Source organism: Sander lucioperca, chromosome 8 (genome assembly GCF_008315115.2).
Source record: "Sander lucioperca isolate FBNREF2018 chromosome 8, SLUC_FBN_1.2, whole genome shotgun sequence".
In the NCBI taxonomy this organism is placed as follows: domain Eukaryota; kingdom Metazoa; phylum Chordata; class Actinopteri; order Perciformes; family Percidae; genus Sander; species Sander lucioperca.
Window position 1 is genome coordinate 9646407 of NC_050180.1, and position 126233 is coordinate 9772639.

At 39.9% G+C, this 126233-nt stretch overlaps 1 protein-coding gene and 2 long non-coding RNA genes across 3 annotated transcripts; 1 reads left to right on the top strand and 2 right to left on the bottom strand.

Moving 5' to 3' along the window:
• Positions 1–9796: 9796 nt before the first annotated feature.
• On the bottom strand, positions 9797–97342 carry pth2ra (parathyroid hormone 2 receptor a). Its single transcript, XM_036004496.1, has 13 exons — positions 96709–97342; positions 89761–89866; positions 86332–86442; positions 84757–84878; positions 81889–81986; positions 78223–78406; positions 75832–75985; positions 72528–72588; positions 55344–55410; positions 40257–40351; positions 33677–33815; positions 11701–11742; positions 9797–10365 (listed from the first exon to the last, which is right to left on the bottom strand). Exons 1-13 carry the CDS (start codon positions 96793–96795, stop codon positions 9976–9978), a joined length of 1656 nt encoding a protein of 551 aa, XP_035860389.1. The 5' UTR covers positions 96796–97342; the 3' UTR covers positions 9797–9975.
• Positions 25381–25905, bottom strand: LOC118495640. The gene is made up of 3 exons (XR_004898127.1): positions 25815–25905; positions 25602–25670; positions 25381–25507 (listed from the first exon to the last, which is right to left on the bottom strand). It is a non-coding gene; the product is annotated as an uncharacterized LOC118495640 (long non-coding RNA).
• Positions 79723–102707, top strand: LOC116037767. The gene is made up of 4 exons (XR_004101945.2): positions 79723–79848; positions 90422–90436; positions 96239–96241; positions 102696–102707. It is a non-coding gene; the product is annotated as an uncharacterized LOC116037767 (long non-coding RNA).
• Positions 102708–126233: the final 23526 nt, after the last annotated feature.

A 126233-nucleotide genomic window follows, 5' to 3' on the forward strand; every position in this document is an offset into this window, starting at 1 on the left:
GTGCCTTATTTAAGACGGGTGATGCTTTAAGTCCTATTGCTAAAATGTTGATGATTTGACTCCCAGTGTATGGAGTTACAAATTGATACAATTAGTCATTGGTGTGCTAACAGTGCTTCAAGTGCACAGCGAAGCCCATGTCCTCTGCACAAGCTGGGAACATAAGCCATAAAATCAGGGCTAATTGTAACCTTTTGGCAGATTGTCAGATCATGGAGGGTCTGTAATGGCCTTAAAAACAAGGCATCTTATCAGGGTCGTTAAGGGCACGTTACCTTGCTAAGTGGTGGGTGTTGTTAAATGTTGTGAAAGTGTTTTTTTTCCCAAATAGTATCTGTGCAATTCTGTCCATGATCCTGTTGTTTGACCTTGGATAATGACACGTCTAAACAGAGACCAGGAGTGATCATTACTTTCCATTACTCAGCCCAGCTCCATCAAAGGCTCCGCTCAACAATTCCAAAGCCACCACACTCAAATGCTGCATATAAAATGAGACATTGTGGTTTAACAAGTGGGCAGCCTTCACATTAGTGTGGATACCAGAACTCTAGCCCAGATGACTGCACACAGTACTCCAGAAGTCTCTTTCTCACAGGGAAGTCACCAGCTCACACTCTGTAACTCTGAACACACCCTGTTGATTACCACTGGCTAACAATACTGTAGCTATCCATCTATCTATAATGAAATACCAATGTGCAGTAAAATGTGCTTAACGTTGGGTGACCATTACTATGGAAGCCTGGCCTTCATGTTAAATGACGTTTTGAACAGTCAGCCCTGCAGCTGTTGTCTGGCTCTTGTCATAAATCTACTGGGCCTTATTGTATTATGTTAAACTTCTGTCTCCCCACTGGTTTGATAGGCTGCTTCATCTTAATGCAATGGCCTCCTTGGTTTTTTCAACCATCAACTCTGATTATCTCGCTCCACTAGTCTTACAATCGTCTGACCTAATGCGCCTTTAAAGTGTCCTTGAATCCTTTCCTCACCCAAACAAAGAGCTGATTCTTGGTGGCATGACTCAGCCTTATGATCTATGATGTATCTTCGTAGGCTGAAGTACACTGGTCTAACAGGCATGAATGGCAACATCAAGTGAATGGCATGGCCCACTCAGTTGTCTAACTACCATCAATGCATACCTGATTCCAGTAAACTTACCTATAGCCATTAGGTAGCAACCCCTAATTTTTCCTGAATTATGGCCCTTGACCTGTCTTGAGTCTTGTGTTTTAAATATGAATTTGTGTGTGAGTGTAAGAGTGCAGGCAAGTCTGAAGGATTATCAGTTGGGCACCATCTTAAAAAACAGTGTTGAGTTCCACAATACCAACAAGGCTCAACAGTTGTTTGCAGCGTCCCAAAGCCTCCACGCTCTTTATCTGCACTCACACACAAAACACAACCCTCTCTAGCAAGTTATATTCAACATCACCAGCTAACATCAGCTATTAGCACGCTAGCTTACAACAACCAGCTAACAACATTTGGTTACACTTTACTTGAAAGTATCTACATCAGAGTGACATGACACTGTCATGAACGTGTCATAAACATTTATGACATAACGCTTCTTTTAGTATGTGTCATTCGGTTTTTGTCATGACAAGTTATGGTTAGGGTTAGAGTTAGAGTTCATGTGTCATGACTGTGTCATGACAGTGTCATGTGTTCATGACAGTGTCATGTCACTCTTAGGTAGATACCTTCAAGTAAAGTGTTACCCAACATTTTAAGCTACAGTAAGTTAAACCAACCAGAATGCTAGACCACAAAAACAATATTTTATGCTAATTAGAATGCCTTATGCTGTGTTCACATTTAGAGCAACAATGCAACAGGCTACAAGTCATCACAGAGGTCACTTTGAATGAATTATTATTCTTGCTACAATGCCATACTGTGTGTGGTAATTGTTTTTCAGGTGAATCGTAAAAAAACAAACTTTAATTGACAGCTGGAATATTAAAGAGAAGCTCAACAGGTAGTTGTTGAGAACATTAAACATTTATCATCAGTTAACACAGTAGTTGGGAGAGAAGCAATATGGAGGAAGAAAGGGAAATAAAGTGAAGGGCACAAACAAACATCACAGGGAAATGCATTTAGCACAAATAGAAAAGATTGAAAAGAATCTGTCACTTTTTTTAAAGCTTCTGCTGGAGAAGGGAGAGGCACGTGTACAATAAAGATCCTATTATTGTGACAAGCATCAAGTCAAATGCACTGACAAACATGCATGCACAAGGCAGACACAAAACCTTTAAGCAGCCACCAACTGTAGCCCTTCACATTCAGCACAATAGTTGATTGTCAATGCTGTCTTAACCCCTATTTTCTACTGGGCACATCTGCGCTGCGTTCTGGGCACGTCGTGACACCCGCATGAGCAATCATAATCCACTACAAGTCGCGCCGTGCGTGAAGCGGCTCACTGCTCCCCACCCCTCTGCTCCCCTCCGCTAAAGATATGCGCCAGGTCTATTTTCACGCGAGCTGTGGGCCGTTCAGACAGCCGGGCAGGAAGACACACCCCCCAATATTGTATCATCTCCTCTACAGCACCACAGACAACGACCGATCTTGGAGGTGGAAAAACATTATATGACATCACAAATATTTTTTTATAAAGACAACACCAACAAAGAAGGCATGGAGTTTAATTGCAGGAGTGCTTGGAGTGGAAGGTAGATATAGCTTAGTAAACACATGATTGTTCTGTAAAGTACTTGTAGAGACAATAAAATCTGTGAGTTGAGCAGCAAACCGGAACACAGCACAGATGTGCCCAGTGGAAAATCGGGGTTGATTGTCACATTTGATCCACCATAAAAACTGTTTGTGCTACTGACTGACAATTGTTGTGGCCTTGCTTAGAAGCAGTAAACATAGCAAGTGAATCAGATGTCAGCAGTTCAAGGTAATACAAATCACAAATAAAATTCCACATACATTTCATTTAGTTTTATTAGCAGCTGTAGCTATCAAGTTTCTCTTCACAAAATGGGCTGACTGTACAAACAAGCACATATGTTCATAGGGGTGGGGAAAAATGGATACAGCATAGTATCGTGATATTTTCCGTGGCAATAATGTATCGATACACAGATGCCAAATATAGATCTATTATTATTAGGGCTGTCAGCATTGACGCGTTAATCGCGATGCGATTAATTTTTTTTAATCGCATGCCGGCATTTATTAATTTATTTTATCATCAAGCTGCCACTTCCTCGTAACACATCCTGCTGCTGCAGGCTGCAGGCATGATGGAGAAAGACAGCAGCAACACAATCTGAAATGGAGCTTTTTATTTTCCAAAACTCCCGGATGGCTCGTAGACAAGTCGAAAGCCATATGCACATTGTGTAAAGCCGAATTAAAATATCACCGAAGCATGTCAAGCTTGAGCTACCACCTACAAGCTAAGCATAGTAGTACAGTTAACGTGATGCTACCCCCTAGCATGCTGGAGAGTGCTACTTGACGACCTGTGGATGAAGCCAAATCCCTAAAAATTACTACAGCTCTTGCGAACGGGTGGCAACTAACTGCAGACCTGTCAGCATCATAGAGGACTCGGGTCTTAAAGACGTACTACGGTTGACCTGTCTCGTTGCCGTCGAGGGGGACAGTAGTTTTCACGGACACACAGCCTGTATGACACGGAGAAAGCAGCCACACGAACAGCTGCAAGGTGCTGCAAACGCTGTCTCATTAACCGGTGATCACTGGACGTCAGTGAGTAATCAACATTATTTAGGAGTTACTAAACACTATATTGACTATGGTAAGGATAGGGATTTTTAGTTTTTTAGTTAGGTATTTGGAGGAATTGTGCAATAATGACAGATTCACACATTTTTCTTTTGTTTACAGTATAAATAATTACAAATCTTAAAATCAAGTTCATAAAGTAACTTTCTTTGCATTCATTTGATTCCCAGTCAAGATACACTGATAAAAATTGCTTTTGATTGTTAATATGTACTTAAAAACTGAAAAATCTGAAATGCAAAATAATAGAATTTTAATCATGTGATAAAATATGTGATTAATCGCGATTAACTATAGAACTTCAGCGATTAATCGCGATTTAAAAAAATTAATCGTTTGACAGTCCTAATTATTATACGTATATGTGTTGGTCAGGTTGGCCCAATCCCAAAGTGAGCCCTGAGGACTAAGGACTAAAGACTCACAGACTTAATTGATCTCAGGTGCTAAGTGAGTGAGTGTGTGAGGCCACATGGGCTCAGATAGGTATAAATGGGATTGGGACAGCACTTCACGTTACCTTGGCAATGTTTAACAACAAAGATGTTGCTGACACTTGCCGGTTTGGGAATTTTCATTTTAAGTTTGTTGCTTTCCACACAGCCAAGGCACAGGAGACGGCTGCCTGATTCCAAATTTTTTCAAACTCTTGTTTTACAAGCTGGACAAAAGGTCCGTTCTGTTCCGTGGTCGTGTGTCATGCTGTTGTCTATGCTGTTGTTTACCTTTGTAATTTCCCGATTTCCCTTTGGTCTCCGTGGTAAACATCACAATGCTTTGAGCTGTGGGTAATTCCCTTTGGTGAAGTCTGCATTGATGCAGACTCACAGAAAGGGCTCGGTAAGTGTGTACTCAAACCCTCACGCCCTTTGAAATTCGACATTGGGACAACCCTAAGCCCTTACGAATTTCCCGAGAACGCACACCAAATTCCGTGAGTCTGAGTCCGGACTTTGGGATTGGGCCTTTGTTACATTACATGTCATTTAGCTGACGCTTTTATCCAAAGCGACTTACAATTAAGTGCGTTCATGTGTGCTTTGTCTGCTTGACAATCCCATTTTGCAGCAATACAATTGAGTGAGATGTTGACAAAGTTTCCTTTTGGGGACATAATTTGAAATTGGAAAAATTTGAAGTTGGAAAAAAGGAAATAAATTGCAATATATCGCAGAATATTGCAAAATGTTTCAAATCGCAATAATATCATATCGTTACATAAGTAATGTGATGATATCGTATCGTGAGGCCTCTGGTGATTCCTACCCCTATTAGTTCATGACACTGAATTTGTCCATAACAAGGATGCATCAGGACGCATTATCCTCTTGCATGACAGATAATCAACTTGGGACAGATGTATAAACGATGCGTACCCACAAAAAAAACATACGTATTTTTTGATATTGATGAACGTCCGTTACATTGAAGCCATTGCCAAATGAGTTGCTACAAAGCTAATTAAGACTATCAGCTCCACACAACTCTCTCTGTATTTCTCAGTATGGCTATGTTCAGAAGATTGTGGCGTCCGCGCTGTTGGGAATCGGTAAGGGTACAGATTCAATTATTGGCAATTTATCAAAGATGTTTATCAATATTAATAAAGTTATGAATATGTGTATTCATAACTTTATCAAATTGACAAACCATCAAAACGGGGCACCACCCTGGAATCAGGGACCAATAACTGATCTGTGAAAACGTTCTCATAGGTGGTGTTCCCTTTAAAATACAGATCTTAATTAATTTGATTAATTCATCTGGTATCTTTGAAAGGAACAAAAGAAGGGTGAAATTCGAGCACAGACCTGTTTAACCAGCTGTTATTACCATAGATACACAAATAATCACAAACAACTGCTCTTTAAAGTATAATAGAATTTATTTAACTTCCAAATGATTGTCAATCAATTGTTCTTCAATCAATAAACCTATATACGTGTTACAAACTACAACAAAAGCAAAACAGACATGTAGCGTGTGTGTGTGTGTGTGTGTGTGTGTGTGTGTGTGTGTGTCAAAAGGGGGAGTTGACAAGACCACGTGGGTAGCCAAACCACGTGATATTATGGTGGCGGATGAGACACCACGAGATTTGAGCTATTTGTAGTTCAGTACAAAGACTACAGAAATGGCGGTTGGGGGACCACATGGCTATGGGTTAGCCATTAGTTTATGTGTTCGGTTAGCATGTAAGAAGAAAGAAAGCACACTTAGAGAGAAAGAAAAAGCACTTGGAGTCTTGATTCTCGAGGTTCTGATAATAAACACCCTCGTTCACTCAGGACTCTGTGTCTAACGTGATGTTATGACCAGAGTCTGAGAAGCTTTGCTAATGAGGGGATGTTTATGTTTAGCCTCTCTGGTAAGCTAACAGCTGATCTGTTCGCTGAAAGAATAACCGGTCCCTTTGTTTCCACAGGGCCACGAGGAAACAGTCTTGTTGCACCGCGAGGCTGTGGTCCGAATGACAGACGGTTTATTCTCTCGCTCAGTACAGTAACTTAGCTCCGCGGTGGGAGCTAGTAATGTAGCATTTACAGTTTCACACAAGCTACATTATTCAACACAACATATCAACAATGTCCCGTAATCTAGGACTTTCACAGAAATAGATCGGACTCGGTGATCCCAAAATCAGATTAATAATCAAGGCGTGCAACAGTAGAACTTATTAATCAAATCACATTCAATGTCGTAACCAGTTGCAGCATTAGCATTGCTGACGTTAATAAACGCACTATATTTCTCTGCCCAGAAACCTCTTGTCCATAGATGCTTCCATGGTAAACAAACGTTTTCCGGCTCGCTCGTCAGCGGTGCGCGGAAAAGCTTGTTGATCCCAAGGGCAGCGGGGAACAAGCTAGGTACATTTAGGTTCCCGCTGGCCAATCGGAATTCAGAACTTCCTGGCTCCACAGCCATTTTGTGAACTCTTTCCCTGTAGGAATTTGGTGCACAGGCTGTAGCTTTTAGTGTAGCCCACAAATCCTTTGTCTGTGGCTACATGTGTTTCTTTGTCTCTCAGGTCAGTTTAATCTTAATTTCCTCTGTCCTAACAGCGCGCAGAAACTCAAGTGAAAATAATGACCTCTTCTGAAGAGAACAGAGAGAGATGTTTTTTATCCTCCTTGTCCTCATTGGCTTCTAGCAACTGTGTAGAGGGGGGCTGTGTGTGATTACGAAAGGCTTGTATCATGTGGATGCGCCGACAGTTTTGTTGTCATTACTTAGAATTCCTCATGGGGGCGACAGAAAGTACGCACTATAGCTTTAAAGTCCATTTCCACGTGATTCTAATGTCTAATAATAGTGATCTAGATTTGTTCAGGTATATGTGATGAATTTGCGCTTTGGATGCTACAAACAGCCACAGCCGTGCGTATTGACAACTGTTCTGGCACCGTTGGAGAACCTCGCCCATGCGACACTCGGTGAAATTGTACTTTCTTTGTGGTTATTCTCATTGAGTGTGTTTACATGCACACCAATATTCCACTATTATTCTGAATATGACAATATTCCAAATTTGATACAGGTCATGCAAACAGCATATTCCGGTTGGATATTCCGAATTAGGCCTTTTTCCGAATATAGCATTTTCCGATTAAGACATGTGGGATATTCCGGTCTTATTCAAGTTTTAGAAGCATTCTTTGGACATGTATACAGCGCATTCTGAATATGCATCTCAATCTGGGTTTTTACAGCAGTTTTTTTCAGCCTCTTGCCTGTTTACGGCTTATGGTCAGCTCTGTGCGTTGCAATGGTTGCTGTACACAAACCAACCAGCCAACAGTTTCCAAGGCAAGGCAAGGCAGCTTTATTTGTATAGCACATTTCAGCAACAGGGCAATTCAAAGTGCTTTGCAGACCCGATAAGAAGGAGAAACACAGCTACTTTTAAACATTATCAAAGACTTGGATATCAACAGGTTTTGGGATGTGCGCACACATCGCTACGCCGACCTTTTCAAGAAGCTGGTTGAAAGAATGAAAGAGTGAGGCTGTGTTCACACGGTCCAACAGGTCCACCACCGCTGGTAAACTTTGAAAAAATTTTATTTTGCACGGCTACATGTAAACGGCAATATTAGTGGAATACTCACTTTTCATTAGTCATGTAAACAGCTTAGTCGGAATATCGTCTTTTTTCGGAATAAGGGCAAACACCGGAATATTATCTGCATGTAAACGTAGATAGTGACAGGTCTAATGAATGGTGGAGCAGGCACAAGTATTGATATGCAAACAGGTGTTTAAAGGCGTTTCTACATTTATTTTTACCTGTGGGAGTGGAAATGAGGTACATGCATGTGCGCCCAGCTCCACAATGATTGAAATTTAAAAAACAAATCGGGCGTAACTGCGGCTTTATAAATCTGATGAAAATAATGCATATTTCTGTCTTTGTGCATACACACAGTTTTAGTCTTCAATCTACACATTTTTCTGCATCTGGGGCCTCCCAATTTCAATTACTGTAAGACAACAAGAGGGATAGAAACTCCTGTAAATGGCTGTAAATTACATTGTATGTGTAGCCTTCTAATATGTGAAGAAAATTACACTAATCTACAGTATATTCAAATTCAGTGAACATTTGTTGGCAAGAACAAAGGTTCATCACATCTACACCTTCCAGGAGATGAGTTTTCTTCTACTTCTTTCTGCTGCTACCTTTTTTTAGTTAAAAAAAAACAAAAAAAAAACAAAAAAAAAACAACAAAACATCAACCTTTTTTCCTTCCACCCATTTCTCCCAGCTTATACAATTTCTAAACTTGGCACAAAAAGTAAGGAAATTTGTGTTTGGTAGATTATTTCTCTGTGGTAACAATGCTTTTTGTCAATAAATCTTATACTGTTGGAAAGCCTGTTTAGTTCCCTTTCAAACGGTGCCCCATTTGTAAGGAACATGCATTTGTGGGATGAGCAGCAGCGCTGAGTATGTGGGTTGCGCCCATGAAAAATTTGCCAAATCTTCTCTGCCAATGCCAAACAGCTTATTCTGCCATTGACTTGTTTGGTGGATTGGATAATTGAAGCTTGAAGAAACAAGACATATTGGCAGTTTAACAATTCATTCATTTCACAAACAGGAGCCTCAGTAGCGTGTGGAAAAACCATACACAGCCACAACAGCCTGGCACCTCCTCCTCATGCTGATCACCAGCCTGATCACACACTGCTGTGGGATGGCATCCCATTCTTCAACCAGCAGTCCTGACCTCAACCCCATTAAACACTTGTGGGATCAGCTTGGGCGTGCTAATCGTGCCAGGGTGACCAACACAACCACGTTGGCTGACTTGCGACAAATGCTGGTTGAAGAATGCGATGCCATCCCACAGCAGTGGGTACAAGGCTGTTCCTTACAAATGGGGGCACCATTTGAAAGGGAACTAAACAGGCTTTCCAAAGGTATACAATTTATTGACAAAAAGCATTGTTATAATGGAGAAATAATCTACCAAACACAAATGTCCTTACTTTTTGTGCTAAATTTATGTATATTTCTCAAGTGTTTCTTTGTGCTTTTCACCTAATGTGGCTTATTACTATCCTAAGATGTGGTACTTAAGTCACAGAGGGAAAAGTGCACTTTAGTGGAAACACTGCAATAAATATCTATAAAGTCAGACCACCATATTCCATGCAACATCATAATTTATATTATTGACAACAGAGAGCACTATGGCTTAGCACTCCCTGAGAGCTTCTGAAAGGTTGTAAACCATCGCCTTCAGTGAGAGCGTCGGTGCAGCAGCCAAGCTCCCTCAAAGACCCAACACTGGCACATCATATTAGATTTGTTTTGTTAGTTGAACAAGTTGCATCTCCATCAGCGATCAACAACATCCAACACCAAAGCTAAAAAATGTTGACACAGCGAGTGAAAAGTGTAGCTGTGGAATTTGCAGAAGTCAGACATATTAAACATCTGCTATCAGGTTCATGGTCTGGGTCAAACTATCAGTCATCATTGATTTTTTTTTTTTTTTTTTTCATAAGGGGGTTCAAGACATTTTTCTGTTTCTTGTACATACAGTCAAATCTTTTGTTTGCCTTTGATACCCTCTTTAGAGTTTAAATGACAACGAAGTGAAATGGGTTACACAAACCACTACAGCGCCCTTTTTCATCGGTCTCTCTCTGCCGCATGTTTTGACTTGTTGTAGACTACTGCTACAGTGTTTCCTCCTCATCGTCAGCTGTTGCACTGGTACTAAGAACAGGCAGGTTTTCCTTCAGCGAGATATCGTCCACCTGCTTGGGGCCGCTGTCTTCAGGTTCTTCAGGTATGGACGGGTCCGAGTTACTGATCACGTATCCTGGGAGGGTGGCGTGCATGCTGACCATGGGAGGACCTGTGCTACGATAAACATGGCTTGAAACAAGTGTGGTGGAGCGTGTGGAATGGCCAGCCCCTGCCAGGTGGGACTGGCTGCTGGTGCTGTTGTTGTTGTTGATGCCGACAACGACGGAGCCGTAGCGGTAGCGGCCGCAGACCACCGGGCCCTCCCACTCAAACGCCAGTTTCCAGCGTGTCCATGTTTTCTTCATCTCTGCCTGGACCTGTGGGGATAGGAAGAACAAAGGCTTTCAATATCAAGAATTAAATTGCAAAATTATCACAGTGCAGAAAAGTAGCTTTATTTTTTAAATATTTTATCACAAATACCTGGGTTTTCCTTGGTATAGGGTCATTCTTTTTATTTTAGGTTTCTACAAATGCTGTTTTTGTATTTTTCTAAATTTCACTTAATGCAAATTTTTAGTATGACAATATAAGGACAAGCGCATACAAAAGGCAAAATAAGACAAGAAACGATCGGAAAAAGAAAAAGAGACTGCCTGCACTCACTCAGTGCATGTAAAAGAAAACCTGGATCCCATTTCCCCATGCATATGTTTCTAATAGACTGATGTGACCAAAAATCTTTAAGATTGGTCCAGTACTGATCGAGATCGCAATGACGGGCCGGGGCGAAACGAGCTGCAATGTAACCTAATAGGGCAATTGCACAGCCAGCTTGCTTTTTGTCCACTAAAAGGGATTTATTTTTTTTTCCTAGTGACAGGCTCAGATTGTTACTAAAAGTGTCCATTACATGGGCACATCACCCATGGGAGCACTACCAATATCCCGAGCCTCGCAGCCCTCCAGCCGCTGCTTCACCGTCCTCCGCCCGGTCTCGCTCTCTCTTTCTCTCTCTCTCTCTCTCTCTTTCTCTCCGTCCGTAACGTTGTACTTTGGCTCAAATGAATACAGGTGGTCATCTAACTATAACAACCATATCCACATTGTCAAAATCATTTAAATATTGAGCCAATGGCACTGACAATCTTTTAGATGACAGGAGCCTATAGTTTCTGTAGCCTACTCCGAAACAACAGACTCTGAACGCCTTTTTCTCGACTGGTGTTCGACTCCACACCGCTGTCTTTGGACAAAAAGTCATGTCCTGGGATCGATAATGTTGTCACACTTTTTGTAACAATCTGAGCCTGTCAGTAGCAAAAAAATCCCTTTAAGTGGACAAAAAGCAAGGCTGCACAATTGCCCTACAGTTTATAAGTAGAGGGAGACAGAGAGTGATTGTCTGATATCATGACAGCTCACACTCATCACATTTCATTTTACTGTAGAAGGCAGGAAACGGATAGAATGAAAAAGGATGATGAACGAATGAACAAGTAGCTAATGTCACTCTTTTACTTCTTCAGCCAGACCCTGGGTTATGTGTGCCTGGAGTAATTACACCACTATCAGTAGCAATGCTTAAATGGAAATCAAACTAAAGTTTGCACACACACACACACACACACACACACACACACTAATTTGCTTTGGCTTTGCGGTGCTTTTTCTGTGTGATCAGTGGGATTTGAAAAAAACAATCCACTCACCTCTCCGTTGCAGTAGCAATAGATAATGGACACAAAGAAGCCCTGAAAGGAAGAGATTGAAATAGAAGCTCAGATCTCAGTGGGATCAATTGAGAACAATTTATATACAGTAACTCCATATACAGTAATGATGATAACAATGTTGATCAAGTGTCATTCTTATCTGAGTCCAATACGAATGCTATTACCAAAAGCTAAAAAAAAAAACGGAAATGGTAATCTCTCTGGCTGTTGCTGGATCTGTTTCACTTTGTGTTCCTGCTTCCCGCTACGATAAGAAGTTTAAAAGAGAGACACTGGCCCTCATTTATCAACCTAATGTAGAAACCAGCGCAGATATGAGTGCAGAAATCCTCTTACGACAGGCTTCACGTGTGATTCATGAGATGTTCGTATCACACCAATCAGAGCCTAAGAATGGTCATACTGGTCATTGATAAATGCAGCGGATGGAAACGATCGTAATTTAAATATCACGCCCCAATATGTTCTCCGTTTTGAGGCCTCGCCCCTACAATTTACGACATGGCGAGACATAATCCGGCTAAGAAGCGGCACTATTCAGAGGTGGAGATTGAAACTCTGATGTCTCAGGTTCATTTGCACTTACGTTTGTAGATTTGGCAGCCTGAAAACTGTTATTAAAGGCTGTAGAAAGAATGCGGAATGGAAAGAGATCACTGATTTGGTCAACAGTTTTGCCGTGGTGATATCGGACTCCAGCTGAAGTTTATACAATTTATACATCCTTGACATACGTATGCTATAGTCCTAGTAATATACAGGCTTATATTGCAATATCTTAGGCCTACATGGTGTACCTATATTTAAATAAACACACAGTAGCGGCGTTTATGCAGTGTCTTATATTTTACTGAATGTTTAATTTCATCGGTCCGATCGAGCCAGGCAACTGTGAGCTGTGATGGAGAGTGTGTGTCCTCCGCCACCCCAACCCTGACAGCAGAGGTGCTGGAAAAACAAGCTGAAATAACTCGGTCAATGGCAGAAATAAATGTTTCACTTGCGGCGATTAACAACACTTTAAAGGAGAACCAAAAACATGAAGAATAATTAAAAATGTTGTGCATCGTCATGTTTCCTGTATTGAGTATCATTGCCAAACATAACACTATACCTTTTTAAAAGTGAGGAATAATTTCCTGTCTCCTTCGTATAGCCCCCAGTCAGGGCTGTCTGGCTCCAGAACCCCACACATAGTAGGGTCCCCCCCACTGATGCAAGACAGAGCCATCTGCCCTTAATCAATCCGATGGAGCGCTTCACCGTGGCCCGTTCGCGTACGTGTGCACAGTGCACTGTTGTACCGGCGCATAAAAGTCCTCTAAAAGAGCCAGATCTGCCATTGCTGATAAGTGATCAACTGATGACTTTTCCTCCTGTTAAACTGATTATATGCTGCACCGCAAGTCCATACTGACGCGAAAACTTGCGTACACGAGTTCAGACCAGACATGAGATTTTATCGCAGCCTACGCTTATGGGGTGCCATTTGTAAAGCGGCTTACGCTGAAAATAACAGCAACATTTTGTCACATTAGCTTCAAACAATGTTTAAAAAACTGGTATGAATTTTTGAGAGTCACTTTTTTGCACATTTAAAACAATATTTGTCAACTTAGAAATATTTTATATAGTTAAATCCAAATATTAAATGTTACACCTAAATGTTAAATCTAAATGCTAAATCTAAATGCTAAATCTAAATGTTAAATCTAAATATTAAATCTAAATCTAAATGTTAAATCTAAATGTTAAATCTAAATGCTAAATCTAAATGCTAAATCTAAATGTTAAATCTAAATATTAAATCTAAATCTAAATGTTAAATCTAAATCTAATTGTTAAATCTAAATGTTAAATCTAAATATTAAATCTAAATTTAAATGTTTAATCTAAATGTTATATCTAAATCTAAATGTTGAATCTAAATGTTAAATCTAAATGTTTCAGGTGAAACTAAATATTTAACTAATATGCACATTCAAAATGCATCTCGAAACATTTAGATTTAACATTTAGATTCAACATTTAGATTTAGATTTAACATTTAGATTTAACATTTAAATTTAGATTTAACATTTAGATTTAACATTTAAATTTAGATTTAGATTTAACATTTATATTTAACATTTAGATTTAACAATTCGATTTAGATTTAGCATTTAGATTTAACATTTAGATTTAGATTTAGATTTAATATTTAGATTTAGATTCAAATTTAACATTTAGATTTAGCATTTAGATTTAACATTTAGGTGTAACATTTAATATTTGGATTTAACTATTTAAAATATCTCTAAGTTGACAAATATTGTTTTAAATGTGCAAAAAAGTGACCCTCAAAAATTCATACCAGTTTTTTAAACATTGTTTGAAGCTAAATGTGACAAAATGTTGCTGTTATTTTCAGCGTGAGCCACTTTACAAACGGCACCCCATATACGCTCACGTTCAAATTGATAAATGCCTTGCTTTGCGTAGGAATCAGCTACTTTTTTAGGACGTACGCCCATTTCCTAAATGAGGGCCAATGTCTGTGAAAACAATTGGTTTTGGGAAGATGGGCAGGTGTGTGTCCATGTATGTGTTTTTGAACTTGTGTGTGTTTGAGTGCTTCGCTGCATATCTTTGCTGGTGAGGGACAACCGGGCAGTGACTCTCTGAGAAGACTAAATCAACAAATGCAGTGAATGCTGGTTCATCCTCATAATAACAATGTTGCTGTTCAGTCCACATTTAAGACCCCAGCTGGTCCGAAAATCTGATGTGTTCTTGAAAGTTCTAGTTAAGTTTGAAATGTACAAAACCACCAAATATTCATATGAAAGATGTAATTGAAAAAAAAAAAGGTCCTTGTTCAAAGTAAACATATTTCCAGCAGGAGAGGCAAGTGAATAAAGTAAAGATTAGATAGAATATTCATTTTTACAGATGATATGTAAAATGTAAGTCTTGGCAGAAAGTCTTTGGCGCTTAGACTCTACAGGGAGATTTGTAACTGAGGGGTGTCTGTCCTGAGCAGCAGCAAGATAAATAAATCCCCCCATGGAGTTCAGACGTGGTGGATGATGATGGAGCTGAGGAATCTGCGAAGACTGGCAGTGATGAAGAGGTGGAGGGGCGCTTTGCCATTTGCGATGATTTGCACTGTAACAGTTGACACCAACAGAGAGAACAGATTTAAATAGCATAACAGCCGTGAATCGTGTTTAAATGAGAAAGAAGCAGGATGATAGGCTGACGATGTAGGTGCGTCGCAGAGCTGTTGTCAATGTCAATTTTATTTGTATAGCACCTTTCATTACACGTAACCCAAAGTGCTATACGTTAAAAACAGCATACACATTTAAAACAAAGCATGAATAGAAATAAGAATACACAGGACAATCAACAAAAACAAACAAGACATAGAAGTGTGGCCATACAAAATCACACACACACACACACACACACACACATACATACACACACATTTAAACAAATGCCTGAGAAAATAAGGTTTTGAGTTTGCTTTTGAATGTGGACACAGTTGTGATGGACCTCAGGTCATCAGGCAGCTTGTTCCAGAGAGGAGCACAGAAACACCCCAGGCCGGATGGGGTTGTGATCAGTGAGAAGTCAGAGATATACTGAGGAGCTAAAACATTAAGTGCATTAGAGACTGTTAGCAGGATTTTGAAAGTGATTCTGTATTGTACCGGTAGCCAATGAATTGATTTGAGTACCTGAGTAATGTGCTCAAATTTACGTGTACGTGTAAGCACTCTGGCTGCTGCATCCTGAATTAATTAGAGGCGTCCTTATGATTGCTTGGAGAACCCTGCCAATAAAGCCTTAATAATGTTGGATAGATGAGATCAGCTGATGGGACCAACTGATGAGAGCAGCCAAGGGCGTAAATCCCAGGGGGGTCAGGACCCCCCCCCATCTAAGGGTTGTCCCCCCCTAGAAATATCATTAAAACAATGCTGTGTAAGTAGTAAAACAATACAAACTCCAAGAAATGCTTTTTAAGTTTTGAAACATTTTGAGTTCCCCCACCCTTGCCTCACAGTGGTTTGGTCCACTGCCTGCTGTAGGCTACGTCAGGATCTGCACTCGACTCACAGTCACATCGGGTAGTGACAGGTATGTAGCTAAGTAGGCGGTTCAAGGCTGTTTTATTCACATTAAACATCGGATGAAGCTTTTCTTTTCTCAAATAGAAATTATGCTGAGTAATTAATGAATTAGTCATGACAAAAAAGTTCGATATGTTAGTATAATGTAATGTAACGTTACCTAGCTTGTTTAATAGCTTGTTGGATAGAAATGCACCCACTACAACTAACGTTACCTCGGCGATAAGCCTAACGTTAAAACGCCAAGTAAGTACAATAAGTCCTCATGTCAAGACAATTTGGTAACATCTTTATGGGTGCTTATGGAAATACTAACGTCACTATGTCACTGGCAAAGGAGACAGAAAGAACTGAGGAACAGGGAGACCAGGGACAGTCAGGTGTAGAGTCTTAGGTAAGTGTGTTGAGCTTAGTTCATATTTTTGGAGGTGTGTGGCTGTCAAGGGTGAGCAGATGAGCTTTACCAGTGGCAGTCACTAATTTACATTATGATCAGCTAATTTAACAAGTGCACAAAAGTGTTGGATTTCTTTTATATGGGGACACTTTTTCAAAATAAGTCATTATGTTTTAAGGTATTTTTGTGGCTTGATTGTAAACAACTTAAAAATAATCGTTTTATAAAAGAATATTTTGGTCAATTTAGTCAGCTATTTAATTGAATCAAGAGAAACACTGAAAAGAAGGATAATGGTACAGTCTCCATGCTACACTAATGATAGTATTAAGGCTTTCCTCTGTGTACACATCCTCTATGAGTACAATTGTGGCTGTATTATTTGTGTCCCCTTCAAAAATTGCTCTTCAGAAATTTTATGTTTATTGTCCCCCCCTACTGTTAAATCAGATTTACGCCCATGAGAGCAGCTGATAAGATAATTGACAGCCCCGGACATGACAGCAAGGAAAAAAGAGTGAGAATGTGTGTGAGGATTGAATGCATATGCTTGAGAAATAAAGAAGGCCTAAGCATGCAAATATATAGTATTCCTGACTGAACCTACCAGCATGTAGGCTAACTGTATAACAAAATAAAAATACATAGAGAGACTGAAAACCTGCATTGATGTATAGTACTGTAATATATAGTAAAAATCACTGCGCCCAGGCTGCTTTTGTGAGTAGTACCTGAAAATCAAATGCTATTATCACTGATACAGTATGTAAGCAGATATACTGGATGTGTGCCCATCAGACAGGTTGTCATTGTTGTCTTTTTTTAATTACTCTCATTAGCTACAAGCTTCCCTGTTCTCTTCTCTTGTATTGCTCTTGTAACTAACGATAAATCCATTGGTGAGAGGAAGCTATGAATGAGCATTTTTACAATGTACATTTTACAGTGTTTTGACTGACTCGGATAATCTGCTGTATACAGCCAGAGAGAGGCTGAGGGAGGCTGCAGCTGCCACGATACGGACGATGGCAGGGAGCTGGAGAAGTTTAGCCGCTGAGAGCAAACACCCACTATGGTGGGGCCTTTGCTGAAATTGAATTTCAATGCGAGAACAGAATTGGATTCTACCGCAATGAATGTCAGCGTAGGCAGTTTTTCGCCATGTTTTCGCTGTATCCAGTCGCTGATGATAGCTGTCACGGGGCTGTATGCGTTTCTGAATGTGTACTTAGATAGAGGTGTGCTGGAGACTTTTTTCAGGATCCCGAAGATAAACTGGAAAAGACCACCAGAACAGTATGGCAGTTTTTGTCTGCCTCTGAAGAAAGACTGAGAGCCGCCAACGAGCAGGGCAGCTGAGCAGAGAGAGACAGGGGAAATACAGCGTATGGAGCCGGTGTACTTTCACATCTTACTCTGTGAATTTAGGATTTATTTTTGTCAGAAACAGAGTTGCTGTGTTTGGTACAGTGGAAAGACTTATTACAGTGGATTTGGTGAGTTAAATTTATTTTTTCGTCCCGTTTGAATGAATGAGTTACCTGGGGCCTGTTTCACAAAAGCAGAATATATAAATCCAGGATAACTGATAAAGCGAGGCTTGACTTAGTCTAATATGTGCATCCTGGCTTGGTGCATTTCAGGAAGGCCAAGCCAGGCTGAGCCATGCTTTCCTCAAAAGACCGCGAGGTTGATCACAGAATTACTGATGCCAAAATGGAGAAGACGCGTTGTGCATACTTCACACAGACTGAGCAGCAGATTCTCATGGAGACATATGAGGAAGTCAAAGAAATAATTCATTAAAAAGGAAACACGGCCGTGTCATAAAACAGCGAGAAAAAGCGTGGCAAACCATCGCGGACCGCCTGAATGCGTAAGTAGGCCTATTACCCTAAACATATATATTTACTGCACTGAAACAGGCTATATTAACACCATTCATTGAGTTAATTTTTATTTGCAGAGATTAACAGTTGTACATTACATTGTCCGTAAAAGTGAGCAACGGAAGTTTATTGGCTTGTCAATGTAGAATGAAGATTAAATAGAGTATACCCAGTAACGTTAACTTAAAATGCTCAAATCAAATCAAATACAAGAACATCTTGCAGACTGGTAAATGTTTAAGATAAATTGTTAGTGAAACAATGTAGGTTACTAAAAATGAGGTGTATAGATTACTCATAAGGTGACTGTTCATATTTAATATTGTTACTGATGATTGAAAAAAAAAAGACACATACGTCTGGCACTGGGGGTGGCCCTGCTACCCCAGAATTAACCCCATCAGAGGAGTTGGTCCTAGACCTTAACAAAGGGAGGCATGTAATTGAAGAGATCCAGGGTGGGACCTCCACCGACTCTGTCCCACCAAAAGAAAGCGCCCACTTCATACAAGGTAGGCTACATTATTCCTATACTGTAGTAGCCTGAATATGAAACACAATAAACCATTTAGCCTATATGATATCATGTGGACTGTCTGACATTGTCTTGCAGTGTCTGGCAATACTATCAGTCTTCTGGAGCCCCTTTATGATGACCTAGATCCGGTGAGTATTAATTCTTAATGGCCCAAGCCCTGGTCCCTGTCAAACCTTTGTCAATACAATTCTGTTGAATCTGGTATAGGGTGAAGGCACATCTACTGCACAAGATGAGGAGGAAACCATTTCAGTAGACTCAAGAAGGCAGGAGGTACAGTATCATGTCAATCTTGTGGAAATACTTATTTAGTATACATAATGGATAATATTGATGTGGTGCTCATAGCAAATATATATTTAATAGGACCCAGACGCTGTAGTACACAGTTACAGACATAGTAAGTATTACCCTGAAGAACAAATTCACACCATGTACAATTCCTACTGTATTTAAGAAAGTATTGGTCTCTGACCAGTCTAACAGCAGCCAAGTCATAACTGATATGAGTTTTACGGAGTTCCCAAACGGTCAGGTCCCTATACACCACACACCTCCAGAAGCAAATAGATTTGGCAGAGATAAAAATTAAAGAAACGCAAAATGCAGGAGATGGATCTTGATGGAAATCAAAAGAAAAACCTTGCAGAAACTGGATTTGGAAATAAAGAAACTGGAGAGAGAAGTAAATGATCATTTAAATGCATACTTTAAGAATGACAGTAACACAATGTATTAATCTTTTTTTGTTCTTCTCCCAAGCTCGCAGCAGACAAATGAGACATCTCCCAAAAAATAAAAAAGGTCAAAAAACATTGTGGTGTCTTTTCCTTGATATATAGGCCTACTCTATACAATTAACAAACCAAAAACAAATGTGTGCTTCCAAAGCCAAATAAAACAGACATAATTCAGGAATCAAAAGTAATTGGCAACGTATTGGTCTCTGACCAGCCTGCTGTTGACATTGCATTGTCCCAAGGCTACTCTGGGAGCCCTTTCCTTTCTCAGACAGGCAATGTTGTGCAGGACAGTGCAGGCAACAGTGATGTCACAGGCCCTCTCTGGAGTGACTCTTAGGTGGTGAAGGCACTGAAAATGCTGTGCTGCTGTCTGGGGGTCTGCAAATGGAGTCAGAAGAAACGGCTGACATGCATAGCCCTTGTCTCCAAGCAGAACACCAGAGAATTCACATGTGAACACAACATGTAATAGTTAGAACAAGAAGTATAGTTAAACTGTTGACACTATCATGATGTCCAAGGTGCTTATCAATAAAATGCCTGTGGCTTGCCTTGTGAAAGTCGCTGGGAAATTGTAGAGGCCCTAAAAGGAGTCATGGACCGAGCCAGGCCACTTTGCCTCTACAGTATTGAAAATGCAGTCAGCATCACAGATCTGAAACAATAGGTTGTGTCAAGGTCATTTCATGCTCAGAATTAATTTAGGCCTATGCAGTTGACAGACAACATGAGTACTTACCTACACATTGATACTGTGGAAGGATTTTCTATTCACAAAGTCTCCCTCATGAGCACCTGAGGGGCGTTTTATTCTAATGTGAGTGCAGTCCAGTGCACCTATAACATTAGGGAAACCTGTAACACAAAATAATGAGTAATGGCCTACTGTGACAGTGACACAATTCTGTAATCTGTAATTCATGTTAGGCCCACCTGCAATTTTGTAGAATTCCTCCTTCCTCCTTAATGTAGCATGTTCTTTTGTGTCCGGGAAAGGTAATGAAGATGTTCAAGAATCCTTTCAGTGCTAAATACATTGTTCTAATTGAACGGCAAACTGTGGCTTTGCTCAGATTTTCTGCATCTCCAACTGCATATAAAAACATGCCACTAGCAAAGAACCGTAGCCCTATACACACCGTCTATGGGATGGTGAGGGCATGGCTCCGACATGTGCGGTGCTAAATTTTGGGACCCGCAATCCTGCACAGATAGCGTATGCCATCAGCACAAAATCTGTATCGCTCATACAGATGGCTGTTGTCGAAAGCCAAAGGGTCCGACCGGTCCGAAAAACTCTTTCCCGTCGGAAAGCCCTTCTCAGTAGAAGTGCTTCTTCATCCAGCACGTCGTCTATGAACGGGCACGCCATAGTAAATGAAGAAACACACGCAGCCAGGGAGCTTTATATATTGTTCATATATTAATGAGTTTATCGAAAACAGCCTTGGAACTTCATCCGCCATTTCAACTTTATATATTCACCAAACCTCGAAAAACACAGTGCAGACGTCTTCATAAATACAACATTTTATAACATTTATAAATCTCAGGATCGAAATCGCTTTATTCGCCAAATGTAGAATATAGATCTGTCAATCTGACATGGTGATGATTGTTGAAACTAATAATTTAGGCTATAGTCCAAAAAATTAGTAATATGTTGACAGAAATGATTTGACAATTCCTATTTAACTCAGAAGGTATCAAAAATAATAAAACCAACAAACTTGTGGTAAACAGTGAGATTAACGTATTTGAAAAGTGACGATAAAGTACAACTTGGTGCGTCTCCACCAACCCGACGTCCGTAATCAGCTATAAAAATATGGAATAACTAGGCCTATTAAAGAACACATTCGTTTCGCTGATCAGAGTGACTGCTGAGTGAACAGAAAAGGCATCAGGATTAAATAAATCCTGGCTGTTAGCCTGGTCGGGAGCAGGCTAGCTGCACAGACTAAATCTCCATGGTGATTTATGTGCCTCCGCTTTCGTGAAACCGAGTCAAGGCTTAAATCATTCAGGATAACGGCGAAATCTCGGCTTAATCCCTTATCTTGATTTTATGAAACAGGCCCTAGGTAATCTAGTCTTGGTGCGATGAAAGAGACAAACTTTAAATCCGAAGGTGTACGATTGTATTTCTCCGTTTAGGTGTAAGAATAATTCCTTTTGAAATTTTGTGAGTTTGTTTTCTAAAAAGCTAAGAGAGCTAAGCCAAGTTGCCGCTTGGGCGCAATGCATCCTGGTACATGTAGGCACAGCTGCCATGGCTCCGTGTGCAGGACCACTCGCTTTTAATTGCTTTTTTTAAAATAACATTTGTATTTCTTAAATGGACTACTACATATACCATCAGTACTGATTGAATATCCACAATAAAGGTGGTAAAATGTCCCTTTAACATGTTCACGGGTTTGTGCTAATTAAACTAAACTATGGCCCGGGGGCATGGCCTGAAACCTTTAATTGGCCCAGGAGTGATTATAAAATTGAAATATTTAGCTCACTGACTACATTAAAATTCAGATCCTATTGTGAATGCTAGGCGTCACCAAGGGCACGGGAAGGGGGGTGCTGAGGGTGCTGCAGCACCCCCTGCTGGCAGGAGCTGGATTTCATATTTTTTTTAAATAATTACTAATTCGCTGTCTGACATTATTTATATTTTTGTATATCAAATAATGAGGCATATAGCAAAAAAGAGTTATGGATAGGTTTGAATATAGCCTACTAAAAATTAACTGTTATAGCTGCTAATAGAGGTGAAAGTGAGTCAAGTGACGTGACTCGCTGAGAAGCGAGCAGGCTGAGGCTAGTTGACTGGAACGTTAGTTGTAGAGAAGAATATGTCACAGAAAAGGATACAAGATTTTTTCTTCTGGCACAGTAATGTGGCTAAAATTAGAAAGATTTCATCTGCAGATTTTAAAGTTGATGTTTCCTCGTCCACCACCGAGGCAAACTCTGTTGGGGCAGCTGAAAAGCATCTAGCTAACGATAACTTTACAGAAGGATTCGAAAAGCCCTGTCAGCCAAGCAACTTCAGTTATCCTGGAAGGAGGTTCAGGACAGAAACTTTTCAGCAGTCTTTTCAGCTGAGATGAGAATGAATGATAAGCCAGTTCTCGTGTAATTTGTTGTGTTAGAGTGCCATCTATTGGGCACAATTGGTAGCTCATTATCCTGAAATACAGGAATACGTTCAGCTTACTTCCTGTTCACGTGTGGAAAAGAACTACGGTTTATACGCTGTTTCAGTGTCTCCTGAAACTTTGGTTATTCTGCAAAAAGAAGAAGTTGCTTTAAAGATAATTCCGTTCCCTGTGAGGGCAATGCCTGTAAGTACGATTGTTTTCATTGCATATGTTTTGTGTAACAGAAACCGCTGTGACGTGGTTAAGACACATTTGCTGTGGAGAAGGCACAAGTTAGGGTATTCAGAAATTGTTGGCAAGGTCATTGCAGCCTGGCTATTAGCATATATTTTCAAGCCAAACATCTCTGGTGTGATTTTGACGATCAGAAAAGTAATTTTACCTTAGCTATATACTGAAACAGGCTAATGATGTCAAGTGCGCTTCTGTGATGTTAGGGTGCGCGCAGTGAAGTCAGAGTGGCGAGTGCTGTCGCATAATTGTGGAACAGTGGAATTTGTGGCTGCCCAGGACCTTTCTAAAACTTCTCACTCTCACCCATTCACTGCGCTACTATTACTAATTATTAGCTACTTACTATTTACTACGTAAAATTACGTATTTAGCTGTCAAAATCCGAAATATTTCCTGCAGGGAAAAATCGTCAGACATCCATTATTTTGTTATTCAGCACCCCTGGTCAAAAATAGGCTCCCGTGCGCCTGGGCGTCACTATAACAATGAGAATATGAGTCACAGGACTTTTTTTTTTTTTAAGAAAAAGGTCACAGCCTTGTTGAACTGAGAAACCCTGAATGATTGGCAGACCTCTCTTTTTTTAGTTGTTTGCAAGGAAAAGATGGGCTTGTGTCACAAATGTACACACATGGAATAATTTGTTGTGGAGCTTGGACTTTTTAAGAGGCTAATCAGTGACAGCACACTGCTCAATTCCCAGCTCTGGGGGAAATAATCTCCAGTTGACCAAATGTGAAAATAGTGACTGTGCTTGCAGCAAAATAGTTTATTTATTAAGTTTATTTCTCAGGGACGGTGCATAACAATAAACATTGCTTTAAATATGCCAGAGGCTAGATTTCATCTGTAGTCCCTGGCCATGTTTGGCATTGGCAGCCTAAAATTAGCCTAAAGAAAGAAACAACATTAGCATCGCTAATAACAGAATTCAACCAGCACTGTCAAGATTTCAATGCCACTGAGAAGGACAATAACCTGTTCTCAGACCCTTTCTCTGATGTGGAAGGAGTATCATGTCAAGTCGCCAAGGCCAGTGCCCACTGTCAGAGTTCTACAGAGGTTTGGATTAGTCCAGATTTCTCAGACAAGGCACCTTGCCGAAAGGATGCTCAGTTTGTTTGACTCCACATACATATGTGAGCAAACCTGAGGCCTGTACTACGAAGCGCGATTTGGCGTTAACGAGCTAACTTCAGGTTCAACCCAGGATTTTCTGTACCACGAAGGTGGATCACTTGTTATCGGGTTCAATCGCCGTGGTAACTTATGCTGAACGCCTAACCTGGTCTGATTGGAGCAAGGTATGGCAATTGCAAGTAATATGTTGCATTTTGTAATACTGATAATGCTAATATCACTTTTCATCTTCAGGGCTCTTCAGTGGATTGCTGGTAGGGGACCGAGGGTACGCCTGCCAGCCCTTTCTGATGACCCCCTATCCTGACCCAAACACAGGGCCACAGAATACTTTTAATGTGGCCCTTACCAGAACAAGGGTGAGGATTGAAATGACCTTTGGCATTCTGAAAGCATGCTTCACCTGCCTGCGTGGCCTTCGAGTGGCCCCGGACCGGGTTTGTCAAATTGTGACAGTCTGTGTCGTGCTCCACAATGTGGCCACAATACGAAAGGAGAGAGCCCCACCTGTCAGCCAGCAACCCCCAGATGTGGTAGACCCCATCACCATTAACTACCCTACTGGCAGGGCCGTGAGAGAGGCAATTACAGAGCAGTTTTTTGTTTAAGGGGAGACTAAAACATTTTCTTTTTTTTAACAATTCAGTTGGGCTATTTTGGTTCCATAGCATTTGAGCTATACGGATTTCTTTAATGGCTGTTGCTACCATATTCTGATTAATGGAGTGGTAAAAAGGAGATATCCAAAGTGCCCAGTGTAAAAACTTTGGATTCTAATATGTTGACAAAATGAAACCAGGATTGTCATTCAGTCTTATTCCAATGTTCTGATTTCCATCCTGGAAATGTATGCACATGTATTACATATTTTACACCTTAATTCATAATTTGCTCATTCAAACATACATTTACAGGAAACTAGTAATGAAAACAATAGTTGACCTAATATTAGTTATCAACCAGGGAGGTTTCATGCTGATATGTTATCCCTATTCACTGGGGTGTCTCCCCCTTCACCCCTTCTGTTGTTCTTGGGTCGATTTGACCCATTTTCTAGTAATTTCCATATCAGTAATTTGGGTTTCTTTCAACCACAGTATTTCAAAGAAAAAATAACATGTATGGTACCATACAATGCTCTTCACAAGTGAAATAAATGATCATTTCACTACTTTCATTGAAGTTGGATGTTTTATTTCACTTTTAAACAGCTGTTTCAAAACAAAATAAATAAGACATTGAAAGAAAAAAAAAAAAAATGGTGAAAACCCCCACAAAAAACTCAGTCACAAAAACCTTTGGGAAAAGCCACAAAAAAAATTGTTAAGACAAACGTAGCAAAAAGAAAAGAAAATCCATCCTCATGCATTGTCCCTTTCCTAAGAACACAGAAAATGAATGTCAGTGTAACGGTAAGTTTTGTCATTTATACATTGTTATGTACTACCTACCTTCAAGCTTTTCTATCTCCAGCCTAGTTTTCTTTATTAAAAGCTTCTTATATTCGATATCCAGCTCCAGAGTTCTCTTATATAGGGCCCTCACATTGTCTGCTCCAACCTGAAACAAATAAAAGAACATTGTCCCTTTGCAAGACACACTTGGAGGAAGTTGACGGTGTCCATTTGACTGTGTTTTAAGGTCCATTGCTTACCACGTGTCTTTGTCTTGGCCTTGAAGTGGAGGCCCTAGGCTCAGGGGGAGGAAGAAGTTCCTCTTCCTGCTGAGTTTAACACCATAGCAATTTAATCAATTGAGTCATATTTGAAATGAGCACTTTAAGGACTTGTGTCTCATGTTCAGACCACCACCATTAGCAAGTCATTACAGACACTTCAATCACAGCCACACATTCATAGACTCTCACCATCTGTGTTGCGAGTGGTAAAACAACTCAAAAGTGTACCCCCAAAACGCTCTCTGAGCAGGCAGACACAGTGTCCTGATCATCTAGGACCTCCACCTGAGGAAATAAATGGCCTATTTGATCAATATTCAGCAACCACATATGCCATACATACTGGTGTATGACTATTAGTTTCAGTGTTAACCTCTGTATGGCAGTGGGACAACAGTGGGTGGTGGCAGCAACACCACTATCTCCTGTCACTGCAGAGCACAGTAATACATTTCAATAATTCATATTCATAAAGAATTGTTGAATGAACATGGTAACATAGATTACTTGACACATACCCTGTACATATGCCTGGGTCTGTGAGCTGCTGCCACCAGGGTCAGAAGAAATGCCCCCTTCCACACCTTCCATCAGGGGGCGACCCTGATTGCTGGAGAGGGCCAGCTCCTCAGCAGGAGTGAAGTCCTGTGGAGGAGGGCCCCCTCCAGTCTTCGTTGCCTCATTTTTCTTCCTGTTGGCTGCACGCATTTTCATTGTTCTATAGGCCCTTTGTATACCAATATCCTACAAAAAGGGACTGATCCCGCAATTCAGCCTTGTAGTTGTTGGCCTTAAAATATGTGCAAGTATTGCTACTGCTACTTACCGGTTTGAATTATGTTTTTATATTTTATTTTTTATTTGCTGGATTGGACATATGGCATGATCACCGCCACTTTTATGTGAACGCGCGCGTCTCTAGATTGGAAAAACCTGGGTTGACTGAACTAGTTGATAACCAGCGTCGTGATACAGCTTATGCGGGACCGCGTTTGTTAGGTTAGGTGAAGCCGGATAACTGAAAGAAATCCAGGACATGTTGGTCTTGATTCGTAGTACAGGCCTCTGTTCTCTTGTGACACTGAACCAGAGCAGGCTGACAAGTCACCTCTGCAATGTACTTCAAACCTTCACTGCTTAAAACTCATTCATTAAGTTTCTTAAACACACACACACACACACACACACACACACACACACACACACACACGAGCCCTGGCATGAAATGTTTGGACACCCCTGTGCCAATTTAACAGAAAGTGTTTTGAAATTTGCACCACTAAAGCATGATATCAACCGACTTCACAAGGCCCTAGGTGGGTCCTGCTTAATTAATTGTGAGCCCCTCTATTTAAGAGGATCAATCTTGTCAATCAATTTGAATGCCTTCATTAATTCATTATGCTTAAATGTGTACGTCTTAATTCATTATCCCACAGTAAGCCTGGGGCCAGGCAGTACTCTAGCAGAGAAAGGAGAGTGATTTGAGCCCCAGGGCCTCCTTGCAGCTTAATCTTTGCTTTGTGTGCAACTGCTGACTGAACCTACTATACTCTGTTTTTTTGTAAAAATGTATTTGCATGGGAAGCTACAATAATGATATTACATTAATTTTGTTCTCTCCTTATGTTGTCATTTTATATAGGCATGCAATAAGTATGTAGGCTTGTTGTTATTCATCTATAACAGCAAATATCCCGTTGTTGATGGAAATGTTAACTTTTGATCACACACACTAGTCTCGCATTGCCAGACCTTCCTCCACAGCACCGCAGTAGTTTTTCTTTTCCTAGGTAATCCTTTTCCTAATAGTTCACCTTTAACTTCTCACAAAAGTTGACTTCACTTTTTTGTAAATATTGTGTGTACGAAAAAGAAAGAAACACTCTGATCTAACAATCAGAAACTGCCTCCAGGAATCACTGTTTTCTTTTATGTAAGTCTTAGTCTGTGTGAACATACGGGAGTGGGTGCGTTAATTATAATCTCCCACATCCGGTTCTCGTCTCATAGTGGCATTGCATGTGTTGGATAAAAGACATCAGATAAATAGCCAAATGCTGCCGACGGCAGAGTCAGGCTCGTTCTCTTATCTGGATCCATTATAGTTCCTAACTTTCGCTCTGATGGTGTGTGAAAAAGAGCATGTAAAGCAATTGTGATTTTTAATCACTATTAATATCTTTGCAAATGTTACTTGTGTAATCTAACTTGATGTTTTGTCATAATTTCAATACTTTTATAATATGTTATAGAGCCTGGATTCCATCATGTGTGGTTTATCTATTTATTTTGACTATTTTTAAACTTACATGAACATGCAAAGTTGGCCTCAAAAGGTACATTGTCTCACATGGCACTGTTGTGGGTCCTCTCCCATTTGATTTAGGGCTCCAAACGGTTTGATTTGGCCAAATTTCAGGTGTTTTAGAAACCTAGGGGCCTGTGTCACAAAGCAAGTTAAGTATGGTTCTGAGTAAAGATGTTCCAATACCAGTATCTGTATTGTCTCCGATACTGCCTAAAATGCTAGTATCGGGAAGTACTGGAGTTTATGCACCGATCCAATACCACATAATACAGCCCTAAAGAAAATCTACGTTAAAGTAGTTTGTTCTTTTTCTGTTATAACTGACTGTCATACTGGATAATAAAATAAAGTACTGGGCTGTTCATTCTGTGTTTGTTCATGTTTCACAAAGAGTTTAACCTGAGCCAGACCGACAACAAAGATAGAAATCATATCACATCCATACAGGGATAGTAGTATACGGTTGTTAAAACATAATAAAATATATGACAGACTGGTATCGGATCAGTACTCGGTATCGGCCGATACGCAAGTTCAGGTATCGGGAAGCAAAAAATGGTATCGGACCATCTCTAGTTCTGAGACATTAAATATATGAAATATCACAATGTTAAGGTATGGTTCTGAAACATTAATTATATGAAATATCACAATGTTAAAAGAAGAAACAAATTAAATACCAAAGTTATAGATTATAGACACGTGGAGTTGAATAGACCTTAATACATACAATTAAAATATGTTTAATCTGTTATTTACACACAGGTGCAAGCCAATTTCCTTCGCAATTGTGTCTGTTTGGTAATGTGGCTTCAAACAAATGTGCTCATGCTGAGATGGATGGAGTAATGCAGCTGAGGATTGTTTTGGCACATCAGGTGGCGCAGTGCAATTTTGACATTAAATTGTGCTTTTGTTGGGTCTCTGGCCACAATCACGAAAGCAAACGCACAGTCATTGTCTGGCTTTAGTCGGCAGATGCGCAGACAAAGACCTCTCCAAAAGCACAAAACCCTTTCCATGTGTGTTAAATTTGCCTCTTTCACTTCGATATAACTTATGTAAACTGGCACACATTTAAATACACATCAAAAATAAAATTGATGTGATTTAAGTTGCATCCTGTTTGGTTGATTTACCTGCAGTTGTCAGATTTCAGCAAGAATTGCATGTCGTATGGTTCAGAGAATTGTAGGACCCAAATGCAGAGACAGCAGGCAAAAATGAGCTTGAGGATTTAATATCATAAAGTCCATACCAACAAAAGGAGTCCTGAACGCAGCAAAATCATTCCAGACTGTAGAGGAAGCAAAAGAACAAGATACCAAAAACTGGAACACAGAGACAACGGGGTAGACTCCACAAACTCCTTGAACAATACAATGACCTGACAACAGACAAGGAAAAACACAGAGACTAAATACAAGAGTTAACGAGCAAACAAGGGACAGGTGACACTAGGGCTCAAGAACTGGTGAAACACATCAGGGTGGGGCTGACAATCACAAAGGCGGGAAAACACAAGGCAAGATAGAAAAACAAACAAAATACACAACCATAACAACATGCGCTCAATCTGTACTCTCTAATTTAAGGAATTTGCAGTGCATGATTATACATGGGTCACAGATTTGGGTTACATTCATTAGTAAGATAAATCTTCCCACCGACATCTAAAAATACAGGTAAATTACCTTTTGTGATTTTTACAGACTAAGATGGTACACTGTTCCACACTGGAGTCTCTGCCCCCAACTGTCTTGTCATTTATAAAAATGATTTTATAATTACAAAGTGATCCTAGTCAATATGAGTCATTCTTCCTGTTTGTGAAGACACCACTCTTCTTGTGTGGCCCACTACGGCCAAACACCTTCAAAGGCTTTGCAACATGATTTATTAATGTCTTTCAGTTTTGTCTAATTTCTTTTAATCTTAAGCCTGAACTTTTATCTTGGGCACTGATGCTCTCTGTAAGTTCCCAACAAAATGTATTTGCATGGGAAGCTACAATAATGATATTACATTCATTTTGTTCTTTCCATATGTTGTCATTTTTTATATAGGCATGCAATGAGTATGTAGGCTTGTTGTTATTCATCTATAACAGCAAATATCCCATTGTTGATGGAAATGTTAACTTTTGATCACACACACACTAGTCTCGCATTGCCAGACCTTCCTCCACAGCACTGCAGAGGAGTCCACACAACATTCCGTAATGAGAGAAAAACATGCTCTGATTTATTCGTTTTCCTTAAACCAATCACAATCGACAAAACTCAGATTGGACAGAAAATTCTAGCTAACTGTCTGGATTTACCCTGCAGAGATTTATACGGCCTCATTTATAAAACTGTGCGTCGAATTTGCGTCAGAAGTGGCGTACGGACGAAACGTAGGACGTGCATACGCACAGAAATATTCTGATTTATGAAACCGTGCGCACACACGTCCTACGCCAGTTCAGCCTGGTCTCACAGAATTCCATGAAATGATCACGAACTGTTAACAGCGCATTACGTAGTGGTGGCACGGAATGTGTGAAAATTCCATGTGGCCACCACGGAAAACAATGCCAAAGTAAAGTCAATGAGAAGATGACGTAGCATTAGGAGCGAGTACGGTAGCGAGTAGTATGAAAGCCTGAAAATCCACGTAGGGAGGTTGGTTGGGGTGGTGGATGGGTCAAACAACACAGGACTTTCACCCAGGAGACCGGGGATCGTGTCCCACGTGTCACGATTCCTAAACCCAACCGTCCCATTCTTCTTTTCCTAAACCCAACGCCACGTGTCATGGAAACGTAAGCCCACCCACGACCTTTTCCTTAACTTAAGGGGCCATGTTCATTTCATGGAATTCTTCCGTGGGCCCATCACGGAATTTTAAGGGGCCGTGTTCATTTCACGGAATTCTTCCGTGGGCCCATCACAGAATTTTAAGGGGCCGTGTTCATTTCACGGAATTCTGTGCGATCAGGTTGGCCAGTTAACCTTTATAAATCACAAAATGCAAAATCAGCCATTGTGCACCATTACGCAGGCGTGCCTAAACGATCTTAAGCCATAAAAGTAAACACTATAAAACACTGATATATATGATGACCATATTAAAGCGACGTGCTCCGCCAGACGGAGGCATCAAAAACAGCATCAGTGTAAATATTATTTGTCCTGATTATTGTAATATTTATGAGTAAATTCCATAACATGCCTATATAATTACAGCACATATTTGCGTTTTCTTTTTGCAAATATATCTTCATTTGAATTTACGAAAGTATCTTGTTTTTCACCGTAGTTTGATCAAACAGGTGTAAGTGTAGGATATTAATTGTAAAAATGGCTTTTTGAATTCTTCATATTATTGATGAGAGGCACTATTGAGATTTATTTATTTTTTTGGAACGTGTTGCAGGCATCAAATTCAAGAGTGAATATTTGCAAAAAAACTAAGTTTATCAGTTTGAACATTAATTATCTTGTATTTGTAGTGTATTAAATATAGGTTGAAAAGGATCTGCATTGTATTCTGTTTTTATTTACGTTTTACACAACGTCCCAACTTCATTGGAATTGGGGTTTGTAAATCGACCGGAGTTTAGAATGCCAGCACAAAGAAAGTGGAAGGGGACGGACATCCGGTGGAATTTCCGGTGGCACCTGAACAATCCCGGAGGTGAAACGTTGTGGATATAGACTACACTCACACACATTCAGATATTCAGGTTATAAGACAGCAGGTACAGTCCCGGCGTTATGGGCGGGCTTTAGGGGGCCGGGCCCGCCCCCAGAGTCTGCTGTGCCCGCCCTGGACGGACGAGCCCTTTTTTAACTGACAAGCTTGATTGGTTTGTCAAAACTGATGCGGTTCAAATGGAAATTGACATGCAGCCTGCATGTCAGGAAGCTATCGGGAATTTGTATGAGAGAATAGGTAGCTTAATGTAAACTAAAGAGATAATTTAGGCTATGGATATATGGCGTTTCCTTAATGTTAATCAACGAGCTCCAAGGTTGGTGGAAGAAATTGACAAAGACGGCAAAAGTACAGGGAGTAACGTTAGTTCTGAAGTTGTCACTGCCATAGCTAGCATTAGCCACGGTGCTGCTAGCCGACACTGTAACCCAAAGCAAGGGTTGTGTGCAATAGTTGTATGTTTAGTGTACATACTGCGCAGTGAAAATTAAGTCACTCTGCTGTTATGCTGTTTCAATACCAAATAAAATCTGTTAAACGTGTAGACCTGTATGCATTCATTCAATGCTCATTTGCAAGATAATTAACATAATGTTACATGATGAGATTTATTTAATTTGTGCCCCCCCAAAAATAATGGCATGCCCGTCCGTGAATTTGTGTCTGGAGCCGGGTCTGAGCAGGTACATCTAAGGACTGTTAAAATCAAGCTTCAATTATGTAAAACAGCCATGTCAGAACACTTGCTATTACAGGTTTCTTTGTTAAATGCAATTTTGTGCGTTTGTTCAAAGCTCTAAGACTGATCATTCGCTGAGAAATTGAGGCATGATAAATGATCTATAATCTTAACTAATGGCCGAATGAACAACATGTAATGACAATAATTTGAAAGCGACCCGACAAAAAAAAAAAAGATGAGCGTGTGTCAAGTTTGACAAAAGTGTGAACCTAGTATTAGTATACTAACTATATCAGTTACACTACGTTTGACACTTGGGGCTTACATTACATTTTCAATGTAATGGACAAACACTTTTTATACAGCAAAATAATACCATGGACTTTATTAAGTAAACCTTTCCTGTGGTCTAGGTAAAACAAATCTGCATTTAAGATAGGTGTGTTTTCTCCATAAGGGATTTTACATGAAATGAGCAGGCACTTAAAAAGCATGTGTGACTATTTTTAGTTCCAGTAGTGTAATTCAATATGCTCCCCATGGAAGCATTCTTTTCCATATTATATAATATTTCCCTATGCGAGGAATGTATCCTCTTTACAGAAGAACATGCAAACTCCACACAAAAACGACAATTCCTCACAATAGCTCATAACTTCAGAGCAGAAATATGTACTCAACACTGTTAAACATGTTTTATAGGCTGAGGTCAAAAATGAACTGATTAGGTATGACCTGTAATCTAGTCAATATACAGTATATAGGAAAGGTCACGCCTACACATAATTTGAAATTGCTTTTTTAAACTGAGGCAGTGCCGAAATATGACTCTGAATCAACCAAATTATCAAACTGCTTCACAGACTAATGAAGTGCAGTCTTGATTCTGACACTGACATACCCACTGTAAAACGAAACCTGGTAAAAGGTTATAATCAGAGCCAGTCCACAGTGGCGACACAGACCTGTGATACATGGACTCTAAATGTGTTGTTTAGTTTCAGTTTGTGTCGGTCAGTGTATGTTTGTTTGTGTGTGTGTGTGTGTGTGTGTGTGTGTGTGTGTGTGTGTGTGTGTGTGTGTGTGTGTGTGTGTGTGTGTACTGGAAATGGTGGTGGTTGGAGTTGGACAGTTACCATGCTGACTTTGAGATGCAAAGGGCTTTAAATTATGCAGTACTGAGCTCCTTCAGCAAATAGACAACCAATGAACTGCCTGATCTGTGAATGTGAGAAGCAACCTTAAGTTGGCTCACGCTTGTGGGAGTGCTTGCTGTAAGAGGGCAACTAGTGAGTTGGGTTTCTCATAACGTATCAGCAGCTGCAGTGTTGTAATAATTGAAAAATCCCTGAGTACCTGGAAGGAGTTGAAGAACAGCTCACAGTACATGCGGACCTCCCAGCTCGGCCCCTCAAATGTAAGAGGCATCCCAACAAAGATGATGTAGTGGATGCCAAACACCAGCACTAACACAAAGGTGGATTTCGCCAGTTTCCTATGGAGGGACACACACACACACACACACACACACACACACACACAAATATGTAAAGAGTGCAGAGCTCATCTGCTTTGGATTTTTGTGGTTGAGACCAGTATCATTATTTGAGAATAATAACCATTAAATAATGGTATATCGGCCTATTTCTTTTTACATTTTTATACATTAAACAGATGCAATAGTACACATTAAAAGTTGTGATTATGACATGTCTGTGGCTGGATTTATGATTCATTATTGAATAAGGCTGGGTATCGTTCAAAGATACCAATACCATGACTTCGATACCGGTTCCTAAATTATACCAATTTCATAAAACAAAAAGAAATAACATTACGGCACAAATCTTCTTATTTATTTTTCAGCTCCTACTACGTGAGCCCCGTCTCAGTGTGTAACGTAGAGTTTTTCCTGCGTGTCTCTGCGACATGTAAAGTTAGACAGCCAATCACAAATATTATTAGATCTTGGTAGAAGCATGCTGCGTGCTTATTGGCTCACTGACGCTGATGAGATTTACTCCTTAGGTATTGAAATTGGGTATTGAATGACGAGGCATTTTTCAATACTCGATACTTAAGAGGCAATTTGGTCAGTGCCTAAAAAGTATTAAATTCGGTACCCAGCCCTATTATTGAAGATGATCATAACAGTGCATTTAATATCCCTGGAAAATATATTATAAATAAATAAGAACTACTAACAAAAACACTAAGAAAACAAAAATGTAAAATGCTGTAATATAACTTTAACATGTATGTTTAATATGTACGTATGTGGTTGAACCATTTGGAGTTTAATAAGGAATTGGTATTTGTCAGAGCAAAACCAACTTAGCAAAAGCATTAAATCGGCAGCTTCATGTGTGTGAATGCAAAAACAAAAATGTATGCGATGCAAGTTTTCATTCTTTGTAAACAATTTAAGTTTAACATCACACTACAGAACAATATATACACATACATACATACATACATATATATATATATATATATATATATATATATATATATATATATATACACATACATACATACATACATATATATATATATATATGTATATATATGTGTATATATATATATATATGTATGTATATATATATATATATATATATATATATACACACACATATACACATACATACACATATATATACATATATATATATATATATATATATATATATATATATATATATATATATATATATATACATATATATACATATATATATATACGACAGGCACAAGCAAACACACAAAACGATCTGACACAACACAAAGGGAACACAGAGGCTAAATACAAGAGGTAATGAGCAAATAAGGGACAGGTGATACAGCAGGTGAAACACATCAGGGCGGGGCAGAACAAGCGGGAAAACACAGGAAGTAAAACTAGACATGACAAGACAGAAAACCATACTATCAAAATAAAACAGGAAACAGAAATATACACAATCCACAGAATACACAATCACAATAAGACAAAATATAGGACCAAAATACCAGACCAAAATAGAACAAAGTACAAAGCAAATACCAAAACCATAACACATTTCTCTGTTTGTTCATCTCACTTCAATTTTATTGCTGAAAAATGGGATTGTCAAGCAGACAAACTGACCAACACATATACTACACGCATAACATACGTGTTATACGTATAATAATAGATCGATACTTGGCGTCTCTGTATCGATACAGTATTGCCACGGAAAATATCGCGATACTATGCTGCATCGATTTTTTTCTCCCACCCCTACTAAATACTGAAATCAGTGATGGTTTTTTGTTGCCAAGCTCACATTTCATCACCAGATTGTAGGAAAAGTACTTTTAGAAGAGAATTCCTATAGAGGGTTTTCACTGACGTCACGTTCTGGGCGGTAACCTGGATGCGCGGCCATGTTGGAGGCACTCGGTGTAAACAAGTGAATGGAGTAATGGAGTATTGTGCACTTTGGATGCTTTAATACTTTATATCTAAACAACAGAAAAGCTCATCAAAACGCATCCAAGATGCAAAGGCATGGAAGGACTTGGACCACAAGAAAAGGCGCGATATTTTGAGAAATTACAGTTTACTGGCGGTGCAGATCCCTACAAGTTGGCTCCCTCTTCTTGGATCCATGGCGACCCGGTGATTCTTCCTTCAGTTGCATATCCCGATATAGTCAACTACCTGTTTTTTTCGCCGAGCCCATACACAGCGGAAGACCTTAAATCCTACAAAAGTTTGGAGGCTTATAACCAGATGGTGTGTGGATGGGTGAGGGAGACGCAGTACCAAGTCATTAACGACCGTTGTGTTGTGAAGGCCTGAGTAAGTAATGCAATAACGTCTTTAACCAACCTAACCTTAACTGTATGATATCATTGTGATACTCAAGGTGTAGCCAAGTGACTCTCAATCGTTTATTTTCATTTCAAAGACCGAACAAGACAGATTTTTCCCTCGTAGGTCCTGGTTGAGCTTTGCCAACCACAAGCGCCTCCTTTCCTCTGATAACTTCTGGCATTCCTCTCCCTGGTTTTTAATAACTTTTGGAAGTCGATAATATTCCAAATGTTTTTCTTGGTCTGACCTATTGGTACAACCTAAAACACAGCAATAATTAACCATTTTCCTTGACGTCGTTCGGGATCTACTTCAGTGCCTGTGCTTTGTTGTGATGCGGAGTACCTCCAACATGGCGACTTCGGGTCTGATGACACGTCGTGAAAACCCTCTATTGCTTCCTCAGCTCTGCTTATAGACGGCAACTGCACTTTTTTCAGCTTCTTGTTGTGGCTTAGTGTTAAGGGAACCTCCATTATAAATCCTGACTAACTCTGGGTCTCTATTTCCCAAGGCATATAACAGCTTTTTGATATTTTGCCAACTTCAGTAATTTACACATCTAAATCAAGAATTGACAGATGAGTAAGTTTGTTCTTTAAAATAACGTTTGTTTTTTTCTCCAGGGACTATTTCCTGGTGGAGACATATATTTTTAGTTGAGGTGTCTTTAATGCTTTGACTAGTTATAGACATTCTACATAATCCTAGAGCATTGTGTGCTGCTTTGTGCGCTTTGCTCCACAGTTCAAAAAAAACATTTTCATTATGTTTCTAATATTCCAATCACTGCAGACCACAGTTAATTGCAATACAACATCTGGAATACAATATGAACACACGAGGAGGTGTGTTACATGTGCACAGTGATCCTTTCAAGCAATATCTGAAAAGGATGAGCATTACAAACACAATGTTAACTTGTTAAAATGTTAAGCGTCTGCATACAGTACATCTCTCTTATGTTCTAACAAATCTCAGTGTCACACAGCAATCAAATAAGCACAGAAAATAATGCAGGGTTCTTCATTTACTCCTTTTAATTTCTGAGGACCATCTGGATGGTATCTATCAGCAGCTCGGGGCATGCAATCAACCTGACAGAAGTGAAGATTCCTGATTAAAAAGCAGTGTTTTTTGCAGTTAGTCTGCAGAAGGAATTTTACATTGTTATATATCTACAATCCATTAAAGTTCAGGTGAGAACTTAAGCTTCTTGTCTTAATGTAATGATCCATTCTGGAAATAAAATGAAGTGCTTTGTAGCCTGCTGCATCCATTCAAACTCTGCTGAAAATGTAAGGAGTCCATTGTAAAGTGCACGGAAATGTTAACGACGACTCCAGGCAAAGGAAATTCACTGCAGGATGGTGACTATCCTCTTTATGGGAGCAATTTTGATAACCATATCTGTATGATGAACTACCTGAATGGAGAGTATGTGCTTTCATTCACCATGGTGCGTCCAGTCACTGAACAGAATTGTAGGAATTCTCAGCAGGCTGTTTATCTTTGGATGTGAGAGGGAACTGAACTGTCTCCTACTCCCTTCAGCTGTGACAGTAATACACTGTGGCAGCTGTAATCTGTCACAAGCATGTGCATTTCAGTTTACTATTAGCATAATACAATTTGTCCGTTAATTCTAATCAAAACATTATTTCAGCCAGTTAAATACCTGCATACATTTTATTATTGCAAAACAAAACCAATCTTCCCCGTCTCTTTCTCTTATTGTAGCATTTCTGGTTCAACTGCTGAAAATGTGAAAATAAGGAATAAACAATGTTCAGCCTAGGTAAAATAAGGGTAACGTAATGCAATCTAAAATGCAAATTGCAGTCAGTTTCAATCTTTTTTTTTAACAATGACATTTTTAAAATTGCTTCCACAGCATCCAAGGTAAACAGGTTGAAGGCTTCTGATTATTTTTCATCGGAACATTTTTGGTTTGGCTTGTTATATATAATCGTCCAATTAAGTGATATATGCATGCTATCTGCATTTTTACAATACTGTAAGTCATGATTAAAAAAAATAAATGTTATGAAAAATTACATAAGATTTAAAAACCACAATTTCTTTAATCATGGTCACTAAATGTATGCATTATAATATTCAATAATAATAACAATGTTCATTTTATGATCTCAGGGATATAATAACTGATGGAACTGATGGCCAGAGCTTTAGAAATAAAACATAAGTTTAATAAAATGTAGTGTTTGCTTTAATTACCAGCAAGGTACTGGGACCGTCATATTGTTAGTGGGTAAGTTTAATCACCATTGAAAATCTGTCTCATTCTTTGAAAGTTCTATTCACTTTAACATTTTTCAAAAGAAATGTGATGCAGCTATCATCCCTCGCCCGCTTCCTTTCTCTGTACATCCTTTTTTGGGAACCCTGCTTCACTTTTGTCTTTCTTTATGAAATGTGCTGTATTTGGCTTGCATTGATATTCCAGCACGGCTTCCAGGTTACTGATCACTATAATCTTTTCTGATTAAATGTCTAATCATCTGCACAAAACAACCTCGCTTGCAGCATTTAACACAGTGCTCTTTTTAGAAAATGCACTGTAATTATAATGTTTTTATCTGACACATGCTCGCACCAGCAGGGAAGTATAATCTGTGTGTGTGTGTGTGTGTGTGTGTGTGTGTGTGTGTGTGTGTGTGTGTGTGTGTGTGTGTGTGTGTGTGTGCGTAAACGCTAATGTGTAACATTAATTCCATGTAACCACGAACGTGGTGAGATACACGAGAATTATTGCTCGGTCAGATATCATAAACGGTTTCACCAAATCCATATCTTTTTTCCGGTTTTGAGTCGGTTTAACTGTGATTGGCACAGCTGTCTAGAACTATAAGACCAGTGATATGACTGAGAATATTTAATAATAACATTCACCAGACATGCTGACGCCTGGGTTAAGGGTCACAGGTGCGCACGCATGTGCCATGCAGATGCACACTCACCCCTGTTTATGAGTCAAACAAGTCTACATGACTGAGTTGTAATCAAACAGACGCACATACATACACACACCTGTAACTTTTATTAAATAATCACACAAGAGTATGTACGTGCCTCTTGTCCTCCTGTGATGCTTTCCACCCCCAATACCGGTGCATGAGTTATACATGTTTAGACACACAGACACACATAACTGGTGTGTGCTTGTGTCTAAACATGTATAACATGTTTTTTTTTACAGGGTCGCATTGTGGGGAGTTCACTACTTGTTTCATAACAAAATGCAATTTCCAAGTGATATCTTCGGCCAGGGAGAGGGTTGGGTTAAGTGTTGGGGGTGGGCATGTAGTGGTAATGGATAATGTTAGTGTAAGTGCAGGGGTGTAGTGCTGCTGTAGCACACCGGAACAACGCTCTGCCACTTTTTGTTTTTCCCAGTGAGCAATAATCCAGTTGAAATTCACATTTTGTAAGTGCTTGAAGACCGAAGAAGTGTCTTTCATGTAAGAGAGACAATAAAAACAAATGGAATTGTACTGTATTCATATGTAAGAGTCGGTGAGAAACACATACATTTCTTTATAAAATGTGTCACCATTTAAAACCTAATTTCATAAAGGGAATACAAAAAGTAAATCTACTCTACCTATAAAGCACAAATCTCAGGCTATGTCTTTGATTGTTGATTTTGGTCTTTTAATGGGATTTGTTAACAATAACAAAAACATAGAATAACACCAGCCTTATCCTCTAAGGTTGAAAATGACCTGCGTCCTCACTCTACAAAACTTTTGGCTCATTATGAAAGTTCTTGGCCTATGCTGAACAGCTAACTCTCTTCCCTCACCCCCCACCCCCACCCCCTCTCAGTGCACAAACAACAACATTATGCATTCAGCAGTCATATGGCAAGGACATATTCTGGTTATTCCACTTGTTCTTAACAATTTAAACCTCCATTCTGTCACCTTCTCTAATCACTATAGTCACTTAACATTATCGTATCTGAACACAGAATGTTTCACACAAATCTGCAGCACACAGTTTAGGTCAAACTCCAACCTTGGACATAAAGAGGACAGCTGGTTTTATAGATACAGTCAGTTTAGTACAAACCTGTACTGTTTCCTGGTGTCGAATCTCCCTGCGTTTGTCTCTCGGATTTTAGTGGCCAACACTCGTACGATGTTCACAAACAAGATGAAGTTGAGCTGAAACAAAAGAACAGAGATGGAAAGCTCTTCATTTATGCAGTACATGTAAGAGATTTTAGTTATTGTTGCTATAAATAATGTATTTTGGAAAATAAAAGTTCATTTTTAATTGTTAATGACTGGCTTTTAAAGACTATATGTACATTTGTCACAATATTTATGAGTAGAATGGGACAAGTATTATTATTATATTAATTAATTAATTAATAATATAATAATAATAATTATTATTATATTATTATTAGGGCTGTCAATCGATTAAAAAATGTAATCTAATTAATTACATACTCTGTGATTAATTAATCGAAATTAATCGCATACATAATTAACGGTGCCTGAACCGATACTTTTTAAGAAAGTAAAAAAAGAAAAAAAAAAAGAAAGGTACTAAACAACAGTCGGTGACATTAAAGAACGGCTTGTTTATTGCTAAGGCCATATGGTCAAAATGAAATGATTTAATAATAATGTATAACAATAACAATAATTTATTTCACTAGTAAATTGCTGTTGAACGACAAAAACAACCACCAGATGGGAAAAGGACATTTACAATAACTTCAAATGCACCACGAGGCTGTAGTTTACCAGTTTCATTGAACGCACCGTCTGTGTTGTTTCTCCGACGACAGCTACAGATTGTTACATACCGGTGTTGAATCCTCTACAGTTAAACACAGTCAAACTTTACACCATTTAGCGTTAGCTGTCAGTATTTTAACCGTGTTTAATCCAGCTACTAGCTAGCGGTAGGCTAACGTTAGCTGCTGTCGAGTATAGTGTTAACTAGCGTCACATACAGCGGTGTTTGTGTTGCCTGTCTGTTTCAGAGCATCAGAGAGAAGCGCAGACATATCAGTGGTACCAGATTTCGGTAGCCAGGGTTGGCAGGAAGAAGATTTTTACAAGTAAATGTTCCAATTAATGATCCAGGCAGCACATTCTCATCTCCCTCCTTCATTTTACAGTCCAATGGTGGCTACATCGGCTCCAGGTCAAACATCAATATGGAATGGATTAATCTGCGTTATTTGTTTTGACAGCCCTAATTATTATATTCTATATCATCCTTTCAATCCTATCTTGCAGCTGCATACATTTGTCATGAATAAAAAGTTTTTGTCTATTCTTTATCTCCTCCATTTATCCTTCATTATTATCATACATAAATCAAAAGACAAACAACTTGACTAGAGTGATTATGCTTGACAGTATCAAGGAGGAAATGCTTCTCTTATAATTAGTATGCATCTTCATACAGTTATACATTCAGTTTCAAGTTCTGTCTGACCCTGAAAACCCAGAAATATGTGTAAAGTGAACCCACACACAACGCCATATTATTACTTTTCCAAACAATATTGGTCATTAAGGACTGTGATGACTATTAATGCCATCTAATCACGTCTTTGTAAATAAGATAAACTCAAACCATGCGCTTGGCACACAGAGCTTATGAGATATCTGTTCCAATTTCTGTAACTATAACAGTATGTGACAGGTGTTTGGCATATAATTTACCGCAATGTGAATCCATTTTTAAATTGTCTGTGGATGAGTTTCTTTTGAGTGATGGTAAACTGATGATGTAAACATCTAGCTGTAAATCAATTGCAAATTCATGTTTTGCAATAAATCACACTCCATCTTCTTTTGAAGAGCTTGTCAACAAACTGCACTGCAAAATGTCAATTTATTGTAGACCCACACACACAACAATCAAGAAAACACTTTGGGTATACTATAGATACTATAGTATTGATGCACAATCAAACTTTATATCAAATAAACTATTTAGTATAAACCTGTTATATAAAGCATTTATAAGAAATAAAATACTCAATATATAATTATTAACTTTCCGTTTCCTATCATCCAGCGGATTGCTCCGAGCTCTGTGCGCTGACACCACAGAGGGAAAGCAAACACCGTTTACCTACACCTACTGCCACATAAAGATGACACAGAGCTGGATGGAAATCGGCAAAGTATACTTTGTATAAACAAGCTTTGCAACTACTACAGCCTGTTTTCCCTAAAATGTGCTTTTTGGTAAATGTTTTAGCTAAAAGTTAATAATAGAGCTGGATTGAAATCAGCAAAGTATCCTTTCAAGTCAGGTATTTTGGGCTTTAAATTGCTAAAATCAAATGCCATTTTCTACCAACAAAAATTCAAACTTTTTGAAATATAAATAATAATTAGAAGTATAGATTCAATGACAGAACATCTTAAGGTTTACGAAGACTGAGCTATATATGAGAAATTAATGTCTAAACCAAATTTCATACCAACCAACCCAAAGTTCAGTAGGATCCATCCTCTGAAACAGACGATACAGGCAACACAAAACGGTTAAAATGCTGACAGCTAACGCTAAATGGTGTAAAGTTTGACTGTGTTTAACTGTAGAGGATTCAACACCGGTATGTAACAATCTGCAGCTGCCGTCGGAAAAACAACACAGACGTTCAATGAAACTGGTAAACTACAGCCTCGTGGTGCATTTGAAGTTATTGTAAATGTCCTTTTCCCATCTGGTGGTTGTTTTTGTCGTTCAACAGCAATTTACTAGTGAAATAAGTTATTGTTATTGTTATACATTATTATTAAATCATTTAATTTTGACCATATGGCCTTAGCAATAAACAAGCCGTTCTTTAATGTCACCGACTGTTGTTTAGTACCCTTTTTTTTTCTTTTCTTTTTTTACTTTCTTAAAAAGTATCGGTTCAGGCACCGTTAATTATGTATGCGATTAATTTCAATTAATTAATCACAGAGTATGTAATTAATTAGATTACATTTTTTAATCGATTGACAGCCCTAAAACAAATACATACAGTACAGAGATTGAATGCCATAGAACTTCCTTTTATTATCTACTGTAGTTTGACAGTCAGTCATAACGGAAAAAGAACATAAACTAATTTAAAGCATTTCTTTGGGGGGACAAAATGACGTAATATCGGATTGGTGCATAGACTCACTTACTTACAGATTCCAGCATTTAAGGCAGTATCAGAGGCATTTCTGATACTGGTATTGACAAAACTCCATTAAAAGCTATATATATTCACTGCATTAGTGCACAAGGATTGTTTAATTGAATCTACAACATAGCATGTGCTCTCATGTCTGCAGGTCGACAGGTGTGCGAAAGCAATGCTGTATCATCAGAATCTGCAGGAGATTTTTTAAATCACAGCTTCGTAGCAACTTAACTCAATCAGCAGAAAGGCACAGACGACTCAGCGTAGAACAACAAATGTCTTTCAACAAATGTATCATTTTTCGTTTAGTTTGGTCATTAATTTATTCAGGAACGGGCAGACAGGACAGTCTGTTTTTAATGATGTGTCTCCCCTGCTTCTCTTTTTCTTTGTCCAAGTATCTCATCACTTATTCTCTGTGTTGCTCCTTCCTTTTTGAGGACAAAAGAGATCATTAAAAACTTGCATGATCAACCAACTCTGAGGTTACTTTCTTCCTTAGGGTTAATTGTGCTCAGATGTTTTTGGCTTTAGTTGGCTACACCATGGTCTGCACCCTGTAGGCGTAGATTATTTAGTTCATACTAACAGATACAACACATACACATATGGTCTCTTTTTCTAGTTCTCTTTGTAGCTATTTTCAGAGTTGAAGAATAGTTTTATGCCTCTACGCCAGTGATAGCCGTGGCTGGAGGCATTATGTTTTCGGATTGTCCGTCCATCCCGTTCTCGTGAACAGGATATCTCAGGACCCCCTGGAAAGAATGTTTTTAAATTTGGAACAACCGTCCACTTGGACTCAAGGATGAACTGATTGGTATTCCTACACTAATTATGACAACATTTGACACCATGTCTAATAGGATAAAACAGTGATCGTCAACTGGCGGCCCGCGGGACAGATCCGGCCCGCCAAAGCTTTTAGTCTGGCCCGCAGAATAATCACGAATTCAGAAAATGTAAAGAGGAAAAAATGCGTTCTGTTATTTAGCATTACAAGCATTTACAGCAGGTAACATTACACAGGTAGAGCACCAACGCAGCCCCTGTATTTGCATCTCTATTCACATGCTGATCCTGTACAGCAATGCCTGTGCTCCACACACACAGCTGAGCCGAGATGTGTGTGCGTTAAAACACGCAGTACCTGACTGGGAACGATACAAAGAGGATTACCAATGGCTGCTGGGGCAGATGCACTCACGCTAGTCTTGTTACTGTAAGTAGGCTACAATAAAACCTTTGTGAGTAAAAAGTCCATACTTATCAATGCACTCACCTGTAAAGACAGGCATAAAAATGTAGAAAGCGATATTTCAATCTGCTCTGTCTGCTCAGTTCACCGCGCTGTTTTACATGAACACAGCTCTACTCTGCAAATAGAGAATTTTTACAAACAAGCTAAAACAAAAGCTGTCGGTTTGTAGTCTAACTGTTTATCTTAGTTTGCTGGGAATCTTGAAATTTGGACAAATTCTTATAAATTTAACTGCTGGCTGAACGAACCATCCTCTCCGCTGGAGCAGTCAATCTATGGATGTATTAAGACCAAAACATATACATGTGGCTACTTAATATGCACGTGAATGATGTGACCATTATGTTCTTCATTCTTGATGATGATGCTGGGTGTATTATTTTGCAACAACATTGTTTCATTGCAAATGGGCATAGGTGACGAATGCATAGCCTGCTTATCTGTCCATTCATCATTAAAGCTGGGCTTTTCCACATCAACTTTTCGCTTCAGCCTGTTTGACAGTGACATTCTTACCTGACAACAGCCGTTTCTTTCTGCAAGCATTTTCCACCAATCAGGACGCTGCATACTACAACCATGTTTCCTAATCACAGACTTTAACCATCACTCCTCAGTGAACTGCCTCATAGTCTGAGATCTTTTAAAGAGCTAGTTATCAGTATGGAGTTTCCATGTTTTTTAGGAGTTTGCTCACACTAATACATGTAAAAAAAAAATATATATATATATATATATATATATATATATATATATATATATATATAAAATATATATATATATGTGCCGTCTTCGGTATTGCTCTATACACTGACAGCCAGCTAAACTCTCTCCTAACATCAAGACTCTGAAGACAGTCATTCCCACGTCCACAGATTTATTGACGTTGCAAGGAAAATGTGAAACTGTAACATACAAAAACAGACTAATCAATTCTATGCTAGCTTTTAACATACAATCTAGCCTATGTTCAGAATGTAATTTCATCAATTACTTATAGTTGCCTAGCAACCATGCAACATTAGTCACAGCACCAACGCCAGCGATCACGGACATTTCTAATATAAACTTAACACAAAATAACACTGACATCAAACTAATGATCTATGAATCTATGTAATTATTTAAAAACAGTGAATGAATACATACCAACGATGCTACTCTAGCCATAAATGTAGGCGAATGTAACTGTAGTTGGCTTGCTACACTTATAACCATAAATCACTGAACCGTTTGTTTGTAGCGTTCGTTTACTTCCTAACTACCGCTCACGCGACATAGCGGTTACTAGCTGAGAGTCTTAAAGTGACAGTAACATAAATAGAGAACTCATTAAGACTTGAGGCAAATTAACTTCTAACTTTTAACATCTTATTTATAACAAAACACTCCCCACCTGACATGAATACACGTCACCCAACAATCTAAGCACAGTCCATTTACTTAAACATCTGGAGGTAGGAGAAGCACTATTTCAGTGACTGGCCTAAGAAAGAGAACAGTCCCTTCTGGTTTAATAACCTTCACCTCAACCTGTCGCACTTTCCCATCTTTGCTAGGGAAAGTCTGAGTTATCAGTCCAAGAGGCCATTCATTTCTTGGTACTTGGCTGTTCCTGAGGAGAACAACACATCCTGGCTGGATGTTTGGATGGGTGGCCTGCCACTTTTTGCGGGCCTGCAGTGTTGGGAGGAATTGCTTCCTCCAGCGGTCCCAAAAGGTGTTGGACAGGTGTTGGACCTGTCGCCACTGGGACTTGTAGAGGTTCGTAACTCCAAACTCGCCAGCAGGAGCAGGAACAATGTTCACCTTTTGTGTGAGAAGAGCAGCTGGTGTGAGTATGAACAAGTCATCAGGGTCTGTGGTTACAGGAACAAGAGGCCTGGCGTTGATGATTGCTGCCACTTCTGCCATGAAAGTCACCAGCACTTCATGTGTAAGTTTGTTTTTCAGCTGTAGAAACATTGAGTCCAGAATTCTCCTGGCAAGTCCGATCATTCTTTCCCAAGCGCCACCACAGTGGGATGCATGTGGAGGATTAAAGATCCAAGTGCAGCCTTGGTCTGACAGGTAAGTCTTCACAGCAGTGCTCTCGATGTTTGAAGGTATCTTTAAGTCTTTACAGGCGCCGACGAAGTTCGTGCCACGGTCTGAACGGATGTGTTTGACCGGCCCGCGCACAGCAAGGAAACGCCGTAGCGCATTGATGAAGCTGGATGTGTCGAGGGATTCTATGACTTCAATGTGCACGGCTCTTATGCTCATGCACGTAAAGATCACCGCCCACCGTTTACTTTGTGCAAATCCACCTCTGGTCCTACGTGAGGAGACATGCCAAGGGCCAAACACGTCTAGACCGACATTTGTGAATGGAGGGTCTGTTGACAGACGATCAGGTGGCAGACTAGCCATTTTCTGGATGCTGAGTGGAGCTCTGAGCCTCCTGCAGGTTACACATTGGTGGATAATGCTGCTCACTCTTTTCTTCCCACCAACGATCTAGAAGCCAGCTGAACGGACAGACCCTTCTGTAAAGTGACGGCCTTGGTGGTGGATCTGCTCGTGGTGGTGTCTGATGAGCAAAACTGTAATGTGATGCTGGCCAGGGATAATCAATGGAGTCTTTTCACTCTGATCAAGGCTTGAGTGGTGAAGACGACCTCCGACTCTTAGAAGGCCATGAGTGTCAATGAAGGGATCCAGATTTTTCAAAGGACTGATTTTTGGTATCCTCTCTTGTTTTTGGATACATTTGATATCTTGGCCATAGACTTCCTGTTGTACAGCTTGGATGATTATGGCTGAAGCTTGACTGGATTCTTCAACAGAAAGTTCTCCTTTGCAGTAATGCCAGCTCTTACAGGCGCCATTTTCTCTCTGGGTTGTCTTACAATGACAAGCTATGTGGACAAGGCGAGTCAGTGCACAACACAGGGACTTCCAAGTCGAAAACCTGGCAAAGCGTTGAGAACCAAGCTGCTTGTGTGAGGCTGTAGTGCTGAAGGTGGACACTTCATGTGTGTCTGGATCTGAGCTTGGATCAATGAGGTTGTAAGCGCCTTCAGAGGTGCTGGGCTCTGGTCTGGACAGGAGCTTGGGTCCACTCAGCCAGTTGGTATTTTTTAGGTGGGCAGCAGGGACAGAGCGTGTTGCATGATCTGCAGGGTTCTGATCTGTTGGTACATAGCGCCACTGGTCTGGACGAGATGATCTTCGGATGCGTAACACTCGGTTGCTGACATAAACATAAAAGCGCCTGGTCTCGTTGCAGATATAGCCCAGGACCACTTTGCTGTCTGAGTAGTAGGTTACGGCATTGAGTTGAAGATCTAGTTCTGCTGAGATCAGGTCTGCTAACTCGACAGCAAGCACTGCTGCGCAGAGTTCCAGTCTTGGCACTGTTTGCTCAGGGCAAGGTGCCAGCTTGGCTTTCCCCATTACAAATCCAACCTGGATGTTCCCACCAGTGTCTGTGACTTTTAAGTAGGACACAGCAGCGATGGCTTTCACTGATGCGTCGCAAAAGACACACAATTCTCTTCTGCTGGCTGCTGACGGTGAAGCTGCTGTGTAGCGTCTGGGGATGGAAAGCTCAGACAGCTCGGACAAGGAGGTTCTCCATGAAGTCCAGGCAGCCTCCATTTCTTGAGGCAATGGAGCGTCCCAGTCACCATTCTCAGCAGTAAGCTCTCGCAGGATAGCCTTGCCTTGGATTGTGACTGGCGCAACAAATCCAAGCGGGTCATAGAGGCTATTGATCATTGACAAGACACCACGCCGGGTGTAAGGCTTCATCTCATTGAAGACATCGAAGAGGAAACAGTCTGTGTGGAGGTTCCAATTAAGTCCAAGGCTGCGTTGCATTGGTGGCATGTCTGCATCAAGATCCAGGTCTTTGAGGTCGCTTGCATGATCGCTGGATGGAAATGCGTCCATGACCTCTTTGCTATTTGCTGCGATCTTGTACAGTCTCAGATTCGACCTTGAGAGAACATCCTTTGTCTTTTTTAACAGATCTATAGCAGCTTCAGCTGTAGGCAAGGACTTCAGGCCATCATCTACATAGAAGTCGCGCATCACAAAGTGCCTTACGTCTGGGTCGATGTGGAACTCGCTGACTTGGACAGACTGGTGCAGGCCATGAATAGCCACTGCAGGTGATGGGCTGTTATCGAAGACATGGACCCTCATGCGGTAATCTACAACTGCTTTGGAGAGGTTGTTGTCTTGGAACCACAGAAAGCGTAGAAAGTTCCTGTCTTCTTCTCTTACCAGGAAACAGTAGAACATCTGTTCTATGTCTGCTGTAAAGGCAATGGCTTCTCTTCTGAAGCGGATCAGAACTCCAAGTAGTGTGTTGTTCAGGTCAGGTCCAGTTAACAGCACATCATTAAGAGACACGCCGTTGTATTGGGCACTGGAATCAAACACCACACGGATTTTCTTTGGTTTCTTTGGATGATACACTCCGAATGTCGGTAGGTACCATCGTTCTTCTTCCTCACTGAGAGGAGGGGCTAACTCAGCATGGCCATTCTTAAACATTTTGTCCATGAAGCTGATAAAGTGCTCTCTCATTTCAGGCTTCTTGTCAAAGTTACACTTGAGAGACATTAAACGCTTCAGCGCTTGTGGCCTGTTGTCAAGGAGACGCTGGCGTGGAATCTTGAAAGGTAACGGTGCCACCCAACTGTTGCTTGAGTCTTTTCGTAGCCCTTCATCCATTATCTTCATGAATGTGGCATCTTGAATGGAAGGAGCCACCTGGTCGTCGTCCTTGGTCCGCCTGAACACAGTGCATCCCAGGTGGTCGGCTTCACATGTAGGTTGATCAACAGGATATCTGGGGGGGTGACTGGTGACCTGGATGTTGCTGAACTTCTCTTTAACATGGAACACATTAGGGCATGGCTCAAAGAGAGTGGGGCGTTTCAGCTCTGTGGTGTTTGTGTGGAAGGCGTTGATTGTCAGAGGTTTGTGGACGTTACCTAGACACACGTTACCAACAATGACCCACCCCAGGTCCAACTTCTGTGCGTAGGGCAGGTTGTGAGTGGCGTTCACCTGTTTGCGGACTTTATGCACTCTGATAATGTCCCATAAGCATAATGGGGACTTGTGGGTCAATGTCTGGGATGAGGTGTGCCACTGACCGTCGATGAGCATGATGAAGAGCCACTTCAGGTGTTGGAATTTCGTCTCTGTTATTTGGGATGTCGTTACATTCTATGAAACTTGGTAGCGAGATGCAAACAGTTCCATCCAGAGATTCCACTTCATAGCCACTGGCTCTTCTTCCTGATGATTCCTTTACTCCAGCGCATGTTCTTAGTGTGTAAGGAGCGCTTGGACTTTGGTCACTGAACACTTCAAAGAACTGTGAATGAGCCAGTGACCTATTGCTCTGCTCGTCGAGGATCGCATACAGTTTCACTGCCTTTTCTCTTTGGCCAGCTGGATACACTTTTACGAGGCATATTTTGGAGCAAGAACGGTCTGTTAGCTGCCCACCACAGACTTTTGTGCAGTTGTTAGTCACATGAGACTGGGAGTGAGACCGGGAACTTTCCTGCTCCTCCCCGCCGTGCTCAGGAGCAGGGTCCACCTCTTGCATCCAGGGTGCGGGTCCAGGGTGGAGTGCTGTGTTGTGTCTTTCGCTCTTACATTCAGAACACTGAATTTTGATTTTGCAGTTCTTTGCTATGTGAGATGTGGAAGAGCAGCACTTAAAGCACACATTGTTCTCTTTTAGCAGTGTTTTGCGCTCTTCAATGGGTTTTTCTCTGAATGCACGACATTTACGCAGGGGGTGTGGCTTTTTATGCAGTAGGCATAGTTTATCGCTGTCGTCCAACCTTGTAGGGGGCTCACCAGTGTCAGATGTTACCCTGGGAGAAACCTCTGTTTTGTGGACAGAGACTTCACGCTGTCTGTTTGGCTTCCAAGCTGTCTTCTCGGTCCTAGAAGCCGTGTCTGCATGGGCGATGAAGCTGAAGCTTGGATCATTCATGATGCCAGACTGCTGGCTGACAAAGTCTACAAAGTAGGCAAATGGAGGATATGGCACCCGGTTCTGCCGTTTAAAGGATGCACCTACCGATGCCCACTTCTCTTGCAGACGGAACGGGAGTTTCTGTACTATTGGGTTGCCTCCTCTTGCCGTGTCTAGGAAAGAGAGGCCGGGCAAGTCTCCTTCAGCTTTGGCTGCCTGCAGTTCCATTAGTAGGTCGCTCAGCTTCATTAGCTTAGGCCCATCTCTGCTTGTTATTCTTGGAAAACTGTCAATGCGTTTGAACAGAGCATTTTCTATCGCTTCAGCTGAGCCATATGTTTGTTCAAGCCTGTCCCACACCATAGTCAGTCCCGCTTCTGGACGGTGGATGTGTATTGCTCTTATCTGCTCAACATGGTCTGCTGACTCCTTGCCAAGCCATTTTAGCAGAAGATCCATCTCCTCACTCGGTGTCAGGTTTAAACCACTGTTTGCATTCTGAAAGGAACGTTTCCATGCTCTGTAATTTTGAGGTTTGTCATTGAATTGGAGTAAGCCTGTAGCCACAAGCTCACGGCGTGCTAGATATCTTACAAAGTCATTTATGTGTGAGCTGCCATTACTGGGGTTTGGTGACACAGGACGAGAACAGGGAGAAGGATGGCCATTGTAACTGTGAGGTCTGAAGTGGTACACAGGAGTAGTATGCTCGTCGTTGAACCCGATGTGTGGCACATGCACACCTTCAACATGCCTGGTGAGTGGCTCATGAACATCCTGATCAGCATAGATATAGGCCTGCTGTAAGGTAAGATGAAGTGGAGCAGTATTATTTTGATGAGGAAGAAAAGGTCTGGCTTCAGGTTTTAGACATGGAGGTGGGATGTTGTAGCTAGGGCTTGGCGCTAACTTTGCCATGATGTTGCTGTCATCACATAACTGCAGTTCTGATGTTCTTTCTACGAAGTGAGAAGTAACAAATTGTTCTGTGCGTTGTGAGAGCTCCAAAGGAACAGAGTCTATGTTCAGTTCACAACTGCGTTTTTCACCATTCATATCAACTGCAGCCTCAAGTGATTCTGCTTCAGCAATGGCTGCAACTGCCTCTTTTCTATGCTTAAGCATTTCCATAGATGCTTCCAACCTAGCCTTTTCCAGCCTTAAATTCACTTCCTCTTTGGCGTAAAAAAGACGTGCTTTTGCTGCTTCGGCTCTGGCTCTTGCTTTCACTGCAGCTGACCCACACGATGATACACTGGATATTACTGACGAAGCACGAGAGCGTGTTTTTAATGAGGATGCTACTGGATCCATGGATTGTTCTGCTTTTGTACCTCTGTTATGCAGACACTTCTCTGACGCTTCTGGCTCCATGGCACACTCCAGTAGTGTATCTCTGAGCAGACACTGCTTGGCTGGTCGTCCACTAACTGCGTGTGACGACGTAGCGGTTAGCCACCAGCTTACACTGCGTTATCTTGCCTGCTTGAGAGCCGTTGTTTCACTGTGCCGTCTTCGGTATTGCTCTATACACTGACAGCCAGCTAAACTTTCTCCTAACATCAAGACTCTGAAGACAGTCGTTCCCACGTCCACAGGTTTATTGACGTTGCAAGGAAAGTGTGAAACTGTAACATACAAAAACAAACTAATCAATTCTATGCTAGCTTTTAACATACAATCTAGCCTATGTTCAGAATGTAATTTCATCAATTCATATATTTCCTTTCTACCGTTACACAATATAATTCATAACTATTAAACTGATAGTGATTATGCTGTACAAAGACATTTTTGACATGTAAACAATATTACGTTCATTCATACGAGTGTAGCCCGTCCTGTGACTTATAGTTGCCTAGCAACCATGCAACGTTAGTCACAGCACCAACGCCAGCGATCACGGACATTTCTAATATAAACTTAACACAAAATAACACTGACATCAAACTAATGATCTATGAACCTATGTAATTATTTAAAAACAGTGAATGAATACATACCAACGATGCTACTCTAGGCATAAATGTAGGCAAATGTAACTGTAGTTGGCTTGCTACACTTATAACCATAAATCACTGAACCGTTTGTTTGTAGCGTTCGTTTACTTCCTAACTACTGCTCACGCGACATAGCGGTTACCAGCTGAGAGTCTTAAAGTGACAGTAACATAAATAGAGAACTCATTAAGACTTGAGGCAAATTAACTTCTAACTTTTAACAGCTTATTTATAACAAAACAATATATATATATATATATATATATATATATATATATATATATAGCATTTCGAACAAAAATAGGCGTATTAGGAAGTCCGGCCCCCGGAGTGTCTGCTTAGAAAAATTCTGGCCCTTGGAAAAATGTAGTTGATGACCCCTGGGATAAAATGATGGCATTTTGCATCCAAAAGGTCAACTTCACCATTGAATTTCATTGTTCAATGCCCTAACTCAGGAACAGAAGTGGAAATTGTGACCATATTTCATATTTGTTCGGATACTGAATTTGGGTGTCCACCTTAAAATTGTAGCGATTGTGAAGATCTTCTATGCTTTTGTTCTATGTTTCGCCAAAAAACACATTTAATACCTTTTTATTAAATTGCTTCATAGTCTTCACTACATATACTATATGAGTCTGGATATAGGGGGGTAGTGGGATACTTTCCATAAAATCATCTCTCAGTGCAAATCAAACCAGCTATTAGGCTAACCGACATAAAACCATGCCAATCTCTAGGTATGGTGAAGGGTATGTGATGATGTGGGGCTATTTAAATTCCAAAGGCCAAGGGAACTTTATCAGGATGCATAGTATCCTGGATCCATGAAATAACTGGCCTTTAAAAATAAAAATCTGCCTGCCTCTATGGGAATTTAACATAGGGGTGTACTCACTTTTGTTGCCAGCGGTTTAGACATTAATGGCTGTGTGCTGAGTTATTTTGAGGGGACAGCACATTTACACAAGTTATACAAGCTGTACACTTAATACTTTACATTGTAGCAAAGTGTAATTTCTTCAGTGTTATCCCATTAAAAGATATAATGACATATTTACTAAAATGTGAGGGGTGTACTCACTTTTGTGAGATACTGTACATGGATGTAAACACCACCTAGCTTCTAGTTAATACAATATTTCCATGAGCACGTGCAGTGGCTATTAGAAAAGGTAGAAGTTGTTACCTTAACCACCTTTGAAGAAAGCATTGCATCTCAAATTCTGCCTTCGTCCAAAAAACAAGACAATCTGTACAGCGGGCAATGTCACATGTACAGAATAGGTGGAATGAGTACTTGACAGGGCCATTTGTATTGCAAGACATGTTGGTTGTGTTTTTACCGCCAGATCTCCCTAGGAATGTGCAGGTCTGTGTGGTGCACGGGCATGTAGCATACCTGACTTTCATACTAAACACTGGACTTCAAGTCTGTTCTTAGCCAATGGCTTATGCTGGCTTTTTTAACCATGACCACAAAATATTCACTACTTTCATTACTACTTAATCAAGTAGTTTAGTCACCAAACCGTGGTGGGCCCAAGAGAAAACCAAACCCGACTGGTTTTTCATTCCTCCGTCAGACAGAACAGATACTCGTCGGTGCCGGAGAGTTGAAAGGAGGGAAAGAGAGGCCTGAGGCAAAGATTCTGAACGAGGTAAAAAGGTCACGTGGGTACGTGCAAGTGTAACTAAAACAGGAAGTTAGTTATTGTACATTGGCCCGCTAAATTGGCCGCCCAGCAGTTGGAGCTGCAACTTTTGCTGTGACACACAGTTAATGGATGTGATTAACGTATTACCATTAGTGCTTGATAGCTGCAATTTGCGTCAACACTCTCGCTCCTTCTCAGAATCATAACTCAGTCAAATCTGAATACACAGACATAAAGAGCATATTTCTAGATGTAGGTCTTCCCCGCTGATGACCTTATCTCTGTGGTCGTTGTTGTTGTTGTTGTTGTTGTTGTTGTTGTTACTGGGGCTGTTGAGTGAGAGCGCTGTTTTCTGTAAGACATTGGGACACATCTTGACGTTTTCTCGGCACTGCTTTGAGTGCCTTAATAAACGGGTTAATGCAAGAACTTTACTCTTGTCTCTGACTCGTAAGTGGAACAGTACAGTGAGCATGTGGATCGCCCAATCCAAAGTAATACAGCGCACTGGACATTGGTTTATTTTTAACCTAGAAAACGTGCCAGAAACTAATTCACCCATTCGCTTCTCAATGGCTTATTTAGATATACAGTGCATGTATTAGTACATACATGTGTTAGTTTTGTTGAAAGTCACTACTGATATACTGTACATTGCATGTGTGAGAGTATAGATATTGTGTGAGAATGTATGTGATAGTGTGTATGGCCTTCTGCATGACACCTGCAAATATGAGCTACTGTATGAGAGCTGCAGTGATGATTGTGTTGGCTGGTATTTGAAATGCTTGCGGTAGACTAATCAAAGTTTATGGTGGTTTTGTATCTGTAACGTTAGTGCAAAAAAAATGTACAGTGAAGGAAGTGATTTTGCATGAGGAAGGTTTATACCTAGTGTGATGTCAAAAGCTTAGAGGACTTTTATTTGGATTTATATCCTAACTCATACACTATTTGGGATGACTGTCCCTGTTCAAAGGGAGTTCATTCTTACTTCAGTCTCAGTAAAAGTTGCACATTTCTTAGCAACTTCTCAAGCTCACTTAGCAGTAGCGAACTGCATTTCCCACTCATGCTCTTACCCCAATGGCTGTCAGGATGGGAATCTGGTAGATCCACTTAATGTTACCAGCACTTAACTCCCAACACCTGCAGTTGACACAAATATAGAGGAGAGGATGAAGTTAGAGAAGCAGGAAAAATAAGAAGCACATAGCAATAGTTCAGTGAGAAAGAGAATATAGGTGGTTAAAGATTACATTTTTAAGTTAGAAGTTGGTTAAACTGACGCAAACATTTTGGTTTGTCAAAATAAATTCAAGAAGACCCCAAGAATAGCAGAGGGTAATGTGGAAAATGGATGGAGACAGTGGGCAGAAATAACGGGGATTTAAAGATGGATGACAAAAAACAGCAGGAGTGAATGCTTTAGTGATGCTAAAGAGAGAAATATAATATTTTCATCAGTGTCCAGGTTTCTAAAGATGCTTAATTTGTGTTTTTTGGGAGGGATTTGTAGGCCTTTATTGACAGGACAGCGGAATAAATGAAAGGGGAGAGGGTCGAACCCAGGCCCGCTGCGTCGAGGAGTAAACCTTTATATATGGTCGCCCGCTCTACCAACTGAGCTATCCGGGCGCTCACCTTTTGGTTATTTTGATAATTCTTTTGATCGTTTCCATTATGGCTGTTTCATCTTTTTTCACTTTCAATTTCTATTCTGAATTTAACCATTTCTGTACTCTACAGTGTTTTCATTTCTCATTTCAGGTTTTCAATTTCACGACATAGCTTCCCAGTGTTTATTACGGCCTGCTTTTGACTTGTTGTAGAATAAAATGGTCCACACTTTAGTCTGATTTCAGTTTTTAATGGCATGGCTACCCTATGCAACAGTCACAGAACCAGAAGACTTTTGCTAGACTAGCAAAGGCCTATCCTGGTGAAACTCCTCAGTCTTCAGGATAAGTTTAAAATCCTACGACTTGCCAGTGAAAAAGAAGAACTCAAGTACGACAAACGTGTCCATATCTTCCCGGATTACAGTACCAGTCTTCTCCAAAAGCATCGGGAGTTTGATGATATAAAAAAGAAACTCTGTGAACTGGATATCAAATGTTCTTTGCACTATCCTGCCACACTCAAGATCACCTCTGATGGTAAATCGGTGCTCTGCAAGACCCCAGGGGAAACTGAAAAGTTTCTTCAGGAATTACAGCCTTTACCTGAATGACGGACTGCTCCAGTCTTGTTTAAGGTAGTCTATTGATTGGTTGTTGTTGATGATGTTTGTTTGCTTGCAGTAGCATAATCGGGACTTATTTGTATACATCTTGAAGGTTTACATGATATGGAAATGATTTATAATTTCTTCCTAGACCAGAATATTGAGATTTTTTTCTTTTTCTCTTATTCTCTTTAGCCTATAGGGCTGGCTTAAAATGAATCCAGTGGCTGATAAACATTACTTGGTTTCTTTAATTTGCCTATATGCAGCTTCTTACTGAGGCCTATTACTACTAGGCTATTTATCAACTTTTCTTTTCTCATTTTTCTATAGCCTATGGGCTGTCTCATAATGAGGTCTGTACACAGGGAAACAATTAGGATATATATAAAGCATTCCCAGTTAATATTTTGTGGTCTGAGTCTGCATTCTTTTTTTTATTTTTATGTTTTATTAATTCTAGGCTATGCCTTGGTTTGACCAGTTTGTGTGTTCTTGTGTGTGCATGGAGGTATGTGTGTGTATATGTTTATGTCTGTGTGTAAATGTTTGTAAATATCTGTGCATGCTCTCCCCTCCCCTTCACCCTTTTCTCCCCTGACCCCCCTCTCTATTTATTTCTGAAGAATCAGTATAGATAAAGGTTTATCCGTTATTCATTTGAATATTAGGAGTTTGACACATAAAATTGATTTGCTAAGAGCTTGGCTTTCTTACAATAAGCCCAGCGTTATCACACTTTCTGAACCATGTCTGAATAGTGATATATCTGATGCAGATGTTAAACTTGATAGTTATACTCTGTATAGAGCAGACAGGGGTACTCGTGGTGGAGGAGTAGCCACCTATATCTCTTCTCATTTATCTTCTGAACTTATTATGCCAAAGGAGAGAGCTGTACATTTTGAATGTTTATTTGTGAATATTGTTTTTCATGAAAACAAGCAGATAACTATAGGTAACATCTATAGACCTCAAAATTCCCCTGTTGAACTGACTAATTGTATTCTTGCTACTATTAATTCTTTAGACCATGCAAATTAGTTGATTTTACTGGGTGATTTCAATCGTAATTGGCTGGATCGTTCATCTTTTCATGAGAAAAACTTATTTAATGGTCTAAACCTTACTCAACTCATTACTGATCCGACTAGGGTGGTTAATATGTCCAAGTCTCTTTTGGACTGGATCTTGGTTACCCACCCAAATAGAATCTCTCAATCTGGTGTATTACCTGATTGTTTTAGTGATCACTCAATTGTTTTTTGTGTTTGGAAAATAAGACTACCCCGTCTGCCACCTTAAGTAATTAGGATAAGGCACTGTAAAAAACTAAACACAGAGGCTTTCATCCAAGATTTAATAAGCATTAATTGGTCCAGATTTCAAATGATCCCTTATGTTGAAGACGCCTGGAACTTCTTTCGCTCAGAGGTTCTTAAAGTCATAGACAAACATGCACCTTGGACATCTGTTAAGGTCAAGAGTAGTCATTTACCTTGGATTGACGGTGATTTAATATATTTATTTAAACAACGAGATAAAGCCTGGGTCAGATACCACATAACAAAGGACGCTGCTGATTGGTCTGAATATAAGAAATTAAGAAATGCCTGTACAATCAAGACAAGAAATGCAAAATCAAATTACTATAAGCATTCTTTATTAGATGACATCAAAAACCCTAAGCAATTCTGTAAGAAACTTAACTCTTTAATTAACAAAACCAATAAAAGTCTTCCTGCCAAACTTAGAGTGAACAATGACATTATCACTGACCCTATCTCAATGGCCAATGCCCTCAATCAACATTTTTCCTCTATTTGTTGTTCTTAATCATCTGAGCTCTCCTATTCTAGCATAACAAATACTGTGAACAATAGCTCATTCTCATTTTCAACAATTTATCCCTCTGATGTCCAACAGGCAATCTCAGAAATAAAATCTTCTAATGGCGCTGGTCCTGATGGTCAGGACATTAAGTTTATTAAACTTTCTTCTCACGTCCTAGCATTTCCACTATGTGACTTATTTAATTTATCACTTTCCACCTGCGTAATTCCATTAATGTGGAAATTTGCGAAACTAACACCACTACACAAAGGTGACTCACTTGATGTCAACAACTACAGGCCAATTTCCATAATCAGTAATGTAGCTAAGATATGCGAAAAGCTTATTTTTAGGCAACTCTCTAAATATATTAATTATGTCTCCCTCTTGACTCCAAATCAATCTGGATTTAGACCTAATCACTCTACAACAACAGCCTTTACAATATTTACCAGTGATGTTTTTTCTGCACAAGATAACAAAAGGTCTACTGGTGCAATTTTTATTGACTAAGGCATTTGACATGGTCAATCATTATATTCTTCTTGATAAACTATATGCTATTGGTCTTTCCAAATCAGCTGTTCTCTGGTTTAATTCATATCTTCATTACAGACGTCAAAGCGTGTCTTTTAATGCTGCTCTCTTTTAATGTTGCCTAGAATAATTGAAACAGGTGTCCCTCAGGGTTCTTCCCTAGGGCCCCTTTTATTTTCCATTTTTATAAATGATCTCCCACAAATATGCTTAGACTGTCAAATTCATCTATACGCAGATGACACAGTTATGTATACATCTAAACACGACATATCTGAGATTCAAACCTCACTTCAATTTGATTTCAATCTTATTCAAACATGGTTCTCTTCTAATCTGCTTCTATTGAATAAAAATAAGTCTTATAGAATGCTTTTTGCAACTAGAGCTGCACTCCATAAGCAAAATAACTTTCTTGAGGTTAAATTCCTGGATGATACATCTCTAGAGAATGTTGAGTAGTTTAAATATCTGGGCCTTTGGCTCGACTCCCGACTTACCTTTAGACCTCATATTGATTCCATTGTGAAAAAAATAAACTGTAGCTTAAGAATGTTATACTGCTCAATGAATTGTTTTACAAAACAGATTAGATTAAAAATGATTACTCAACTATTATTGCCTATAATTGATTATGCGGATGTTGTTTATCAGAACACTGCTGAAATCAATCTTAAACCTTTGAATGTGATTTATAATAGTCTCTGCAGATTTGTTCTGAGGTGTCCATTTAGAACTCATTACTGTCAAATGTATCAGTCATTGAATCTTCTTTCACTAAATGTTAGACAACAGTTTCACTGGTTGCAGTTTCATAAATGCATTTTTTCAAACTACCCATCCTATCTGAAACAACACTTGATTCTATATTGATCATTCTATAGCCTACGAGACACTGACCATCTTTTCTTTTCTGTACCAAATATATCCAAAGAAATTGGGAGGAGAGCCTTTAAATTTAAAGCCCCTTCTGATTAGAATGGTTTACCTAGGTCTTTTAGATCTATCTCCACTTTTCACCAGTTTAAGATGTCTCTTCTTAATTATTTGCATACAAGCTGCAACTGTTTTCCCCATGCTTGCTATTTTGATTTTGATTTATTTTTTTCACTGTTTGTCTAATATATAATGGTTGGAATGGGGAGGATATGGGTGGTTTTGGTGTGATGGAGAGCTTTTGTCTGTCAGTATGTATGTATGTATATGTTTGTGATGTATGTTTTTCTTGAGGTCCCCTCAAGTTGTTTTGTCTAATGGTGAATGTACTGTATAATTTTGCTTTTATGGACCCCCTCGAAAACAAGATGCTACATCTCAAGGGGTTATTCCTAATAAAGAATATGTATGTATGTAAACATCAAGCCTGCCAAGAGTATGTACTTTGCATGTTACACATTCATGGTCTCGAAAAACACATCCCCAATGAAATGTTGGGGAAATGGTATGAACATGTAGTCTTTCATGGAATTAATGCAGAATTGGAAGAGTGAAACTACGGTATGTAAGCTTGTAATGGGAATTTTATTTTAACATTATAGTTTGATATCTTACAAGATTCTCCTATATACTTTACAGGAGTTTCCTAATAATCTTTAATTTTGTTATAGACTTAGAGACTCCAAGAGAAGAAGCAACTGGCATCATAAACTCTGGCCTAGTTGAGAATATCCTTCTCTTTTTGGAACTCAGCGTTCCTACTGTTTACCTTTAGCAGATAAGGAGGAAAAGGGCCATAACATTTTGAACTGTATCTCCTTCTGTCTCTTGCTTTAACAGGTGTTTAGGCTACGTAGAGAGCAGGATGAGAGGGGAAAGGTTGTAAAGTCATTGTGACTATTTGTGGTGTTTTTTCATCTGCGTAGCTGCTAAACTTATCCTGGAGGGGGGTGGTTTAAGTGAGTTTTTACTATATAGATGTATGGTTTTCTAGCTGGGTCAGAAGACCCTTTCAGATGTGCCATGAGTACTTGTGAAACTGTTTTCTCTGCATTTGCAAATGTAAATAAATACTCAAAGACCAAACTTTGGTTTAATCCTCAAATCGTCCTTATTTGTTTCATCTGGTGTTTTTGATACGCACTCCTGCTGCTAACAAGAAAAACTTCCACTACAATTTGGCGTTGTCGGCAAGATCGGATGAGATAAACAGAGAAAAGAACTCCGTGGGTCGCTGATGACCGTACATCCAGGGATCAAAAATCGCCTGCCTCACACCTCTAACCTTAAAAAGGTATTTCAGAGAGAAGGGGGTCAGGACCACGGAGAACTCTTGACTGTTTCCACTCCGATCTAAAACGAACAGGAAGAAATTTCAAGCAGCATCGGGTAAGATCAAAATTAATTAAATGCAGTTGGATTGTGAATTCAAGATTTTGAACAAACATTCTAAACAAGCAACAATTGCTAAACAAATTAAGTAATGAAAATGTGCGAAATCATTATTATTTAAGAGGATAAATGAAACAAATACTGACATTTGGAAATTGAGTAATTTGGTACCTTTTTGTTTCTTTTGATTTTGTTTTTGGGGTTCTAGTTAAAACAAAATAGCATTGAATTTATGATTACAAGTGACATTCTCTTGCAGAAACGGGCATATATCTGATTATTTTCTCTGATACAGCATGGCAAGGGAATAACAGAAGAGACAGACGTCGGGCTGATCGAGAGAGTTAGAATCGGAAAACTAACTAACATTAGGCGGAAGGCCTAAATACAAATAGACTAAAATACTCCAAGGGAGTCCCTGTCTATTTAGAGACAGACTGCAGAAGGAAATAAGATAGTTTAAGAAAAAGTTCTTGACTACTGAAAGGTTTTTGTCTGCAGGGCTGTACCGGGTTTTTACAAGGTTTGCTGAAAAAGAACCGAGCCTTGTGGTGACAATCACATTGTAAGGAAATAGTATACTAGCTTCTGTTATTATGAGTAAATGAAAGCTCAAAGCCGTGCGAAGCATCTGGGCCCATTGTGGGTGAGATGGTTGGAAAATATGGACCAGACTTCACCAGATGTCTGTCATATTGGTCAAAGAAATTTTGACAGTTAAAACAGAGGTTTTAAAACAAATTGAGGATAACAAGAAATGTTTTAATGTGTGGATGAAAGAAGCTGATAGCAGAGAGAGAAAACAATTGAAGAACAATTAACTCTGTTGGACATTCATGACACTGATGAAAACATAGAAAAGAGGAAAAATACTGATGCAAATCTCCTCTTTGAGTTCTAGTGCCGTGGAATTCCACCTCGACAGCCTTCCGCCACAACCATACCACCCGCCGCCGAGAGAGGAAATGATGCAAGAATGCTGGACAATCGTCTGCCTCAGGACCTCCACGAGACAAGGAGGACGAAGAGGGGGATTACACATGCCCATGTTCGAAGTACCCATGACAGAAGAAGAGATAGGGGCTGGATACAGACCCTGGACAGACACTGACATAAGAACTGCCACCAGCCATTTGCCCACCTACAAAGACTCAGGTGCTCGCCTCACTGAGCTTCTCATTGAGGTTGTTAATGAACAGACAGCTGAAAAAGCTGAGAGGAAAAGACAAAGGAAAAATGATGAGGCCCAGCTGAGACTGCTGAAAACCATGACAGAGATGGCTGGGAGAAGCAGAGGCACAGGTGGTTTCAGAGGTCGTGGGGGAAGCGGAATCAGAGGAAGAAGAAGAGAAAAAGGACAATGTCATAAGAACACTCCGGCAGCGAATAAAGACACGTTTCAACTGCAGAGAGAAGGGACATTGGTCGTATAACTGTCATCATCCCAGGAGGGATTCGTCCGGAAGGGAACACAAAGACCCCCAATGGTATGCAGTCTGAGAGGTGGCGGGGGATGGGATGGTGGAAGTGCTGAGAGGATGGAAACCACGTTCACAACGACTGAGGACGGTAAAACAGACACACACGTACATACACGTGCTTGCAAACGAAGATATGCTTTCTTGCACGCTACAAACACTCCCCTACACGATAGACAGATATTATTAGACGCAATACAGCACATTGAACAGAAAAAGATATGCCAACTTATTCAATGTATTTTATCTGATGTGTATACAAATTGCCTACCATGGTGGTAATTATACAGGGGAAGGACATTTAATTATTAGTTGATTCAGGAGCAACAATTTGGGTTTTGCTAAAATCTTTGTTTTTTTTAAATCAGAAGCTCTCTGGTAAACTAGTTTTTTTCCCCTTATAGAAATGATTTGTGGAATGGTTATCTCAGAAAAGTTCACCATTCTTATGATTTGTGTATATTCAGATCCTTAGGATCCCGAATTAGACGAGAAAGGAAAGTGCTAATTTTCTTTTTCCTTTCACCTGTGTGTCCTGTAAAGTTATTAGGCAGAGATTTGATGTGGATATTTGAATTGGAGTCATCTTTTGCCCACTGGCCTAAGGTTGTACGTCATGATAAAAATCACTCTGGCTGACATATTTTTGTTACAGCCTAAAAGTACGCATTTTGTTTACAAATCAATGGGACATGTACCATGTCAGTCTGTTAATCTCCTGACTATGGTAAACAAATTGTGACACCTGTAGCTGAGCTTAAGGAGTCACAAATAGTACATTGCATTTCTTTTGTCACCCTTGACTCTGACGAAGATTATGTTGAAAAGTTTTTGAACATTCAAAGGATGAGCTTGAGTTTTCTTTTGTCTACTGGCGTATACACACATGTGCAGTGGCTGTTACCTTGACTGATAAACTAAATAAGTTTTTCAGAATTTCTAACTCAAAAGCTCACATTCATGTTTCTTTGTCTCCAACAGAAGAGGAGACAGACTCAGGACACCTTGTGACTACTTGTAAAATTGACTGACTGGACTGACACTGCTGATAAATAGTGTTTTCTTTTTCTCCATCGATGAGGAGATTATAGAAAACCCGTACAACAGTGTATGCTTGTAGTCACAGTGTTTACATATTGAGTGAACCTATGCATACAAAATACACACATTTGCACGGTAAAAAACAAAAAGACATTTTATCTACTGATGTTTCACCACTTTTTGTCTCAGGTACAGCGTCATCTCTGGACAAACACACAAATGTGATGTGGATTGAAAAAATTGTCAACCTGTAGTCATTAAGCTGCGTTCGGACTACAGGCCCCAGAAACATCAGTGCACGCTAAAACAGGAAGCAATCGACAGAATCCGACCGGGTTGTTGTTGTTTTTTAACTCCTTATTGAGAGATGGAGTTATTGTTCCATGTTTAGATTCTCCTGTAATGTATGTACACTTATTTTCTCAGTAAAGATACATAAGGAGAATCATCTTATTATAAATGTTGAAGTTTTGTTTTTGTTCAGGACCTTCAAGCAGTAAATGCAGTGGTCTATGCTCGAGCACCCAAAGTTTCCTAAACCAAAAACAACATTCCAGGGAATGTTAAATGTTTTATTTCTCTGTTGTTCTGTCTAACATTTTTCTTTTTCAGTGTTTCAGTGGAAAAGACAGCAAATATCGTTTTATAGTTCTGGTTGATGGTAAGCTGTACACCTTGACACACCTTTGTCAGGGGTACATTGAGTCTTTAATTAATGATGCCATAGAGCAGTTAAAGAATAACAGTGTGTTTACATGTACCCTGGAGAAATCCTTCTTTCTTTGAGAGAGGACAGCCAGAGGAGGAGCTTCCCAGAGAACTCACACACACACCCAGAGATAAGACACAAGCTAAAACAAAATATGAGTTGTACAAGTGGAACTTTGGTTTAAAGAAATGATTTTGGAGACAAGTTTTTGTCATAAATTATAGAATGTGATATGTTTTCCATAACAGGCAACAAATTGGATAAAGAGATGTCAAATTAGAAGTACTTAGGTTTGCTCTATAGGCCTAAAAACTTTGATTCATAAAGATTTTTAGAACTACCAGATAGTAAATAGTTTTATTTTGGGTTGCAAACTAAAGATAAAAATGAAATAAACAATAACTTTGTTTAATTTGTCTTAGTTTAAAGGTTATATTAAATAGATACAGGTTGAAATGAGATTTCATCCTAAAAGCAGTTCATTTAATATCGTACTCTAAATGAGTTTTTGAGTTGCTATATCACAAAATTGTCTAAACTAAATTAGTTGATGTTGACGTTGAAAACACTTATTTTTCTCTGAAAAAAATACTTTTTGAACTTTTGTGGCTGATAAACAGGGTTTTTGCTGTGTAACACAGGACAGTGTTAATGGCTAAACCATTAAACAGATTATTTATATATGCTGCTTATTGAATCATGAGTTTGTCATGACTCAAATAGGAGGGATATAGTAGCAATAATAAATAAAGTGTTCACATAATTTTTTAATTTTAAAACTACTCTAAAGAAAATTTAGTTTTGTTTTGATTGACTTGCACTATTTGCAAAAACACAACCTTTAAAGTAATCTAAGGAGTAAAAGAGAGTTAAACCAGAATGAGGGAAAGAAATGCTGTTTTATAATTATTGATATTGACTAAAATGAGTAGAAGTTTTTCCAAGTGATAATATTGATAAAAGAACAAATAATGCTTTTTGGAGTTCTGTTTTGTGCCACACAGTGCCTCGTGTGTGTCAGTCGGGTCCATCTCACCCCCCTACCAGCTGCAGGATGGACTGAGACAAGGAGGGGGGGAGCGGGAGACCGTCCTGACCTGACACATCTGACGCATTGAGAAGTTAAGTAGCACACAGACTCACATTCTGAAAATACACACACTATTAGGAGGAGATAATTAGAAGTACTTATTTTTACTTTTAAGATAAGTATTCAGATTGGTGTGTCAGGAAATGTTTAAAGTACATTTCCCTGTTCGAATTTGAATTGGATTGATGAAAAGTTGATAAAAATAACTTTGGCTTAGGTAAAGCCTGACATAAACATCAGTAAACTATTTTTGGGTAAATACAGGCATAAAAATTCCATTCAAAGACTTCCTAGAAACCAGGTTTGAAAAGGGGAATACCTTAATTTGTATTTTTTTAGTCTTTTGCAGTTGCTGCATCTTTTCTGGTGAACTATGAAAGTTGGGTGAGGTTTTAGTGCTGAGATGGTTTGAAACCATGATGATTAAAAACCATGTATCAACAACTTTAACACAGAGATTATGATTAAGACTAACATCTAGATGAAAATGTTTAATGTTGATGTGAATGCTTAAATGATGTACATTATGAGTAATGTACTGAGACAGTGGTATGCACATATTCATTTAATATTTACTCTCATATGCATTGAAGTTAAGAAAAACGTTTAATCATTTAAATGTTGTATTTTTGATGATGCAAAATAATACAGGAGGGAAGTTAAAGATAAAACTTACATGAAAAATAAGATATAATAGAAGTTAAAGATAAATCTTATGAACAGTAAAAAAATAATAATATAGAATATACTAATTTACTTTTGTATATAAAAGGGATAACAATTCAGTCAGGAAAAGCTTAGAGGAAACAAGAGCTTTAGAGAGATAGAGAAGTACACTGTGTGACAGTCTATGAGAGACTGGCTCAGGTTACAAGCAGGCATTTCCAGCGAGGAGGAGTCTGCCACAAGACCTTCTGTCTCTGAGCTTTCAGCACACGAACATAAAAAAACTTGAATTGACTCAAATGCATTTTGGGAAAAAGTTTAGAAAAAAAACCAAGAGGTTGCCTTCCAGGTCAGTTCCTGCTGGTACCAGAGAGCTAAATGTACTTTTGAATTAGGATAATGGATTTCCTATAGATGGATTGTATAGGAGTTATATATATATATATATATATATATATATATATATATATATACATTTCTGTGATTGAAATTTTGAGCTACTGTGACTAGGGAATTTCCCCAGTGGGGGCTACATAAAAATGTTCTTATGTCATATAGGTGATAAACGAACAGTTGATTTTTTGATTTCAAAGACAAATTATGTAATTTGCAGGAATGACTAATTTCTTCAAAAGACAAAAGAGTCAGTAGCAGAGTTTAGTCAAATGCTTACAGATGCTATTGAGATCTGACATATTTGGGTTAGGAAGAATTAGAATTTTTGTACACAAAACATATGTGTATGAAATATAATGTTTTATTGTCATCAAACTGCCCGACAGATATATAGGCCTACAGGTCCAGCTGGAATGATTAGTTGCTTTAATCAATTAGTTGATTGACAGAAAACTGCTTTGATCATTTCCAGGTTTCAAAATGTGAGGACTTTTCTATATTGTTGCTCTTTAATACCTTAAGTACATATCTTTACGATATCTTTCTTACTTAGGTAATATCCTTAATGAAATATTGCTGGTAACAGAAAATGTTTACAGTTTGGAATCAGTACTTACTTTGTCCACTATAACTATCTGTATGAACCTTGTTGAATTGACTAACCATAATGTAACAACATTTGTTTTTTTTAAAATCAATGATAATCAGACTTTGGAAAGCAGTGTGTTTGAATGCAGAATGGAGAAAAGGACTACACACACACACACACACACACACACACACACACACACACACACACACACACACACACACACACACACACACACACACACACACACACACACACACATGAAACAGTGGTAAAGACTTGTTTCCTACGGTTTGTCAAGTGCTAGAGGACGAACCTCTGACAACGAAGAACATGGGGGGAAAACGGCGAGTGACGTGTTCAACACCTCCCATGTCTAGGAGTAGATGGCGTTCAGGGTACAACAGGTACCACAGAGAAAATGTTACGGTAATGGTTAACAACTACATCCACTTTTATGGTTTCAACAGGCATTAAGATGTTTGGCATACAAATGCTACTAAATTGGGTTAATTAGGGTTTTTGTACCTTATGTGGTTCCTCATGACCACACAAACTTAACTGATAGATTGATAAAGAAAGTAAATTATTCCTAAACAGCGATATTGTTAAACATTGAACAATATTCAGTACACAGACCAAGGCTATTTTGTTGTGTGCTTTAGAACTTAGGAAAAGTTCCTTGTGGATCTATTTTTTACATTTATGTAATTTCACCTTCCACATTTGACAACACACACATACCACATTTGACTCAGACTTTTGAAAGTTTGTCTAATAGATGGAGTTCTTTTTCAGATGAAAACGATGCATTCTCTACTAATGTATGGCTTGGCCTAGTTAAGAAATGTACGCGTTATGTAGGTTATAATGACTTATGATATTACACATGCTTACACTCCACAATTGGTTATAGAAATTTAGTTTCAATACATTACACATCTCTTACTAAAATGATGCACTGGTCTGATGATTCAGGTCCAGGCTTTTTAGCAGATTTTGTTTGGTCTTCGGATTTGTGTCCGCTGTGTCATTCCACTAATCAAGAAAATGATTTCCTCCATTTTTATGGTAAATATGGTTCAGTATCACGCACTACAGGACACTGAGTCCTCTAACTTGTTTCGTCTTTCTGGAGATGATAACATTGATGACGACAATGCTTCTGATACTGTGTAAAACTGATTAACATTGTTTTATTCTTTACTTAGACATGATGCTTGTTTATTGTTAAGATGAGGTTCTTTTTTGTACCTTAAAGAGGAATAACATCTAAGCAATAGAGATGTATAATACATAAGTTTGAATCCTTAAAAAGTAGACTTTGTTTTGGTGATTAATTCCTATAATAGGTTTTGAATCTTAAAAGTAAAATTTATTTTGTATGATTATTTTGTAATCAAAAGGGAGGATTGTAATGGGAATTTTATTTTAACATTATAGTTTGATATCTTACAAGATTCTCTTATATACTTTACAGGAGTTTCCTAATATTTAGTTTTTTTTTTACTTTATTTAGTTTCATCTGGTGTTTTTGATACGCACTCCTGCTGCTAACAAGAAAAACTTCCACTACAAGCTTTAAAAACTTCAACCAATTGAAATTTGATAGTATCAAATGTGGTAGCACTGAGTTCTTAACTAAAACTGAACATAATGTGTAATGCATTCATTCACTGCAGTACAAAGCTGGCTTAAGTCATAGCTGTGCTTCCACCAAAAACATCTACTAACCAGAAAAATAGCAGCCACTGATGCAATGCAATCCAATACATCAGCATAAACAATGGCCGCAGCAATTACCACAGCAGTAATTCAACTCCTCAGTGTCAGCAACAACAGTAGAATTTAACACAAGATTCTTTTATTATTATTGCTTTTCTTAAGGCCACGGAGTAAAAATTGACCTCTGTTGAACAGAACCACAGCACATTAGCTCTCTCTGTATGCAGGATTGTTCACTGAGCAAATACCAAGATTCCCCTAAGCCCCATGGTGGTTTATTTGTGTACAAACAAAGCTGCAGACAAACGTGCCTGATCGCCTGGCCATTCATACCGGACGCTTATTTATCTGCACCTGTCACAAAGCGATCCCTTCCCTCTCGGCTCTCTCGGCTCTCTCTCTCTCTCCGATAGAAAGAAGCTGTTTCTGGTTAAACAGAAAGGTCTCAAAGAGGTTTTAAAGGTCTATCTCTGAAGGGATCCTTTTCATAATGTTGTCAAGACACTTAAAATATTAATCTGAGCCTGTCAGCGGCAAAACGAGCACTTGTGAAGGTAAATACAAGCTGGATAATTGCCCTACTAACTTACATTGTAGCTCGCCAATGTCAACTGCAGCAATCTCGCTTAATATTGGACCAATGTCAAAGATTGTTGTTCCCATCAGTCACTTAGACACAAAAACATAGGAAAATAGGGTCCAGGTTGAAAAAAACGGTAGTTACCCTTTAAGGCATAATATGTAATACCTTGCACGTCATCTGATTTATCACAATATCACAGGATTACGTGAGAATCACGTGACATATTTGAATAAAGCAGTGTAAACCTACTGCCGTATGGCCAGGGTGACATTGTTTTTAGTCTGTGCTGAGATGTTTAGGTTCATGATTTAGGTAAGCATATGTGTTCATGGCGCCAGTAATATCTTTATTGCATTAAAGATTAGAAAAAGCCTGTATTTGGTAAACAGCTAAACTTAAGTCAATTACAGCTTGGAAATGCAGAAATCCTCAGAGTTGGGGATTTCTTGAGGATCAAGAAAAAAACTGAGCAAATTGCAATGCTACTTGGCCCTAAAAAGAGAATACACAGTGGCAGAAAACCCAAGCACCATGACTGATCCAAAGCCAAGGAAATCCTTGACTATGTACAGACTCAGTGAGCACAGCCTTGCTGTCGAGAAAGGATGCCAAAGGCAGACCTGGCTTCCTCATGAGAACAGACTGTGCACCTACTGCACAAACATTACAAATACCCAAAAAGATTTTGAAAACATGGCTAATGACAAAAAACTTACATAGGGTGAAATACAGCAATGTGCAAGCACAGCAGCAATATTTGTGAGCTGCTGAAGACAGCCAATGGAATAACACCACCATAAAGACTCTACTCATTTGTCTATTGCTGCACTGGCCATTTGCACTATCTGATGCTGATCTCTGCACATATACACACTGTACACACCTACACAACAAATACCTCGAAATACCTTGAAAATGTTGCAGTTTACTTTTTATATTCATATTTTTTTATTTTAAGTTTTCTTTACTTATCTGTATATATATATGCCTATATGTTTACTATATTATATTAAACTTTACCCATTTTCATTTATAAATTTCCTATTTTCATTAACATATTTGATTAATAATGTTACAATGTTACACGGCATAGTTCACACTTTATACACCACTTTACACTTACACTTGTAGATCTTTACTTATTGTATGTACATCTTGCTTTGACAATGTTAACATCCGACAAGACAAGACAAGAGCTTAAATTGCATGTTGGAATTTTTAATATCAATTCAACTGTCCTTTTGCAACTCTAGTGTTACCTGTGTAGAGAATCAGGTCAATAGCTTGGAGTGAACCAAATAATGAATGTTATCAGCGGTTAATGAGAGGCAGAGGGAGGTCATGTGTGGCACCAAATACCATTACATCTGAATTTATGAAATACAGCACTCAACTCAGCTATTAAACTACAGTAGATTGTCCTGTAGACATCCTGGGCTTTTACCTTTTGTGTTTTTAAAATACACTTTATCACCAAAAGTATGTATATGTACTAAGTTGTGTGTACGTTTGGTTTAGTTCCAATTAAGGGAAATCTTAAGAGGATTTACCAAGAGAGTCGGGTTATTACCCTGCAAGTTGAAGGCTGTATTATAAAGTGTTACTGATAATTATCATATGAATACCTAGATAACAAGACAGAAGATGCCATAGCACACATCTTCCACACCACCCTAATCTCACCTTTTACACAAAGGAATCTATGTAAGATTGCTGTTCATTGATTACAGTTTAGCGTGTAATACCATAGTTCCCTCCAGGCTCGTCACAACCTCAAGGACCTGGGAATAAAATACATCACTACATGTGGATCCTTGACTTCCTAACATGCAGACCCCAGGTGGTGAGGGTGGGTGGACACACCTCTTCCACCCTCATCCTTAACACCTTAACAGCACCTGGACCATGTTTACCATGTTTTTGTGTTTAAAAGACAGATGGGAACAACAATTTTTGAAATTGGTCCAGTACTGAGCAAGACCACTGCAGTCAGCAGCGGTGAAAAAAGCTGCGATTTACGTCCACTAAAAGTGCTTGTTTTGCCACTGACATGCTCAGATTATTATCCTAATCATCTGACAACATTGTGGAAAGGATCACTATGGAGGTCGACCTTTTTGTTAAAGAGTAAGATCCTTTTTGTTTAACATGAAACATCATCAAAACTGCATCGCCAAACCCAACAGACTCCATTGTTTAACCAGAAATGAATTAATGTTCTTGTCACCACTTATCGTTCAATCAGTGTGGATGCTCACCTCGTTTTGATGTGGATAGCCCCAACATTAGGCCAATATGGTCATCCAACCGAGAGGGTGTCTGAGTTTAAGTAGGCCTACCTGGGCCTATGGCTAGATAGCAAATATAATGGAAAGTACATATGAAACATGAAAAAAGAAACGAAATGCTACAAAGTCATTTATCTAATACAAACTGTGTCTGGATATGACTGAAGCAGCTGCAAAAACATCACTGCACAAAGCGTAGGTGGGTGGATTGACTACAGTATAGAGCTTTACATTAATATATAAGCGCTATTAAGTCAACCCCCATTAATACAGTAGGCTAATAGAAGCAGGACAGAGCGCTAGAGTTAATACAACAGCGTACGATGATGTGTTAGACAATAGGGCAGTAACACTTTATGGTAATGGGAGCAGCCAGGTTCCAAAATCACGTGGTAAGCCTTCCCAGAAGAGTGGAGGCCATTATAGCAGCATATTAATGTCCCTGGTTTTGGAATGAGATGTGAGAATGAGATAACAATCACAATTTAATGTAATGATCAATGTCAACATACTTTTTTAGATACATTTGGCCATAAAATGCACCTGACATAACTTTTAAACGAGAAGCTCCTCTAACAAAAATGTATTCAAAGTTTTTTTTCCAAATTAAATCATGCATATTTAATTAGATTTTACTGACGATTCAAATATCACCATAATTAAGCGATAATTATACTGTCCTGAAATGCTCTTTGTGCATCTTTTTATATTCAAGCTTTTGTCTTCCAATGTTGTTGGTGTAAAAGACATTTTGACAGTATGACTTGCTCTCTTACCTTGCATCTGCTAGTGTTGCCCTGACAATCGCCCACAGTGCCACAAAAACAGCTGGAACACCTGAAATTAACACCAAAAAAACAAACAATAAGATGTGCTGTCCAGATGATGTCAAAACACAAACTAGAGACAGTAACACACAAACCCTCACCCCGATCGCACCCATTGTTTTCTATGTAATACCCCACACTGGAGTCATATTGTGGCATGGCTAGGGATGGGTAATACCTAAAATATTACGACACCAGTACCAAAACCAGTATCCTTAAAGGGATACCAATCCCAATTGAGTATTTGAATGAATGAATGGAAGCATCTTGGAACACTGAACTGCCAACACTGTCAAATACACCGTGCTTGACTTTAACACACCACATGGTTGTAGCTGCTGCGGTAGTGGGCCAATCACACATTGTATCAAATTTTAAAACGCTTGCGTCAATTGGCTGTGAAATCAAAACCATACAAATAGTCATTTCTTTCTAGATCTGGGTACAAAAAAGATCGAAAGGAGGTATCACTTGACTGGAGAACTTTCAATACTACTCGGTATTGGGTATTTCGGTCGATACCCAGCCCATCGTTATCGTTCTGTAACGCATCATGACACACCTCCATCCTATCCACCAGTGTTGACGTGCGTCAAATTTTAAGAGAAGCAGCAATTCCATATCTTTTATTCTCCAGAACAGCACATTAGGGCATATCTGGTGTGTTCTTCTGCCGTAAAAATGACCAATTGCTACATGACGCGGCCGCTGTGTGTTGCACTTTACTGTACACATACAAATCTACTGTGCTAGAATTTAGACAGTATTCACGTATTCCATACAACCACCACACAAAGACATGTCTAAACTTTCAGAACCCTTATAAAGTAGACTAACACTACTTCCTAAAGAAACTTAAAATTGCATCATTAATTTCTTTAAGTTTAGTGGGTCGCTATCGATTCTGCTTTCCCTCGGCTTTTGTTCCATCAATTTGTTAATTTGGTAAAACACTTTAGCACCATAGATTGGATCCGTCTTAATGTATCAACTTAGGAACTTATCAAATCTGTTCATGGGATCAATTCTGAACTTGTTAAGACTAGATTTGCTTATGTCAGGTCCTGAAACAACCTACTATGCACTTCAAAGAGCCAAAACAAATGGTGCCCTTGGGCAATTTTAGTAATACGCATTCAAATGGTATTATAGATAGAATTGCACTAGCAAAGATTAAAACAATCTTGTGGAGGGAAAAAGGCACCATGGAGAAATGCTGTCTGTGAGAGCCAAGAAAATGGAGTGTGACGCACTATGAAAACTATTGAGAGAGACTTGAACAGATTTACAATTCAGAAGAAGTGCAGAAATTAAAAGTGACAGAATTTGTTTTTTTTTATCTTCAGCAGTACGATTAACAATGCACACATTCTGATGCTACTGTTGTAAGACTAACCAACCCTCTGAATCAACATTCAGCATCTGAAATGACTTGGCATTATGAATACATCTACAATCTTAAGCAGAAGTTATTGCATAGGATTGTAATTGTGGTTGTGCAGGATTGACCGCTCTTGTCTCTTCCCTCTATAATGCCCTGACCATGGTTATTCTGTGGAACTTTAACTGGATAAGTGTTTCCCCATCTTTCAAAGGATGCTGCATCTTATCTGTAGCTCAAACTGAAGAAAAAAAAACAGGAAGTGCAGGGCAGTGATGTAACAATAATATTACACTGAGCACAGCACTGGAGCATCAAGGGGTTGTATTTTTTTGTCAATGGGCAACTGATGGAAGCTACTGATGATAAAAGCATTTTCATTAATTTTACCAGATAGTCAGAGAATTAGATTTGGCATCCCAGTTATGACATTGTTTTTTTCTAACTTTTGGGTTACTGACATCCCTGTCAACAGAAACAAATCAATTTTACATAGTGTTTGCAAAGGACAACTTTTCTACATGTCCATGTCAGAGTGGCTACATCCATATTACTGTAACATTGTTTAGGGTGCGTAATCGTTAAGAGTTGCCCACATTATAGTGAAATCTACCAGACAAGTCTTCACCAGCTAGAAAATGATTCCCCTTTTATCTCCAGACGAATTCACACTATCAAGCTAAATTAGCACAAAATGTTGCTGTGAAAATAATTTGGTTTTGAAGTCTCCAGGGAGAAAATTAAGAGTGGATCAATTTGACAGAGCTGATTTTGGACCTGACAAGAAAGGCATCCTGTCTCATGGATGTGAGAATGAGATGATATCACAAAGCAGGTTAAAAAGGAACCCTGTAGAGTTTCATGGATAAATGTTTTTAGGAGGTTTTTGTTTGTAGCTGTGCACTTGCACTTGTATGAGTGCCATGACACACAATACTGCCAATGGCTCACAAGAAGTGTGTGTAAGACAGTGAATCCATTTAATAATACTAAATAATGAATAAATGACCTACTGACAAGTCACAGAATCCATTTTCACAATTCTAAATACAGCACAGTGTAATACTATATATAAATTGATACTGTAACTGTTGGGATTATCAAACCAAACCTAAGCAGCCATTTAAATATTGACATGGTGTGCATAAAGTATAACCAAAAAAGCAGACACAGGTGAGACAAAAATCCGATGCCAGGGCCCTTTTTTCACTTCAAAGAAAAGATCACAACCTTTCTGATGGGGGACAAAAACCTTTAATCTACTTGTCTGTACATTGTCACATACTTATGTGCAAGAAAGTACACACAAAATGGTACCAGCAGTTCTGTTTCATAATGAATATCAAAATGTATATTCCAAAACTCCCATCTTAAAAGCGTCTTATTTATTTTTTGAAGTTCTTTCAGTACTACACACCTGCCTTCAAAACCGTAATATGTAAATTAATGACATTTGTTATGTTTGAGTTATTAAATTCTTATCCCCAGGTAATTTATTTTCTTCCAAAATGCAAGTGTAGCACTTTCTTTAGAAGGCATTTAATTTCTCCTGCATATGCATCAAACATGAGCAGACAATATTAATGAGGGGGATTTTAAATGTGGGCTAGAAAGCTGTTAACTGCTGTGTAATACCTTTTCCCTAAAATGTGGTTTGGTGCAGAAAAGGATTATGCATTGTATAGAGTATATTTTAGCATTGCATTGTCTGTATACTTATTCATAGTGCTGATATGGCAAGTTTGAGCTCTGTATTAGCTAAAATTGGCTACATTTTTGCTGAAGTGATTCGAGGATTGTTTCAAACAGATGCTTTAGTCCTGCTGCAACATGTCATAGGTGTTATGACAATTTAGCATTTTCTCTGCTTACCCCATCCGATGAGGGTGAAGCCCCAGAGGTATTTGGAGTCTGATCGGAAGGCCATAAAGATAAGACTGTGGAGGTACAGGCCTTCTACCAGGATCCAGTAGTAGTTGGTGGCCAGAAAATAGATGAAGAGCAGCACTGTCACCTTGCAGCCAATCTAAAGACAAAACATTAACACTTTTATCACATCCTATTTGTGCCTGTTTATTGTGTGTGTGTGTATGTGTCAGTTCACACATTATCGTGATCACAGTACAAACTGTTCTTACACACCACAGGTGCCTCTAAGCGAGTAGATGATCTGATTACATTTTGCAGCACCTTGCTGTATTAATTTGCACATAAATAAGGTAAGGAAAAGTACACAGCTGTCAATAAAAGCCATCACATCTGCTTTAAGTTGGCCCACACATTTTACTAACTGACAACCATTGTTTTTGATCACTCTAATTAATAATATGCTGCCAAATTAATTATACATTTGGCAGTGCAATCATAATAATAAATGAATACATGTATCTGCATTTCCTTCATGTCTGTGTCATCCACAACTAATATCTAGAGATGTTCCAATTTCATTTTTTCCTTCTTAAAACCGATTTCAATAGCTGAACTTGTGTATCGGCTGATAACCATGTATTGATCCGGTACCAGTGTGTAAAAACAAAAAAAAAAAAAAAATATATATATATATATATATATATATATATATATATATATATATATATATATATATATATATACAGTATATGTATTATTTAACAGCTGTAAACCCTATATGGATGTGTTGCTGTCATTGTTTATGGCCAGGCTCAGGTTAAACCCTTTGTAAAACATGAACAATACATACAGAGAATGAATACCATAGAACTTTCTTTTATTATCTAGTTTTACAGTCAGTCATAACGGAAAAAGAAAATAAATATGTTGACTTATATATGAATATGTTTTTTCGGGCCTAAATTACATGGTATTGGATCAGAGCATAGACTTGCGTACTTGTCGTTACCAGCATTTTAAGCAGTATCGGAACAACTCTACTAATATCCTGACTAGTATGAGGAATTCACTTAAAAAATGCATGATAACAAAGTGCCAAAAACGTTCATTATTGTGCATGCAATGCATTAGTGTGCAAAGTTGTAATGTCACAATGTTATACTTGACTTTGCCTAAGTTTACATTTCATATTTATAATCCATGAAGCAAGCATAACCAAATATATTGACTTCAAGAGGCACAGAACAAATGCAGTGGGGATGTGGGTAAGGTGCATGCACTTGTGAGAACCCAGAAAATAAAATGGTTACTGTCTGCAAATGCAAGAAACACTAGTAACATGAGAGCTAGTAACTCCATGCTGATTGCTCACTCTAAAGCTGAGTCACTGATTAAATTAGTTTAATGAAATTAAAAGTTATTGCCACAAAACAAAAATGGATTGAAAAAAAATGCTTCAGCCACAGTAAACTGAAGGCCAGATACACGATTGGCCTTGAAAGTTGACCAGCACTGAATTTTAATCGTTATTTTAAAATGAAATATGTATCTAATTAGTTGGGCTCCTGCTTTAAAATACTTTCATTCCAATACTACCATGTAATTTGTATGGTTTAATGCATTGGAATTCATTAGGTATGGGCAGGGTTTAATGATTATAATCCTGAGTATTTAAGGAAAGGTAATTAATTACTCTAATGCTTATAGTACTCAGGACTCACATAGATTAAAGTAAGCAGCATTTGAAAAGGGTTATCAACAAGCAGGAGAATCAATGAGTAAATGAATACATGCATATTAACTGTCCACGGTCGAAGCCCATGGATGAATTTCCAAATTTCTAAGTTGTCTTCATAATAACATTACACAGCCTCGCCAAATGTGATCTGTAGAACTTAAAACCCATATAAAGACATGTTTGTAAGCTTTAATTATGAGAGTGAAGTGTTTAAATTGTGTAATAATAACCAGTATGCAAATGTGTTTGTGATACTGCCAGCATTTGGCTGAACAGGGTGAAATTCACACACAATTTAAAACGTATTCACCAGATTATAATAAAGCAAGGAGACCTGCTCAGCCACAGTACTTATTAGTTATAATGACACTAAGTAGCCAAGGGAAGGGCTGGGAATAAAAAAAAAACACCCTGGACTTGTGATTTAGCCCAGCCCACCAAAACCCACCTGGATGTACAACACCACCCATACAGCCACACAAGGATGAAGGATTTAATTACCTTACAGTAATTAACTTAAGTGTGATTTAAATATATTCTGTAGTCAGAGCACACAAAGCACTTACCACTTCACTCTTTATTCAGGTCTACTGTATAAGCCAAAGTTGTTAGCACTGTAAGAACAAAACATCCAAACAAGCAGAACTGGTACTTACATACTGAGACGTGTCCAGTGGTGCCATGCTAACTGTCTTTAAGTTGTCCAAAAGGGCAGAATCAAAGTCCTGCAATCCAGCACTGGAATGGACGACTTTGTCCTTCACAAAGATGCTGACTGCTCGTAACATGAAGGAAACAAACAGGTGCATGTGGATGTAGTTTCTAGTGCAGTGAAGACGCCTGCCATGAAAACAAATAGTTCACTGTTAGGGATGAAACAATGCATTGTGAATCAGTTTAAAATCAATATAAATGTGTAAAGATTACAAGTGGTTGACATAAAAACTGAATTGCGATGCAATTTTTAAACAGCCTATGGCATAATCTACTTTTGATTTCATATTTGTTGGACTAGTCTGGGGAAGTGGGATGGTGCCATCTGTGGGAGAGGTCACACAGGCAACTGTTAAATGTAGTACAGTATAGGTGTTGAATACTTGGATATTGGTGTGTCTATTTTGCAAGGCCATCGTTGCTGCATCTGCAGCTCAAAGCAGGACGGTTACGATTGGTTTAAAGAAATACAAACCAGCCAGAGCCTAAACAATTACACTAAAACACTGTTTACAGTGACAGTATCTCTAAAGAGGCAACAATAGCAGAGAGAGGCTGAAGAATCCATTGAGCCGAACTAGTTGTTGACTAACTAACTTCCTACTTACATCGCTCTTAAATAAATCCTGCAACCTACTCTGTGGTGAAAGAAATGCTGGGATTCCAAACAAGAGACGGTTTCTTTTTACTTAGTACCCACTACTCATAATGGTGGCACAGTGTTCATTATGATGGATTACCTTTATATGGAATGTGGGAGATAGGCCTTTAAAAGAAATGGGCAACACTGGTGTGGACCCAAAGGTTGATATTGCCTTAAAAGACTTGATCTCAAATCACAGTCATTAGTTTCAATAGCTGGACATTGGGTTGGTACACACTCAACATCTGCTACTCAGGCTGTGGTGAGACAAGGGAGTTACTTATAAGGATTTGTTTCAGAGGTATAATTGTGGTATATAATGTATTTATATCAGCTGTGCAGAAAATACATTTCTTTTTTTTGCTGAAAATCATGTTTTCAACCTTCTTTCAGTCTGTCTATTCCAGTCTCCTGTCTCTCCCTCCCTGGCTCTTCAGCTAATGGACTACATATAATTAAAGTGGACAGGGATTTCTAAAAGGATTTTGAAGTGCACACGAGATGATTACACTTACTGTAAAAACCTGGAGAGCCTTGCCAGTAGAAATACAAGATATAAGCAACATTGTGTAACAATTTTACCTTAAATAATGGCTTCCAAATCATTTTGATAGGTACACGGACTAGTAATAAGGAGGCTGATTCTTTGTCATTCCCACTGCGTGCCACGATAGCCTGTTCTCGCACTTTGTAACTTTGGTGAGCGGGTTCAATCCCCCGAGAGATGCGCGTAACGCTTTACAGCACAACCTCTGATTTTGGTGAAACTGGATCATATTTTATGGAGATGATGGTTTTCCCTTTGATGTCCTCCAGCTGCTCTGCCTCGACTATCAGTGATTAACGGAGTTTCCTGATGGACAGAAGGCTTTTCTTGTTGCTAAAGTAATGCTAAACGCTAACTGCTGCTAACTGCATAGCTGCCGTCAGCTATAGTGCATTCCATTTAACTCCGAACTCGGAAGCCGGAGCTGGGAATGACCTCACACCCGAGTTGAATGCGTTCCATTTACAAGTCTGATTTTTCATCGTGGGGTTCGCTCTAGACAGGTTAGCTATTGTTAGCAATACCAGTTGATAACAACGCATTACGCTGTTTTTTGTGCATATAAACAGCGTAACAACATGTCCACAGATAGAAGTTGGACAGGACTGTGTTTACGACTGATTTAGCGAGACACAAATAAGACAGAAGTGCTGATAAACTGTATGTTACTACAGCTTTCACATCTGATGATGCACTGGGCAGCCATGTTGGATTTTGAACTTGGGGTACTCGGAGGATGTCTGAGTTCCGAGGTCAGGGGGCGTGTTACCTGACTTTGACTTCGGAAAATCCGACTTCCAATTACAACGGGAACGCACCATAGTTAGCTCAGTTAGCCGTGTTGCCAGGACTGGGAGTGTTAGCATAGGAGCTTTGGACCGCTGGAAGAATAAGGCTGTTTGTGGTGCATGAAGAGAAATTGTCTTCTCTTTTAGTTGCAGGTGGAGGGAGGTAATGCTTTGCTTTACATCAATTTTTTTATGTTCATAATCTCTAACGTATTTTACATTGAAAATGTACATCATATTTATGCTTCTTTCACATAATGGATGTAAATTTGATCTACCAGTATTACTTTTTAATCCAGTTATGTACATAAAAAGTGGTTAAGCCACAGGATTTACGGAGAAACTGTACACAGCCTCACCGCAAATTTTAAAAGTGGTGCTCAAAAAGTTACATAAAATATTTATGATAAAGCTCAAATCGTTCACAATACAGGCGATTTCCGGTAAAATCCTTTACAGAAGAGACTCCAGTTTCTACCCACAACTCTGGAAATAAAAACAGTGTTCTCTTGTTGCTTTCCTGATCCCTATTATGGACAGTTGTAAACAGTCGCAGATAAACACTGCTCCTCCCTGCAAGTTGCCTTTGCTGTGTCTTGTGAACCACAAGTACATTATTAACTGGTTAGACTTGACAGAAAGGCGACATGCCATGTAGTATTAAGCATGAAATTAGAGAGAGCTTTTGCTCCACTTGATGCCAGATGCACATTCAGCAGAAGCAACAAGAATTAGTTACTAAACAAGTTTCAAGTATTGGGGAAAAAGGTCATTGTAGTGCAGGATGTGGTTTCATTGATTTACCATTCATTAATTATTGTGGTGTTGGATTAATCGTGTGAATGTAAAAAAAATAGTAATTTGTTTCTATTATATCTCAAACAGACATCTAATTACTCTGACATTTGACAAACTGAGTATCACCTGTTTTGAAAATGCTGATTTAATTACATTGTTAGGTTCATTTACTTCACTACATGTTCTCAATCAGTTGAATATTTAATCAATATTTTTATACATATTTTACATCTTGTATAGATACACACAAAAGATTCATTTAGCATAATTGAAACCCTATAACCAGCCAAGAATGTCAATATACTATTCGCAAAACTGAAGTGAAAGTGAATGTTAATTGAAAGTCTGTGATAGATTACAAACTCCATACAGTTACTTTTTAATTTTCTGCATTGGCACTGAAAGTTGGAATGTGGATGTGATTCCCTGGGATATTGGGCTAAATAATTGTTGCACAATTGTGCTTTTTGCTACAATTTCTGCATTATTTCACAAAAGAAAGAGAGACAGAAAAACTATGCATTCAGCAGTGTGAGACAATAGTGTCCTCTAGCTATTTATTTGGCATGGCATTGTGAACTGGGGGTACCATATGGGGGTGGAATAGAGTTATTATTCTTGTCTTGTTTCTGGCTAAATGTAAACATCCAGAGAGCCCCTGTATTGCTGCTGTTTTGAAGTTCCTGCAACTGAAACCTTCGTAGATACAAGTTAAAATGTGAAGAGGCAGACAAAGTAGAGGACCACCTCCTGCAGTTACTCCACTGATGTGTGTGTGTGTGTGTGTTTCAAAGACAGCACATCATTTGAACATTAGGAAATCCTCTCTTACCTGAAGTATCCAATGATGAAGATGGCTACCAGCAGAGAGCTGAAGGACACAGCATAGCCAATGGTATACATGATATACAGCCGCTCAAAGAAATCTTGCTGTGAACATAGAGAGAAATATTTAAGGTGAAACAGATTCACAGAAGAAATGCATACATGACTCATAGATGCTGGGATAAACAGGATGCTGCAATGAGAATATGAAAGCCAGGGGTCTAATTATTTGCCTTCTGACAGGAAAGGATGAAGGAATAACTGGTTCAATGAATATTAAAGATGAAACCGAAGCTTGTACATCTGGCATATTATAGAATGGATCAGTAGCTCGTTCCCAGAGCTTTATGTCAGTCTGAAGTCAATTAAAACAGAAAAAGGTAGCTTTATAAAGTCTTAGGATGTGTGTGGCAATCTTAAACCCTTAATATCTGAATGCTTACAAACTGGAGACATTAGGAATTTAAAAATAGCAGCTTTTTGTCTAAATTCTAACATAACCTCATCTTTTCAACACTGGTCAGACTTACGAGCCTGAAGATTTGGTGGATACCATGAACAAAACATGGCTATAGCTCCATCCCTTGTGATTTCCACAAAGCAGATGACAGATAGGCAAAGGCAATACGGTTGCTTAGATGAATGGGTTGAATGTCAAAAGGGAGTGAACACTTATACAAGATTGGTATTTTGTGAGCAAAGTACAGCCAGCTTATAGGCAAAGTTAGTTATTATTATTATATTATGTTATTTTTAAAGTCTAAGTCAAATCTGAGATGTACATTTTCCAAGTATATATATATGCAAACAGTATACAGAACATTATATTTTGAACATTGTAGTCTTTCTAGAAATCACTGCTCCTGAGTTTTCATTAAAAAAGGGGGTTTTCTGCAGAGAGCCTACTTTTTCAGTTACATGATTGAGGCTTGTTATGTGTCATTTTATACATGTGTCTCCTCTCAGATCAAAATTAAAAGATTGCAAATCAGCATGAGGATAGGTGTCCACTTCAGCCGCTCCTCTACAGTCTTTGAGGTCTCAAGTGAAGTTGAGTCCTCAGGCGGTCAAGTCCCAAATAAGTCAAGTACAGACGTGACTCGTGTCCAAGGCTAAAGTCTAGTTCTGATAAACAGATCAAATTAGACTATCACAGGCAGCTGTCTTCAGCTGAAAGTTAGTTTCAAAAAGTCTCAATAGTATGCAGATAATCATAGCTCCGTGGCCTAGCTTTGGTGAGTGTTCACTCTTATTGACAAGCAGACTCTCTATGTGAACACTTATTTTCCTTCCACTCTTCAGCTTGTTGGTTAGAGCAGAGCTTTCACTTAGTCGGTTTCTTGGAAAAGAATGACTGTCAAACACTGCTACAGAATGAGATTAGTGTCCTTCAGTAACTTATGTTGTTCGTTTCTTTTCAACTGCCTGCTAAGTATTAGATTAGAGGATAAAATTCACATTTCCTGGGAGTAGCGGTAGTGTTTACTTCCTATTTAATAATCTAAGTCTGAACTCATCTGGCCTTAAAAAATATTTTAGAAAAGAAGAAATAAAACTGCCTCAAAAAGGACGGCCACTATTCAAATGAACTGCTAACAAGTCATGGACATGCAGCCTGTGATGAGGAGCCAGAGGTTAATGTGTCCACGATATTTTGTTTCATCGTCTACATCGCCATGCGCGATAGTCACATCGCAGGACATTGCGATGTTGACACTAAAACTTTTTTGCTGCTTGATAAAAAAGTTAACTTTCACCGTTCTCCTTTTACATGATTGTTACCGGCCGACCCTTCCCCTTTAAGACAGGTGGTCATGTGGGCAACATGTGTATGTGACATAACGTTAGTCCGACAGGGTTAGTTATGGGAAGTGAGGCTCTCCCGTGTGTAGAAAAGTACCGTAAGCAGCAGCTGCCGCTCACACAGTGATGCACATGCTTTTCCATGGATAGTGAAGCTACAGTAGTCAGTGTTTTATGTTCAGTGCAAAGACGAACTAAATCACCTGATAAATGCAACGTTATCACGACATCTCCCGGCTATTTTTCACCGCAGAAAGCTGCTACCAGCCACGCTAAAGCTAATATAGCCTAAAGAAACTAGGCATCTGTCCCAACTAACGTTACGGTTTGGAGCCGCGAAGCTGTCTACAGTCTGTGTCTGATATAAGGTAATTTACACTGATTTAAGTGTTCTTGGATACACAGTTTGTTGCTAGTGCGTGACATGCAGGCTCTGCATGCACAGCAACCCACCAATCACAATCAATGTCGATCAATTTATCAAACAACCAAAGCAGACCCTGCTAGTCGACCACAACCTGAAATTTAAAGAAAGCAACATGCATGCATTCTTAATATCATTCACTTTAGCCTGGATTGATAGTATTTTATCAATACAATGGTGTCATGGCAGTCAATCAGTGTATTTAACTACCTAATTTCCCTCTCCAAAATCATTTCAGAAGAGTAGTCACAGCTTACTTGCTTTGGTTTTTGTAAAGCATTAAAGTTCAACAAAGAATGGTTCACATTAGAAAATGTCCTTTTTCATTTTTATTTTCTATGTAGATGCACTTCCCTACAAAATCACCCCAGTAGTCGAGAATTATTTATTATTTCCAAAAAGAGCTATTTTGCACAATGTGACCCCCTACATGAGATGAAGCACACACAGTTGCCTCACATCTGATTTCAGTTATCAAAGAACATTTGTTCTTTTAGATTGTTCACAGCCTCCACATGAGCTTGCCCGAGGATCCTGTGAGATTTACAGCTTTGACTGCTACATATGCTAACAATCTGTGTGTTTACATGTCCATGTAGCTAGCTAACCGAATCAGCGCTTGCTTAAACATTTTACAGTCATACTTACTCTCCCTTCCTCATTAGTGGGCTGAAGGAAGCGCAGACACTCTGTGTAGTTGGTCCATGTTTTGTTCCAGCGGTCCACAAACACCCAGGAACCGTTGACATCACACTTCCTGTAAGCATGTCCTGTAAACACATACTTTTACATGATTTTGGACATTTACGACACAAAAAAAAACAAAAAGGTTTGGTCATGATTAAGGCATTTTATGCAGGTGGATCTATTTTGGTCACTTGCCCACCAGTCTGTTAAAGTGACATTTCTACCAGCCTTATTATATGTAAGGACCTTCACTCCCATGGTTATTTTGATTATTTTGATTATTTTTGGCTGATTAGACATCTTTTCAGTACTGTGTGGGCATGTACAGACAGTGCTTGATTGATTTTTCCCTGACTCCCATAATAGCTTTGTTGAACCTATTAGGGCGGGGCAAACTACACCTTTATCAACCTTATTGGCCTTTTTCACAGACGACATTTGACATTTCAGAGTAGGAAACATAGTCAAATAAATGATGAATTAGTGCATGCTGGCTCATGGTCATGGCTTACTGGGACACTTGATTAGAATGGAGCCATCGAGTCAAAACGTCTGTTGTTAAAAGAATCCTCAGCAGTGCACAAAGTCCAGTGAGCTCACATAATACCCATCATTGCTCCACCCATCTTCACCCTAACCGTGTGTTCATGGGCATTGGAAAAACATTTTTCCCAGTGAAAACGTCATCATTCACGTCACTTCATGTAGGAATCAGAGGTGGGAAACTGGGGCTAGATTTTTCTAACAGAGTTTCCCAGTTGGTGACGCGTTGTTGACAACTGACGTTTGATGTAGGCGACTTTGGTTCACTGAACATATTTCAATGACAATAAACTGTTTATTGTGGACCAACGCCGCTGCCAAGAAACATACACAGACATAACATGTTTCAAATTATTCATAAATAGGCCCATGTATAAAAAAACTACACCTTATCCGTGTCCTTTCCCGTTCGTTGTCCTGCAGATAACACAAACAAACACCTGTCCATGTGCTGTTTGTATGCTCGCATAAGAAAACAGCAGCAAATCTTTTGTTATTGTGGCCTCCATGTTTTCACACACCTGATGCTCTAGGCTACGCCCAACAGTTGGTGGCAGTCATGCAACAAGTTGTTAAGCCAAACGCCAATGTAACAGAAGAAGAAGAACACGCATCCCGACCATGTGAACGCTTGCAGTCGGAAAAACAATGTAATCACGGGGGCGGTCCCTGATATTCCCGGGTGGCATGAACGCACCATAAGCACATCTCTCGTTAGCCAGAATGATTGAAAACACCTGTGAGAGTGTAAGACCTTGACAAAAGATAAATGTTTAAAAATATACGGTAGGAATGCAATGTTGATTTTGAATATTACAGATAGTTCAATTTAAAGTAGGCATTCTGAAAAATACTTATATTACAATATATCAACAGAATAAACAGCCTGATGTATCTCTATATTTAAAGTTACTTGTACTCTTCTAGTTCTCAGTGTTGGTGATGGTACAGTACAGTACATCTGCACAAACAAAAACAAAAAAAAACGTTAACCTTTGTGATTGAAGTCATAGATGTAAGATGGGCAGGGAACCTTGGTAAGCAGCCCAGGGGAGCCATGGGGCCAACAAATAAGACCGTCCCAGTCTGGAGGGCACACCTCATCTACAGCGAGAAGAGTAGAAGTAAGAGACAGTCAACATACACATACTGTCATCTGGAATCTGGTCTGTCCTGTCCACATGGGATCAAGACTATAATGCACAATTTTGTTTGTCAAGAGAAGATTTAGCAATGTTCTTGTTATGCTGTTGTTCTTTCATTCTTTCTTATTCATTTCATACTTTTGTTACTCTGTTAAATTCACCGTTGATTTTACATGATTTCAGATTTTTAAACCACAGGGTCTGAAAGCTTAAAAGAAGGCTTTTCATAGTTCACAATCACTAAATCATGCCTAGGAATATTATAATAGTCTTAACTAGACAAAAAACAGCTTACAATGTGCTAAATATTGGCTCTACAGTGATTTCCCTAGAACAACTTTGCCTTTTGCCAACAAAACCTATTAACAGAAACCAATAGATGTCAGTGATTTTATTATGCAGGATGTTTACAAAATCAAAAAAATGTGAGAGCCACTTATGGACATTGAAATGGACGCCCCCAAAATAAATGTGCACCTCTGCTGACTCATCTCCTCCCTGCTCTAACCACACAATGACTGCAGTACTTATACAAACATTGCAAAGTCAAACGTTCAAAAGCAATGCTCTCTTTGAAATTGGTCAGCTGGCGTAAAGGTTTAAAATTCTAATTAAAACAGTTAAGTTAAAAAGCTTTGATGTCAAAAGTTCCCCAATATAAATTGTACATGAGGCCATATCACACTTCTTTAGTTGACCATCTCCTGAACCTCTCTCTCTTTACCTTGCTTGGCAGCTAGATTTGCAGGATATCACGAGATCAGGCAAGAATTGCAGGATCACATACTGTATCACATGAAAATCCATCTTGTCAGGCTTCAAGTAATGCGTTTGTGTCTGAACTACCAGCTTACCCAACCAATCAGTGTCCAGTGAGGAGCTACTAGCAGCTCCAGGTGTTGTATAGGTGTGTGTGATGGCTGCAACTGTTCGTTCAAAACAACAGACGTGAAAGACAGATGGTTCATCCAATCACCTGCCAGGTTTTTTTTAAAGTGCCTGCCATTTTACAGATAGTTTCCAATGACAGCTTTTCAGATGGTTCTCTGTAACAAACCATTGTGCGCGTCAGGTTACCTCTCCCTAACAGTGGCTGTCCAATGATAGCTTAGCGCGCTTGGCTCTTAACAAGGCAGGGAAGGCCTGTTAAGCTTTTGGATAAGGATTTAAGTGTGCAAACATCTCACAGCAGGGCCAAAATGGTAGTTCTGTTGCTCAAAAGCTGGCCACAGTCTGTGGAAATGCTAGATTTAACATTGGTTTTGCCACTGCTTTCATCACAAATTGGGTCAGTTTTATCTGTTATTAAAAACGCAAAGAAATGTGGAATTGCAAAACATCCAACAAAAACCAACCCAACTGATAAAACTGATAAAACGTATATATTTTTAAATGAGTGTACAGACAAAAAGCATCATTTGACCAGTGTGTTAGCTCAGCAGAGTTATGGTTTGCCTGCATCACTTATGAGCCACAATCAAATCACAACTTAGGTTGTCTGAAAACAGAAAAATAATTAAATAGGAGCAGCTAAACACTAAGTGTGTACATTAAAATGCACTGTGTAGTATTTTCCCAGTGTGTGGAAGCCGAACCCTGGATGCTATCAGCGTTTAGGCTAATTGCAGCTCTGTCTTGTTACTGGTTTTGGATAAGCGTTTCATTTGCCAAACACATCGGTTTGTCCTCACCCTAAGAGCCTTTTCTCTTGTTATATTAAAAGTGAAAACATACTGTTCGAGAATATGAACAAGTATGTTAACTAAGCCGTTAAGGGTTTTCAATCAGCTCATAGCTTAGCTTAATTAGCGAGCTAGGGCTAATGAAATCTTCCAGTGACAGTTGTCGTTTCAGCCAGCAAATCTACAGTCAACCCATAGAAATGAGAAGGAACAGGACCTAGGATTTCTGATGACATTTGGGACTTGATACACTCCTCTTCTATTTGTGCACGCCATGCACTTATCCATTTTAAAGTACTGCACCATGCTCCTATTTCCAAAACAAAACTAGCTAGAATGTACCCTGAGGTGGATCCTACCTGTGATAAATATAAATGTGCCCCTGCCTTTTTCATATGTTCTGGACATGCCCTTTCCTTGCTAGCTTTTGGACTTCAGTCTTTCAAACAATCTCTGAAATTCTACAGTGTCCCATTGAGCATAACCCACTGACGGCTATCTTCAGCATTCCTCCACTCGATATGAGTCTGCCTAAAACTAAACAGGGTGTGCTAGCCTTCTCCTCTTTACTGGCCTGATGAGTTGTACTATTAACTCTACATGGAAAGATACTGATTCTCCCTCCCACTCCCACTGGGTTAGGGACATTATGCTTTGTCTAAAACTTGAATAAGTCAATTACTCCACTCGAAAGTCAGTCAATAAGTTTGTAGAGTATGGGGCCATTTCCTGTCCTTTTTTGAGAAACCTGAGACCGCCATATCTGAGTAATTGTTCCTAACCTTTCTCATTCTACTGATACTTTATTTTTAGTTGCTTATCTCATTGAAAGCTTTAGTGCGTAACTTTTTGATATTAATAAAAGTCCGTTACATTCAAGCCATTGCCAAATGAGTTGCTACAAAGATATTTAAGCCTATCAGCTCCACACAACTCTCTCTGTATTTCTCAGTATGGCTATGTTCAGAAGATTGTGGCGTCTGGCGACTTTCCCGCGCAAAAATTGAGTGAAGATAATTACCTCTTCTGAAGAGTCTATCATGTTTTTTTAATCCTCTGTGTCCCTCTTGGCTACAAGCAACTGCATGGAGGAGGGGTGGGGTTGGGGTGGTGCGCGGTCACGGAAGGCTTAGTATCATGTTGATGCACCGACAGTTTTGTTGTCATACTTAGAATTCCTCATGGGGGAGACAGAAACTACGCACTATAGCTTTAAGTATTTATTTATTTGTGTACTTTTTTCTATTTTTTTTTTATTTTATTATTTTGTATTATTCAATTTATTTTTTTGTCTGTAGCTTCCACTCTCAACCTTTGGTCAATGTCAATCGCGGGTAAATATATGTCTGTGTGTTAAGTGGAATGCCTGTACGTGATGCCTCTCAGCTTGATGCCTGGGGTTGGGTTTACAGGGGGAAAATGTACCTGTTGTAGGTTGTTATTCTGGACTGTTCTACATTTAAACTAATAAAATAAAACATGGGGGGGGGGGAAATAGCATTTCTTCCACATGAATATGAAGACTCAGATTACCCCAAATGTGCAGAATTGTGTAGCATATTATGAAAATGTAACTTTCTGTGCAAGTTTTGTACCTGTGGACCCTGGGTCAATGTTGGAGAGGTTCTGGTAGCACTGCAGTTTGATTTCATAAAGGATGTACATCTGCTCCTGTGCAGAGAGAGGACCATCAAACCCCATCTGTGGAGCACAACAAACATAATCAGATCGGTCACCCTGTAGCCATATGTGTGTGTGTAAATGATCCTTTGGCTTTTCAAAAGGCTACCATTTGTGGCCATCTTGCCATATTCTAGCTGGTGTGGGCCAGGCCAACATTTGTGGCTACCAAGTGGAGAAAAGGTGTGACTAACTAAAACAATGGCAGAAAGAGAAAGAGAGAGATTTGTCTTGGACAATAGGCTGCCACGTAAAAATTCACAAGATATAAATACATACAATAGAGTGTGCAAAACAAGCAGTGGTGAAAGAAGTATTCAGATCCTTTACTTAAGTTAAAGTACTAACACTGTACTTATACCACACTGTAAAAATAATCTGTTACAAGTAAAAGTCCTGCATTGAAAATGTTACTTAAGTAAAAGTATGTATCATCAGGAAAATGTAATTAAAGTATTAAAAGTAAAAGTACTCATTGCAGAAAAATCCTCACATTTTAGAAACTGGAAACTATCAAAACTGTTCTGTCAATCAACTAAGTGTTTAATCAGCTAATCATTTCAGCTGGACTGGTAGCCTGTATATTGTTGGGTAGTTTAATTTATAATACAACATTGTATTTTACAAACTACATGTGTTTTGTGTGCAAAAATCTTAATTTATAGAGTAAATAGTAACTAAAGCTTTCAGATTAATGTAGTGGAGTAAAAAGTACAATATTTCTCTGTAGTGAAATGTAGTAAAGTAGAAAGTGACATGAAAAGAAAAGTAAAGACTAAGTAAGACTCAAGTAAAGTACCTCAAATTTGTACTTAAGAACAGTTCTTGAGTAAATGTACTAAGTAACATTCCACCACTGAACAGAAGTGCAAACTTTAAAGTGAATGCAAATATAATAACACAAAAACATTGAGTTTTAATACTTGTTGAGGTATCTTTTTTTGTTTAATTGGGACCCTTTAACGTCGACCTGATGGGAGCAGGACGTGAGGGGTCAGCAGTCATTTTCCTCACAGAGCTGTTGGAGCTGAGGATTGGATGCTCTCTCACCCCTATCACTTTCAGTGCTGTACGGACTAATCTGCTCTGATTTCAGTTTCACCGTTATTTGCCAAACCAAGTTGAGATTCCATATCTCGGTATGCTCTTTGCATAATAAAATACTAACACTATCTTATCTGTTCAACCCCAAACACCTTGAATCTTCCTAGAAAATAAACTCACTGTATTGCACACAGAATTCACATGGACATCCCAGGGCAGATTAGAGTCAATATGTAGTATTTTATATTTTATGTACATAAGTATTTGTAAGGTTGAAGCTAAGTGTTACACGCTTCATGGTCTAGTAGTGAAGAGTGATCTCCTAGGTGAACTGAATCAAAAATGATTTCCTCTTTGCATTAACTTGATTGTGAGCTGGCCAGGCCGTTGTGTTTACGAAAATATAGTCCCTTTGTGCCGACAGAGCAACAAGTAACCATCGACATGTTGGAGGTAAAGAGATACAAACAAACGCTCTGTGCAGAGAAAGTACTGGCAGCTGTTGATTCTGAGGACGGAAAGGATGGACATCTGAAACATGACGCATCATTAACAAAATGTTGCGTAAAACCCCACAAAGTAAACGGTAATGTGCCCATACTCCTCTGTATGTATGTTTAGGAATTGTTTTCTTTCCGAGTTTGTTACAGTACATTGTCTCACTGCACTGCATGCATCTTTAGGAATTGGTTTTAAAGTCATAAAATAACCTCCTTATATCAATAATTATCTTTCATTTTAAGTCCCAGCAACAGTAAAGGGGCTCCGCGGTTATTATTATGACGGCAGTTGCCGCCCACGTGAATGCGCACAGATTCTACTCTGCTGCCGTGCTGAACACGCTGCCAAAACGCTTTTGCTTTTTAGTGAAACGCTCTGGCAGGAGCCGTGGTGTGAAACCAACTTAAGATCCACGTCTGCCTTTATCTCCTTTGATTCACATTTTTTTCACATAGGGTATTTGGTGAAAGCTGTTTTTTAAGCCCTTAAACTGTGGAATACCCTGAGACTAGATTGTTAGAATGGAACGTTTTCTTATTATCTAAAGAAGCAATTATACCCGTAAGACTTTTATGTGGCGTAATGGTACAATATGTCCATGTATTTCCTGTTTTATCCTCTGTTTTTTTAATCACTCTTTCATACTCATTTGTTGTACCCATTTAGTTTTATTGCTAGAGGCAGTATAGCAGAAGACCAAAAAATGATTTGTCTTGTCAAGATCTGCAAGTTATTTATTTATTTTATTCAGACCTATTTTGAGGTGGGAGCTACTTATGGCTGAAATCCAGGACATGGTTGAAGTCAGTTCAAACTGTAATACCAATCTCATGAGTCTCCCTATTACCACATGTGAGAAGAGACATGAACTACCCTGTCATGGTAATTAACAGATGTAGAAGTATTAACAAACGGGATATTTTTGTATCGAGCACCATATTCAGACTTTGAATTAGTCTTGTAGGCATTGCCTCAAAGTCTTTACCATACCTACATGTCTGTAGAGATGGTACGTTTCCAGACATTTTAATTCCATACACGGACTGAATATTTTAAATATAGACATCATTATGGATTCATGCTGTCTAATAACCTGTCGACCAGCTTGTCGAGGAGAATGACATTTGTTTTAAGTACTAAGTCAAGTTTACTGAACCATGTCAAAATAAGATTTCTGATAGACCGTTAAGCAGACCAATTATGCATACTGAATGTCTTTTACAAGATGTGCATGCTTAAAACTGGAGGGTGCATTAGACACAGTGGAGGAGGATGTTTTCTGAAATGTCTGCCATTTCCCTGGACTGTTTATTATAATAAATGATGTCAATAATTTCTCCCAGTTTCATGAAAACTGAAACCGTTGTGGCAGGAAAGCTTGGAAGATATTAAAGAAGGTCACTGATGCTTAAATGGCCACTCTATAATACTGAAAAGGTCAATGAGACAGGACGTGTTTACTTTTTTTAATATTTAGAACCAAAGCTACAATCTTCAACTAACCACCATATTTTCCTTACCATTTTTGTAGCCTAAACCTACTGTAACCTAACCCCAATGAGACACATGCATATCCCAGTCTCTGGAATCAAGTGTGCTTTATACGCCCACCATCCGCATCAACCATCTCCCTGTGGCTCCTGTGCAGCACCAGAATGCATCACTTAATCGAAGAAAACATGGTGAACATAATCCAGGCAACATTTCCTCCAAAACATAAAAATTCAGTCATTTTAAGGAGACAGGGCTGCATAATGACATAGGGGGAGAGGATGTGGGGTATGTAATGAAGTTGTAATTACAGAGATGAAAGGCAAGCTATAGTTTCTTTACAGTAATCTATGGTGTGTAGTCACAAACAATGGTGCATGTCTTTTTTCAGCAGCAATTTAATTTAGTCTTCCCAGCCAGCATGGACATACATTTGTTGATCTTGCGGTCTAAATTACCCTACAAGTCAGTGTTGATGTTGGAAAGCTGTCTCAGTTTATCAAAGATGATGAAGGGGCCACTTAACTTATTCAGATACTAATATTATATAGAAAGAGGTGGTGCACAATAAGTATGTGTGTATTGAGTAAACTCCATATTTCAGGTAATGTTTGAAGTGACGCCACATTCTGGGAAATGTTTTCCTACGATTTACTAACCTTTAGGAAGAATCTTTTGGAAGCGCATATGTCAAAACCAGGAAAAAGTATGATTTATGGACAGTAAGTTAAGGTTTGAACTGTATTTTTTTTACTACATGCATGTTGTAGCCTGACATTGCTAGACCAAATAGCAAAAGCAAGTTAGTCTGGAACCTCTCAGTTCATTTTTTTAATTGCAAGGGGCATTAACGGCTGTAGACAAAAATGCCTCTGGAAGCAATTGGATAGATAGAAGAAAACGTGACGCAGTGCTGAGCGACCGACAAATGTAAACAGAATACAGCGTGCAGAGATGAGCTGTGATGGTGTAGCATCAATATGTCTGTAAACGAGTGTTACTGTGTTTGCCATCAGAATTTTAAAATAGTACTTTACAGAAAGTTCCATCACATCCATCCACAGCTGCAGACATCTTGCTCCTCTTTACTAAGCCAGGTTTATGCTCGCCGTAGTGTCCCCTATGCACAGGTGCGTTAGCCAACAATGAAGTCATCACGTATTTTGCAATAAACCCAAAAGCTCCAAATTGTGGGCTTTCCAGGTAACACATATTGACCTCTATCAATAATAAAGACTCCCTCTAGGCACATTTCAAAACATTTGAAAATGCTGTGCATAAAAATATTGTGCATGGGCTTTTTACTCCTCAAGAAATGTTTCTTAGGATCTATTGATATGCAAATATTTAGATGCCTGCAGGCAAATCATCGAAATAGTCAAGGTGCATGTTTTGTCCGTAAATTCAGATATGAGCCGATGGTGTGTCTAGTTGTATACTTTTTTTCATCATATCATCAGAAAAACTAAATAAAACATGCACGTGTGGTGTCTGCACGAAAAGGAATAACATTAGAAAATCAAAATTAGAAAATGATTCCTGTCTAAATCGGATGAGGCAAACATGTAGATCATTATTTCAAAAAGCTATGTAAATACAAAGGCCATTCTATTTTACTAGCCAGCTAGTCTTGCATTGCCAGGCCTTCCTCCACAGCGGTGCGGAGGAGGGTCTGGCTAGTCCACACAGCATTCAGGAATGGGAGAAAAATGTGCTCTGGTTTATTGGCATTTCTTGAAGCCAATCATAATCGTCTTAGGCGGCGCTAAGCGCCAGACGGAGCTCCTGTGCTGCTGCATAATAGCCTCAGGAAGAAACTAGTTTTGGGGGAACATGTGTACGTTCAAAGGTTCTTTTAGTCGTGTAACAGAAAACTCAGATTTGACAGATAGTGTAGCTAGCTGTCTGGATTTACCCTGCAGAGATCTGAGGAGCAGTTAACCATATAGTCCTCAGAAATCCACCGGAGTTTAAAATGCCAACACAAAGAAAGCAGAAGGTAACGGATGGACATCCGGCGGAATTTCCGGAAGTGGAACGTCGTGGATATAGACTACTAGCCAGCTAACAGCAGGCAGCTACAATTAGCAATGATTGTCAATGGTAGCACCTTAGTTGCATGAAAAAAGACTTGCACACAGCAGATGTTGCTGTTCAAATATACAGTTGTTGTCACAGTTCAGAAGCTTCAGAATCAGTCTAACAAATCCTCTAAAACTTGACATTTCAGCACAAAATTCCTTGGTAATGTGTAGAAAAAAGCTAGCCTGACAAGCCAGCCCCACATCAAGATGTTGGGTCTGGGAACTCACCGTTGACGGAGCTCAATCCGAGGGGCGGGATAAACAGTTGTCTAGGATAGCGCTACAACCAAGCAGAGCAACAAAGAAGGTAGCGGGAGCTAGTTGATAGATTAAACTTTTGCCCTATCCGGTCGGCAAAACTCCGAACACATATTCCTTTTTTAATAATGATTTCAGTGTCGTTCTTTGTTCTTTTCTCAAAGAAAAGCTTAACTCCAAGTCTTCCAGAGTCACGGCCAAAGCCGATTCGAAAGACCGATGTTCGCCAGCAGCAGCAGCCATAAGCCCGCCCACCGACTCTATACACAATGTGATTGGCCCGGCCAGAGTTTGGTTTTTCCAAAAACCTAGAAAAAACAGTATTTAAATGTACCACATCATCATCCGCCAAACTAGTCATAATTCTAGTATTTGCAATTTTATGGCAGCACAATATTGTTAGTCCTGGGTTTCTTTCTTTGACACTGTTTCCCTTTCATTTAGTATCTATGGTGGCCCTGGTGCTGAGGGTGCTGAGGGTGCTCCATGGTGCTGATAATGCAGGAACACAGTCCTGCCCTCAATTCAACAGGATCAATCACAGATCAGTGACAAATAACCCTGCAAGTCTGGTCATTCATTTGCCAGAATTTTACTCAGCCAAGGCTCATGGTGCACTATTTCAGGTACATTTTTTTTGTCGCAGCTCAGTAATGCCTTCAAGACAAAGCATTTCCAAACTAATTCTGTAAGAATGAAGTACTTTGATCATTTAGAGGAGCTGTTAGGTTGAACTTGGCACCAGATCTCTCTTATTTATTTAATGAGAAACATATCTGTCTATCATCAAATGCTGTAGAGCATGTAACATGGGAAGACTCAAGAGTGTGAGACAAATTGTCAGATGATGATTATTGATACAACTCCTCAAATAAGGAGCAAATCACTCCTGAGAAGTCAAGCCCATTAGAAACGCAAACAGACTTTATGGAGTTTGTTGCACCGATTTTGTGACACTATAAAAAGGTCAGCGATGACAAAAGAGACAAATGTTAGCCAGATATTAACAGGTCAGACTGTTCCAGAGCCGGAGGCAAACTGTAAGGCAGCCAGAATATACTAATGCACAAAATATATATGACTCATACTGTTATGTTCCTGGGTGATGACTACTTCTCTCTACCTTTTTGTATCTAAAGGACAAATACCTCAGCAACACTGTGACTCAATACAGATGTATCAGTGGTTTGTATAGCTTGCTGGCTGTGGCTGTAGGCTAATATGATTTTATTAAGCCTTTCTAACTGGCTAAGAGGGGACTGTTATAAGGCAAAGAAAAATGACTTCAGTAGCAAGAAACAGCGACTGTAAGAATGAAGTACTTTGGTCATTTAGAGGAGCTGTTAGGTTGAACTATTTTTAGGGGTTGACACCAGATCTCTCTTATTTATTTAATGAGAAACATATCCATCTATCGTCTAATGCTGTAGAGCATGTAACATGGGTAGCGTCAGTGTAGTAAAAAGCAAGCGGAGGTGTCCTTACCTGTGCGTCAACTGAAGTCAAGCACAAGAAAAAGTTGAAGGCTAATATCCACAGGAAGAACTTCATAGTTCGTCGATCTGTCTTCATCTCCAGCAGTGTAAAAATATATGAACTATACGTTCATTCGAATTCAAGCAACCTTATGCTTGAGATAAACATCCCCTTTTGTTGCCGGCGCATACTGAGTAGAGTGAGAGTTTCCAATTAGCTTGATAGAAAGTTTCATCGCAGGCAGTGGTCCAAAATTGAGCTTCCCAGCGCAATGAGAAGGATGCGGCAGACGACTTAACAGTTCACAAATTCCACTTGGTTTTCCCATTAATGTCCTCCTCTTGTACACCCAGAAAGGCTCTCAGAAATGAGTACCGTGGCATCGCTGCCCCTGCAGAGGAAGAGTCCTGGACGCACGCTGGCACTGAAGATATCAGGTCTGGGATGTGGCGAGAGGGAAGGAAAAGTGTGCCTCACGTCCATGATGAAAACCCTCCTCTGTTATACATCCTCTCAGCCTGTGCGCACTCTCCACCACACAGTTGGACGGTGCGTAAATACTGCCTCTACCTTGTCCTAGCGGCCAACGATGAGATTAAGCTATCATTTCACCTTTTCCCCGCATTAATTCATGGCATGCGCTGGTGAAGGGGACAACCACCAATGATGCGTCACTTTGTCAGCAGTGTTTTTGACGCACAGACATGTTTTCTGAGATATAAAGTAAATTGAAATTTTTTTTATTATTATTATTATATTCATATCTTTCCTTTTTAATCAACTGAGCAACTGTCTAGGTACACTGTAAAACCACCAAGTTCAGCTAAAGCTGCTCACCTGTTGCTGTTTATACATTTAACTCGTCATATTGACTTGGGGGGCATACATTGTGACAATAACATGGCATAAGACTAATGTTAACGATTAAAACTACCCAGCATGCATTTGCTCCCCCTCACTTGTTATCTTATAAAGTTACAGACACCAGCTTGCATGTTTTACAGCGTAAATATCAATAGCAATATCAATTTTCTTGGCCAATTTGAAGCATTGAAAACACAACATTCTGACCTTTTATACCATGGCCTGGGTGAATACTCGATTCTGATTGGTGGCAGGGTGTCCATTAAAAAGTGATATAGTACACCATATAAGAAGTTCCTGTAAAACGGCCTTACCGTTCTAAATGAATGCGCTAAATTAAATAGAAATTCACATTCACATAAAAATCACATTCGCTGTTCAACTCGCTATTTTAGTAAGAGCCTTTAGTACGGTGGCCGACAGGGGCAGACGCCCTGCAACTTAAGAAAACACACGCAAATAGACAAAACACGAGAGAGAGAGAGAGAGAGAGAGAGAGAGAGAGAGAGAGAGAGAGAGAGAGAGAGAGAGAGAGAGAGAGAGAGAGAGAAACTGCATAGACTGTAAATATTAAATCTATGTTTGAGATATGTTTTCTCTCGTTTGGTGGGTGTGTCTCGGCTCAGGTCACAGCTGATACTCAATCAGCAGAGACGTCTGTAAACTCGTGGTGATAAAACATTTAAAACTGCATCAGCGTTTAACGTTGACGTTTGTTTAAGCCACATGAGAGGGTTTAATTTCGAGGTCGGAAATTACTGAAGTGTAGGCCTCCTCAAGTGTAATATTGTGATTATACAACAACGGTTACCAACAAAATAAGTGATCAATCTGTATTCATATTGTGGAGCAATTCGCTCTTGAAATACAAAAAACAGCCAGGATTTACAGTCCCTCCCTGTTAGTAAACCAGCCAATTTACCGTGGGATTTATCAAACTGAATAAATCCTGCTCACACATATAAACACAAAACTGCTTTGCTAACTCCATCGTGTTGAAAGTAAGACATCTGCTGAAAAAGTTATTGTATTCATCAGCATGATTGCCGTTCTGTTTAGTTCACAAACATCCAACACACCAAAGTACAAACACATAGGACCAGATGCAAGCTTTTATTTTGAAAAGCCAGCTCTGGGAAGGCACCAGCCGGGAGGGCATGAGACAGGAGCATAGACTGTATATTAATAATATATTATGTTATTAATAATAATAATAATAATAATAATATGAATTTAATATCGGTTAATAACGGTCGAAAATCAAGCTGTTCCACTAGCTGCTCCCTCTAGAGGCCTGGAGAACTTCCGTTGTGTAATCTGGATGCAGCTTTTTTTGTTGCGTTTGTTTTCTGAGTTTGCGTGCTTTTCTTTTTGCATCGTTTGGTATTTGCAGTGCGTTTATGTATTTGGTTGTGTTATGGTATTTGGAGTGCGTTTGCTGAATGCTGCACATGTGTTGTCAAATTAATGAAGTTGTTTTCTTAATTTGCTTGTGTTTTGTCTATTTGCGTGTGTTTTCTTAAGTTGCAGGGCGTTTGCCCCTGTCGGCCACCGTACTTTAGTTGTTGGCATGAGCTTCGCGAAATAAAAGGCTGCAAGACAGACGACGAGCTGGCCATCTTGCTGTTGGACTAGTAAGTAATATTAGCTGGCTTGCTATGTCTTGTGTTGTTGCACATGCTTGATAGTTGGCTGTGTTAGTAAAGTTGTCCACTAGTCGCTAGTGTTTGATCATAAGTAATGTAATCGTAACAAAAGCTGAATTTCTGCAACATTTTTAAAGGTGCCCTGCCACGCGTATTTCGTTACTTTGTGGTAATGTCTAAAGGTCTACCATGGACTCTGTAACATTTTTTATGGAAAAAAAATGCTTGGTTACCTTGTTTCAAGCCATTCTAGCGTGGTATAGAAAGCCTGCAGGAAGACTCAGCTCAATTTGTGCCAGTTCTCATTAATATTCAACAAGCTAAGCTCCTTGACTCTGATTGGCTAACAGCTAGCCAATGAGAGCCTGGCTATCAGCATCATTTACCCAGCGCAACTGGGTGAGCTCATGAATAGTAATAAGCTCAGGCAACACCACGTCAGACTGACCAGCTTTTGTAATTGGCCTGATTTCTCCGCTTATTTCTTTTCAGTGGCTAGAGCTGACAGAGGAGGTAGCAGTTCATTTTCACATTCACGACATAACACAAACACATATGGACCTAACATATTTAAAAAAATACAAGTACAAACGGTTTTGTGTGGCAGGGCACCTTTAAGGCTGCATTCTCACCAAATCTTGGCGAAGGCACTAGTCCTGCCAGTCATTTGAATGTGGGTAGTGCGCCATTTGTGTGACGTCCTGTTGTGTATGTATGTAGCACAAGTAGACTTTATATTTTACAAATATTGTTTCTCGGTCAGATTGTTTATATGACATTTCCTACCGCACCTGAAGGCAGCTTTAATTCATAGCAGATAGAGAGACAGAGAAAGAAAAGACGGAGGGAATGTGCTTGTTGCAGGAAACAGTCAGCTGTGAACTCGTGGGCAACCGAGCTGAAGTGCTTGTGCTTCCTTTTTTTTTACCCTAATAGTTTTTTAAACTTTCTTGTGGAGGCAGCCACTACCAAGTGCCTGATCTAGTGTGAATGCATTCTAACGGTGTGTTCCTTTGATTCAGTATTTTTCGAGCCCATGGTGCTAAAGGAGCTGTCCATGGTGCTACAAGTGGTAGCGTAGCGATCTACTGCGCATGTGTGCAACGCGTCCTTAAGCAGATAGGATAAACAAAACTACTATGCATCCTCTGTTTGAGAGTATAATCGAGACTGAAGGCAGCAGCTCAATTCAAACCATAGAACAAACATTGGTGGGACACAATCCTGCAAGCTTTTTTTTTTTTTCACAGTGTCACATTTGTGCTTTAATTAGGTTGGGATTTATGTAGTCATGAGAGTTGATGGCACCTCACTTGGCAGAAATTATTGTCAAGTTTTGTGGTGAAAAAACATACCTTCTCTTTGAAAAGTCTGCATTTGTTTATAAAGAATGTTGAACATGAATAACTAATTATGTTGTGCCTAGACTGTAGCACAAAGCGCACGTGGGCAGAGCCTGTCTAATGACTCAGTAATGACCCAATGCCTTTAGCACATACACCATGTGTCACGTGCAGAGAGAGACTGGTGGACCCAAATGCAGAGAGCAGGCGAGGAGTAATGAGCACGAGGATTTATTAAACACAAAAAGCAGAACAAACCAAAGGCGGTCCAAAAATGGAGCAGGCAGATAAAACTGAACAGGCTATGACGTGCTGACAGAAACAAAACCAGACACAAAACACGCAACATCAAACAATGATCCGACAAATGACAAGGGGAAGACAAAGACTAAATACACAGGGTAACGAGGAAACAAGAGGCAGGTGACACAAGGGCTGGGAAACAGGTGGAAAACATCAGGTAATCACAAGAGCGGGAAAACAGATAGTAAAACAAGACAAGACAAGACAGAGAACAGGTTATCAAAGTAAAACAGGAAACAAGCAAAATACAGAACAGAAACCGACTACAAAAATAAGACACCACAAAATAACAAAACCCTGACAGTACCCCCCCCCCCCCCGGGACAGATCCCAGATGTCCCAAAAAACAGAACAAAAAGACAACCCAGGGAGGGCGGAGGGGGACCGGAGGAGGGCCAAACAGGTCAGCAAACCAGTCCAGCGGGGCTAGGGAATGGAGAGGCCACTCGGGACAGGGAACAGAAGGGGCCACTCGGGACAGGGAACAGAAGAGGCCACTCGGGACAGGGAACAGAAGAGGCCCCAGGACAGGGAACAGAAGAGGCCCCAGGACAGGGAACAGGAAGGCCTCGGCAACCAGGGACAGAGAGGCCTCGGCAACCGGGGACAGAGAGACCACGGCAACAGGGAACTGAGAGCCGCAACGAAGGCAGAAACCTTCAGGCGGCCTGCGACGAAGGCAGAATCCCTCTGGCCACCGGCGACGAAGGCAGAATCCCTCTGGCGGCCTGCGGCGGAGGCAGAAACCTTCTGGCCACCGGCGACGAAGGCAGAATCTTTCAGGTGGCCGTACTGGACGTCGAGGGCACTCAGGCAGCCAGGCAGGACGTCGAGGGCAGCGCCCCTCCGGGGGCCTTGCAGGTCGGCCGAGGCGGAGCCCCTTGGGAGGCTGCGCAGGTGAAGGGGCAGCTGGGCCGGAGTCAGGCGGCGGGTCAGCTGGACTGGAGTCTGGCGGCGGGTCAGCTGGACTGGAGTCTGGCGGCCAGGCAACCGGGGCAGAGGTTGACTGGGGTGCCAACAGGGCACGAGGGGCAGGAGTGGGCCTGACCGCCGACAGGGCACGAGGGACAGGAGTGGGCCTGACCGCCGACAGGGCACGAGGGACAGGAGTGGGCCTGACCGCCGACAGGACACGAGGGGCAGGAGTGGGTCTGACCGCCGACAGGACACGAGCGGCAGGAGTGGGCCTGACCACCACGGGCAAAGTCTCAGGGGGGCAGAACGAAGGCAAAGTCCTAGGGGTGGTCTCAAGGGCGGTCTCAGGGAAGGTCACAGGGGTGCCGGGGACCGGCAAAGTCTCAGGGGCAGTCACTGGGGAGGTCTCTGGGACGCCGGAGACCGGCAAAGTCTCAGGGGCAGTCTCTGGGGCGCCGGAGACCGGCAAGGCCTCTGGCTTGCCCGTAGACGTAGACTCTGGGAGAGCTGTCGACGACGTAGACTCTGGGAGGTCTGTCGACGACGTAGACTCTGGGAGGTCTGTCGACGACGTAGACTCTGGGAGGTCTGTCGACGACGTAGACTCTGGGAGGTCTGTCGACGACGTAGACTCTGGACGACTGCACGTCAGCGGCGGTTCTGGGCGGCTGCACGTCAGCGGAGGTTCTAGAAGGCTGCACGTCAGCGGAGGTTCTAGAAGGCTGCACGTCAGCGGAGATTCTGGGAGGCTGCACGTCAGCGGAGATTCTGGGAGGCTGCACGTCAGCGGAGATTCTGGGAGGCTGCACGTCAGCGGAGATTCTGGGAGGCTGCACGTCAGCGGAGATTCTGGGAGGCTGCACGTCAGCGGAGATTCTGGGAGGCTGAACGTCAGCGGAGATTCTGGAAGGCTGCTAACCAGCAGGGGATCTATGAGGCTGCTAGCCAGCCGGGAATTAGGGATGCTGCGAACCAGCTGGGGATCTAAGAGGCTGCTAGCCAGCCGGAGTTCAGAGATGCTGCTAGCCAGCCGAGAATCAGGGGTGCTGCTAACCAGCTGGGGATCAAAAAGGCTGCTAGCCAGTCGGGGTTCAGGGAAGCTGCTAGCCAGCCGGGGATCAAGGGAGCTGCTAGCCAGCCGGGGATCAGGGATGCTGCTAACCAGCTGGGGATCTAAGAGGCTGCTAGCCAGCCGGGGTTCGGAGAAGCTGCTAGCCAGCCGAAGCTTGGGGCGGCTGCTAGCCAGCCGGGATTCTGGGAAGCTGCTAGCCAGCCGGGAATCAGGGAGGCTGCTAGTCAGCCGGGAATCAGGAAAGCTGCTAGTCAGCCAGGGATCAAGGATAACGGACCGCCTAGGGACACTAGGAAACTCGGGAACTCTAGGAAACTCGGGGACACTAGGAAACTCGGGGACACTAGGAAACTCTAGGAAACTCTCGGGAACGCTAGGAAGCTCGGGGACACTAGGAGGCTCGGGGAAGCTGGGCAGTGCTGGGACACTGGGCCGCTTGGGGACACTAGGAAGCTCGGGGACACTAGGAAGGCTGCTAGCCATCCGGGGCTCAGGAAGGCTGCTAGCTAGCTGGGGCTCAGGAAGGCTACTAGCTAGCCGGGGATCAGGGAAGTTGCTAGCTAGCCAGGAATCAGGAAAGTTGCTAGCTAGCCCAGAGTCAGGAGAGATGCTAGCTAGCAGGGAATGAGGGGAGTTGCTAGCTAGCTGTGGCTCAGGAAGGTTGCTAGCTAGCTGGGGCTCAGGGAAGTTGTTAGCTAGCCGGGGTTCAGGGAAGTTGCTAGCTAGCCAGGAATCAGGAAAGTTGCTAGCTAGCCCAGAGTCAGGAGCGATGCTAGCTAGCAGGGAATGAGGGGAGTTGCTAGCTAGCTGTGGCTCAGGGAGGTTGCTAACTAGCCGGGGCTCAGGGCGGTTGCTTGCTAGCCGGAGTTCAGGGATGTTGCTAGCGAGCCAGGAGTCAGGGAAGTTGCTAGCTAGCCTGGAGTCAGGAGAGCTGCTAGCTAGCAGGGAATAAGGGGAGTTGCTAGCTAGCCGGGGTTCAGGGAAGTTGCTAGCTAGCCAGGAATCAGGAAAGTTGCTAGCTATCCCAGAGTCAGGAGAGATGCTAGCTAGCAGGGAATGAGGGGAGTTGCTAGCTAGCCGGGGTTCAGGGAAGTTGCTAGCTAGCCAGGAATCAGGAAAGTTGCTAGCTAGCCCAGAGTCAGGAGAGATGCTAGCTAGCAGGGAATGAGGGGAATTGCTAGCTAGCCGGGGTTCAGGGAAGTTGCTAGCTAGCCAGGAATCAGGAAAGTTGCTAGCTAGCCCAGAGTCAGGAGAGCTGCTAGCTAGCAGGGAATAAGGGGAGTTGCTAGCTAGCCGGGGTTCAGGGAAGTTGCTAGCTAGCCAGGAATCAGGAAAGTTGCTAGCTAGCCCAGAGTCAGGAGAGATGCTAGCTAGCAGGGAATGAGGGGAGTTGCTAGCTAGCCGGGGTTCAGGGAAGTTGCTAGCTAGCCAGGAATCAGGAAAGTTGCTAGCTAGCCCAGAGTCAGGAGAGATGCTAGCTAGCAGGGAATGAGGGGAATTGCTAGCTAGCCGGGGTTCAGGGAAGTTGCTAGCTAGCCAGGAATCAGGAAAGTTGCTAGCTAGCCCAGAGTCAGGAGAGCTGCACGTCAGCCCAGGGTCAGGAGAGCTGCACGTCAACTCGGGAACAGAAGGGTTGCACGTCAGCTCGGGAACAGAAGGGTTGCACGTCAGCTCGGGAACAGAAGGGTTGCACGTCAGCTCGGGAACACCGGTCAGCTCAGGCTCAGATACACAGGTCAGCTTAAGCTCAGATACACAGGTCAGCTCAGGCTCAGAAACACCGGTTTGCTCAGGCTCAGGTACACAGGTTAGCTCAGGCTCAGGTACACAGGTTAGCTCAGGCTCAGGTACACAGGTCAGCTCAGGCTCAGGTACACAGGTCAGCTCAGGCTCAGGTACACAGGTCAGCTCAGGCTCAGGAACACAGGTTAGCTCAGGCTCAGGTACACAGGTTAGCTCAGGCTCGACAAGAGGTTGATGCAGGGCATGGCGCTGGGAGCCATGTCTTCCCCTCCCCCGTCTTCGGCCTCCACGAGTCCCAGAAAACACAGCCAGGCGGGTTCCTTTATAGGACTGTTGGCGGGCGGGGGCGCACGCTGGCCGGGCAGCATCCGAGGAGCTGCTAGTCCGCCCGGGATCAGGAGAGCTGCACGTCCGCCCGGGATCAGGACAAAACACAGGCATGGAGACGGGGAAGCGAAACTCCTGGGCTGTGGCCTGCCAACGCACCTCCATAAGGTGCCTGGCGAAGGCAGGGTCCTCCTCGTGCAGGGAGCGGAGAAACTCCGTCAAAAGTTCTCCATCCGAATCCAGTGGATGGAAAACTGGCTTGAATTCTGCTGGGTCCATATTTGGTCGGATCATTCTGTCACGTGCAGAGAGAGACTGGTGGACCCAAATGCAGAGAGCAGGCGAGGAGTAATGAGCACGAGGATTTATTAAACACAAAAAGCAGAACAAACCAAAGGCGGTCCAAAAATGGAGCAGGCAGATAAAACTGAACAGGCTATGACGTGCTGACAGAAACAAAACCAGACACAAAACACGCAACATCAAACAATGATCCGACAAATGACAAGGGGAAGACAAAGACTAAATACACAGGGTAACGAGGAAACAAGAGGCAGGTGACACAAGGGCTGGGAAACAGGTGGAAAACATCAGGTAATCACAAGAGCGGGAAAACAGATAGTAAAACAAGACAAGACAAGACAGAGAACAGGTTATCAAAGTAAAACAGGAAACAAGCAAAATACAGAACAGAAACCGACTACAAAAATAAGACACACCACAAAATAACAAAACCCTGACACCATGGACTCGCACTGTGCACCATCCTGTTCAAGTGGTTCAACTGCTGATGGCATGCAGCTGTCAAATTTTTTTTTTTTAGCCATCACTTACCCAGCATGTAATGGGTGTAAAATAAACCACTTTACAATCTTATTGTGACAATAGAGAGGAGAGACAGACAGCAAACAAGAGAGAAAAAAATGACATTGACTAGTCAGAAACTTTCTGAATGCATTTCTGCAGAAATAGAAACAGATCATGGGAGCATGCACCCTCTCTCATTAGAAACAGTTTGAATAGGCTGTGATTATTGGACGATTTCACACCTGAGTGTTTATTTTTCCTCTGCTCAGTTAGTGCAAAAAAAGTCATCCACTTATATATCCACGAGTTGTCTTCAACTTCTCACAAAAGCCACCTCACAGTGCTGAAGCGATGGCCTGGGCAGGTTCCATCAATTCACCCTGATGACACCTGAAGTGTTGGGAAATCCTACACATATGTACAGTAACCTCGCTGTTGTGAAAACTCTTAAAGCCTCTCTAACTCTCATTTAGTTCAGATTCAAGCTCAACTGTATTGCTCCTAGCTGCTTGCTCTCACCAGGCAGTTACACATATCTCCGAAAACACTTACTCAGAATCAGAATCAGAATCAGAATTCTGATTCTGATTCTGATTCTGATTCTCTCTCACCAGGCAGTTACACATATCTCTGAAAACACTTACTCAGTGTTAAAAAGGGATCTTTGGACGACCAAGATATGTCAGTGTAGTATTGTAATGCCAAAGACACAAACGATTCGAGCAATTTAAATGGTGTGACCTTCTAACATAATTAGTGTGGTCGAGAAAAAAATCTTAATCGACCATCAGCTGCTAGTAAAAGAAATACTTTTAATTTCACTTACCTTCTTTTCTTCCTCATCCCTGTTTCCTTATCCCTGTCCCTGCATGCTAATAGCGTGTCTTAAATATGAATACAATGTTAGATTTAATTTGTGACCTTGTATATATTTAAGGTGCACTCGCTCGGTTCATTATCTTCACCTCTCTCAGCCCCTTCAATCAAGTGTATTTTCATTATGTTTCATCTCAAAAGCATGTCTGTCTCTGAGGACTCTGCTTCACTTATGCTAACTGTGGGACTTTGTTTTCATATCGGAGTTAATGAATAGCACAATACTGATGTTTTGACTCTCAAAATTGTAAACAAGGACAAAAAAAGTTTCTGTGATCTGGAATGCTGATTATGCATAATTATGATTATGGTTTCTGTCATTCGCAGCTCCTGTAGAGGCCACTCACATTATGCTCAGTGGAGCTCAACTAAAATATGAGCTCTTCTAAAATTAAAGGGGTGATTGAGTGATTATATAGGGTATTTCACACTGTTCCTTAAGGTCTCCTAATAGGGTATGTAACATTGGTTGGGCTGAAAATTGCCCGAATGCTATTTTATTAGGCCCTTAACTACCCTGTGAATATGGCTCTATTTGGAACAAGAGCTTTTCTTCCAAATATGGTATGCTCATGAATATTTAGATGAGCAGCGCGCTGATTGGTTTGAGCGAACCCCACAGAAACACATTGGAGACGAGACAGCAGGTCTCATATTTCAGACACTGCAAAGTTATACATTGTTTGTCGGGCTATTTCGTTATTAAATTCATTTCTGAGACTTTTTTAAGCTAGAAATCAACTATATAAAGCTCAAATATGGGCAGTTTTACGAAAATTGATGGCTAATTGCAAATTTGGTAAGATGTGTCGGACTTTAGGAGCTCCACACAGTCTGACGAGAAAGCGGCAACCTCCATGCCCAGTTAAAGTCACCAGTTCTTGGTTACTGGACGGCCGGGGCTCGGGGCTCCGCGGAGCTCCGCGGAGCTCCGGAGCTGCAAGCTAGGCTATGTGTCCCATTTAATAATAATCGTTGCTACACTTTCGGCATAACTTTTGTATATATTTACAGTTTGAATTTCGTCATGCCACTTACATAACATGTACCCCAAGGTCTTATAAAGCTAACAATGGTGTCCGATTTGAATTTAATGAATTTTTGTGAACATTAGGGATTTCGTTAGCTGCTACTGTCCCTCCAATCCTATGTTTACAGATCGCGGCTAGTTAGCTTCACTTTCGGCATTACTAAAGTATATTTACAGTTTGAATTTCATCACGCCACTTACATAACATGTACCCCAAGGTCTTATAAAGCTAACTATGGTGTCCGATTTCAATTTAATGCATTTTTGTGAACATTAGGGATTTCGTTAGCTGCTACTGTCTCTCCAATGCTATGTTTACAGATCGTGGCTAGTTAGCTTCACTTTTGGCATAATTAAAGTATATTTACAGTTTGAATTTCGTCACGCCACTTACATAACATGTACCCCAAGGTCTTATAAAGCTAACTATGGTGTCCGATTTCAATTTAGTGCATTTTTGTGAACATTAGGGATTTCGTTAGCTGCTACTGCCCCTTCAATCCTATGAATTGCGGCTAGTTGCAGGCCCTGGAGCTCCATCAGGGCCTCGGCATTTTGTAGTCCAGTAACCCAGAACCGGTGACTTTGCGCGGGTATGGAGCGCCGCAGGCTTCCCTTCGTGACGGAGATCCAGCTAGCTCACAGCGAGCCGGGGTCTATGAAGTAGGACACGCCGGGCGGTGAGGCAGCACCGGCCGCTGTCACGTAGCCTGCTGAGCTCCTGCTGAACTGCGACACACAGTCGGACAAAATTTGCAATTAGCCATCAATTTTCGTAAAACGGCCCATATTTGACCTCTACATAGTTGATTTCTCGCATGAAAACGTCTCAGAAGTGAATTTAGTAATGCAAGAGCAGGCAAACAATGTAAAAAGTGTCTGAGATTTGCGCGACCTAGATTTAGAAGACTAACTGACCTCAGATCAGTTAATGGCCTATGTAAATGTTTGGGCGTGACAAAGAAAGAGACTAGAGCCAAATGAGGATGAGATTTGCCCATTTTCAGAGGCAGTTTCAAATTGTGAGATTTGCAGAGGAAAGAGGTGTCAATGGGATTTTGAGGTTCTATGTATGTCCTATTTACCCACTAAACTGTCATTATTCAACTATGACAAGGTAAAATCGGTTTTGCATTCAATCACCCCTTTAAAGGCTGGTGTTTCTAATCAGGAGCATTTACAGGCATATCGAAAGCACATCAATCCATACCATCTGTGTTTTATTCTTTTAATGAGACATACAACTAGTATTGATGTTCTTTCTAAATTAGTCACAACAATGGAATTCATTCATATTAAGAAAGCTTAATATCCATTAGCATTTTACTGCAATAGCTATAGTTTCAATGAACAATATAAATATCCTGTGGTTCAAATTCTGATGTGGGGGCCCCCCAGATATATGCCAATAATGTAATTGCACGTGACTGTATTGCTTGTGTTGCTGCTTTAGCTCAACTTACCTCTCATAAAGCTGTGCCAAGAGACAACTTCTTTTTGGAAACTTATATTTAAAACTGTTTAGACAGCATCTGTCTAGTGATGAAATATACTGTAAGTATATACCTTGCCTGGAAACATTACTTTAAATTTTAAAAGTGGCTTATTTGCAGAGCCCCTAAAGGGACATGGGAAATTTTCTTTTCTGGTGCCCAAGATACTTTTCTCATGTGTATGCAAAAGTATCTCATGCTCACGAGAAACCAATCTGAGTACCAACATGCTGTGAATGTGAAATATTAACTTTAGCCACATAACGTTAGCAGTACTTCTTTAGCATATTTTTGCTACCCTTCATGTGAGCATGTGATACTTTGGCGTGCTCCCGAAAAAAGTATGTTGTGCGCACCAGAAAATATCTCATCTGCATGAGAACAAAAAAAAATCAAAAAGGGTGCATGAAGACGTGTTTTTTCCTATAGTAAATTTAATGTCAAAGATGATGTACTGTATGACTAACTGCCTTGTATTTTGAAATTACAACAGACAAGACAAGTGTAGATATTTTAGAAAAGCTCTTCAGCAAACTCGTGCTTTGCCTCAAATAAATTGGTACCCAAACCTGACAGACTCCCAGAGAGTGTGGCTGCTCTGCTGCTTCACTTCTGAGTGCCTGAGAGGGGAGGAGAGCTGATTGAGACAGAGTGCAGTAAGTCCTGCCAGCTTGCTTCCTCACAGTTTGTGTTTTGATGACATAAATTAGTCGCTTGTCTCCCTGCCAGGTTGGCAGTTCCTTTTCACATTTATTTGAATCGTCCATTGTGTCTTAACCGTCAGAAACTCTCACTGTTTATTCTTTACGCTATGTTGTCAATTTTGCCATTGTTCTCAAACTGTTTTACAACCAGCATGCTGTAATAAACCGGTAATCACTCACAGCTCATTTAATACATTTAGATGAAATAATATGTGTTAATGGAACAGATGTGTACAACAGATGTACTCACCACAATAAAGGGTACATATACACAACACGCGGTTTAGATTCCTTTGTAGATTTCCTTTTATCCCTGGAGTGTCCCACTGAAAATGTGTTGCAACACACACACAATGTTCTCTCAAAATATAGCCATTGTCACGTCTTGCAAAATGTACTTACTGGTCTGTGCAGCACCAAAACCAAAACTTAAAACTAAAGTACATGCTCTCAAAACACGTGTCGTGTGTTGGAACCCACATACAGAGTGTAAACCAATATTTTCTTAGTATAAAACCATGGCTTTATAGTTTTACAGGTGGTTGTAACACAATAATGTTAAATATAACAAAGACAGATATGAAAGGGGATCCCAGAGCCAATCTTTTCAAGGACATAAGAACAGGCAGCTGAATCGAGTTTCAGAACTCTGAAAGGGAAGTTGAGGAAAGATGGTGCAGATTATTGAAGAACAAGGACAAGTGACAGTGTAAATAGGAAAAAAGGTAAAAGGAAAACAAGGTTGCATGAGTTAGCATGACTTCACAAAGAAACAACAGCTGTGCGACTGTAGGTAATACTTATCATTTGTTTTGCATCACTGAAAACGACATTGATAAAGCTTTACATACGACTAAACAGAGATAGGCAAACATTTGCTGCCAGGTAGTCCAGCCAATCCAGTCCTGCAAATTCTGTAACTCTGACATGCTAGAGTCATAGGGAAGTACAAAGACAAACAGATGTAATAAGCTTTAGGCCGGCTACACACTGGCTGCGTAGCATGAGCGTGGCGTTTCTGTTGCGTGTCAGCTGTGTGGCGGCTGCATGGATTTTTCTATGTCTTTACACACCAGAAACGTGTCTGATGCAGCACTGCTGCTGCTGCTAGCCTTGTCTGTACACATGTATGTTTCCCATTGATTTACTGCACTCAAGCAGTATACTTCATGTTAAACATAAATGTATACTGATTTGATTACAGCAAAGACAACGTCGGCAGTATTGACGGCAAAATAGGCTACAGAATATTTCGTTCTGTATTGACAGGTGCAATATTTGAAAATCGATAATTATTATTTATTTTTTTTTAATTACATTTATATCTGCATTTATGTCAAAAGCTAGAGACTTTCAAACATCAACATGTCATTTATTAATATATATTTGTGTCAAAATGACATATAAACATCTTTTTGTATTCTATTTTGCCTGGAAACACTTCCAACACGCTTGCGTGTCGCGTGAAAAATAGGCGTCGGTTCTATTTCTAGCATGTACGCGTTTTCGGCGCGGCTCGAGCCTCGCCTGAGACGTGCGTGTCACGCAGGCAGTGTGTAAGCTCTAACCTGTTAACATGGGAGCCGAAATAAAAACGGACACGCCACGCAGCTGACACGCTCACACCACGCAGGCAGTGTGTAGCCGGCCTTAGCCTTGTACCATCTATCATTAGACATCAGCAGTTATGTCTTTGTTCAAGCATGACTACAGCTTTTCTAACTTGCTGTAAACCAGGTGGTTTTAGTTGCCTAAAATGTGAAAGGAATTCCAATTGTCCATTGTCCCTCAATTTTGTAGATTGCTGGACAGGGCTTTTGTCATAAACTGGCAGGGAATCAAATGCTACTCAGTCAACACTGAACCCTGCTGGATACTGGAATTTGCAAAATATCATATCCTGCGTTTAGTTTAATTAAAAAGAAATAAATAGCTTCAGCCTTCCTCGTTGACTTTCACTCGCGTTATCTCCAAAATGTTCCGTTTGAGTGCAGAAGCCACAGAAACCACAGTGCTATCAGGTCAGACTATTAAATGCAGAGAAATGAAGGAGTAAGATTTGTCATTCCTGCTAATGAGAATATGAAAATGTTTTAAGGAATAATCTTCTGATGTCGTCTCCTTTTTCAGAAATAGCATATCATCTTATCTGTTTTATTTCCAAACTTTTTTCAATTTAAAAACCCAGACGGAGTAATTCAAGCCTCACTCTCCATCTTGTGAAAATGCATTTTTCATTATGGCATTTTATGAAAATATTACATTTTACCTGCCAATCATCCCCCCTGGTATTTCAACTAAGCATTCATAAGTTACAATGGTATGAAGGGAGGTCATCATTCACTGATTTTTACAAAGAGGGAATGTTTGTATGCATGAGAAAGGAACGCCATAAACATCTTCATGCGTTGTATTCTGGGGCTTTTCAGAATGCAAGGGCCTACAGATGAAGGGCCACATAATCATTACACTACCATTATGCACTTAATTGTAATTTGCAGTGTTTGTTTGATGCTTTTACACTACACACAGTTATTATATAGTCTTGTATAGAATAATAGAACCCAAATTGCATAGAAATAGCTCTCGGAAACATTTTATTTTCATCTTGTCTGTCATTCTTCCATCTGTTGAAGCCATTTTACTCCAGTCAAGCGTACTTTCTTGAATAGAACTCTTACCATTTTGTACATCTAATTCACTATATTTCAGAGGAAATGATGGTCCCTTTTTTACCACCATTTATTACTTTGCCATTTATTACTTTTGCCGATTCCAGCACTATTTTACACGCAAAACATTTGATCAGCATAGCGAATGCGATTTAATGAAACTAGATTAAATTAAACTAGATTTAATTCAATTAGATTAAACCACCAAACACTCTATAAAGATAGTTCCACTCCGTCCTGGGTCTGATCTCCTGCAGACTATTTTATCATCAAAAACACTTGACTGTAGTATATTTCCAGCGTGCCATTCAATTCAAGAGCTGAATGGAGTCATTTTTTAACAAGTCTGGCTCACTTAACACAATGACGCTGGTAAAATGATGGAAGTGAATGCACCTCGCTGTTTCCATGACTACAAAAAGCATCCAGTCTAATGTATGTTGGACACTGCCATGTTTTTGTGTTAGACAGCATTCAGTTCCAGTGTTTATTTTACCTCCCAGCACTGAACATCAATACAGTATGCTCATCAGCTAAAGGTCCCCCTTAATGAACACGCAGATTGTTATTCATGCATTGTTGCAAGTACTGAAACTCTTACTCATGATCAAGACTGTGCACTCACCAGGAGAACTAGTTACTACACTGGGAATACTTCTGAAGAAATCAATATTAAATCAGCACGGTACAAAGGCAAAAGGGGGGAGGGGCACTCTGAGCATAGTGCACTCTTAGCACTGTGACACCTCTCCCTATGGGGGTGAAAAGATAAGAGTGCAGCTCTTTCTGTATGTTCCCTGCAGGGATATTATACAGGACACGCTCAAAGGCAGTACAGAAGAGATGTTGAAAACAGGCTGTGAAATTTCACTCTGAATGTAGCCTTGACCCTAGCTATCATTACAGTATATGTTGACGGTATGTCTACAATGGGGGAGCCTTTCTTATGATGCTGACATGCAATCATGTTTTTTGAGTGTGTTGTGAATGAATGCATTCCAGCAGCTGAAGAAAAGGTGAAAAACATAGCAGAAAGTGGTGAGACAGACCTGGTGGCTGAGTTGCTCACTGCTCAGCTCACACCACACATTTAGTATCCTGTTACTGTAAGCCAAAAACCGCTATAATAGTAAATGGTTTTGTTTTTAATATCAACTGCCAAAACAATGAAAAACAAAACTTGCATAATTTGTAAATTGGAATAATGAAATCATTATTATTTTTTGCCCTATCAGGACAATATTTATACATAAATCTATGTCTGAGTAATATTCTGATGATTATTTCAAATGACCTCTGATCATGAGATATGATGAAAGGAGATAAGGGTCATGGGTCACCATAATGAAAATACACCTGAGGAAGGCCATATTTTGGGCCGAAACGTTGTGTGCCTGATTCTGCACTATTAACTATTTTTTGGGGAGAATTTAACTGTTGTGCGGACTTTATCTTATTTGAACATTTACTTTTTTGTCCTGCACCAGCAACTACATGAATGTGCACGACATTGTCTTTTTTTGAACCAGTGTACCGGAAAGCACCAAGAAGAACTAAAACTACCGTTTACAGTATTGGCGTGTGGTTGGTGTTTAGTAGGTAGTGTGAGATAAATGCATGAACCAGTTTCTGAGAAACAGTTTGAGATATGAATGCTCTAAGTTTTGATATATATTTTTTAGTGATAAAATGTTGTTCTGATATGGGTAATGTGACTTTGAAAGTTGTGATCAGTATCCAAAAGAATGTCAAGGTTTCTGACTTGCTCACTGTATTTCAGAGACAGCGATGCCAGGTGTGAATAAATCACACAAACTGAGACCTGAGTTTCTCAGTCTTGTTGTATTTAGCCATAAACGGTTTCTGGACATCCAGCAATCGATATCAAATATAGTATATATAGTAATACAGTTTACTAGATTTTTTTTTTTTTTTTTTTTTTTTTTTGATTTTTTGGGGCATTTTTCGGCATTTATTTAACAGGACAGCTGAAGACATGAAAGGGGAGAGAGAGGGGGAATGAAATGCAGCAAAGGGCCGCAGGTCAGAGTCGAACCCAGGCCCGCTGCAACGAGGAGTAAACCTCTATATGGGCGCCTGCTCTACCAACTGAGCTATCCGCGCGCCCGAGTTTACTAGATTATTAAAATGTTAACAGGACTGAGATCATTAGAGCAAAGAGAAATGTACAACTGCGTGTCATCAGCATATGAATAGTAGGAGTTATTGTGTTTCTGTATGATAATAACAAGCAGGTGCATGTACAGATTGAAGAACAATGGCCCAAGGACTGACCCTTGTGGAACCCCAGAGCACTAAAGCACAACGTCAACTGAAGTGATTAGGGGCTTAAGGCAGGTGCAGCATATTAGAGAGAGTTTCCGGCTTATTTCAGTTGATACTTTGCTTACGTGACGCATATTACCAAAGGAATTTAAGATAAGATTATCTTGTAAATGTGTTCCTGCACCAGAATATCTTCTGACAAACAAACTGGGGCTGTAGTGGAAAATAACTCAAAATTGAACTTTCATACCCTCTTTAAACCACACACACACACACGCACGCACGCACGCACGCACACACACACACACACACACACACACACATCTATAGAAACCTCATTGACACAACCACAACTAAACAAGTTCGTTGAAGTAGAGTGAGTTTCTCCTGTGTGCTATATTTGACAGCCATTTCAGTATAATGAGTGCAAATTACAGCAGTATACTATTATGTGAGATGAAATTGATTAGTCTGTATGAGAGTCAATTTCAATGTAGTTTTGCAACTAAACTAGAACTAAAATATTCAAGAAAAGAACTGAAACTTAATATTCAACACCAGGCAAGTGTAGGGATGCACCGATCCGACTTTTTCAGTCCCGATACCGATACCGATGCCAGGGCTTTGTGTATCTGTCGATACCCGATACCGATCCGATACCGTTGATAGAATTAATAATACACTGTATACCTTTTGCACCTTATACCTTCCTTCCACCATGTGGAAGAGACTAAAGGCACCAGACTTTCCTAACTAAACATTACTTTCCTAACTAAGACAAAATAACATAAATGTAATGTATTGAATTTTTATTTGTTTGTTAAAAAACAATTGTGCATTCAAATCGAAAATATAATGTAATCAAACTTCTTAAAATTAATTTAAATAAATAACAATAATGCGCCTTTATATAGGTTTATAATGGCTTATTCTACTGTCAGGAGTACATAGAATATCACAAAAACATTTTAATGTCATCATGTTTACTAAAAGCTTTGATTACTAAAGGGTTTGCTTGGCTCATCAACATTATACAATAACGTTATATGAAGGAGAATCCATCAAACAGTTACAGAATCTAAACTATTTTTTTTCTGCAAACTGCAAAGTAGTAAAATAAACTCAAATCGAATGAATACACATACAAACAACTTTAACATTGTTTCCCTTTCAAAACAAAATAGTTGTAAGCTAGTTGTATAAACACTACCTTGGCCACAGGTAAGTTAGGTTGTAGTGTGGTTGTAGTGGGCGACTGAACATAGCTCCGCTGTCAGCCTCCTTCGCTGTTTGAATAATGTTTGTAGGTTGGCGGACGTATTTCAGCGAGGCAAGGCATCTTAAATCCAGTGTTTTAATCATTGCTCTGAACCCGTCTTTCTCAACGGTCTGTAGCGGGACCGTAGTTGGATTGCGTTCATAATGTTGCTCTGCTGCATGCTTGAAGTGACATGTCTTTAACGTTAGCACTGTAACGTTAGCACGGTAACGTTAGCACGGCCGAGTAACGTTAGAGCGACGGGCAACAGTGGCTAAATTATGTCCGCTTTTTAGAAACAAAAAAACTTGCAACAACAGACGGCTCCTCTCTTGAGCATACGTTGTTCTGGTGTATCTCCGGTCTTTCTTCATCCTCTAACTTTCTTCTCTGCTCTTGAATGTGCAGTAGTGACCGGAGTCTCTCCCAGCTTAACAGACTTTTATGCTACCTGGCTAGCTAGCAGCTATAATGTTACTCAACATGCCGTTTGGCAGTGTAGCTACATTTGTAAATGTAAAATTATTAGTGTTAGAAACTGTTTAAGTCACAAATTGTTATGTGCTATGGTGTTTTATCCTTTTAAAGAAAGTCAGTTGTGGGTTATTAATTGTTGTGTTATAAAGTTACTACCATGAGTGAGAAGGGTACGCAGTTAACAGGGGTCCCAGTGCTGCGACGGAGGTGAATAAAAAAGAAACTGGATCGGCCCGTGCATCTATTAATATGTACGATCCCCGAACCAACTATTTTGTCAATATTGGGGCCGATATCCGATATTAATATCGGATCGGTGCACCCCAAGGCAAGTGTGGTAAAAATGAAATGACAGACTGCATTTACTCTGCTAAGATAGCTGCAGAAAATCCAGCGACAATACAAAGGACATGCTAGTTGCAAACACTTAGAAAATTGCAAAATTAATATCTGGATATTATAATCAGGCTGTCAAAAGACTTCATTTCAACACAATATATACCCCAATGAATATCCCTGTAAGCATGATTTTTCCAATGAACTGACTTTCACTATGAGAAAATTGAGGTTAAGTCAAATAATTTTGCAGGTAATGAGACAATTTACATAACAGACATTCAAAAGGAGGATGAGGAGGATGATGAAAATGTTGTTATCTCATTTCAAGGAGGGAGTGTTTGCCTGCAGACCATTAAGTTACAGGCGGGGAATTTTCATTCGATTTGGTGCCTTCCCATTTGCCATCCTGGAATATTTTCAGGAAGAGGATATGTTTTTGAGTTTTCTATTTGATGTAATAAGCAGCTTTCAAATACCGTACATCTGGTTTTCATCAGCAGAGTCAGAAGTGAAATGGGTTGTCTTGGAAACATTTCACATCTTTATAACAGCACCTGGCACTTACACAGGCGTCTCAGTTTGTCCAGTCTGCAACAGTGTCTAGTTTAGGACATTCTCAGACCTCGGCATCAGTTCTCAGAAATCAGATGAAAGGCATCTTTCCTTAGACCCCCAATGGACTTCAGGCCACAAAGCAAATCAGACCTCAGCTACCCCCTGACATGCCCTACACAAACTCATTTTCACCGAGGGCCACATCAGCATAATGGCTGCCCTCAAAGGGCCAGATGTAACTTATAAATGTAACTAAATGTAACCAAATGTAATGTAAAATAAATGTAACTACTCCTTAATGTTAAATAACTGAATTTATTACTTACTCAAGTTACAAATATTACATATATATTTGCATAGAAAGAAAATATGTTTGCTTGTTGCTCTGTTATAACATAAATCCTTTAAATTTGTCAGGTTATGAAACCCACAATACTCCATCAATCAAGGATCAAACTATCCAAGTGAATAAAGAAAAATAACCTCAAACATTTAAGTTATGACATTAACTTTGTTCAAAACTTGTTTGTCATAGTTGAGAGGGGCATAACTACTGTAAAACCAACAATTGTGAGCTGCTAAGAACATGTGTGACAGATGTAGAATTTTACAAAAAAAATAATAAAAATGGCTGCACACAGCCTTGCATGTGGCATACATCCAACTAATGAGATGGTTTGATTACAATAAACATTTGTCTGCATAAACACATAAAACCTGCAAACACTAAATACATTGCACCACATTTAACTAAGTATATGTAATAAACTCAAAATAACAAAATAAAGGTTGTCTCAGTTCACAACTTATTGGTCAAGTTTTTAGGTTAGTTTTTGATGAGGAGATGCTGCCTGTCCCTGAACACACCAAGTGGATCCCCTCTCCACCATCCATTGATCATGTTCTGAAAATAACAAATACAAAACAAAATGCAAGCATAATCATTAAATTGCACACAGTTTAACTATTCTTCTTCTTGGTTGAATTACATTTTATTATATTCTAATTAGGTTTTTAAAAATGCTTACCTATGTGTTTTCTGACCAGATGTCTGACACCGTTTTCCCGTTGCCAGTGTGTCAATGTCTGGTTTTAGGCAATCCGTAGAACAGCATGGAGGTTGTCATCAGTGATGTGAGATCTGTGCTTGTTTTTGTTTAGATTCATTATTGAAAACATCTGTTCGCACAGGTATGTGCTCCCAAACATGGACAGAACACGGGCAGCATGAAGTCGAAGCTGTGGCATCAAACCAGGGGGCAGCAGATGGTAAAAGTCCTGGAGTTTTGTGCCACGCACCCGAATGAAGTTCACTGTTTTCATGACCGTGGTCACAATGTCAATCATCCCCAGCACCTTCCCACACAAAGCTTCTTGATGGATAATGCAATGATACGTTATCAGAGGCGTGTGGCAGTTCATTTTTTGCATTTTCCCCTTCATTAGTCCAACTAAGCCCACTTTTCCCAGGGCAATGCATTTTTACTTACGGACTTCTCCATCGCATCAAAAATGTCCTGTCCCGTTGTGGTCCCATGCATAGCAGCCACATCCAACAGCTCCTCAGTGACAGTGAGGTCCAACTTCACGCCTCTGATAACAATGGATAACTGCGCTGTATCCGTGTTATCTGTGCTTTCATCAACAGCTAATGAAAAAGCTATGTAGCTGCGTGCCTCTTCGGCCAGATGTGTTGCAAGGTTTTCTGCTAGTTCCTTAACTCGGTCCGCGATGATGTTTCTTGTTAAACTGACATTTTTGACACACTTGCTCACAGACCTTCAGCATGCACCGCTTCAAAAACGCTCCCTCTGAAAAAGACTTTGAAGCGTGGGCGATGTCTTCAGCCACAATAAAGCTAGCTTTCACTGCCGCATTATTTTTGGTTGTGGCTTTCGTGAACACATTCTGCTGCGCTCGCAGTTTGCCTTTTAATTCTTGGGCAATTTGTTGTTTTTCTTGAAGGCTAGCTTTGGCATACTTAGCTCCGTGTTTGGTGTCAAAATGCCGCCGTAGATTGTACTCTTTGACAACCAACACCACCTCGTAACACAAAAGACATACCGGTCTTTCTCCTTGAAGCACAAACATGTATTCGCCTTCCCATCTTTCTTGAAACAGCCTTCCATCTGCATCAACTTTTCTCTTCTTGGACATTTTGGGATCATTATTTGTATTTCTCAATTCCACTTGTTCGCATTGATGTGGGCACACTGCGGTCTAGTGGCGGGATGCAGTCTTTCTTTCTTTCTTTTCTACATTTAATGGCGGGTCGCAACCAACTTATTTAGGTGCATACCGCCACCTACTGTACTGGAGTGTGTAAAATCAAGGCTTAAGTACTTCAGGTTACAGTCGCGGGATGCCGTCACTTCGCAGGAAACATAATAGGCATGCATTGTGGAGAAGTGTAGTTTTTTGGTCAAAGCATGCTTTTGACCTATTTATTTTTAGAGAATCAGACCTTTTAAGGCAAAGCTCTCGCGGGCCACATAAAATGACGTGGCGGGCCACATTTGGCCTGCAGGCCTTGAGTTTGACATGTCTGCCCTACACCATAATGCTGCTGTTCATTTGTTTTATTGTAGTTTAAAGAAATTGGTCTAATTTGCAATCCCACATAGGTGTAATTTGCGGGGGGGATGCGGGATGCGGGGGTTACAACGCCCCCAATAATCAAAACTGGGCTTTTTTTTTTACGTTTTTGTCGCATTTTCAATCTTTTTGTCACTTTCTACGATATTTTTGCCGCTTATTAATATTTTTTTTTATCTATTTTGGCGTTTTTGTCGCCTTTTCAAAAATAATTAGACAATGTTTTGATGTTTTTGTTGCCTTTTTCAGAGGTTTTGTTGCTTCTTTCGTAGTTTTTGTCACCTTTTTCAAGTTTTTTTTCCCCAAAGTTTTTGGGGTACCTAACACACTTTCAGGACCAGTACATTAAAGTTCAGAAAATAAATTGCTGTGAAATGGGACTAAACCTAGCAACGTTGTGTAAAGCTTCTTCAGTTGGAGCCTCCATGTCATTAGCCTTCAGGTTTGTTATTTCTCTGGCATAGATCTTCTTTATACTTTACATTGGCCAAATTAAAAATCTATTTAAAATGAATTGCCCTCAAAGGCCTGCAAACAAACCAGCTTCATTTCTAGTGAATCCAAAAAGAATTTATTATGTTGGACCGTTATGCTGTTATGTAGCCCACAGGGGTTCAGGTGCCAGATTTCTCATCACAAACATCATCATTTAGATTTGTCTTATATAGAGCAGAATGCATTGCCTTGTTGTAGGTATGCATTTTATGGCATGGAAAACAAGTCTGAGGGGCAGCATGCCACTTCCCTTTAATCAAGGGTTAGACATGACATTTAATGACAATGTCTATTACACTGCTGGCTGATAAAAAAATTAATTAAAAAAAACTTATAATACATGGCTATTTCATGGCTATTTTTTCCCTAAATTGTTAACCCTCTCCACGAAAGTTTGTAGCACTCATGACATATACTACAGAACAAAGAGGAGTAAAATTACTTTGCTACAAGGTTTTGCGTTTTTGACCAACTGCCAGATTGTATCTCAAGTTTCTATGATGCATTTTAGTAATATTTATTGAATTGGCCTGCATTTGGCTTGAAATAAGAAAAAAATAAATGAAATTTTGGTGACAGGAATTGTTATTACCACAACCACACTATAGGACGAACATAACATACAAAACGAGATAAAAGGCTGTGCCCTCTAGAAAATACTTAAAAGTACTCTAAGCGATGTCACACGTTTTTTAGGCTACAACATTTTTTGTCACATACAGCAAACATCTCCTCACTATCCGCGAGCTGCCAGTCCCCTAAACACACTGTAAAAAAACGCGGTCTCTGTAGACAGCCTAGGGTCCACACACGCCAACAAAAACAAAGTGGTCCAACCTGGACCATGCAAACATACACAAACCGTGTTCCAGTGTTCAACCAATAACGGACAAGAAAGATTTGAGGGGGGGGTTAGTGCACTGAACCTGAGCACCTTTAAAGGGAAACCATTATATAGCATTTTCAGGTTAATACTTGTGCAGAGGAATCACAAGAAAGGACCGAACTTCCCTTTGAAGAATTAAATGGGAATCATTAAGTCATTCTTCCTTGAAGTACAGTACTATACGGGAACAAAAACAAGTGTTTCCTGAAAAAATGAATGTGAGCAACACAATACAGAAAAACAGAAATGTTACCACATTGATGGGGTTACATAAATATGTCTGTGCTGTTTTATGTGCTGATAATATTTAACAAACAAAAGTTCAAATGAAAAGACCTCTGAACATGTATGATGTTATGCACTTTTAAAAAGGACACAACACACACCAAATACAAAGAAAACACACAAAGGAAAAGGGAAAGCTAAACATTTGAAAGGCTAATAAATGATTATCAGAGGTGGAATGTAACTAAGTACATTTATTCAAGTACTGTACTTAAGTACAACTTTGATGTACTCGTACTTAACTTGAATCTTTTCTTTTCATGCCACTTTCTACTTCTACTCCACTACATTTCAGAGGGAAATATTGTACTTTTTACTCCACTACATTCATCTGACAGCTTTAGTTACTGGTTACTTTCAAATTAAGATTTTTGCACACAAAACACATGTAGTTTATAAAATACAATGTTTTATTATAAATTAAACTACCAAACAACATAACGGCCTACAAGTCCAGCTGAAATGATTAGCCGATTAAACAGAACTGTTTGGATCGTTTCCAGTTTCTAAAATGTGAGGGTTTTTCTGCAATGAGTACTTTTACTTTTAATACCTTAAGTACATTCCTGATGATACTTACATAATTTGACTTAAGTAACATTTTCAATGCAGGACTTTTACTTGTAACAGAGTATTTTTTTACAGTACTTTTACTTAAGTAAAGGATCTGAATACTTCTTCCACCACTGATGAGTATAGGGATTACAATCACATCTGACAAACATCAAATAGTCTGAGAGGCAGTGAGTCAAATTATAAGCACAAGGACTGATTGCTTATTGAAGTTTAAAGGTCCCATAGCATGAACATGTCACTTTATGAGTTTTTTTTTAACATTAATATGAGTTCCCCCAGCCTGCCTATGGTCCCCCAGTGGCTAGAAATGGTGATAGGTGTAAACCGAGCCCTGGGTATCCTGCTCTGCCTTTGAGAAAATGAAAGCTCAGATGGGCCGATCTGGAATCTTCTCCTTATGACCTCATAAGGAGAAAGGTTACCTCCCCTTTCTCTGCTTTGCCCGCCCAGAGAATTTGGCCCACCCATGAGAAAGAGAGAGACATCATGGCTTGAAAACAAGCGAAGCATGGCAGTTGGTCAAGGCCACACCCCCACCCTCCACCTTGCCCCCCCTCTCTCCTCCTCAATAGCATTTAAAGCTACAGACACAGAAATGGCACATCCTAAGGAAAGCTCATTGTAGGACTGGCTCTAGTGGCTGTAATTCTGCACCAAGTCTGAATTTCGGGAAAGAGACTTCAGATACAGTATTAGGGGACCACTAAGGTCTATATAAAAAGAGACTTCAGATACAGTATTAGGGGACCACTAAGGTCTATATAAAAGAGACTTCAGATACAGTATTAGGGGACCACTAAGGTCTATATAAAAGAGACTTCAGATACAGTATTAGGGGACCACTAAGGTCTATATAAAAGAGACTTCAGATACAGTATTAGGGGACCACTAAGGTCTATATAAAAGAGACTTCAGATACAGTATTAGGGGACCACTAAGGTCTATATAAAAGAGACTTCAGATACAGTATTAGGGGACCACTAAGGCCTATATAAAAGAGACTTCAGATACAGTATTAGGGGACCACTAAGGTCTATATAAAATAGACTTCAGATACAGTATTAGGGGATCACCAAGGCCTATATAAAAGCATCCAAAGAGCACCATGTCATAGGACCTTTAAACTGTACTGAGAACCCCAGGGTTCGTGCAAAGTGATGGAGAGGATTTGTGAGAATACTTGCTTGCATCCTGGGGTACCCTGCTGTTGGAATTTGGAGTCAGATGAACCAGTGAGTCTGGATAGACACCTCCTACCAGATACATAAAAACAATCTTGCGCTATCTGCATAAAGGGGCTTTGGCAAGGATTTTGGTGCAGCCAGGCCAGCTGTGTGGACAGATTTAGAAATGTGAGGAATGAAAAGCAAAAAACATGGCCTGACTAAACATAAAACGGTTGCTGCATTAAAGTATTTGCTGGCTCCAACTCTAAAGGTTCTTTGTCAGGGAAAAAACATCTCTTTTGGTCCACATGAGTCAAAGTTTGTTGTTCTCTGTCTCTGTTGAGTGCATGGTGGAGGGTCAGGCCCGTGCCTGTGACCAATCAGTGTGCGCATGGTGAGTTTTCTTAATGTGCACAAACTAAATGTTTGGAAATACAGCTATGCTTTGGCTAAGCTCTGAATTACACTTCCCATATTGCAACTTTATAGCATATTTTACTTAACCATCCCTGCATGTTGAACACATGATGAGTCAGGGAACAGACTTATATGTTTCAATTCAGTGCACTTCCCCCTTTATATTTGGTTTACCTTATTTTTATCTTCCCAAATGTCTTGCACCTTTTTAATCACTTCTCTCTCCTGCATTACATTTGGATTTCACTCTTTTCTCAACATTTCTTTGACTAAGGATCCCAAGTTAGATTTCAGATAAATTCTTTTGTGACAAATAATTGGTCTTTTCTTCCACGCTGCTATCTTGTTACCACTTTTCTCTCTTCCGCGCTCCTTTTTAATATCTGTCATCTCACTGCTGCCCTTGGTAATCTCAAGAGAAAACCAGATGAAACCCTATTTACCGCTAGGATTTTTTTTAAACATTTATACCTCTACACCTTTGTTCGGCCTGGCTGCCTGTTCTGTCTCATTCCTGATTACCATGATCACTCCTGCCCGTCTTTCTCTCTCTCTCTCATTCTGACCTTGTATTTAGTATTTATCTACTATTTTTCCTTTGTCCATCTGACGACATCGCCACCAGCACCATTGTCGTCACGTCTTTATTCCATCTTTTTGTCTTTGCCACCTTTTGATTTATCCTGTCTCTCCCCCTTGTTATTTCTCGCTTTCTTTCTCACCTCTCTAACGCTCCTTCCTTTCTCTTCAGAGAATCTGGCAGTCACAGTCACACATCATCACGTCTGCCATTCGCAATTAGTTGAGTTTTTGTAGTCATGCTAATAAAGCTATTATTGAATGTGACAGTGTGTGAGTTAAAAACAGCTGGTTTGGATATAATCCACACCTTTCAAAGCTGATGTGATCATATTTTCAGATTCAAATAGCTGTGGAATCTGACTTAACCCTTTCATGGCGTGCTGTTTCAATCTGCCGTCGTTATATGCACAGTCGAGTTCACTCAGGTAGAAGTTTATACCTTATAGTACCTTCTTTTTTCACTTTAAATGTGAGTTCATTTTCAAAACAACTCTCTCCCTCAATACGTTTGCATCAACACACCCTTAATCCATATAATCACACATGCTCGCACATACTTGCTGTATGAACGTTGTACTCAGTGGTGTAGTCTAATGTATTGTAGTGGGTATACTGTACTGTATATGTATGGGCCTATATATATGGACCAGGATGGGGGGTGGGGGCGTTAAAGACTTCATTTCCTGCATTCTGACACACTTTTATGCACCAATTTACTGTGGAAATACCTTTATTTAGCCTATGTGAAGAAAAAAAACACTGATGACAATTCAAAATATATCAGAATTATAATGGAAAGTATGTTAAGTGCCATTGCGCATTTTGTGGGTATATGGAAATCCTGGAGCTTTCTTAGTGGTTATACTGCGTATACCTGCATATAACATAGACTACACAGTCCATCATGTGGTTGCACTGTATCCTAAAAATTCTAGGAAACTGAGTCACAGCTTCCTTGAAATGATATTGGGGAAAAAAGGCAGACTGGCCGTAAGAATAAATGAGCCTACAGCTGTACTGACTTGTACAGTAGTGGCGAGGTTCTGCTCTTAAAAAAAAACTCCTCAAATGAGATTGTGAGAGATTGTGCAAGAGTGCAATAAACCAAGCCGAAAGCTATACTGACCAGACCCCGGCAGCTACATTATCAGGTGGATGCCAACGGTATTTACAGCACAAGTTCTGAAATGATTAATAAGAAACCTGATCTGGGTTGCTATATAATAAATGAGAACAGGAGGTGTGTGCATTGTAGAGGATTGTGGAATTATGTGATGTGTGGTGGCAGCAAGATAGCCATGCGTGGACAGTGAATGACAGATGAGGAACAGTCTATTCTATTTTCTCTGCTGAGTCCTGTCAAAAATGTAGTTAGTGTGCTTCTTATTTCCAAACAGATCTTTTTTCCGTTCCGTTTATTTCCATTTAAATGAGCGGTTTGTATTTCTGTACTGAACATTTTGCAATTTTAGTTTCTTTTAACATGCAAAATGATTGTAATCATTAAACTTGTTTTTCCAGAGAATTGATTGGATCAAGCCGGCATGTAGTCCTCTGCAGTAAACTTTGTCACATCTCTCGTGTTTGTTTTTTTGTTTCTTGTTTTGTATCTTCTCTCAAGGTTTAATCTAAAGTGTAAACCTTTGTGTCTATAAGAGAGGACAAGTAATCAGCAAAGTGCTGTCCCCCAGTGGTAAGACCCTCAAATAGCACTTAGAGATAGCACAAAAACAAGTATAGGCAAAATGTTACAGTTTTGTCTACATCCTAGCACATCTTTTGATCAAAACTTTTTTTTTTTAAAAGGCCTCACTCTTCAGTT

What these genes read in the sequence shown, in the direction of transcription:
- pth2ra (XM_036004496.1), bottom strand. Translation starts at nt 96,795, where the DNA reads ATGAAGACAGATCGACGAACTATGAAGTTCTTCCTGTGGATATTAGCC. An exon ending in GACACCAGGAAACAGTACAG is followed by an intron (nt 33,816 to 40,256) that starts GTTTGTACTAAA and finishes GTCCCTCCATAG; the next exon opens with GAAACTGGCGAAATCCACCT. An exon ending in TGTTCTTCAACTCCTTCCAG is followed by an intron (nt 11,743 to 33,676) that starts GTACTCAGGGAT and finishes TCTTCCTTTCAG; the next exon opens with GGCTTCTTTGTGTCCATTAT.